At 41.1% G+C, this 130,042-nt stretch overlaps 1 protein-coding gene across 5 annotated transcripts; it reads left to right on the top strand.

Annotated features, from left to right (window-relative positions):
- The first annotated feature begins 25,626 nt into the window (after positions 1 to 25,626).
- On the top strand, positions 25,627 to 114,132 carry TAF1B (TATA-box binding protein associated factor, RNA polymerase I subunit B). Of its 5 annotated transcripts, none has more exons than XM_032294162.1 (15): positions 25,627 to 26,164; positions 27,824 to 27,922; positions 32,000 to 32,087; positions 34,762 to 34,859; positions 37,897 to 37,992; positions 45,674 to 45,824; positions 53,472 to 53,625; positions 60,150 to 60,249; positions 89,193 to 89,340; positions 95,224 to 95,401; positions 96,007 to 96,053; positions 98,060 to 98,150; positions 104,398 to 104,468; positions 104,970 to 105,192; positions 113,516 to 114,132. In XM_032294162.1, exons 1-15 carry the CDS (start codon positions 26,147 to 26,149, stop codon positions 113,715 to 113,717), a joined length of 1,764 nt encoding a protein of 587 aa, XP_032150053.1. In that variant the 5' UTR covers positions 25,627 to 26,146; the 3' UTR covers positions 113,718 to 114,132. The 5 variants fall into 5 exon arrangements, with proteins under 5 accessions (XP_032150053.1, XP_032150057.1, XP_032150055.1 ...); XM_032294164.1 differs by lacking the exon at positions 25,627 to 26,164 and adding an exon at positions 30,201 to 30,206 and having other exon boundaries at positions 27,836 to 27,922; positions 113,516 to 114,111; XM_032294163.1 differs by lacking the exon at positions 25,627 to 26,164 and adding an exon at positions 30,197 to 30,206 and having other exon boundaries at positions 27,842 to 27,922; positions 113,516 to 114,111.
- The last annotated feature ends 15,910 nt before the right edge of the window (positions 114,133 to 130,042 follow it).

Below are 130,042 nucleotides of genomic sequence, written 5' to 3'. Positions count from 1 at the left end.
CCAGTCTATAAGGAGACAGTGTGTGTGGAAGTGCCTTGAGAAATGCTGCGCACTAGCTGGGGCCCAGGGCAGTTGGCCCTCCTTATCCATGAATTCAGTGAACTGCAGATGGAAAACGTTCAAAAAAGATGTTTAAAAATAAGGATGTTGTGGCTTACGCCTGTAATCGCAGCACTGTGGCAGGCCAAGGCAGGTGGATCACAAGGTCAGGAGTTCAAGACCAGCCTGGCCAACACAGCGAAACCCCGTCTCTACTAAAGATACAAAAAATTAGCCAGGTGTGGTGGTGTGCATCTGAAATCCCAGCTACTCGGGAGGCTGAGGCAAGAGAATCGCTTGAACCCAGGAGGCGGAGGTTGCAGTGAGCTGAGCATTGCACTCCAGCCTGGGCAACAGGGTAAGTCTTCTCTCAGATAATAACAATTTTCTCTTTCTTTCTTTCTTTCTTTCTTTCTTTCTTTCTTTCTTTCTTTCTTTCTTTCTTTCTTCTTTCTTTCTTTCTTTCTTTCTTCTTTCTTTCTTGTCGAGATGGAGTTTCACTCTTGTTGCTCAGGCTAGAGTGAATGGCATGATCCTGGCTCACCACAACCTCCACCTCCCGGGTTCAAGGGTTTCTTCTGCCTCAGCCTCCCGAGTAGCTGGGATTACAGGTGCCCATCACCATGTCCGGCTGATTTTTTGTATTTTTAGTAGAGAAGGGGTTTCACCATGTTGGCCAGGCTGGTCTCAAACTCCTGACCTCAGGTGATCCACCTACCTCTGCCTCCCAAAGTGCTGGGATTACAGGTATGAGCCACCGCACAATTTAACAATTTAAAAAATATACACATGGCCAGGTGCGGGGGCTCATGCCTGTAATCCCAGCACTTTGGGAGGCTGAGGCAGGTGGATCACTTGAGGCCAGGAGGATCGCACAAGACCAGCCTGGCCAACATGGCAAAACCCGCCTTTATTTAAAATACAAAAAGTTAGCCAGAAGTGGGGGCACATGCTTATAAACCCAGCTGTTTGGAGTGAGGCCTAAGAATTGCTTGAACCCAGGAGGCAGAGGTTGCAGTAAGCCGAGATCATGCCACTGCACTCCAGCCTGGGCGACAGAGCAGGACTGTCTCTAAATGAACAAACCAAAAAGATGCCAATGCAATATAACAACAATTTACATAGCACTTACGTTCTACTAGGTATTATAAGTAACCTTGAGATGATTTAAAGTATATGAAGGACATGAGTAGGTTATATGCAAATACTGCACCATTTCCCATCAGTGACTTGAGCGTCCATGGAGTTTGGTGTCCACAGAAGGTCCTGGGACCAATCCCCCGTGGACAGAGAGGGACGACTTTGCTGTGATGACTATTGTTGGCGATCTAGTCCTAAATACAGACCCGGTGGCTGTGATTAGTATGTTTGTTCCCTCTGCAACTCGTAGAAATTTAACCCCCCAATGTTACCTTATTAAGAGGTTGGCCTTTTTTTTTTTTTTTTTTTTTTTTTTTTTGAGGAGTGTAGTGGCGTAATTTCTGCTCACTGCAACCTCTGCCTCCTGGGTCCCGGGTTCAAGCAATTCTCCTGCCTCAACCTCCCAAGTAGCTGGGATTACAGGAATACACCACCATACCAACTAATTTTTGTATTTTTAGTACAGACCGGGTTTCAATTTGTTGGCTGGGCTAGTCTTGAACTTGTTGGCCTCCCAAAGTGCTGGGATTATAGGCGTGAGCCACCATGCCCGGCCGAGGTGGGGACTTTAAGAGGTGATTGGTGAGGGATCCGCCCTGCTGAGTGGGTGAAGGCATTAATGGATTATCCCAGGAGTGGGTTGCCTGGAGAGCTCACTCGCTCACTCTCTGTCTCTCTCTCTCTCTTTCTCTCTCTCTCTCATATGCCTCTCACCCTGTGGATGCCACCCGCTGTGTGAGGCCACGAGGCCCTTGGCCCTCGCCAGCAGCCCATCTGTCTGACTTTAATCTGAGAAGTCAATTACAGCCCACAGCTGTACTGAGCCCCCACCCCAACTCCTTCAAAGAGTCCCGTGCCTGGGGCACCTGTGTTTGGGGACAAGGCAGAGGCCCTTGCTGTGACATGACAGCACCAGCTCATGAGGGCCTGGCTGCTGTACCAGCCATCTGTGCAGGCAGGGCCCAGGGCAGGGCACAGGCCAGGCACTGTGAAGCTGAGCTGGCATGAGTCAGGGTGTGGAAGATTCCAGGCGGTCAGATGCCTCTCTCTCCTACCTGCCAGAAATGCTGGCAGGGGTCCAGTCTGTATCTGTTGCCTCGGCCCTTTTTAAACAGGACTGATGTGAAGGCTAACTAACATCTGAGAACTTTGGAGCTGGAAGGAAGCTGGTCCAATCCGCTCAAATTCTTGATGAGAAACTGAGGCCCAGAGAGAGAAGAAGGAACTTACTCCGAGATGCATGGCTGTGGCGGCAACACTTTACTCTCTCTCTTCTGCACGGTGCCCTTTGCATGAAAATTCCAACCTGTGGAGACTCGTGTGGCCGTGGTTCATTCTGAACTTACAAATGCCCATCCCCCCATAATAGTCTTGTTTAGGGTCCTGAATGTAATTCAAGTGGTTAATTCCTGGGGTTATGGATTTCTTTTTTTTTTTTTTAAAACGGAGTCTTGCTCTGTCCCCAGGCTGGAGTGTAACAGTGGATCTCGGCTCACCACAATCTCCGTCTCCAGGTTCAAGTGATTCTCCTGCCTAAACCTCCCAAGTAGCTGGGACTACAGGTACACACCACCATGCCTGGCTAATTTTTTTGTATTTTTAGTGGAGATGGGTTTCACCGTGTTGGTCAGGATGGTCTCAATCTCTTGACCTTGCGCGATCTGCCCGCTTCAGCCTCCCAAGGTGCTGGGATTGCAGGTGTGAGCCACCGTGCCTGGCCTTTTTCTTAAAAATTTTTGAGATGTAGCCTGTGGTATCTGTCACCCAGGCTGGAGTGCAGGAGTGCGATCTTGGCTCACTGCGACCTCCACTTCCCTAGTTTAATCAATTATCCTGCCTCAGCCTCTTGAGTAGCTGGGATTACAGGCACACACCACCACACCAGGCTAATTTTTGTATTTTTAGTAGAAATGGAGTTTCACCATTTTGCCTAAGCTGGTCTTGAACTCCTAACTTCAAGTGATCCGCCCACCTCGGCCTCCCAAAGTGCTGGGATTACAGGCTTAAGTCACCGTGCCTGGCAAGGGTTATGAATCTTAAATCCAGATCTAACCTTGGTGGCTTAAAGAGATTACCTATTGACATTCTGATTTGTATATTAACACTCAGTGCATTATTTTACAGTTTCCCCCATGTCACTTTATTTAACCCTCCCAACAGCCCTATGGGGTAGATATTACAGTTTCTGTCTTGCAAATGAGGAGCCTGAGGCTTACGTAGATGAAGTGGGTCCCTCTGCTGGTGGCCATCTTTCCCCCACACTCCAGAGGCTTTGCCCCCAAGAGCCTAGACTCAGTTGCCATCAGTCAGACAGATGTCCATCCTGGCGGTGGCGGACTCCTGGCTACCCTGCTCAGGCTTACTTTGTTTGCCCTCACACTGTTTTAAAGCATTCTGAGTCAGCATTCACAAGTCCAAGAATGGCTGGGTGCGGTGCCTCACACCTGTAATCCCAGCACTTTGGGACGCCAAGGCGGGAGGATCACTTGAGGTCAGGAGTTTGAGAGCAAGCTGGCCAACACAGTCAAAACCCATCTCTACTAAAATTACAAAATTAGCTGGGCATGGTGGCACAGACCTGTTATCCCAGCTACTTGGGAGGCTGAGGCAGGAGAATTACTTGAACCCAGGAGGTGGAGGTTGCAGTGAGCCGAGACGGCGTCACTGCACTCCAGCCTGGGCAACAAGAGTAAAACTGCGTCTGAAAAGAAAAGAAAAGAAAAGAAAAACCAACCTTGGAAGCTCCAGCCACATGGAGTCCAGCCTGGGCTTTCCCTCCCTCTGCTGGGCAGAGTCGTCCTTGTCCTTCGGGCCATCGGCTTTGCTTGGTCTCACCGTTGTGATTTTCACTGTTGCTTCTACCCATAATAGACCATGGTGGCCAATGTTTGTAAATCTCTTCATGGCTTCCTGGACAGGCAGTGGGGTCTTTCTTAGCCTGAAAAGAATCTCTTCTGGGGGCAGTAGTTGGGTGTCAAGTAAAGTGACATGCTGATGTCTCCTTAGGCACAGTTGTGTCCAGCAAAGATTCAGGGAAAACAGCTGTAGCCAGGCTCTGCCTGTTGCTGAGGCTATCAAGCAGAGTGGAACCCCCGCTTCCCTAAAGCAATCTCGGCTGAAATGAACCACACTTGGGTAGGCTCTGGTTCCAGTGCCAACCAGCTGCACTAACCAGCACATGCATTTGGTAAGTCGTTTCCCCACTTGTGGCTTCAGTGTCCCCTCTGAGGAATGGGAGGTGGTGGCCAGCCATCCTCTCGGTGCTCCTGGAACCTGATTGATTGATAAGGGCCATGGGCAGGTGGACTTGCACACATGTGGTTCTGGGTATCATCTTGCTTAGAGAGGTGGGGAGTGAGTGACTCTGCCCAGAGCTCCAGAACCATCTTCGGTGTAAGTATTTCTCTGGCCTATAGTTTTCTGTTTTTAGTAAGACCGAAGTGCCCCCCTGGGCTGTACCAGAGCCCATTGATTACTGGCCTGGGGACTGGATGGCTTATGAAGGCCACAAGTCTTGGGAACAGCAAGGGAAAATCCAATCTTGATGAAAATCCTAGGCTCTCTGGAGCACAGGCCTTTGTTAAATCCCAGGTCTACTGTTAACATTTCAGGACGCAAAGGAATTTTTGCTCTATTTTCAGAATTGGTATAAGACTAAATCAGCAGCCATTTGTTGAGTGTGGCATGTTAGACAGTGTGGGGTGACAGAGCGTCAGCCTCAAAGGGGACAGCTTCACACAGCTCACATGTCAAATGTGTAGCTCCCATTGCAACATTCCGTTACAGTTTACAGAGCAATTCACATCGTCTCAGTTCATCCTTGCCACAGCCTGCAGGGAATCAAAAACTCGGAGGGCAAAGTGATTTACCAAGTCAAACAAACAAGTAACCAGGAACCTTATCATCCCAGTGTGCAGGTGCCACGGCACGTTATTTACGTTGTTCCTTCCAGTTTTCTCTTTGCATTGTTTTTCTTCAAATGGTAAACTATACTCTCTGTGTAGTATACTTGAATACTGTTTATTACTTTAACTTATTATTATATATGTTATGAATGGTTGAATTCCCATAGGAAGTGGTAGTGTGTGATTAGGGAATTCTGGACTAAGAACATAGCCCTTGAAAAGGTGTGGAGCAGGGAGCACAGGGTGTGTTCAGGAAACAGTGAGTATTTCTTTGAGGCTAGAACTCGTGACCCTGATGAATTGCGGCTTAGCAAAGAGTCAAGAAAGACATTTTTTATTTTTATTTTTTGATATGGAGTTTCGCTCATGTTGCCCAGGTTGGAGTGCGATGGCACAGTCTCGGCTGACTGCAACCTCCGCCTCCCAGGTTCAAGCAATTCTCCTGTCTCAGCCTCCCGAGTAGCTGAGATTATAGGCCTGCGCCACCATGTCCAGCTAATTTTGTATTTTCAGTAGAGACGGGGTTTTTTCCATGTTGGTCAGCCTCGTCTGGAACTCCCAGCCTCAGGGGATCCACCCGCCTTGGCCTCCCAAAGAGCTGGGATTACAGGTGTGAGCCACTGCACCCGGCCTAGAAAGACATTTTATGTCAGATGATGGAGAGTTTGAGTCGTATGCTAAGGAATTTTAGTTTATTCTGTGTTCATTAGAGAATAATAATACATGTTACATTATACATATTTAGAAAGGACAAACATCTAGAAATAATTCATAAGCCAATTGCACAGAAATAATTGTTCTAAGTGTTTTGATGTATGTGCAACCTTCTGATTGTTTTCTATACACCTATTTCTTCTTTTTTTCCCCCAAAAGGACATAAAATACATTCTTTTGCAGTCTGCTTATAATTCTATTATCATATTTCTCAATCATTAAAAATTCTTTTTCAGTAATGATTTTAAAAAATTTTCTTCTTGGAACTCTGTTTGAAACAAAATTTTACTTGGGACCTCAAGAGCCAAAATGGGTAAAAATAGAGCTCCTGAGGTCAGAACAGAAGCAGGACCCCTGACACCCGCCTCACCTGGTAAGACACCCTGACTCCATCTGAAAATCATTGTTGCATAATGTTATTTTTTTGACTGCACCTCAAGAACACAGCATGACTTAATCAGAGCATTCAATTGTTTCCAATTATTCCCTTTGTAAATTATTTCTCAATAAAGGTTTTTGAATATGGCGTATGATATAATTTGAAGCTATTATTGTGCAAATACGGTAAAATCTTACCTAACTGGAATTCAGCTAACCACAATCCTTAATTAACCAATTTTCTTTTGGTAAACTTTGGGAACATAAAGGAATCTCTCTCTCTCTCTCTCTCTCTCTCTCTCTCTCTCTCTCTCTCACACACACACACACACACACACACACACACAGAGTTATGAAATGGGGATAAATTTAACAAATATGTGCATTGATATACTCTGAAAACTATAAAACATTACTGAGAGAAATGAAGGAAGGTGAATATAAATGGTGAGATACACCACACTCATGGATTGGAAGACTTGATATTCTTTAAATGCCAATTCTCCCTAAAATCGATTCTCTAGATTCAACACAATGATATTCAAAATCTTAGCAGGTCTTTTTTTTTCTTTAAAAATGTAATAAGCAGACCAGGTGTGGTGGATCACACTTGCAATCCCAGCACTTTAAGAGGCCACGATGGAAGGTTGCTTGAGCCCAGAGGTTTGGGACCAGCCTGGGCAACATGGCACGACCCGATCTCAATTTTAAAAAAAGAAAGAAAGAAATTTCATATGCAATGTAAAAAATTTTATACATAGAATAGCCAAAACAATTGTGAAGAGGAACAAAATTGGAAGATTTATGCAATCTGGCTTCAAGATTTAACTATGAAGCTAATAGTAATCAGATAGTTTGGTAATCAAGTAAACTTTGACATACAGATCAATGAAACAGGACAGAAAGCTCTGAAATAGACCCACACATATGGTCAATTGATTTTCAGCAAAGGTGTCAAGATAAATGGGGGGAAAGACAATCTTTTCAATAAAAGGTGATGAAATAATTGGTTGACGATATGTACAAAAATGCATCTTAACCTGCTGAGCTTCAGCAGGTCCCAGTCTTTTTGCTGGTGGAGGGTCTGGCCTCGATGTTGATGACTGCCAACTGGTCGGGGTGGTGGCTGCTGAAGGTGGCAGAGGCTGCGGCAATGTCACAAAATAAGACAACAATGAAGTTTCCTGCATCAATTGGTGCTTCCTTTCATGGAAGATTTCTCTATAGTATGCCATGCTGTTTGATGGCGTTTTACCCACAGTAGAACTGCGTTCAACTTTGGAGTCACTCCTCTCAAATCCTGCCACTGCTTTATCAACTAAGTTTATGGAATATTCTAAACACTTTGTTGTCATTTCAATAATGTTTGTGGCATCTTGACCAGGAGTAGGCTCCAGCTTAAGAAACCACTTTCTCTGCTCTTCCATAGACGCAACTCCGCATCCATTTACCATAAGATTGCAGCAAATCAGTGACAGCTGCAGACTACACTTCTAATTCTGGTTCTCTTGCTGTTTCCACCATATCTGCAGTGACTTCCTCCACTGAGTCTTGAACCCCTCAAAGTCATCCATGAGAGGAGGAATCAACTTCTTCCAAACTCCTGTTAATATGGAGATTTTAACCTCCTCTCATAAATCACAAATGTTCTTAAGGGCATTTAGAATGGTGAAATTCTTCCAGAAGGTTTTCCATTTATTTTCCCCAGACCCCTCAGAGAAATCACTATCTAGGCAGCTACAGCTTTATGGAGTGAATTTCTTAAATAATAAGACTTGAAATTTGAAATTACTCCTGGATTCATGGGCTGCAGAATGGATGTTGTATTAATAGGCAGGGAAACAACACTAATCTTGTACATCTCCATCAGAGCCCTCAGGTGACCAGGTCCTCCACTGTCAATGAGTAGTTACAATTTGAAAGATATCTTTTTTTTTTTTTTTCCTCTGAGCAGTAGATCTCAACCGTGGGCCTTAAATATTCAGTAAATCATGCCATAATCAAAGATGCTGTAGGCTTGGTCATTCCATTTAGAGAGCACAGGCAGAATAGATTAAGCATAATTCTTTTTTTTTTTTTTTTTGAGACAGAGTTTCACTCTTGTTACCCAGGCTGGAGTGCAATGGTGCGATCTCGGCTCACCGCAACCTCTGCCTCCTGGGTTCAGGCAATTCTCCTGCCTCAGCCTCCCAAGCAGCTGGGACTACAGGCATGCGCCACCATGCCCAGCTAATTTTTTGTATTTTTAGTAGAGACGGGGATTCACCATGTTGACCAGGATGGTCTTGATCTCTTGACCTCGTGATCCACCCGCCTCGGCCTCCCAAAGTGCTGGGATTACAGGCTTGAGCCACCGCGCCCGGCTGCTTAAGCATAATTCTTAAGAACCCTAGGATTTTTGAAATGGCAAATGAACATTGATTTCAACTTAAAGTGACCAGCTTGCCTTAGCCTGTAACAAGAGAATCAGTGGTCCTTTGAAGCTTTAAAACCAGACATCAGCTTCTCCTCTTTATCTGTGAGAGTGAGAGATGGTATCCTCTTCCAATATAAGGCTGTTTCATCTACATAGAATATCTGTTGTTGTTTTGTTTTTATTGTTTTTGAGGCAGTTCTCACTCTGTTGCCCAGGCTGGAATGTAGTGCAATCTCGGCTCACTGCAATCTCTGCCTCCAGGTTCAAGTAATTCTCCTACCTCAGCCTCCCGAGTAGCTGGGATTACAGGCATGTGCCACCTTGCCCGGCTAATTGTTGTATTTTTAATAGAGACAGGGTTTCACCATGTTGGCCAGGCTGGTCTCCAACTCCTGACCTCATGATCTGCCCACCTCAGCCTCCCAAAGTGCTGGGATAACTGGCGTGAGCCACCGCGCCAGGCCCTAGATTTTTATTAAAATGAGAGACCTGCAACTCTCCCTTTCACTTGAACACTTAGAAGCCATTGTAGGGTTATTAATTGCTCCCATCATGCCCGGCTAATTTTTGTATTTTTAGTAGAGACAGGGTTTTACCATTTTGGTCAGGCTGGTCTCGAACTCCTGACCTCAAGTGATCCACCCGCCTTGGCCTCCCAAAGTGCTGGGATTACAAAAGTGGGCCACTGCACCTGGCATTGAAATTCTTACTAACTTTTGAGCAACGGGTTACATATTTTTATTTTGTGTTGGTTCCCACAAATTAGGTAGCTAGTCCTGGCCATGGGATGGTCATGAGCCAGAAGCCACCTTTCAAAGATCTTAACACTCATGGCTAGAGACTTAATTTCTGTGGCTCTGTTACTCTCCTTCCTGGAAGGGAGGGAGGAGCAAGACCGGTTTGCCCCAAGCCTATAAATGGATAAACCAGCTCCCAACAGGTTCTGCAACTTGCCTGAGATCTTATCGCTCATGAGTTTGGGAAACTCTTGAGTTATTTAAGCCATACTCTTAGAAGGTTGTTTTGCTTCTATTTAATTGGGGCTGTGCCTTCTGGCTGTTGAGCTCCTTTGACTAAGTGATTTTGCGTCAGAGTACTTTATTCATTCATTCATCCATTCATTCCCTAAAGAAACCTTTATGAAGCACTTGGGTCTGTTAGCAGAAAAAGCAGGCTCTTTGGAACAGGCAGAGCTCAGTTAAGTTCCTCTTGGCCTCTTGCTGGTTGGGTGACCTGATTTGACCTCCTGAGCCTCAGTTTCCTTTCCTGTTTAATGACAACAGTTAGGAGATCATTTGAGTAATGGGCCTGGTACACTGCCTGACAGAGTCTGTGCCTTCCCCAGGGCTATGCAAGCTGCAGGTGGTTTCAGTTTCAGTTTGGGCAGACCAGGCTCCCAGCAGGCCTTGGAGCGACTCGAGGATCCATCCAGACGGCAAGTGCTGGACACTCCCTTCTCTCCAGCAGCAACATGGAGGGTGGATGAGAAGCAGCAAGGATGAGGTTTGCTTTCTGGATCATCCCTGTGCCTTGTGATTAGCATTTAATAGGCTCCCAGAAAGCTTTGAAGGTAATCATATGTCTACCCCTCCCTTTTGACTGATGATCTTGAAGTGATACCTACTTATGTCAGTGAGGAAATTGGGAGGCTCTTGCAAAGTAAGCCTAATGATAATTTATGGCATTTGTACCGCACTTTTCCATGTACCTGTATATCCATCATCCCATTCATGCTTTCAAGCCTCATAAGGTGGTTTGGTAAAGTGATCACCCACATATTGCGGATGAGAAAACTGAGACTCATTGAAGCGATTTGTCCAGGCCATATAGTTAGCAGGGAAGTAGCAGGGCCAGGACTTAAATCTACTCTCTTGAGTCCAGAGGCTCTGCTCTGTTGCCTCCTTACGACAGTATTAAGCTATTGCCACACCTCTTTAGCTTAACTTTTAGCTGACTTGTCCTGAGATCCAAGCCCTGGGACGTTGGCAGTGTCAGGGGTGGGAGGAGGCAGTGGGACCAGCCTAATGTGGCCACGCCCTGCAGGTCAGAGCCGTAGCCTCGCTGAGTGGTGGCCACATTCCTTGAATTCCCGTGACCTGGTCACATGAGAATAATGCAGCCCCTGGGGTGGCCTCATCAGAGCCAGATCTGTCCCTGTCGCCCACCCTAGGGCTCACTCCTGTAATTCTCCTGTCTCCCTCCTGTGAAGCCACACTTTATTTCTATTGGCATACAAAATGCTGCAATCATTCATATTCCCTTCAGCTCCCTCCAGCTACTCCCCACGTCTCTGCTCCCCTTTCAGGAAGTTGTCACCACTTGTCTCCCCTTTCTCTCCTCCCTCTCTGCCTTAAGCCTGCTCCAATTAAACTTTTATCCTTATCACTTTCCTGAAATCACTGTGTCAGTACTGTGTATCTTGCTGAGTCCTATCCTGAACTCACCCAAACCCTTAATAGCATTTGACATTTCTTTCTTCTTGAAACTTGCTTCTTGTGGCTTCTGGTCATCACACTCCTCTGGTTCTCCTCCTTCTCCATTGTCTTTGCTGGATGCTTGGATGCTTGGATGCTTCTGCTGTCCTTGACTTCTTTTTTTTTTTGAGACAGTGTCTCACTCTGTCACCAGGCTGGGGTGCAGTGGCGCCATGTTGGCTCACTGTAATCTCCGCCTCCTAGGTCCAAGCGATTCCGCTGCCTCAGCCTCCTGAGTAGGTGGGACTACAGGCGCACACCACCACCCCTGGCTAATTTTTTGTATTTAGTAGAGATGGGGTTTCACTATGTTGGCCAGGGTGATCTGGATCTCCTGACCTCATGATCCGCTCACCTCAGCCTCCCAAAGTGCTGGGATTACAGGCATGAGTCACTGCGCCCTACCAATTTGCTGTCCTTGACTTCCAATGCCATGGTGCCCTGCAACTCAGCCCTGGGCTCTCCTCTCCCACCTGCCATCTACTGTCACTTCCTAGGTGTCTTCACTTTGTCTATGGCTTTAAATCTCCCATATACACTGATGACTTCTGTTGGAAATAGATACTCGGTGCTGCAAAGAAAAATTAGCACTGAGACAAAGGATCTTTCAGGAACACAATTTTTACTTTCTGGACTGCAGGAAGGGCACTCTTGCTAGCCATCTTGCCACAAGAGTAGAGTGAACAAAGGAAAACACACAAATTTATTCCTTACACATTTGGGGTCATCCTTACTGCTATGTCTGATCTCTGTTGGCTGGAGCCAGACCTCACAATTTAAACTAAAACCCAATTGACTAACAACTTAAAACTTTTCTAAACAAGTAAAAGCAATGGAGAGCTGGGACACGCCTGTGAGCATGTCCATCACAGATATCTTGGTTAAAGTACAAGGACATTGGTGACCACCCAAATAAAGAGAAAAGAAAAAAAAGTACAAAGACATAAAATGTACTATGTGCCTGTAAGCATGGCATATCTAACGGCTACCTAGGATAGGGCGTAACAGAGTTATTAGCATACTTATCATTTATTCTTTAACAAGAAAGAAAACTTTAAAAAGGAACTTTTCTACTTCCCACAACTTCCAAATTCACATCTCCAGCCAGAACAGCTTCTTGGAATTCTGGAGTCATGTCATGACTTTCTCCTCAATATTTTCTCTTGTATTTCTGATAGACATGTCAAATTTTGTCCCAAATCTTGAGTTTTCACCCCGGTATGTACTCACAATCATCTCAGCCTCCTCCACTCACTGCAGTATGGCATCTTGATTGCTCTCTTTTGCTCACAACTCTATCCAGTCCCTTGTTGGTACCACCTTCAAAACACATCTGTTTCTCATTGCCCTGCCATAGTGCCCTATACCAGGCACCACGTACCGCCATCTTTAGGTTGGATTCCTGGTACAGCCTCCCGATTAGTCATCTCCATGTGCCCTTATCCTTTATAGTCAGCCTGAGTAGGACTTCAAAGCATAAACCAGACTGCATCATTTCTCTGTTCAAAATCTTTCAATGACATCTCTACCGACTTAGAATTAGATTAAAATACCCAACCATGGTCCCAGGCAGAATATTCAAAATGCTCATATTTAACGTCTGGTAGAGGAAGGCATAGTCATATCTAAGTTTCTATATAAATCAAAAATTTTAAACATATTATCTTTTATTTTCCGAATGAACCAAACTATATTTATCTATAGAATAAAACCAATGGCAGGCCATGGTGGCTCACGCCTGTAATCCTAGTGCTTTGGGAGGCTGAGGGGGATGGATCACTTGAGGTCAGGAGTTCGAGGCCAGCCTGGCCAACGTGGGGAAACTCCATCTCTACTAAAAATACAAAAATTAGCTGGGCATGGTGGCACGTGCCTATAATTCTAGCTACTCAGGAGGCTGAGGCAGGAGAATTGCTGGAACCCAGAAGGCAGAAGCTGCAGTGAGTCAAGACTGCACCACTGCACTCCAGCCTGGGCAACAGAGTGAGACTCTAAAAAAAAAAAAAAAAAAAGACCCACACACAAATAATGCTGCTTACACAATGATATCAATGTAACACAGAGCATTCATTAAATCAGTCTAATACTCTAAGTCATTTATTGGTTTTCAGAAATTATTGGTGTGAACAGTTGTGAAAAATGGGAAAGTTCTTCTTCAAAGTTTGTGTCATAGACTATAAGGAGTTACAGTCTCTTGCTCTATGGCCATTATCACTATTAGCATAAACATATACCCATGTATATATATTCTCTAAATCAGCTACATCTTAAATCAGCTACCTTGACTCACTCCGGCATGTCTGAACAGAACTGGGCAAGCTCCAAACCTTGGTGAGTGCCATTCCTTATTTAAAAACCTTCCTGACCTTCTCCTGACTAGCTTCCTCTTCTTCCTTATCTTCTTTCTCCTTATTTATTCAGGAAATTTCCAAGTGTTTAGCCAATCGGGTCAAGCATAGAATGTGAGGTCCCGTTCTGGCCAATGGAAACTGGACACAGCAGTAAGGCAATTGCGTCAGGTTATGAAAGTTATAAATGTCCCTGTCTCCTTTGTTCAGGTGTGCTCTCATGGCAAGACTGCCTCGAGTTGCACACTTCCTGCAGGAAGTAAACTAGCCTTGCTGAGTAATCCATTGTCTCGGTGTGGATTTTTCCTGAAGTTATAAACCTGTTTCCAACAACAGTGAACAATCTAAGAAAGAAATAAAAAAACTAATCCCATTTATGATAGCAGAACATAAAATTAAATACCTAGGAATTAACCAAAGAAGTAAAAGATCTCTAATGTAAACAACTATAAAACACTGATGAAAGAAATGGAAGAGGACACCAAAAAATGGAGAGATATTCTATGTTCATGGACTGGAAGAATCAATATTGTTAAAATGTCGATATTACCCAAAGCAATCTACAGATTCAATGCAATCCCTATCAAAATTCCAATGACATTCATCACAGAAATAGAAATAACTGTCCTAAAATTTATATGGAGCTGCAAAAGACCCAGAATGCCAAAGCTATCCTAAGCAAAAAGAACAAAGTTGGAGGAACCACATGGCCTGACTTCAAATTATACTACAGAGTTATAGCAATCAAAATAGCATGCTATTAGCATAAAAACAGACACATAGACCAACAGAACAGAATAGAGAACCCAGAAACAAATCCACACACCTACTAACTTTTGGCAAAGGGGCCGAGAATGTACACGGAGGAAAAGACAGTCTCTTTAATAAATGGCGCTGGGAAAGCTGGATATCCATAGGCAAGAGAACAAAACTAGACCCTATCTTTCACCATAAACAAAAATCTAATAGAAATGGATTAAAGGCTTAAATAGAAGACCTCAAACTATGAAACCACTAAAGAAAACATTGGGGAAACTTTCCAGAACATTTGTTTGGGCAAAAATTTCTTGATTAATACCCACAAGCACAGACAACCAAAGCAAAAATGGACCAATTGGATCACATCAAATTAAAAAGCTTCTGCACAGCAGTGGAAACAATCAACAAAGTGAAGAGACAACCCCTGAATGGGAGAAAATACTTGCAAATTACCCATCTGACAAGTGATTAATAGCCAGAATATATAAGGAACTCAAACAACTCTATAGGAAAAAAAAATCTAATACTCCAGTCAAGAAATGGGCAAGAGATTTTAATAGATGTTTCTCAAAAGAAGACATTCAAATGGCAAACACATATGTGAAAATGCACTCAACATCATCGATCATCAGAGAAATGAAAATCAAAACTACAATCTCACCCCAGTTAAAATGGTTTATATCCAAAGACAGGCAATAGCAAACACTGGTAATGATGTAGAGAAAAGAGAGCCCTCAAACACTGATGGTGGGGATGTAAATTAGTACAACCATTAGGGAGAGCAGTTTGGAGGTTCCTTGAAAAACTAAAAATAGAGTTACCATATGATCTAGCAATCCCACTGCTGGGTATCTACTCAAAAAAAAGGAAACCAATATTCTGAAGAGATATCTGCACTCCCATGTTTGTTGCATCACTGTTCACAATAGCCAGGATTTAGAAGCCACCTAAGTGTCTGTCAACAGATGAATGGATAAAGAAAGTGTGGCACATATTCACAATGGAGTACTATTCAGCCATACAAAAGGATGAAATCCTGTCGTTTGTAGTAACATGAATGGAGCTGGAAGTCATTATGTTAAGTGAAGTAAGCCAAGCACAGACAGACAAACATCACATGTTCTCACTTATTTGTGGGATCTAAAAATCAAAACAATCCAACTTATGGAGATAGAGAGTAGAAGTTTGGTTATCAGAGGCTGGGAAGGGTAGTTGGTCAGGGGCAGGGAATGGTGAAGAGGGAGGTGGGGATTGTTAATGAATACAAAATAAATAGAAAGAATGAATAAGACCTGTTATTTGCTAGCACAACAGGGTGACTATAGTCAATAATAATTTATTTGTGCATTTAAAAATAACTGAGAGAGTATAATTGGAAGAAAGGATTGTAAGAAAGGATAAACGCTTGGGAGGATGGATACCCCATTTTCCATGATGGGATTATTATACATTGTATGACTGTATCAAAACATCTCATGTGCTCCATAAATATGTACACCTACTATGTACCCACAAAATTAAAAATTGAAAAAGTTTTTAAAAATTAAAAAAAGAGAAAGAAGTTATTGGTATGATCTTTTGTTTGATATATTCTCACTAATGAAATGATGACTTAATCGGAGCTATGATTTGACAGAGGGAAATGCAGCAAACTCCTCCAGTAAGTTCCCTTTAAATCAGTAGTTTCTAGGTAACTAAGAGTCTCAAAATAGAGAACTTCTCTAAATAACAAGATTTTAATAATAGTGAATTGTTCCTGAGCTTCTGGTGAACTAAGAGCAAGTATATTAAAATTGTTTTTGGATCTTTATCCAATTTTATCTGAGCTTGTCATTCAACATCTTATTATTGGCTAAGTCACAAAAGTCCTTTGTGAAATGTCATATTTAGTTAAGTTGAGCCTAATCCTTCCTGAGAGGGTCATAGTATGGTGGCCCAAACTGGGTGTGTGTCTCCACCAAGCTACCTGCTTCTGTTCACTGGCTCAGCTGCTTACATAAATTTTAAGTGACCTCTCTTTGTTTCAGCTTCCTTATCTGTAAAATGGGGTGAAGAAGATGATGATGATAACTTCAAATGAGCAAATATATTTAGATTGGTGCTTGGCTCACAAAATGCTAAACATGCATTAGCTCTCACTTTATTCATAAAATCAATGTCAGTACCCTTGACTCAAAGGTGTATGGTGGGTTTTAATGACCATGTCCCCTTAAATGGAGGTGAGGTTGAATAAGAACTGGAAAAGAGGGAGTCCCACGCATCCTGGTGTCCTCAGGCCCCGAATCATCTCCTTGGTTCCTTCCTTCCCCCATGGCCTCCTTCCTGTCATGGAGCACCCACCATTCCAATGAAGCCCCAGATGCCTGGCTGGGGCCAGGGTAGGGCCCCTACTTAGGAAATTCTCTCTCTGGCTCTCTCTAAGCCTGAATCCCATGAAGGCTGCAATCCCCAAACCCAGATATAAGGTAAGCGTGCTGTCCACAGCAGCCACTGCCAGCTGGCTGGCCAGCAGTTGGTCCACCAAGAGTCTGTCCTCTCTTCCCTAGTGGGAGCCAATGATGGTGGCCAGGAGCTGAGACTTTCAGGGGACACCTGGTATAAGTATTTTATGGAACAGGCAGTATGGGTGCATTGGCTGAGTATCAGTCCTGTAGGCCTAGGAGAACTTTGGCCATCAGGTCCTCTTCTAGCTGGCCTTTTCATCTCCCTGAGACCCATTCCCTCATATTCTTGCACGTCTCTCACTCCATTCCCATTTCTTTTCTTTATTATTATTATTATTATTATTTTTGAGACAGGGTGTGGCTCTGTTGCCTAGGCTGTAATGCGTTGCCATGATCTGGCTCCCTGCAACCTCCACCTCCTGACTTCCACCGATTCTTTTGTCTCAGCCTCCCAAGTAGCTGGGATTATAGGCTTGTGACACCATGCCACCTGGCTAATTTTTGTATTTTTAGTAGAGACGGGGTTTCACCATGTTGACAAGGTTGGTCTTGAACCTCTGACCTCAAGTGATCCACCCGCCTCAGCCTCCCAAAGTGCTGGGATTATAGGCATGAGCCACCGTGCCCGGCCCTCCATTCCCACTTCTGCTCAACTGGCCTTTCTTCAGAGAGGTCTCTCTGATGACCCTATAAAAATTGTCTTCAAGGGAAAATGTGGCACATATACACCATGAAATACTGTGCAGCCATAAAAAATGATGAGTTCGTGTCCTTTGTAGGAACATGGATGAACCTGGAAACCATCATTCTCAGCAAACTGACACAAGAACAGAAAATCAAACACCGCATGTTCTCACTCATAGGTGGCTGTTGAACAATGAGAACACATGGACACAGGGAGGGGAGCATCACACACTGGGGTCTGTCGGGGGGAAATAGGGGAGGGACGGTGGGGGGAGTTGGGGAGAGATAGCATGGGGAGAAATGCCAGATATAGATGATGGGGAGGAAGGCAGCAAATCACACTGCCGTGTGTGTACCTATGCAACAATCTTGCATGTTCTTCACATGTACCCCAAAACATAAAATGCAATTAAAAAAAATTGTCTTCACTATCTTCCACCCAAGTCACCATATATATATATATATATATTTATGTATTTATTTATCTGTTTTCCATCTTCCTGCCATGATAACTACGGCTGAAAGACAAGATGACAAATACTGTCACAAATACCATTGGAAGACGTAGAACACAGTGCTGAAAATTTCAAAGAGGAAAATCTTAGAACAAATTAGACAGGTCTGCCATTCGAAGCTTTGCTATGCTGCTGGATAAGATGCAGATGTTTCAAACACTCCTCTGTGCATGAGGGTTGCTAGATTCTATTTCCACAATGGAATATGGAAGGAAAAAAACCACTTGTGATGGGAAGATGCACCAGGAAACATCTATTCTAGACAATAAACCATTTCTTTTTATAAAAACAATAACTTGTGGTAAAACTGTGTCTGTGTAACCATGGAAGAAACTAGAATACTGGAAGAGTTCTGAGACAAGACGTTGACAGCACCGTGGGGGAAATTCACCCACTGCCTCATCCACCAGCAGCAAGAGGCAGCAGAAGCTAAAGTCAGAAGGTGCACGCTGCTGGGGTGTCGGGATGTAGTAAATTGTATGAAGATAAGACCATGCAGATGCAGTGCGGGCATCGCCGTCATCTGGACTGAGTGTGAATATCCACAAAAGTCCTGTATCCCCATAGAAAGCTTTTGGATACCTCATGGCAAAACATTTCAAAGACCTGCCAGACCTACAGATGAGCTAGTTATCTTCTTTTTTTGAAAAAACAGGAAAGCAAGTATTCCTGGGATGACAAGTAGTTGTCAGTAGTATTGATAGATATTTTTGAAATTGGGAACACACTTACTTTGTCCCTTCAGGGTAAAGGGAATGTTTTAACAAAGTGAGCATCAGAATAGCTGAGTGTGTTGACTGCCTTATCTTTATATTTATGATTGCAAATGTCAAGTGTGCCCTCATGCTGCTGGCAATTTTTGCTAGATTCCTGATTCCATTCTTCCATTTCCAAGAGCTATTTCACCTCTGGTCTCTTCTCAAACTTCCCACAGCCCTCCCCACTCCCACTCACAACTGATGACTTTCTTCCACTTCACGGAACTCCTGGAAGAGACCTTTCACCATGTGCACCTGCGCTGTCCCACGTGCTCTCCCTTCTTTCCTGGTTCTGCACCAGATAAACCATCTATGCTCAGGCTGACCCCTCCACAGTGCTGCAGATCCTGTCCCCTCTCGCCCACTATGTTAGTCTGTTTTCACGCTGCTGATAAAGATATACCCAAGACCAGGCAATTTACAAATGAGGTTCAAGTGGCTTACAGTTCCACGTGGCTGGGGAAGCCTTACAATCATGGGGGAAGGCAAGGAAGAGCAAGTCACATCTTACATGGATGGCAGCAGGCAAAGAGAGAGCTTGTGCAGGGGAACTACTCTTTTTTAAACCATCATATATCATGAGATTTATTCACCATCACGAGAACAGCATAGGAAAGACTTGCCCACATGATTTGATTACCTCCCACCAGGTCCCTCACACAACATGTGGGAATTCAAGATGAGATTTGGGTGGGGACACAGCATATAACCCGCTCAATGACAGGCTCCAGAAGTTGTTCTCTTTCTTCTGCACCATTACTTTTCTCCCTCTGAGAGTTCATTTCCATCAGCTTGCAAACATCTTAACCAAGAAAGTGGAGAAATGAAACCAGCAAATGAATCTAAGTCTCTCTTGACATTTCATCATCTACCAGCAATGGCTTCTTGGTTTGCAACAAAACCCCTCACAAGTGTGGTCTACACTCTTCTTTCCTCAGCTCTTTATTGATTACACTCTAGTAGGCTTTCATTCCTTACATTCCACTGAACCCACTTTCAGCAAGGTCACTGATGGCCCCCATGCCCATACCTGGGGACCAATGCCCATTCCTCTCCCTGCAGTTCTCATGGTTATGGGTTTCCATTTCAGACACTTTCTTCATGTAGCTTCTGGGACATGGTATGCTACTGTTTCTCCTACCTCAGTTGCTTTCACTCTGTATCCTCAGTCCCAACATCTCCATAGTGGAAAGCTCAGGTCTCTATCCTCAGATCTTTTTCTCTATTGACACTTATATCCTTATTGATTTTGTCCAGGCTCTTGACTCCCAAATGTATACATACCTCTGGTAGAGACATTTACCCTGAACACCAAGCTCATCTGTTCAACATGGTACCCATCTCCACTTGGACATCAAATTGGCATCACCACTTAAACATATCCACACTGAGCTCTTGCTTTTTTTTCTCCAAACTCTGTCACATACCCACACATAAATCTTCCTGTCCTAGTAAATGACAACTGCATTCTTTTTTTTTTTTTTTTAAAGATGGGTTTTCACCATGATGGCCAGGCTGGTCTTGAACTCCTGACCTCAGGTGATCCACCCACCTCGGCCTCCCAAAGTGCTAGGATTATAGGCGTGAGCCACAGCACCCGGCTGACAACTGCATTCTTAGAGCAGTTCAGACCTAAAACTTTGCAGTCATCCTTAACTCCTCTCTTTCCCTCACACCCCTCATTTAATCCTCCGGGAAAGACTTTTTGCTCATACCTTTTAAATCTATCTGGAAGTTGACCCCTCCTCATTAGCATCACCATCACCCGCCATCACCCCACACCTGGATTATTTCAATACCCTGTTTCTGCAGTGGGCAGGTCTACACAAACCTACCCCAAAAATCTGGGGAAGCTGAGAGGTGGAAGAAAGAAGCTGACATATCCAGTTTTTTGGAAAGAAACATTTAATAGGGACTTACTTAATAGAAGCCATGTCTTGGGCAGCAGTGACGAGACAAGACAGTGGATCCCTGAGACATGACCCCCCAGACCCAGGGCTTATAAAGAGTAGGGAAATCGTGACTCAGAAGGAATGTGCAGGATGATTGAAGTAGGATAACATCAAGGTTGTTTTGACTTAGGGGCAGGAATTATGACAAGTACGTGCTTTCACACAAGGACCGGTAAAATAAACTGGAAATCCTAGAGGCCTTCCTGGAATGGGAGTTAACCAGAAATTGACTTGGCCGATTAGCATCCAAGGTGGAGCTGCCTTGGCCTCCACATCCTCCTAAGTGACCTCCCTGGTCCCTCTTGCTCCCCTGCAACTTACTCTCCACAAACTCAGAGGCACCCTTTTACAACATGTCAGATCCTGTCACTCCTCTGCTTTCTGTCTCACTGGGAATGAAATCTGATGTCCCTATCGTAGTCTACAGGCCTTAGTCAGGAGCTGGCCCTGGGGACCTCTCTGCCCTCAGGACTCTTCCATAAGCCTCTCTGCTCATTAAGGGCCACTTATTGTCCAGGTCTTTGCACCTGGAATGCTGACCCCCTCCCCATCCATTCACTCCATGGCAGGGTCCCCTGCTTCTTTCAGTTTCCATCAAACGTTACCTGTACCAGAAAGGCCTTCCCAGACCACTCTGTCTAACACAGCAACTCCCACCCTCAACCTTCCACTCCAGCTACTCTCTATCCTCGTATCCTGCTTCATGTTTCTTCACGGCAGGTTTTTCCCAGCTGATGTATTTTAGAGTGATTTATTTATGCATTTGTGCTGTGTCTCCCCCAGCAAGAGTGTCAGCTTCATGAGGTGGGGATTTGTTGTTGTCGTTGTTCATTGCTTTATTCTCTGTGCATAAAACAGCGTCTGGTGCACGGTAGGCTCCTGTTTGTTTAATGCATGAAAAAGTAAACTGCTCTTTGGAAGAAACTTTCTGGAGAGAGCATTTTGAGATGGAATGTTTGCAAGTGTTTCCACTATTATGAGAACAATGAAAAGATATCTTTTTCTGTTATCACTTCCAGAAAAACGTATTTAAATAAATTGAATTTAAGACCAGAAGAAATACAGATCACTGGTATTACATAGTAGTAAGCTAAGATTTTAAAAAATAATGATTTCTTTCATTGCATAACTAATATTTTCAGTGAAATAAATGCTGTTTAGTAAAATGTAAATAATTACTTTTTTTAAAAAAGTATTTATTTACATTTTTATTTATCTCATCATTTTAATATTTATTTGTGTCCAATAATATACATCCCTAGAACAGTCCTACATGTGTATAATTTATACAAAAACACATATCCATACAACGGGGAGGCATGCTCAAATTTTTTTTTCTGTTATGTTGTTATCTAAAGGAGCAGTGTCAGGATAGAATTAGATTTGGGCACATGTTTTAGGTTTTTGCACATTACCTAATTGTACATTGCCTAAATTTTTTCTATTTCAAAAACCAATTTCTAGGTTGGGCAAGGTGGCTCATGCCTGTAATCCCAGCACTTTGGGAAGGCCGAGACATGTGGATCACTTAAGGCCAGGAGTTTGAGACTAACCTGTCCAACATAGTAAAACCCCATCTTTATTTCAAAAATAAAAAAGAACCAATTTCTGTAAGCTAGTTTTTACTGTGTAACAAACTACCTCAAAATAGTGGCTTAAAACAATCACATTTTGTTGACTCACAGTTGTTCTGTTCCACCTAGCATCAACTGTGATCATATGCTAGGCTGTGTACAGGAAGTAACTGGGGGAAAAAAAAGGAAGTAACTGGGCTGTGCTGGGAGGTCCAAGAAGGCTGCATCACATGTCTGCTACTTCAGACCTTCTCTGTTACACCTGGCTAGCTTCGGCTTCCTCACAGCATGGTTGTCTCAAGGTAGCTGGACTTGTATTAGTCCATTTTCATAGTGCTATAAAGAACTCTCCCAGACTGGGTAATTTATAAAGAAAAGAGGTTTAATTGGCTCACATTTCTGCATGGCTAGGAAGACCTCAGGAAACTTAAAATAATGGTGAAGGCACTTCTTCACAGGGCAGCAGGAGAGAGACCGTGTCAGCAGGGAACATGCCAGACACTTGTAAAACTGTGTTTACAGATCTGGTGAGAGGTCGCTCACTATCACAAGAACAACATGGAGGAAACAGCCCCCATGATTCGATTACCTCCACCTGGTCCCGCCCTTGACACATGGGGATGGAGATTATAATTCAAGATGAGATTTTGGGTTAGGACACAGCCAAATCATATCAGACTTGCCTTGACTGCTGGCATTCAGGAAGGAGCAATCTAAAAAGAGCTGAAGCTGCAAAGACATCGTTTTGGAAGTTGCACAACACCATTGAAACAGCATTCTATTGGTGAAGCTGGCCAAAAGTCCAGTCCACAGTCGAGGGGTGGGGAATGGACCTCATCTTTCAATGGGAGGAGTGGCAAAGAATTCAATTTTCACAAACATAACGAATTGCACATCGTTATGTTTGTGAGATTCATCCATTTTTGGTTGCTATTGCTGGCTCTTTTTTTTTTTTTTTTTTTTTTATGACACAGAGTCTCACTCTGTTGCCCAGGCTGGACTGCAATGGTGTGATCTTGACTCACTGCAACCTCCACCTCCCGGGTTCAAGCAATTCTCCTGCCTCAGCCTCCCAAGTAGCTGGTGCACGCCACCATACCAAGCTAATTTTTTTGGATTTTAGTAGAGATGGGGTTTCACCCTGTTGCCCAGGCTCATCTCGAACTCCTGGGCTCAGACAATCTGCTTGCCTCGGCCTCCCAAAGTGCTAAGATTACAGGCATGAGCCACTGTGCTTGGATCATTCATTTTGTTGTATGTAGCAGTTATTCACTTATTTCATTACTGTATTCCATTTTATGACTGTATTACAGTTTGCTTATGCATTCTCCCGTTAATGAACATTTGGTTGTAATATTTTGCTATGATAAAGCTTTATGAAAGTTATCAGACATGCCTTTTGGTGACCATATGCATATGCATATACACTAATTTCTCTCTAGAATATATCTAGGAGTGAATTTGCTGGGTTATAATTAGCATATGTCTAGCTCCACTTCCAAGTAATTTTCCAAAATGCTTCTGCCAATTCACACTCCCATCAGCAATGAAGAAAAGATTCAGTTTATCCATACTCAGTTTATCCATATCCTTGATATTTGCAGTCTTTTTAATTTTAGCCATCCTGGTAGATGTGAGGTGGTATCTCATTGCTGATTGTGGTTTTAATTTGTATTCTTCTTCTTTTTTTTCTTTCTTTTTTTTTTTTTTTTTTTTGAGACAGAGTCTCGTTCAGTTGCCTAGGCTGGAGTGCAATGGCACCATCTCAGCTCACTGCAACCTCTGCCTCCCAGGTTCAAGCGATTCTTGCGCCTCAGCCTCCCAAGTAGCTGGGATTACAGGCATGCAATACCACACCCGGCTAATTTTTGTATTTTTAGTAGAGATAAGGTTCTGTCATGTTGGTCAGGCTGGTCTCAAACTCCCGGCCTCAAGTATCCACCTGCCTCAGCTTCCTAAAGTGCTGGGAATACAGGCGCAAGCCACCATACCTGGCCTATTTTTTTCTTAAAAATTTGGTAGAATTTACCAGCTATGCCATTTCAGGGAGTTTTTTTTTTTTTTTTTTTTTAACTTATGGAGTCAATTTCTTAAACAGATATAGGATTGTTCAAATTTTCTATTTCTTCTTGCATATCTTTTGATAACTTGTTTTTCTAGGAATTTGTTCATTTCTTCCAAATTTTCACATTTATTGACCTAGAGTTGTCTTTTTAATGTGTGTGGTATTTGTAGTGATATCACTATATATTGGTTAGTGATGTCACTGGTAACGGTTTATTTTGATTTTCTTAGTCCATTGCTCAGACTAGAGCACAGTGGTCTGATTATAGCTCACTGCAGCCTTGAACTCCTGGGCTCAAGCAAACCTCTCATCTCATCCTCCCAAGTAGCTAGGACTGCGGGAGCGCACCACCAAGCTAGGCTCTTCTTTACTTTTTGATCAGTCTTTCTAGAGTTTATCAAATTTATTTGTCTTTTGAGAGAGCTAATCTTAGTTTGTTAAGACTCTCTTCTTAAAAATTATCTTTCAGGCTGGGCGCGGTGGCTCACGCCTGTAATCCTAGCACTTTGGGAAACCAAGGTAGGCAGATCACTTGAGATCTGGAGTCCAAGACCAGCCTGGTCAACATTTCTAGTAGAAACCCTGTCTCTACTAGACATACAAAAATCAGCCAGGCATGGTGGCTTGTGCCTATAATCCCAGTTACTCCAGAGGCTGAGGCAGGAGAATTGCTTGAACCTGGGAGGTGGAGGTTGCAGTGAGCTGAGATTGCATCATTGCACTCCAGCCTATAGCGATGAGGTCTCACTATGTTGGCCAGCATGGTCTCCAACTCCTAGACTCCAGCAATCCTCCGCCCTTCGCCGCCCGAAGTGATGGGATTACAGGCACCAGCCACCACACCAAGCCTTTGTGAAGCCTGTCTATCGAAGCTTGCTTTCTCTCTTTTTTTTTTTTTTTTTTTTCCTTTTTTTGGTCTTTTTTTCTTTCTTTTATTAATTTTTAAAAAAAATTTCCTTCATCCCATTATTCTTCAGTATAACCTTTTTTCTAACTTCTCGAGATATATGACTATATCAAAAATCCTCTTCTCAGTCAGATCTTTCTTGAACATTCCGTTCCAGACTGAAACCACCTGGTTGCTCCCATTCTCCTCTTTTTTTCCTTGGCACTCATCATCATTTAACATATCACACATTTTCCTTATTTATTTTTTTCTCTCCCCATCAAAATAGAATCTCCATGAAGGCAAGGACTTTTGTTTACTTTGTTCACTGCTGAATCCCCAGGACCCAAACCAGTGCCTGTTTTATTAATAAAACAAGGAATGAATGTGTTAAATGAAGAAACAGTAAGAGCTAAGTTTACTAAGCACTTGCTACCTGAGACTCAGTTATATTCATTTATGCATTTATTTATTTAGATTTTACTTTTTTAGAGAACGGGTCTGGCTTTGTTGCCCAAGCTGGTCTCCAACTCCTGGCCTCAAGCGATCCTCCCGGTTCAGTCTCCCAAAGCACCAGGATTACAGGCGTGAGCCATCACACCCGGCGGAGACTCAACTATAAGGGGCTCGCAGATAACATCTAATTCTTACAGAGGAGGAAACTGAGGCACAAGTAAGCAGGAGAGCCGTGATTAGAAACCTAGGTCAAACTCACAGCCCTTGAGCTTTCCTCCAAGCCCCGATTCTTCCCCTTAAAAAAAGCCAGCGAGGGGCGAGACCCGGAGGGCAGAGCCCGCGCTCGTGAGCCCGGCCCTGCGCAGCACCCCCAGAGTTTAATCGAATCACTCAGCAGTAGGCGTCGCCCACTTTCTTATTGGTTGGTTTTGGTTCCCAGTAGTAAGAAAGGAAGACAGTCTGCGAGGGGGCTGCGGGGAGCCTCGCCCCCAATTGTGCGGTTTCGCTGCCGCGCAGGCGCACGGAATCCTAAGTCCGGGGCTTGCGTTTCCGGACGGAGGGCTTCTCCCGCCTCTCCCGGAAGCTGCTCTCGCTACTCGGGTAACGGGTCCCGTCGGTGGCAACGGCCGCGGCGCCGCGATGGACCTCGAGGAGGCGGTAAGGAGGCGGTGCGCCTGGCGGGCCCTGACTGCCGGGGCCGGAGGGAAGAGAAGCTGAGGAGGAGCGGCGGAGGCTGTGGGCTGGGGCGGCCACCGGTTGGAGGAAGGCGGGGCGCAGGGCTGCGGGGCGGGGTGAGGTCTGGGGCTGGCGGGCCGCGTACGCGCGCGGCTTTGGTAAAAAGGCTGGAGTTTCTGGCTCGGCGAGGTTGTGGGTGAGGGAGGGTGTGGTGTTTGTCGTTATGGGTGTGTTTAAGGATGAAGTTGTGGGTTTTGTGGGGTGGCCACCCACCGGGCTCATCCTCTCGAGACTGGACCACCTACAAGTTCCCTTTGATGCTGGGGTGGGTGAGGGAGGGGAAGGGCTTGGAACCTGAGATGCCTCCTGGTAACAACCCCTGTCCGTCTCTCTGGGAATCCTCGCCACAGTCTTCTGCAGGGATTCTAAATTAAGATTTGGGAACTCCCCAAATGGTCCAGCTCATTGCAACCTCCACCACCCAGGTTCATTCATTGTAGTGTTAGTACGGGGTTACTGAACACTACCAAGTTGCCAAAATTAATTTGGCATGCCTTTTTTTTTTTTTAAAGCTACTGCGTAAAATGACACATTTTCGTTTTTTCTTTTTGAGACAAGGTCTCACTGTGTCCCCCAGGCTGGAGCACAGTGGCAAGATGACGGCTCACTGCAGCGTTGACCTCCTGGGCTCGAGAGGTCCTCCCGCCTCAGCCTCCCAATTAGTTAGTGCTACAGATGCGAGCCACCACTCCTGGCTAATTTTTTCTTATTTTTTGTAGGGGCGGGGGTCTCGCCATGTTGCCCAGACTGGTATTGAACTCCTGGGCTCAGGTGATCTTCCTACCTCAGCCTCCCAAAGTGCTGGGATTACGGGGGTGAGCCCCAGCACTCAGCCAAATGGCACACACTTTGATGGTATTAAATGATACTCTATAATTAGTTCAACGCTAATAACAAGTCAAACTCCAAAGAGTTGGGAATCAGAGAATTAGGTCTGTATATACAGAAGCAGTACTATCTTATAGTAGATGCCCAAAAAATATTCATTGAATAATGGATGGCTAACTTCTGTAAATGCTAGGCTGATGAGTTAATAGTTACAACTCACCATTAGCTAGTGTATACCCAGACTAGGGACCGTGTTTGTTTTGAATTCCTAGCACCTAGTAAAATGCCTAGTACGCACATAGTTGATTCCTTATGTTGCCGAGTGAATAAATCAAAATTTGAAACTAGTACAAATCTAGTTCCTCTGTGGTATGTGCTTTTAATGTCCTGGAAGAGTTCCAAATGGTATTTGCATTTTTAAAAAGTCTTCTCTCTGCTTAGGTTTGTCATTTTTCTCACAGCATTTTCAAGGAGCTTTGTTTACTCATCTTTGTTTCCAGTTTATCCCATCACCTCCTTTTCTCTTTTTTCCTCTCACACTGCATATTTCAATAAGTTTCCTCCAGTAGTTGAATTTGGTTTCATACCACTCCTCTCCTTGTTTGCAGATAATCTCTCTGATATATTTTCTATTGTCTATGATTTTTTATTTATAAAGTCGCCAGGAACCCACTAAGTAGAACTGCAGGCTTTAGGTATAATGCACTGAATGTGGCTTGATGGGAACACCTTTTCTATCCTCTTCTCCCATAGGAAGAGTTTAAAGAACGCTGTACTCAGTGTGAGGCTGTCTCATGGGGTCTTACTGATGAAGGCAAATATTACTGCACTTCCTGCCACAATGTTACAGAGGTAAGTAACAAACACCATTTATGAATTTGCATATGTTTTAAAAATTGCTATTTCAGCCTGGTGTGTAGTCTAAGTCCCAAAGAATTTGGTTGCTTCTTGTCACTCATGCAATGTGAAGTTTCCAAGGACGCAAGTGGTCTTCGGTAGTTACACATAGGTTAAGGAATTTGTGAATTAGATTGAGGATGAATTTTTGAGATTATGTTGAGCCACGTTTATAAATGATTTCTTATTCAGAGTGTTGGTTGAAGGGAAATAATTAAAGTTGTACTTAGAAGATGATACATTTCTTTTTATTAGTTAGTACTTACTTTTTTTTAATGTGTCATGGTGGCTTAGAGGTTTGGAAGATGGAATGTTAGAAAGCTTGAGAATTGTTGGGAATATTTTGGAACTATGCTTCGTTATCCTGTTATCTTTGTATAGTACCTTATAGATTACAAAGTGTTTTTGGCTCCGTTATTGCATTTCCTCCTCATCACAAACTGTGAGAGGTACCGTTACGCTTATTGATAGGGCTCACAAATTGAGTGAGTTTGCCAAAGTTACACAATACCGAGTGTTCAGCCAGGACCCGGATGTAATGTGAGTCTTCTGTCTTCAGTGTTCGTTTTACCCATCACACCTGCCTCTTAAAGTAGAGATTGTCATACTGTCCTGTGTAACCTTGGAAACAAGCCCACCATCACATTGTGAGTGCTAGTTCCTATTGTGAATACACCTGCAGGCCAGCATCACCAAAATAATCAAGGGTGTAGACAGTCTGCTACTGGACTGGCTAAACGTGCCAGGACTCTCCTCTGGGGAAAAGGATTTCCTCAAAGTCTGCAGAGCCAGGAAGGAACAAATGTGATCTTCACCATACAGGCTTAAGAAAGGCAAATTTGGAACAAGTAAATGTAACCGAGTAGACTTCTGCTTCTGGCTAAGATGGAGTAACAGAGACCAGATTTACTTTTGTTCCTTAAACAACGAAAAACCTGGACAAAATATATGAAGCGAGTAAAAGGAAAAAATTTTTCCCTTGAAAAAACTGGTGAATTGAGCTTGCAAGTCTGTTACACAAGTGCTTTTCCTTGAGACAGTATTCTTTAGTCTGCAGCCAGAATGCTTATCTCTGCTTCCTATTTAGTCACACAGAATGTTAAAAAGGTCTGTACTCGATGAAATTGTTGGGGTGATGGAGATATTTATTATGTTGATTATAGTGATGGTTTTGTAGTTTGTGTGTGTGTGTGAGTGTGTGCGTGTCTGTGTATGTCAGATTGTGCAGTTGACAGATGTGCTGTTTGGTCCTCACCTTCAGTGTGTAGTGAGGAACTAGCAGTTTTACTCACTCTTGCTTTTGTACTATAGTGTAGTACACACAGTGTACTTTCTTCACACAGTGAAGAAGGAGTATGTCTAATGGAGTATTTGCCATTAGTAGTTGAAGTCAGAATACTATTTTTATGGGAATTGAACTACATTAACTAATTGCTTTTCTAGTTCTGGTTTTGATAATGTTTCCATTTGATTCTGTTTGGTCAAATCTGCTGCAGTCATTTTTTAGTTTGCAAGAATCTAATACCACTACCTAGCTCCCCCTTTGAAAGACTGTCAACCCGTGTGGAGTAACTAGTCAAGAATGGAGAGTTCATGAAGGTGGACAACATCTTTATAAAGATCAAGAACCTAGCTCACTGCCTTCCTTTCAGACGATAGGCTTAAAGGAAAAAAAAGTTATGTGTTGCACAAATTCAGTAGTTGTTCTTGTCTTTCTGGACATGTTCTTCACTTAGAATGTGAGAATGTGATGTAGCTGGGGCTCCCTGGAGTTGAGCAGTGTGGCGATGTTGAAATACAGTGAGCGGGGAATGGCCTGTGAACCAGTTACAGCTATGAAAAATGGAAGTCATGGTACAGCTTGCCCTGTCTTTCTGCCCCTTTTATTGCCCTCCCTCTTCCTCTGTATATAACTCTCAAGCTCTGGGCACACTGCAGTCTGGGAAAGGCCTTCCGAATTGATAAAGGAACCAAAATGTTATCCTGGTATATTTTATCCAGGAAAAAAACTGTAAAGTCATAAATCTGTTCAATTTAGACAATAGATATTTTTGCAAGAGTTTCATGGATATTTAAAAAGGTGTAGGCTAGACTTCTATGATTTTAATAGATTTTTATGATTACAAGAGCAGTGTATGATTACTGTAGAAAATGTGGAAATTATGAAGATGAAAGCCAAAATCACCAGTAATCTCTCCATCTGTCTTTTTTCCTGTGTATGAAATGGAGAAAGTGATGTGTGAGTGCTGTTCAATCTTTTGCCATAACAATTTGGAAAAATACTTGATCTAAACATTTGCAGACATTGTTATAGATTGTAAATATTCCAGAATAGCCATTTAGTAATTTAATTAATTTTTTTTATAGCTCTGGTTTTAGATGTTTCACTTTTTCATGTTTTTTTGCTTTTTCACATTTTGTATAGTACAGATTTTAAGTCTTTTTTTCTGGCTACCCTTTATAAATTTTACTTGTCCTTGCTAGATGATGGCTTTTGTATTTATTCTGACGTGTCTTACGTTCTTAGTGTGGCCAACCCAGTATACCAGAATTGCTTTGAATATGGTTTCTGTGATTAGAGAGACTACGTTCCAAAATCCTGATGGTAGAGATGTGTCTTTTATTCTTATGGAAAGTTAAAAGATAAATTTCATTCCAAATCTCTAAATTTAGAAAAACAGTAATGTCCCCTGTTGGTCAAAAATCCTCACCTTTCTTCTGGCATTAAGACTCATAATGGGAACATTTATTCTACTTTATGGAATAAAATGTTGCTCTGTTCAAAAAAAAAAAAAGACTCCGCGGGGTGCAATGGCTCACACCTGTAATCCCAACACTTTGGGAGGCCAAGGTGGGTGGATAACCTGAGGTCGGGAGTTCGAGACAAGCCTGACCAACATGGAGAAACCCCGTCTCTACTAAAATACAAAATTAGCTAGGCATGGTGGCACATGCCTGCAATCCTAGCTACTTGGGAGTCTGAGGCAGGAGAATCGTTTGAACCCAGGAGGTGGAGGTTGCAGTGAGCCGAGATTGCACCATTGCACTCCATCCTGGGCAACAAGAGCGAAACTACGTCTCCAAAAAAATCAAAAACAAAAACAAAAAAATACTCAATGCTTTATTTTTAGTTGTGGGAGAGCCAAAATCTTTGATACTTGCCATTGAGAGCAGTTGGGATTGAAGAATCTGGTATGAATTATGCTAATCATTTTAGTCATTCTAAAATTCTATAAGTTTGATTAAAAATAAAATGTAATGAGTACTTTTATAATATCAGAAATGAAAGCAATTTTAGAGTATTATTCAAAGACATGGAAAAGAAGGCCAAAACTAATCTGTCTGTAGGTGAAGCATTACCAGTTACAATAAATACATTAAGTTATTTTAATATGGAAGTGTATTTTGTGTGGAGAAAAAAGTGAGTAAATTTGACTTTTGGTTTGTAAAAGTTAAAAAGTGATTTAAAGTAAAAGTTCAGGCCGGGCGCGGTGGCTCACGCCTATAATCCCAGCACTTTGGGAGGCCGAGGCGGGTGGATCACAAGGTCAAGAGATCGAGACCATCCTGGTCAACAAGGTGAAACCCCGTCTCTACTAAAAATACAAAAAAATTAGCTGGGCATGATGGTGCATGTCTGTAGTCCCAGCTACTCAGGAGGCTGAGGCAGGAGAATTGCTTGAACCCAGGAGGCGGAGGTTGCAGTGAGCCGAGATCGTGCCATTGCAGTCCAGTCTGGGCAACAACAGCGAAACTCCGTCTCAAAAAAAAAATAAATAAATAAAGTAAAAGTTTATTCATTTAACAAATACTTTATGGTTACTGTATACCAGGCACTATTTTAGGTAATGAGAAATTTTGAATCAAGAAACAACAGAAATATTAACTGGAATGTTAAAGATTTATAATTTTCCCAAGATTTTACCATCCTCAGTCCTGGCACTCACAGCTTGGTTCATTAGAAAATGCTTGGAAAAATGCCTAGGGGGATGTAAAACTATCTTTTTAATGGTCTTGTTCTGTTTCCTGTAGAGATCTAAGGAAGTTATAAACACTGATGTTATTCCTCATGCCCAGATAAAAGCCCTCAACCGGGGGCTTAAAAGGAAAAATAACTCTGGTAAGTTCTTTCTTCACATGTGCTTGACATTCTTTATTCACATCTTTCACCTTCATGATGTGAGAGATGGAATGGAATTTTAAGTAGATTCTAGAGAAAATGCCAGATTTTATCTACTGGCATATGTTCTTCTATGTCTGTTATTCATTGTGGTGAATATGATCTCCTGTGCTTTTATGGAAAAAGTACTTGTTTTCTGAAATAATTCAACTGTGGAATTGTTAGGAAGTTGAATACAATATTGAGCTTCCAGAAATCTTTTTCTCATATTGAATTTTTAACACACCAATTGGGAAAATTATTTTCCCTTAAAATGGACCCAGCATGAGTGTGCTTTGAAAGGTAAAGTATTGTATTAATCCAGTGAGTCCATAAAATTAACCATTATTGAGAAGGATCTTAGGTAAAGTGTAACTGATGCTTTTTATTTTTGTGACTAGGTACGTAGGACCAAATTGCCAAATTTGAAATGAGGCTGATGATAATGGGGACTCTTCTACATGAGATAGCTTTAAGGATACACACACATTAAAAATATATATAATTATTTATTTATATGTGTGTTTATGAAATATTTATATAAAATACATTGACATTCTTTTTTTTTTTTTTTTGGAGATGGAGTCTTGCTTTATTGCCAGGCTGGAGTGCTGTGGCACAATCTTGGCTCACTACAGCCTCTACCTCCCAGGTTCAAGCGATTCTTCTGCCTCAGCCTCCTAAGTAGCTGGGACTACAGGTGCGTGCCACCATGCCCAGCTAATCTTTGTATTTTTAGTAGAAACAGCGTTTTACCATGTCGGCCAGATGGTCTCGATCTCTTGACCTCATGATCCTCCCATCTCGGCCTCCCAAAGTACTGAGATTATAGGCGTGAACCACTGCGCCCAGCCAGATTGGTATTCTTAGATGAATAACAGTGAATGCCTAAATGCTATTTCACGTTTCTGTTTAGCCTTTAGTAGTGACTATTTTTATTAGGCTAAAACCTGATTAATTTTTGTTAAATTTTGTCAGTGTAAAACCTGATTAATTTGGTCTTGACCTATTTAAATAGTTAAAATGTGTAGTTTAGACGTACATTTCTTAAGGAACTTTAGGTGCTTTATATTAGGTATTAAGTGTCTTACAGTCAACCTCATTACCCTTCATTTCTTCATTTGTAAAAAGAGAACAGAATATCATCCATTATGGAAAATAGGAACACAGACTCAGAATTTAAAATATAACCTTATCAGTTTCTAAGAACAGTATGCAAGAAGAAGAGGGAGTATATGCATATAGCTTGAAGAATTTAAACTTCCTTTACTTATGTACCCATCAAAATTACTGGCTTTTCTGTTAGACTCTTACAACCTGAGACCCTTCTTGGGAAAGAATTGGATCAGTCAGCAGGGATAGGGAGACTTTGTGACATTCAGGTAAGGGAGAAGAGTTGAATGCTCTGGCATTCTGCAGAGAAGAAATGAAGTCAGTAACAGACCTCAGAAGCTCCATGTAAAAAGTACTGATAGCAAGCTTTTGGAAGAGTTGCAGTATTTTTCCAGTGGTGAGGGGTAAAACATAAGGGTCTTCAAAGACTTTTCCTTCAGCTGGTAGTTGTTGTTAAACATGTAACTGTCTGTTGTGGTGGCAGGTTTCTTCACAATCTCTCTTAGGGTGGTTTTGAGTATTCAAGAAAATAACCAACTTAAAATACCCAGCACACACTTGGTACCTAGGCTGAGATCAGTATTAGTACCTTGCTTTAATTTTCTCCTTATAACCTAGAACCATTTCAGAAAAAGCAGAATGCCATTGAGCAGTTTATTTTCTTTGAACGTTCTTATTGCCATTTCTACACTCCTGTATCATGAGATCTTGACATTCGTTAATTCATTCACTAAAGGTTCACTCTTACCTTGTGAGATGCGACTTCTAAAAGTAGTGGAAGCAGTGACTGAGTATTTTCATTTAGGATTCTGCTGGGCATCGTTCAGGAAAATACACATTTTTATTTTTGTTTATTTTTATTTATTTATTTATTTTGAGACAGAGTTTCTTGTTGCGCAGGCTGGAGTGCAATGATGCATTCTTGGCTCACCGCAACCTCTGCCTCCTGGGTTCAAGCAATTCTCCTGTCTCAGCCTCCCAAGTAGCTGGGATTACAGGCATGTGCCACCAAGCCCGGCTAATTTTTTGTATTTTTAGTAGAGACAGGGTTTTACTATGTTGGTCAGGACAGCCTCGATCCCTTGACCTCGTGATCCACCCACCTCGGCCTCCCAAAGTGCTGGTATCACAGGCATGAGCCACCGCGCCTGGCCAAAATACACATTTTTAAAACTTGTTTCACTTTTTTTAACATGGTTACTATTCATTTTTTTGCCTTTAGGTTAGTATTTCAGAAAAAATATAGATAATGGAAAACATTTGAAATCTGAAATTATATAAAATATTTAGTTTCAGCACTTGGTTACACATTTGCTAGGTTGTAAACAAGAGACTATAAGAATGGAAACCTTTTTCAATGGTACAAAAAAATTCCAAGTCACTAAGCTGCTAAGTTCTGGGTTAATTTTTAAAAAAAGGAAAAATTCAAGTCATAATGTGTAAAACACAAATTGTAACTGTAGTAGCATTAAAGTTAGTAAATTAGGAATGCAAATGCTAAAATATGCTATTTGTCATTTAGAAAAAGGCTGGGATTGGTATGTGTGTGAAGGTTTCCAGTACATTCTTTATCAACAAGCAGAAGCCTTAAAGAACCTTGGAGTAGGCCCAGAGTTAAAGGTAAATACATTTGTGACTACAAATGCAATTTTACATATTATTCTTAAAGAACAGTAAGATTTAGAGTGGAACTAAGGAGAAATCAGTAATAATACTAGGGCTACTGGAAGAATAATTTTTCTGATGTGGAAGAATAATTTTTCTGATGTTTTTGCTTTAATTCTTTTAGTAGGCCAGCAATTCTGGAAGTGTGTTCTACAGGATGTAAAAAAGCAGTACATCTGAAAGAAAAATTTAAAGGTTTTAGTCTTCAGATACTTGGGGAAACAACCGGTTAAATAAAGTAAAACTCAAATATCTTTGAGGGTTTATTAGTACCTTTTTTGTGTTAATGTGCTTGTTTAATTTCCAGGGAGCATCCTGTGTGGTGTTCACAATTTGAGAACAAAATCCTTTGGGGTATGTACATAATGTCTGTCAGGACTCGAGTTCCACAGAACGTGCATTAGACAATGATATGTTAAACCAGTGGTTAACCTCCAGAATCACCTGGAGGGCTTGATAAAACACTGATCACTGGACGTTAGTCCCAGAATTTCTAAGTTAGTAGGTCAGGAGTAGGGCCTAAGAATGTGCATTTCTAATGAGTTCTTAAGTGACACTGATGCTTCCGGTGCAGGGACCACACTTTGACTTTGCTGCCTCCCTGGAGCAACATAGTATTTCTGCAGTTACTTGAATTTCATATTCCTTCATCTAGTACAAGTCATCTCTGGAATGCTTTAAAAAGCCAGTTTTTTAGCAACAGGTTGTTCACTTACTTCATATTCTTCATTGGAAACCAACTGTTGAGATATCCAGCCTAGTTGAGGAGAGGGATCTATGCATATGTGAAATGAGTAGACATGAATTTATATGGTGATATACTCAAGTGATTTTTTTAAGACATGGAGTCTTGCTCTGTCACCTAGGCTGGAGTGCAGTGGCATGATCTTGTTTCACTGCAACCTCCGCCTCCCGTGTTCAAGCAGTTCTCCTGCCTCAGCCTCCTGAGTAGCTGGGACTATAGGTGTACGCCACCACGCCCCGCTAATTTTTTGTATTTTAGTAGAGACAGGGTTTCACCATGTTACCCAGGCTGGTGGTCTCAAACTCCTGAGCTCAGGCAGTCTGCCTGCTTCGGCCCCGCAAAGTGCTAGGATTACAGGTGTGAGCCACCACCTCACTCATAAGTGATATTAAAGGTAAAAAGAGAACAGAGAAAGATCAATGTGGGCTGCAGTCACCAAGGAAATATTTGTAGAGGAGCCTTTGCTATTCAAACTGGTGGTTGGGGCAAGCCAAAACAAAACAACCACGATTCCAGTGCGTGGCCTAAATGGATGCTGGGCCTACATTGAAAGGCATTAAGAATTAAAAATTCAAAAACCTGAAACAACAGGGGCTCACCCATTATAGTCATTGTATTAGGTATGATTGCTGATTGCTGAGAGTGGAGGTTTGTGATCTGAGTTTCCTTATGTAGTTATTCTATGCATAAATGTTTAAAAATAGTTTTATATAGTTATACTATATAGCTGTAGCAGGGTTTATTCCTGTGTGGCTTTATGTTCACTTCATTAGGGGTTAATTCTGAAAGCAATTTTTCTGAAATTAGCCGGTGAACATAACTGTTTAGACCTGATCAGTTGAGTAGCATGCCACATACACAGGCTCTAGAATCAGAACTGACTTCAAATCCTATTCATAGTTTTTCTACTTACTGGCTGGATAATCTTGGCCAAGTTACTCAGTTTCTTCAATGGTAAAATGAAGCTAATAGCTGCCTTACAATATTGTGTTAGAGCCAAGGGATGCCTGGTACCTAGTAGATGACAAATAAATGGAAAAGTCTTTTTGTTTCGTGTTTTTTTTGAGACAGGGTCTTGCTCTGTTGCCCAGGCTGGAGTACAGTGACCTGATCACAGCTCACTGCAGCCTCAACCTCCCAGACTTAAGTGATCCTGCCACCTCAGCCTCCCAAGTAGCTGGGACTACAGGTGTTTGCCACCACACCTGGCTAATTAAAAAAATTTTTTTGTAGAGACAAGGTCTTACTATGTTGCCTAGGCTGGTCTCAAACTCCTGGGCTCAATCAATTTCTCCCACCTTGGCCTCTCAAAGTCTGGGAATTACAGTAGTGAACCACTGTGCCTGGCTGGAAAAGTTTTTTTGTTTAGTTTTACTTTCGCTTGGGACTTGTTAGTAAACCTGGTGGCAGCTTTGCTTCTAACTAAAAGTGTAGTCATGTATCAGTTGCCTTCTTACTCTGATCCTTAATTTACTTAATATGCAAAAGAAAAGGACCCAGCTAGGTGATTTTAATGTCCTTTCCTTCTCTAAAATCTAAAATTAAGAAGGATTTTTTTCCGCGTTTCTCAGGTACCTGATACTATGATGATATTATAATTCTTTTGTGTGTGTGTATGAGACGCAGTCTTGCTCTGTCGCCAGGCTGGAGTGCAATGGCGCGATCTCGGCTCAATGCAATCTCTGCCTCTTGGTTCAAGCGATTCCCCTGCCTCAGCCTCCTGAGTAGCTGGGACTACAGGCGTGCATCACGATGCCTGACTAATTTTTTGTATTTTAGTTGAGACGGGGTTTCACCATGTTGGCCAGGATGGTCTCGATCTTCAGACCTCGTGATCTGCCTGCCTCGGCCTCCAAAAGTGCTAGGATTACAGGCGTGAGCCACTGCGCTCGGCCTATTATAATTTTTTTTAAGGAAAAGCAGGTAGGAGGACATTTAGATGGAAGCCTGAACCAGCCCTCCAGGTGATTCTGACACACACTCAAGCTTGAGAACCACTGGTTTAACATATCAGTCCCCAATGTGCATTTTATGGGACTCAGGTTCTGATAAACGCTACATATAGATTTTGTTCTGATAAATGCTACCAAAGACTTTGTTCTCAAATTGTAAATACGGTATAAAATATTTCCTGGAAATTGATATGTACATTAATATGTAAAGTACAAGAGAACTGTGGTATAGATATGCCTGCACATTTGTCGTCATAACCTGAGTCACCCACCACTCGTTTCTCTTCCACCTTAGAATGATGTTTTACATAATTTTTGGAAGCGCTACCTTCAGAAGAGCAAGCAGGCATATTGTAAGAACCCAGTTCATACCACTGGAAGGAAACCTACGGTAAGTCACATGTCTGAAAAGTTGGACTAAAAGACATGTCTAGTGAGATGTAGAGATGAAGATGGGTCCATGACCAGTTTGAGTATCTGGGATTATGATGCTTGTCAGAGGATTTTCAATTAAGAGGTTTCTGTTAGAGTCCAGAAGGACAGGGTCACTGATTTAAGCACTGGAATACAATTTTTTTCTTCACCTTTTTTCCTGCAGTGTGGAATTAATGTTCACATCTTATTAGACCAGTTGAAACATAAAGGGATTTGTGGTTGATTTTCTAAATACAAGATAGAATTTCTATCACTGTACTATTAAAAGAATTTTTGCATATATTGTTCTGTTTGCTTGGAATGCCTACTTACTTTATCTGGCATTTCAAGATTCAGCTCAGTTATCATCTCTTAGAAGCCTTTATGTGAAGAAAAATAAATCTGGATATTCTCCCACATCCATCAGAGCAACTATATTTTTACCAATTTCTTTGTAACTGCTTTATGAATGTGCCATAAAACATTTTATTTAGGGTTGAAGATGGTTCTTCTGCTACAAAAGACAAGTTTGATAATTTTTTTTGTTCATTTGTTTGGTTTTTTTGAGATGGAGTTTCGCTCTTGTCGCCCAGGTTTAAGTGCAATGGTGCAGTCTCAGGTCACTGCAACCTCTGCCTCCTGGATTCAAGTGATTCTCCTGCCTCAGCCTCCCAAGTAGCTGGGATTACTGGTGCCCGGCACCATGCCTGGCTAATTTTTGTATTTTTAGTAGAGATGGGGTTTCACCATGTTGGCCAGGCTAATCTTGAACTCTTGACCTCAGGTGATTCGCCTGCCTCAGCCTTCCAAAGTGCTGGGATTACAGTCATGAGCCACCACGCTCGGCCAGTTTCATAATTTTTGATGTGTGGTACAGATACTCCTTAGCATGGGGTCACATCCCCATTAACCCATTGTAAGCTGAAAATATCTTTAAGTTGAAAATGCAGGCTGAGCGTTATAGCTCACAACTGTAATCTCAACACTTTTGAGAGGCTGGGGCAGGAGGATTGCTTTAGCCCAGAAGTTTGAGACCAACCTGGGTAACATAATGAGACCCCCAACTCTGCAAAAAATACAAAAATTATGTACCGAGCATGGTGACACATGCCCTATAGTCCCAGCTACTTGGGAGACTGAGGTGGGAGGACTGCTTGAGCCTAGGAGGTTGAGGCTGCAGTGAGCTGTGATCACTACTACACTCCAGCCTGGGCAACATAGTGAGACCTTGTCTTAAAAGAAGGAAAAAGCATTTAATATACCCAGTCTACTGAACATCATAGCTTAGACTAGCCCACCTTAAACATGCTCAAGACACTTACACATTAGCCTACAGTTGGGCAAAAGTCATGGAACATAAAATCTATTTTATAATAAAGGGTTGAATATCTCATGTAATTCATTGAGTACTTTACTGAAAGTAAAAACAGTATGATTGCATGGGTACTTGAAGTATAGCTTTGACTTCATGCATATTGCTTTGCACCACAGTAAAGTCAAAACATCACAAGTCAGGCCTCATCTGTGGTTACTCTTCATATGGCTAGAAGAGATTCAGGATCTGTTTGATACACATTTGTTAAGGGCTTGGGAATTTGGCTCAGTGTTTCCTTGTTTGCTTGCGTTCTCATAGTTTCCACACTCAGAGTTTTAGAGACCCAGGACTAAGAAACCCAGGTCTGGGTGAAGAGTAGGTTACAGAGATGGACAAAAGAGAACCTCTGAGCTGCTTGAGTATCCTCATGTGATACTGATCCCAAGAATGAGAAGTTAAGAGTAGTCAAGTCACGCAAGATAATGATGGTTATTCTAGGGGGCTGTGGGGGGCGGGGGAGGGGGATGGCAACCTGAGAAAGCTAACTGAAAAAAATTAAAAAGGGGAATAACCTAATGAGTTCTTTTGGAGAATGTTTTAAAATATGAGACAATGAATTTAAATAAACTCACAAGAGAAATAACTTGCATATAACTAGAAAAGATATTTTATAATCACAACTATGAAACATTATGCTATCTTGATACATGAGATAGATACTTCTCAAGAAAATCACAAGATGCTGTATGGTTCGAAGGTAACACTTGAAAAAGAAAAGAATTACTTGAACTACTAAGAACTTGATCTTTAAAATTTCATAGCTAAGGTATTTGTTGATTGTATTTATGCCGTGGGACTTTGCCTAGCATATAAAAAATATGCATCAGAACCTGGGATTCTCTGACATTTAAATATTTTTGAGTTAAAATTAAAAAAAAAAAAAAAGGTTTTGCTAGATGAGTAAATTTAAGTGTAAAGCAATGTTAGCATCATGCAAAAATCTTGGTGAATACTCAGTAAATAAAATATTAAGCTGATAAACGAATTGGTAAGATAATTTCTACTTCAAGAGTACAGCCATACTCTATTTTGAAAGGAAATGGGAACAATTACTTTTAAATTAGAAATGTAGTTTTCTCAAACATATCCATTAAATATTTCCTTAGTGCTTTGGATATAACTGTTTTGAGAATAGTAAGAGGACTGCATCTGAATCCCGGTTCTTACTTTTGAGCTGTGTTATCTTGGGTGAGGTAAATTACTGAAAATGTGCAGAAAAAGCAAATTAACAAGCAAATATAGAGAGTGGGAAGGATGCTATTTAAGAAGTCCCTAGGCGCTTCCTATACACAGTATGCTAAAGTTTAAGAAGCACTGGTGTAGATGAGAAATGATGGTGGATGGGACCAGGTGGTAGAACTGAAGGTGATAAGTAATAGGATTCTATATAAACTCTGAAGATAGATCAACAGAATTTCCTGATGGATTGGATGTGGGGTGTGAGAGAAAGAGAGATATAGGAGTCAGTGATGACACTAAGGTTTTTGACCTGAGCAGCTGGAAGGAAGTTGTCATCAACTGAAGGGTAAGTGGGCCAGGAAGGTCAGGGGTTCTGTTTTGGACATGTTAAGTTTGAGAACGCTGTTAGCATCTGTATTAGTTTCACACTGCTATAAAAATATTACCTACAGGGCAATTTCTAAACAAAAGAATTTTAATTGACTGACAGTTCCACATGGCTAGGGAGGCCCTAAAAAACATGGAATCATGGCCAAAGGCGGGAGAGATAGAGTGGAGAGAAGGAGAATGCACGCACGCACACGCAGGGGAAACTGCCACTTTTAAAACCATCAGATCGCATGAGAACTCCCTCACTATCATGAGAACAGCATGGGGGAAACCACCCCCGTGATTCAGTCACCTCTCACCAGGTCCCTCAACATGTGGGGGTTACAATTCAAGATGAGATTTGGATGGGGAGCCAAACCATATCATTCCACCCCTGGCCCCTGCCAAATCTCGTGTCCTTCTCACATTGCAAAATCAATCATGCCTTCCTAACAGTCTCCCAAAGTCTTAACTCATTCCGGCATTAATTCATTAACTCTAAAGTCTTATCTGAGACAAGGCAAGTACCCTCTGCCCATGAATCTGTAAAATAAAAAACAAATTAGTTACTTCCAAGATGAAATGAGGCAACAGGCATTGGGTAAATGTTCCCAATCCAAATGTGATAAATTGGTCAAAACAGAGGGGCCATAGGCCCCGTACAAGTCTGAAACCCAGCAGAGCATTCACTAAATCTTAAAGCCCCAAAATAAGCTTTGAGTCTGTGTCTCACATCCAGGCATGCTGATGCAAGGGGTGGTCTTGCAAGGCCTTGGGCAGCTCTGCTCCTGTGGCTTAGCAGGGTACAGCATCCAAGGCTACTTTCATGGGCCACTGTTGAGTGCTTGTGACTTTCTAAGCACGTGGTGCAAGCTGTCGGTGGATCTATCATTCTGCAGTCTAGAGGACAGTGGCCCTCTTTTCACATCTCAACTAGACGATGCCCCAGTGGGGACTTTGTGTTAGGACTCCAGCCCCACATTTCCCCTCTGCATTGCCCTAGAAGAGGTTTTCCATCAGGACACCTCCCCTGCAGTAGACTCCTGCCTGAACATCCAGGCATTTCTGTACATCTAGGCAGAGGTTCCCAAACCTCAACTCTCATCTTATATGCACCCACAGGCCTAACACCACGTGGAAGCTGCCAAAGCTTGGGGCTTACACCCCCTGAAGCCACGGCCTGAGCTCTACCTTGGTGCCTTTTAGCCACAGCTGGAGCTGGCGTGGCTGGGATGCAGGGTGCCATATCCTGAGGCTGCACAAAGTAGCTGGGCCCTGGGCCCAGCCCACGGAATTATTTTTTCTTCCTAGGCCTCTGGGCCTGTGATGGGAGGGACTGTCTCAAAGATCTCTGACATGCCTGGAGACATTATCCCATTGTCTTGGCTATTCACATTCACTCCTCATTACTTATGCAAATTTCTGTAGCCAGTTTGAATTTCTCCCCAGAAAATGGACTTTACTTTTCTTTTCTATTTTTTTTTTTGAAACGAAGTCTCAGTCTGTCACCCATGCTGGAGTGCAGTGGCATGATCTTGGCTCACTGCAACCTCCTCAGCCTCCTGAATAGCTGGGATTACAGGCATGTGCCACCACGCCCAGCTAATTTTTGTTTTTTTTTTTAAGTAGAGATGAGGTTTCACCATGTTAGTCAGGCTGGTCTCGAACTCCTGACCTTGTGATCCACCTCCCTTGGCCTCCCAAAGCGCTGGGATTACAGGCCCAGCTAGGTTTTTCTTTTCTATCTCACGGTCCAGCACAAATTTTTCAAACTTTTATGCTCTGCATCCCTTTTAAATAAAAGTTCTAGTTTCAGATCATCTCTTTGTGAACGCACATGATTGAATGCTTTCAGAATCAGCCAGGTCACCCTCTTGAATGCTTTGCTGCTTAGAAAGTTCTTCTGCCAGATATCCTGAATCATGTTTCTCAACTTCAGAGTTCTACAGATTTCTAGGGCAGGGGCCAAACGCCAGCAGTCTCTTTGCTGAAGCTTAACAAGAGTAACCTTTACTCCAGTTCTCAGTAAGTTCCTCATCTCCATCTGAAACCACCTCAGCCTGGACTTCATTGTCCATTATCAGTATCAGCATTTTTTGGTTTGTTTTTTGAGATGAAGTGTTGCTCTGTTGCCCAGGTTGGAGTGCAGTGGTGCCATCTTGGTTCACTGCAACTTTGCCTCCCAGGTTCAAGTGATTTTTGTGGCTTAGTCTCCCGAGTAGCTGGGACTACAGATGTGTGCCACCATGCCCAGCTAGTTTTTTGTATTTTTAGTAGAGATGGGGTTTCACCATTTTGGTCAGGCTGATCTTGAACTCCTGACCTCAGGTGATCTGCCTACCTTCACCTCTGAAAGTGCCTGAATTACAGGCATAAGCCATTGCACCCATCCACAAACAGCATTTTGATCACAATCATTCAACAAGTTTCTAAGAAGTTTCAAACTTACTTTCATCTTTCTGTCTTCATCTGAGCCCTCCAAAGTGTTCCAACCCCTGCTTGTTACCCAGTTCCAAAGTTGCTTCCACATTTTCAAGTATCTTTATAGTGGCGTTCTACTCCTGGTATCGATTTCCTGTATTAGTCCATTTCCACAGTCCTATAAAGATAATACCTGAGACTCGGTAATTTATAGACAAAAGTGGTTGAATTGGCTTAGAATTCTGCATGGCTGGGAGGCCTCAAGAAACTTAACAATCGTGGTGGAAGGCAAAGATGCAGTAAGGCATATCTTCCATGGCAGCAGGAGAGAAAACGTGCAGGGGAAACTGCCACTTTTAAAATGATCAGATCTCATGAGAACTTCCTTACCATCATAAGAACCACACGGGGAAACGGCCTCCATGATCCAGTCACCTCCTACCAGTTCCCTCCCTCCAGACATGGGGATTACAGTTCAAGATGAGATTTGGGTGGGGACACAGAGCCAAAACCGCATCAAGCAGTCAAGGGGAAATTCAAGTCTGCAGTTCAGGAAAGAGGTCTGGACTGGAGACATAACTTTGGAAGCTGTCAGTTTATATTAGCATGAAACCTAACATGCCATTGTTTGTAAGATACACCATTATTTTAAGTACCGCTAAGAAAGAAGAGTGCTGCAAATTCAGTTGTGACATGCCAATGATTGTAAGAGAAATCTCGATTTCTGGGATGTTCCAATGTGGTGGGGGGGTACATTTTACAATTTGAAGATAGTAGCTGGTATTTAAAACCATAAGACCAGATAACATCACCAACATGTGAAGACAGAGGGGACCAAAAACTGAGCTCTTGGTCATTCTAGGGTTAAGATGTTTGGCATAAAAGAGGAACTGACAAGCATTCTCAGGAACAATGTGAAGTAAGAGCACAGCTGAGAGAATGAGCACTCTGGAAACTAAGGGAACAAAGTGTTTCAAGAAGAGAACAGTGATCAGCTGTGATAAATGCTGTCCCTAGGTCAAGAAGAAAGAGGGCTACAAAGTGGTTAGTGAAGAGTGGGATCAAAACCTTGATTGGAATGAAATATAAGGTAGACTGAGAGGAGAGAAATTGGAGACAACAGATCTGGACTTTTCAAGGCGTTTTGCTGCAACAAGTACAAAGAAAAGGCATGGTTGCTGGGGTCAAGGGAGAGCTTTAAAAAGTGATAAATGGTAGCATATTTATGGACTGATAGGAATGATGCAGGAGAGAAAAAGTTACAATGGAGAGAAAGTAGATGTGGATCTTTGAATACACAAAGGGGTGGGATTAAGTGCACAAATAGAGAAACTGGCTTTAGACAGAAGTTTGAATAGTACAATCAGGCAGAGGCAGTGTATGTGGTACAGCTGCTGGCAGTGGTTAACTGGGAACCTGTGGACGTTTTCTCAGTATGTTCATGCTCATCAGCCAGCTTTCTGGTGCAGCTTCCCTATAGGGAGGGGATATGCTTGACAGAGGACACAAGCATCTTATTTCATTCTCTGAGGTTTTTTTTTTTCTTCATTGTCTTATGATCCTCTTTAACAGGAGTCTTATCTTCTTGTAGTAAGATCAAGTTTCTTGGCCTGCAGGGTTGAAATCATGCCTTTTTTACTGTGATCGGTTTCCCTAGGTAATGTCAGCTAATGTGGTATTTAGGTAGCTAGCCAGTTGACCTTTTTAGGGACTCTCTGTCATTTCAACAGTACATGTGTGAACAATTAAACAGTGGCATAAGATAGTATATCCTTATTGATTACATGTTACAAATCATATGTGCTATATATAGAAGTTCAAGGAAAGGAGAAATCACTGAAGAGCGGGTTGGAAAGACGGCATGAGGAGTAAGTAATGAGTCAGAGAGAGGCGGGAAAGGGATAGTTCAGGCAGGAGAACCAGAATTACCAAAGATACAAAGCAAAAATTCCCCAGGTAGGTTTGGTAAAAAAGAGGCCAGCCGTCATGTGTGGAGTCATTATCGATGCCCGATGTTTTCAGTGGTGACGATATTAGCACTGTAAGAGAGATGTTCACGGAAGAAGAAGGAGACCTGATGGGAGGGCTGGCAGCCGGTTTCCTCGCTCATCTTTGCCTGGGACCCTTCTCTAAGAAGCATTGCTGGGAGCTGTCAGGAGCATGTTTCAGAAGTAAGGGACTTGGCAGACAGTTGCAGTTTTCTAGAGGGGTTTCTTTTATGGTATTTGTGATGATCAGGAATTGTTTAAGTTCACAGAAATTAACTGTTTAAAACTGTTACGCAACAGTTTTATTTATATTATTTTGCAAACAGGTATTAGAAGATAATCTCAGTCATTCAGACTGGGCTAGTGAGCCTGAGCTGCTAAGTGATGTCAACTCTCCTTTTCTTGAAAGTGGAATGGAATCTCAGTCTGATGTCCACACTCGAAAATCTTTCCCCATCAGCAAAGCATCGCAATCAGGTAAAAATGAAAACCAAACCATTTAGAATTTTAGAGCTGGTATGCCCCTTAAAAATAATTTAGTCTGATCTTCTGATATTCCACAGAAAGGGAACTTGGTCTAGCAAGGAAGAATGACTTGCTGAATCATATGGCTAAGACAAAGGCAAACTACATGAAATCTTAGCCTAATTTTTAAAAAGGCACATTGTCTCCATGTGAGTTGTTTTCTCTTTTTTTTTTTTGAGACGGAGTTTCACTCTTGTTACCCAGGCTGGAGTGCAATGGCGCGATCTCGGCTCACCGCAACCTCCGCCTCCTGGGTTCAGGCAATTCTCCTGCCTCAGCCTCCTGAGTAGCTGGGATTACAGGTGTGCATCACCACGCCCAGCTAATTTTTTTGTAGTTTTAGTAGAGACGGGGTTTCACCGTGTTGACCAGGATGGTCTCGATCTCTTGACCTCGTGATCCACCCGCCTCGGCCTCCCAAAGTGCTGGGATTACAGGCATGAGCCACCGCACCCGGCCAATGTGAGTTGTTTTGTGTGTGATTTTAAAGAGACGTAACAATCAAGTGGATCCAGAAAGAAGGAGGCTGCTTCAAAAAGATCATATATGTGTGAGCTCAGAGTTTTTACAGAAAAGTTGTAGCAAAAAAATGTTATAAAGTAGCCATATGGTAAAATAGACAAAGATGATATGTCCAATTTCTAAGCATAGACTAAAACAAGCCGAGTAAAATTTACCTTGTTACATGTGTGTTTTACTTTCTGATATAATTCCGTAACTTGAAATAGATAAGGAATATATTTAAGATCAAAATATAGGCCTTCTTCCCAAAGCATTCATTAATTTTAGTTGTTCCTTTACTACATTTCTTTTTTAATTTTTTTTTTTTTTTTAATGATGGAAAAACAGACCAGGTTTTCCAAACCCTCTAGTGTTAGAAATTGCTGCCGGGCGCGGTGGCTCAAGCCTGTAATCCCAGCACTTTGGGAGGCCGAGGCGGGTAGATCACGAGGTCAAGAGATCGAGACCATCCTGGTCAACATGGTGAAACCCCGTCTCTAATAAAAAAATACAAAAAATTAGCTGGGCATGGTGGTGCGTGCCTGTAATCCCAGCTACTCAGGAGGCTGAGGCAGGAGAATTGCCTGAACCCAGGAGGCGGAGGTTGCGGTGAGCCGAGATCGCGCCATTGCACTCCAGCCTGGGTAACATGAGTGAAACTCCGTCTCAAAAAAAAAAAAAAAAAAGAAATTGTTTATTGATATCTGGGTTAAGTGTAATTAAATTTTTCAACAAACATTCCTTGCCCTCCAAAAATTAAAAATTTTTTTATCAGTGTATTCCCATCTGAGCACAAGACCTGACCTCAGGTGATCCACCAGCCTTGGCCTCCCAAAGTACTGGGATTACAGGCATGAGCCACCACACCCGACCCCCTAGAGCTTTCTTTTAGTTTTTAGATTAGTTTTACACTGTGTTGGACTGCATAGTGACACAGATATGAAATAAGTTATTTTTTGCGTAAAGTGTTAGGATCATACACTAATTGGGCAGCAAGGAATTTCTGGAGTTTTCTTCTCTGCCTTTTCAGACAAGCCTGAGCTCAGGTAGTCCCAGAAGACCTGTAAAAACCCTTAAAAGGAAAAATATTAGCTCCTTTTAAGGCATCATGATTGTTTTGTTTACCTATGTTTAACAGCTTTGTTTGCTTTTTTTTTTTTTCTTTGAGACAGAGTTTAGCTCTAGTTGCCCAGGCTAGAGTGCAATGGCCTAATCTCGGATCACTGCAAACTCTGCCTCCTGGGTTCAAGCAGTTCTCCTGCCTCAGCCTCCCAAGTAGCTGGGACTACAGGCATGCACCACCACACCTGACTAATTTTTTGTGTGTTTAGTAGAGATGGGGTTTTACCATGTTGGTCAGGCTGGTCTTGAACTCCTGACCTCAGGTGATCACCAGCCTTGGCCTCCCAAAGTGCTGGGATTACAGGCATGAGCCACCATGCCTAACCCCTTAGAGCTTTCTTTTAGTTTTTACATTAAGAGTAATTATTTGGGGGGCACAGTGGCTCACACCTGTAATCCCAGCACTGTGGGAGGCCAAGGCAGGCAGATCACTTGAGGTCAGGAGTTCGAGACTAGCCCAGCCAACATGATGAAGCCCTGTCACTACTAAAAATAAAAAAATTAGCTAGGCATGGTGGTACACATGGGTATTCCCAGCTGCTTGGGAGGCTGAGGCAGGAGAATCGCTTGAACCAGGAGGCGGATGTTGCAGTGAACCGAGATTGTACCACTGCACTCCAGTGTGGGTGACAGAGCAAGACTCTCTCTCAAAAAAAAAAAAAAAGTAATTATTAATGAAACTCCACATAAAACTATAAAATGCAGATAGTCACAAAGAATATAACATCACCAGTTATTGTACCAACCAGAAATTACCACAACTGTTATTTTGATCATTCCAGGAAGTTTTTCCTTCATATATATATATATAGGGAAAGAGTTTGTTTTTGTCAAAATTTGAATTATTTCTTCATTCTTTAAATTTTTAAATCAAAATTCTACATGCATATAATTCAAATCATTCTGTAAGTCATTATAAAAAATTGCAAAAATAAAAAAAAAATTTACATTTATAGTCTAGCAGTCATAGTGGCTCACAGCTGTAATCCCAGCATTTTGGGAGGCCGAGGAGGGAGGTTCAGTTGGACACAGGAGTTCAAGCCCAACCTGGGCAACATAGTGAGACCACCATCTCTCAAAAAATAAAATAATTAGCTGGGCATGGTGGTGCTTGCCTACAGTCCCAGCTACTCAGGCAGCTGAGGTTGCAGGAGTGCTTGAGCCAGGAGGTTGAGGCTACAATATGCTGTGATCATGCCACTACACTCTAGCCTGGGTGACAGAGCAAGACCCTGTCTTAAAAAAAATAAAATTTGTAGTGTACCTTCAGCTAATGCCATACTCCCAAGAGGCGTTCATTTTCAACTCTTTTGTAACTTCCATATCTCTATATCACATGCTTCTAGTATTACATCTTGATTTCCGGTTTGGGACATTAGCTATTGAATTCCATTTTAGCTTTTTCATACATTCCTCACTGTCCCTCCTCTGCACGTAGCCACCAGTATATGAGTGTGTGTTTCTCATTCTCTCTCTTCCCAATATAATTACTATAATTTTTTACTAGATCAGTATTTACTCCTTAAATTATTATAAATGTATAAATGTTATTTAGACTGAGCCATATAGCTTACTATGATTTCTTTTTCTGTATATCTGCGGTTTTCTTGGAGTTGATAATTGTTATTTATTTAGTTTTCTGTTGATCACTAATGTATAATTTATTACTAATGTATCTCCACACTTCCTCCCAGTTCTTCTAATCTCTTAATACCTTAGTATTCTATCAATTTCATCTTCTGGAAGAAGTTTCCCTGAAGCCTCTGCTCTGCTCTGATCTAGAATGATGCCTCTAGACTTGTGGCCTGGCTGACTTTAGGATCTCTCTACCAGCATCCTGAGATTCTGTCATTTTTCTTTTGTTGGATTTTTTTATTTTCTGCACCCCATTTCTTCTTCTTTCCTGGATTACCCTTCCATTTTTGTGGAGTGTCTTTTATTTCACAGAGAATATTAATGATCTTTCATCCCTGACTTGATGTTTTGGCCTCTGCTTTTTTTATATGTTTAGCGAGCCTAGGGTAGCTGTTCTTACTTAAACATAGAGACTAAAAGTTGATAGAAGGCTTTGTTTCCATGGTAAGTCTTGTCTCTGCTCTGTATGCAAGGTTGTTTTCTCTGTGAAGCCCTCCCCCCACCCTCCTAGCATTATCATCTTTCAGTCTTTCCCCCCTGGAGCTGATCAGATTCCTCAGAGCTTTGAATCTTCTGTTTGGCGGGTGTGTAATCCAGGCTGTCACTGTTCTGGGAACTGGGTAGGAAGAAGGAGGCCCGAGGGGAATGGGAGATTGTTTTAGTATTCCGGATGTAAACTTTCACTTAAGCCCCCTATTTTCACTTCTCAATGGTGCATGTGACTGGCAGGCCTTATTCTAGAGACCTCTCTGGAGAAGAAATTTCCAGTTTTTGGCCAAGACTGGGGAGGGGCAGTCATTTGACTGCGTGGATTTTGGATAAGAATCTGGATGTCAAACTGCTTCTTAATCTGAATTTTAAGCAGTCATCCTGGTGTTAGGCCTGCCTTCATGCAGTTTCTAGGGGTGTGAGTTTCACCAATTCCTGAGCCATCTTTCGGGATCCCCAGTGAAAACTGCTTTTTGGCTTTCCCCACTGCTGGTTTTGAATCCAGCTTTCTCAGGACTGCTAAGGCAGTAATCACCTATCTGTATGCTTTCCGACTTCTCAAATTTTATTGCTCTTGTCACCTTTTTCATATTATTTGTTCTCAGGTTTACATGTTTTAAGAATTCTCTTTACAATAATTGTTGTAGCAGGAGAGAGCAGAGGCTAATGTATGTTTTTAATTTGCCACCTTAACTAGGGGTCCTTACATATTATAAGGAATATACCAAAAAAAAAAAAAAAAGAGTTCCGTATGTGTGTACACACACACATTTATTTTATGGAAATCTGTGACTTTATATGTTCATTTAAAACTGATGGTCCTTAAACTTTAGCATCCGTCAGAATCACCTGGAAAGCTTGTTAAAACTCAGTGATTTGTAGTTCCATTAGGTTCTCAGGTGATACTAATACCGCTGGTCCAGGTGTATACTTTGAGAACCACTAATCTAAAGTATCATGGACATTGTTTTGTAGTATACCGTTGCATGGAATTATTTAATTAAACTTCTATTCCTATCATTTAGGTTGTTCTAAATTCTTTTGTATTATAAACAGTGCTGCCACAACATTCCTTGACCCTGAACCTTTGCATGGCTTTCACATCATTTCACTGGGGTGAAATCTTCAAAGTAGAACTGTTGGGCCTATGTGCACATCGGTTTCTACTCTGTGCTAGAGACTGTTCTGTCCGCCTGCAAGGTGTTTATATTGTAGTAGGAGATAGGCAATAAATGCCCAAATAAAGAACATTTAGTTACTGATATGTGCTATGAAGAAAGGACTTACAGAATTTGGAGAAAGGGATTTTTGAGGAGTGATTTTGAGAGTTTATATTTAAGAAAGCAGAGCGTCTCAGGGGCATTGCTAGGCCTGCTTCTTTATCTACCCTTACTCCTTAGGTGACTTCACCTAATACTTCAACTTTAACCAACCACCGACTATATGCTGAGAAGAAAATTCCTGTCTCTCATCCCACCTCTCCTCCAAAGTATAGATTCTTATATTCAGCTGCTGACTCAACATTTCTATTGGTGTACTTAATAAGATTCACACTTAATACAAATAATTCTAACAATGTGATTTCTCTCATCAAACCTGAGTTTCTTTTGCCATCTTCGTTGTCTTGGTAAATGGTACTGCATTCTACTTGTTGCTCAGGCCAACAACCTTAGAATCATACTTGTTTTCTCCTTTTCTCTCATGCTTTACATTTAATCTATCAGCAAATCCTTTGACTCTGCCTTTAAAATCTATCTAGAATCCCATTTCTTACCAGCTGCGATGCTACCACTCCAGTCCAAGTCCCAGTCTTGGCTTTCCTGGAAGAGTGGTCCTCTGTTTCTTCTCCTGCCCTTCCATAACTCCATTCTTCCCACAGCAGCTGGAGTGACCTTTTTAAATACGTAACTGAGGTCCTGTTGCTCCATGTTTTAAAACTCTCCAGAAACTTCTTCTTATACTTAGAATAAAATCCAAAGTGCAAATCATGACCTGCAAAATTCTACATAATATGGTTTGTATTCTCTCTTCAGTATCATTCCCACCACTTTCCCTCACAAATTTCTGTTCTTATAAAGAAAAAGAGGTTTAATGGACTCAGAGATCCACATGGCTGGGGAGGCCTCACAATAATGGCAGATTTACATAGAAACTATATTATATAGCATCCCATGATGCTCTCACCACAGTGGCCTTTTTGCCCTTCCACAGTTCACTCGTGCTCATGTACTTGGTATTCTTCCCAACATCCTTAAGACTTACTTTCTGAATTAATTCAGGTCTCTGCTCAAATGTCACCTTCTCAATGAGATTTCTCTGACTACCCGTATAAAATAGCACATCTCTCTTCCCTTCCCATCACTTTATATGACTCTACATTGCTATTTTTCTATGTAGCATCACTGTCTTGTCAATTGTAATTTTTTTTTTTTTTTTTTGAGATAGGGTCTCTCTACATTGCCCAGGCTGGTCTCACAATCTTGGGCTCAAGTGATCGTCCTATCTCATCCTCCCCAGTAGCTGGGATTATAGGTGCACACCATGGCACCTGGCTCTGCCAATTGTATTTCTTGTTTGTTTATTGGTCTGTCTCCCGTTACTAGAATGTAAGTTCTAAGAGAGATGAGACATTATTCACTGTCATTTCCTGAGACATAGAAGAGGGGCACAAAGAATGAGATGAATAAGCATCTGGTGAATGGATAAAGATACCATAATGTCACATGGTTGGGGATACCTGGAGGATGGGGATAGGGGGACGTGCTGCTGCTCTAGCTAAAGGGATTTTGGAGAGGCCTTGTAGAGAAGGGGCCATGGAGTTTAGGCCAGAGTCAAACGAGTTACAAATGTTTTGCTGTGCATTATAATTGTATATCCTTTCCTGTATTTAAAAAATTATTTATGTTCCTATTAAAAAATTCAAACAGTTCAAATCCCTCTTTTTTTTTTTTTTTTTTTTTTTTTTTTGACATAGTTTCACTCTTATCACCCAGGCTGGAGTGCAGTGGTGTGATCTTGGCTCACTGCAACCTCTGCCTCCCAGGTTCAAGCCATTCTCCTGTGTCAGCCTCCCAAGTAGCTGGGATTACAGGTGTCCACTACCACACCCGGCTAATTTTTTGTATTTTTAGTAGAGATGAGGTTTCACCATATTGGCCAGGCTGGTTTTGAATTCCTGACCTCAAGTGATCCGCCCACCTCAGCCTCCCAAAGCGCTAGGATCACGGATGTGAGCCACCACACAGGGCCCAAATCCCTCTTTAGAATCCTGTCCCATGCCATTCCCACAGATAACCCATGATTACATTTTTGGCTGATTTTATTCTAATCCTTCATTGCACTTTATTGCCAAATTGTTCTTTGTAAAGGTTTTATAACTAGTTTTAAGATACTTGTATTAGTCCGTTTTCATACTGCTATGAAGAAATACCTGAGACTGGGTGATTTATACAGAAAAAGAGTTTTAATGGACTCACAGTTCCACATGGCTGGGGAGGACTCACAATCATGGTGGAAGGTGAAGGAGGAGAAAAGGCACATCTTACATGGCAGTGGGCAAGAAGAGGATGTGCAGGGGAACTACCCTTTATAAAACCATCAGATCTCTTGAGACTTACTTACTATCATGAGAACAGCGTGGATAAAACCAGCTCCCATGATTCAGTTACTTCCCACCAGGTCCCTCCCATGACACATGGGAATTATAGGAACTACAGTTTAAAATGAGATTTGGGTGGGGGCAGAGCCAAACCATGCCAATATTTAAAATGCCTGTTTAGATTTTATGTTGTTTTTCATTTGTTGTCCAAATAAGTTACCTGGATTTTTTAAAATCTCCATTTATCTCTTAAGAAACATCTGTCTGCTCTGGATCTCTGGATGGAGTTGAATACTCACAACGAAAGGAGAAAGGAATCGTGAAGATGACCATGCCACAGACACTTGCCTTCTGTTATCTGTCCCTACTTTGGCAGAGAGAAGCAATAACGCTTTCAGATCTTTTGAGGTCAGCTGGACCTCTTGTACGATAATGTTTTTTGCTGGTTACTGTATGAACTAAGAAGACAAACTTTGAATATTTTTATTTTTGTAAGAAGGCTTAACTTGAGGAAGGAACTGGAAAGGTTGAGTAGCCTGGATTCTGATTCTGAAATTCAGTTCCCCCTGGGCTAGTAATTTATCTTCTTGATTTTTCTTATTTATATAGTGGAAATTATAGTACTTTCCATACATGGGCTATTGGAAAGTTAATTATTTAATATAATGGTTTGAAGAGAAAAGTGACATTTAAGTACCTGAATAATATTAGTACATAATTTTTATTTCTCAAAAAAGATAAACAGATGATCTTTACATTAGCAAAATCGTTATTTGTAGTTATACAAAAGCATACATTGTTGTTAAGAGCTGAAATAGGTTATCTGTGTTTATAAGGAAAAGTTGAAGACAAAACTGTTGGAAGGAAGGGTTATGTAAATAGTAAGCGTTTATATTTCTCAGGATAAATACAGGGTTTTTTGGTTAATGAATACATTCCATTATTATGTGTAAGAGTTTCTCATTTTATAGATGTGCCAAAGTTGTTAATGTGTTAATTTTTTTCTCCTTGCTTTATATGTGTCCTGAATGGTAATATTTAGGTTTAATGAATGTATAGAGTGCTTTTAAGAGCACAAATTAGGAAGCAAACTGTTGGGTTTGAATCCTGTCTCTGACTCTTATTTATTATATGACCTTGAGTAAGTCATTTAATTTCTCTCTGCTTTTGTTAGCTCATTGGTAAAATGTGACTAATAATAATAACTACCTCAAAGGGCTGTAACTACTTTCAATAATTAGTACCACATGGAAAGCACTTAGAGCTGTGGCCAGCGTGTAATAAGAACTCAGTGCTCATCATTGTTGTTTTTGTTTTCATCATCACCATCATCATCATTATTGGTACAGCCCCTTTGATTAAATGTAATGTCTCCAGTAAATGATGATAACGTCTTTGAATTTGGCCACATCAACCAAATAAAAATGCTTTCCTAGGATCTGATTAAGTCTACAAGAAGATAGCCCATGATTCAGTGAATTTTACTATTGATTTAAAAACTGATTTTGCTTTGTATGCCCCCATTGGGTGATCTCATCTTTTCCCAAGGCTTTAATTACCACTATATGCTGATGACTCCCAGATTTATATCTCTAGCCCAGACTTGTCTATTGAGGGCCAGACCCATAGAGTCATATATACAGCTGCCTGCTGGACACGGCTACTTAGGTGTCTTTATGATATCTCAGAATCAGCATGACTAGAGGTTCATCATCTGTCTCCTTGATCCAGCTCCTTCTCTAGTGTTCTCTTTCTTAGTAAATGCCATCCACCCTGTTGCAGTCTATCTGGAAGCCCAGGAATCATCCTTGACCCTTTCCCCTCTTTGTACACTGCTTGTCATTATATCCTCTCAGTTATATGTCCAAAAACTCACAGAACCATTCTACTCTGCATTTCCTTTCTCTCTGTCCTCTCTACCCTCATCTGGATTGCCTAACAGTCTACCAGCTCAGCTCTGTGTCTGTAATCTTGTGTCATTTCTATCCATTTTCCTCCTGATAACCAGAAGGATCTTACAAAAACATAAATTTAATCATGTCATTAGAGCTAGATAAAGGGGCTAGCCCTTCTACCCAGGACAATCTCTAAGGGACTAACAGAACTCTCCTAGAAATCCAACAAGTCACATTTACCTGAAATTCTTCTCAGGTGGAATATTATATGTGGTTGGAAGAATGCGGGTAGGATACCACCCACCTCCCTTCGTCTTTTCTCTTTTCTCTCTCTTTCCCTCTCCTCCCCCACCAAGGGGAATTCTAAAATGCCTTCAAGGAGATTAAATCTAGTTAGCTGGGGGGCTTTTGTTTTACACTGTGGAATATACAAGTTTGGGAACAGAGCTTAGTTGCTTGGGGCAATAGGAGAAGAGACTGTCACAATTGATATTTTTTCTTTGCTTTTTCTCTCAGAAAGCTCTAAGCCATACATTCTCAAAATGTGGCCTCCTGACTTACAGCTTCAGTACCACCTGGGAACTTGTTAGAAATGTGAATTCTTAGACCTATCCTACACCTTCTGAATCAGAAACTCTTTAAAATAAGCCCTTCAGGGGATTCTTCTTTTTTCTTTTTAAATTTCTTCTTCTTTTTTTTTTTTTTTTTTTTTTGGTAGAGATGGGGTCTTGTGATATTGCCCAAGCTGATCTCGAACTCCTGGCCTCAAGCAAACCTCCTACCTTGGCCTCCTGCCTTGGCCTCCCAAAATGTTGGGATTGTGGTGTGAGCCACCATGCCTGGCTCGGGATTCTTATGGATGGTAGAGTTTGAGAACCACTGTCAAACTTTGAAAACATATTTAAAGAGCACTGGTTTTAAGGGAGTATGTTACTGCCTGGCCAAAATACCCACATATCTTAACACTGTGCATGTCACTCCCTTTTTAAGTTCTCTAGCAGCATCCATAGTCCTTAAGATATTCATTACCCCTCAGATAGCCTGTAAAGGACCCTGCCTACCTAGCAATAACAACATTAATAAATAAAAATAACCAGCATTTATTCATTCTGTAAATTTGTAGTGAATATCTACTATATGCAAGTGTTGTTCTCGAATCTAGACCCTTGCGATGCAGTTGTGAATCAGTCATATAGGTCAAGTCCTTGCTCTCATGAATTTCAAGACCAAGGGAGGAAACGGGTAAACAAACACATAAGTATGGTTGGTGCAAAGGTAATTGTGGTTAATGGCCCAAACTGCATTTACTTTTGCACCAACCTGATAAATAAGAAAATAATCAGACAGGGAAAGGCTATTCAGAAGATTAAAATAGGTTGGTATGATAGAGAATGACTAGATGGCTACTTTAGATTGGTTCTTTGGGAAGGACTCACCAAGAAGGTAGCATTTAATCTGTACCTTAAATGAAAATAGAGCCAGTGTGAATATCAAGAGTACAGTAGTCCTCACTTATCCACAGAGGGTATGTTCCAAGACATTGGATGTCTGAAAATGTAGATAGTGCGGAACACTATATGCACTGTTTTTTCTATGTGTACATTCCTGTGATAAAGTTTAATTTATAAGTTAGGCATAGCAAGAGATTAGCAGCAATACCTAATAATAAAATAAAACAGTTGTTACAGTGTACTGGTACTACTGCCCTTGAGCGTCAAGGCTGTTATTAAGTAAACTATATGAGGTACTTGAATGCAAGTACTGCAACACTCTGACAGTAGATCTGAGCATGAGCCAACTAACTACAAGTAACACATCGGTGGGTAGCGTCTACAGCTTGGCTGTGCTGGACAAAGAAACAGTTTGTGTCTCATGTGGGTCAGAGAGAGATGGCATGAGATTTCATCATGCTCTTTAGAATGGCATACAATTTAACATGTATGACTTGTTTATTTCTGGAATCATCCATTGTTTATTTTTAGACCATAGGCAGCTGAAACCATGCAACGCAAAAAAGAGGATAAGGGGGGACTGCTGTGCTGGCGTTCCAGCTAGAGAGAGGTTGCCAGTGCCAAGCCCTAAAGCAGGAGCAGTGTGATGAAGGAGCAGAGGAGAGCGAGTGCGACCGGAGCCAGAGAATTCTAAGGCAGAGTATGAGGATGAGGGTAAACAGATAGCAGAGGCAGATAGCTGTCTTTGTAAACCAAGTTAGGAATTTGGATTTTTAAAACTTGAGGTATAATTTAGATATAAAAATTCACCCTTTAAAAATATACAATTCAGTGGTTTTCAATATGTGTACAAAGTTTACAAAGTTGTGCAGTCTCTGTTTTCAGGACACAGCACTCCAGAAGAAAACCTCATACCCAGGAGGACTCCAGGTTTTAAGTGTGAGAGCAAGCCACTAGTAGGTTGCAGCAGGAGAGATAGGATCTGATTGGCGTTTTTAAAAGATCATTCAGGCAGCTGTGGAAAATGGGTTCTAGGAAGGGAAGGGTAGAAGCAAGGAGACCAAGTGGTCTTTTCCCATTTCTTCAGGCAAAATGATGGTGGCTTGAATTATGGCAGTGGTCATGGTGACTGGGTTCAGGATCTGTTTTATAGGTAGACTTAACGACTTAACTCTAATGCAGTGCTTTTTTCGGTGATCTGAGATGAAGGATGAGTTTCTTAAATTTCTCATCCAACATAGATTGAAACTTTAGAAAATTACATAATTTTAAGTAGAGACAGTGTTTCCAGGGAACATGGCTAAAGCCTGTTGGTCAGGAGAGGCATATGGAATGCTTTTAGTCTATGCCAGTTTTTGTATCAACTTCGTGGATTGATCTAGAAAAGCAGCTGAAAATACCTAGGAAGGGAAATAGATTGTTCAGAACTTTTGAGTAAGCAGCTTTTTTTTGTTTTGAAAAATAAATACTTTTCTAAAAGGAAATTTAAAGTTAAAAAGAAAAAAAAAAAAACGTTGAAAGAGGCTAAGAGCAGACTATTTATAAATGGTGAGAAACTGTTACAACTCCAGATGCGCAAGACCTGCTCTTTGAGGACATTTCTGCTTCCCCTAGGCAGGCCTCTCATTTATTCCTCTGCTGCTACAGAACTGAGTGTGCCTCTGTTGCGCTGCTTGAGACAGAGTCTGTACTGACTCAAGGGCAGGCTGTTTTTCTGACCTATTAGAGTGGGAGTACAGAGGACCCTTCATCTCTTACTTATCTCTGCAGACTCCTAACACTCTGACCAGTGCTGGCATATGTTATCACATGGGAGTGAAGACTACATAAATAATGAGCACATTAACATAGTGGAATATCTGGCAGTTTTGAAAGTGACAGATATACATTACATCTTTTATATAAAATAATCTTAAACCAAAAATATAGTTTCAAAATAATATAAATACCAATTACTGTGCATTAATACTATATAAACTAAATATACTAATAAAAGCTTAGCTGGGAAGCTTTAACACCATTTTTATATAAATATTTAATTCTCAACTTTCAGTAGACTAAAAGTTAAAGTAAGCACATTTTTAAATTTGAAATTAAAGTTGAGACTGGGCTTTGTGACTCATGCCTGTAATTCCAGCACTGGGAGGTCAAGGCGGGCAGATCACTTGAGGTCAGGAGTTTAAGACCAGCCTGGCCAACATGGTAAGACCCTGTCTCTACTAAAAACATAGAAATTAGCTAGGCATGGTGGTAGGCACCTGTAATTCCAGCTAGTTGGGAGGATGAGGCAGGAAAATCACTTGAACTCGGGAGGTGGAGGCTGCAGTGAGCTGAGGTTGTACAACTGCACTCCAGCCTGGGTGACAGAGTGAGACTGTCTGGAAAAAAAAAAAAAAAAAAGTTGAATCAGTTTTGTCCTTTGAGTGCTACAAAACTGAAAGCCAAATGTCAGCCCAGCTCTAGCAACAGCAAAGTCTTCAAAGCAGTGCATTTTGTGTACTTATTCCTGTCTTTAGCTCACTTTCCTTAATTTTCTTATTTTAAAAATCTTATGTATGGGTTTATGTATATATTTGACATGGTTGCAAGACCCCCATTTCTCATTCTCAGTTCTCCTTCCTTTATTTATCTTCTTAACATTTCACCCTAACATACTCTAGATTTCACATATCTGTTTTATGTCTTTCTTTTCTCACTAGAATGTAAACTCCATAGGAACAAGAATGTTTTTCTCTTTCACTGCCGTTTCCCTGCAGCCTAGAATATAACTGGATATATAGTATTCAATACATTGTTATTAAATTAATGAATTATAAATAAATATATTTGTCTATTTACATATATGTGTTATTTTCTTCAAACTCAATAATTGACTCAAAATATTTGATCTGTGTACCAGGCATTGGAGTGGAATGGTGAGCAAACAGGCAAGGTCCCTCCCCTTAATGGTTCTTTCACCAACAAACATCTACTGTGCACTGTTATAGGTATTGGAGACAGAAGGGTAGACAAGGGAGGTAGGCTCTCACAGAAAATGGGGATCAAGGTAGACCTCCTTAAAGGAGTGATTTATGAGTAGGAGCCTATCACATGAGGGGAGCTCAGGATACAGGGAATGCCATGTTGGAAAGGCTGGTAGTGAACTAACAGGTAAGAGAGACACTTCTTGGACACTTCTTTTTTTTTTTTTAACAGGATCTCACTCTGTTGCCCAGGCTGGAGTACGGTGATATGATCATGGCTCACTAGAACCTCAAACTCCAGGGCTCAGGCAGTCTTCCTGTCTCCGCCTCCCAAATAGCTGGGGCTACAAGCATGTGCCACTGTGCCCAGCCCTTCTTAGACATATTTAATCTGTTTAGTCAGGAACTTAAGAGAATCATTCAGTAATTGGCTAAATAGTCCAACATACAGGTAAAGAGAATAATAGATATGATCAGATTTATTATCCTTAAAAATATGTGAGAAATAGAATATGCTTAACTAATTCTTTCCTTGTCTTTGAATTAAGAGATTTTCTTAAAGCGTTTACTCTGCTATATCAGTATATAGCTCTCATTAAAACTTTTTCTTTTTAAAAATACAGATTTGTTGAAGAAGACCATATTCCTTACATAAATGCTTTTCAGCATTTTCCAGAACAGATGAAATTATATGGGCGTGACAGAGGAATCTTTGGTACAGAAGTAAGTTATTTTGTTTTTTGTTTTTTTTTTTTTGAATATTTTTTTTTCCATTTATTTATTTTATTGCATTTTAGGATTTGGGGTACATGTGAAGAGCATGCAAGATTGTTGCATAGGTACACACGTGGCAGTGTGATTTGCTGCCTTCCTGCCCATCACCTACATCTGGCATCTCTCCCTTTGCTATCTCTCCCCAACTCCCCACCCCCCACCGTCCCTCCCCTGTTTCCCCCCAACTGAGTCCAGTGTGTAGTGCTCCCCTCCCTGTGTCCATGTGTTCTTTGTTCAACACCCGCCTATGAGTGAGAACATGCGGTGTTTGATCTTCTGTTCTTGTGTCAGCTTGCTGAGAATGATGGTTTCCAGGTTCATCCATGTCCCTACAAAGGACACGAACTCATCGTTTTTGATGGCTGCATAATATTCCATGGTGTATATGTGCCACATTTTCCCTGTCCAGTCTATCATCAATGGGCATTTGGGTTGGTTCCAGGTCTTTGCTATTGTAAACTGTGCTGCAATGAACATTTGTGTGCACGTGTCCTTATAGTAGAACGATTTATAATCCTTTGGATATATACCCAGTAATGGTATTGTGGGTCAAATGGAATTTCTATTTCTAGGTCCTTGAGGAATCGCCACACTGTCTTCCACAATGGTTGAACTAATTTACACTCCCACCAACAGTGTAAAAGTGTTCCTATTTCTCCACATCCTCTCCAGCATCTGATGCCTCTAGATTTTTTAATGATCACCATTCTAATGTGTGTGTGAGATGGTATCTCACTGTAGTTTTGATTTGCATTTCTCTGATAACCAGTGATGATGAGCATTTTTTCATATGTTTGTTGGCCTCATGTATGTCTTCTTTTGTAAAGTATCTGTTCATATCCTTTGCCCACTTTTGAATGGGCTTGTTTGTTTTTTTTCTTGTAGATCTGTTATAGTTCTTTGTAAATTCTGGATATCAGCCCTTTGTCAGATGGGTAAACTGCAAAAATTTTTTTCCCATTCTGTTGGTTGCCGATTCACTCTAATGACTGTTTCTTTTGCTGTGCAGAAGCTGTGGAGTTTGATTAAGTCCCATTTGTCTATTTTGGCTTTTGGTGTTTTGGTCATGAAGTCCTTGCCTACGCCTATGTCCTGAATGGTTTTGCCTAGATTTTCTTCTAGGGTTTTTATGGTGTTAGGTCTTATGTTTAAGTCTTTAATCCATCTGCAGTTAATTTTAGTGTAAGGTGTCAGGAAGGTGTCCAGTTTCTGCTTTCTGCACATGGCTAGCCAGTTTTCCCAACACCATTTATTAAACAGGGAATCCTTTCCCCATTGCTTGTTTTTGTCTGGTTTGTCAAAGATCAGATGGTTGTAGATATGTTGTGTTGCCTCCGAGACCTCTGTTCTGTTCCATTGGTCTATATCTCTGTTTTAGTACCAGTACCGTGCTGTTTTGATTACTGTAGCCTTGTAGTATAGTTTGAAGTCCGGTAGTGTGATGCCTCCTGCTTTGTTCTTTTTGCTTAGAATTGACTTGCCTATGTGGGCTCTCTTTTGGTTCCATATGAAGTTTAAGGTGGTTTTTTTCCAGTTATGTGAAGAAGGTCATTGGTAGCTTGATGGGGATAGCGTTGAATCTGTAAATTACTTTGGGCAGTATGGCCATGTTCACGATATTGATTCTTCCTAACCATGGACATGGAATGTTTCTCCATCTGTTTGTGTCCTCTCTTATTTCGTTGAGCAGTGGCTTGTAGTTCTCCTTGAAGAGGTCCTTTACATTCCTTGTTAGTTGTATTCCTAGGTATTTTATTCTCTTTGTGGCAATTGTGAATGGCAGTTCATTCTTGATTTGGCTCTCTTTAAGTCTGTTAATGGTGTATAGGAATGCATGTGATTTTTGCACATTTATTTTGTATCCTGAGACTTTGCTGAAGTTGCTTATCAGTTTCAGGAGATTTTGGGCTGAGACGATGGGGTCTTCTAGATATACAATGACGTCGTCTGCAAATAGAGACAATTTGACTTCCTCCTTTCCTATTTGAATACCCTTTATTTCTTTTTCTTGTCTGATTGCTCTGGCTAGAACTTCCAGTACTATATTTAATAGGAGTGGTGAGAGAGGGCATCCTTGTCTAGTGCCAGATTTTAAGAGGAATGCTTCCAGTTTTTGCCCATTCTGTATGATATTGGCTGTTGGTTTGTTGTAAATAGCTTTTATTATTTTGAGATACGTTCTGTCAATACCTAGCTTATTGAGAGTTTTTAGCATAAAGCGCTGTTGAATTTTGTCAAAGGCCTCAGCATCAATTGAGATAATCATGTGGTTTTTGTCTTTGGTTCCGTTTATGTGGTGAATTACATTTATAGACTTGTGTATGTTGAACCAGCCTTGCATCCCCGGGATGAAGCCTACTTGATCATGGTGGATAAGCTTTTTGATGTGCTGGTTGCAGTCGACTTGCCAGTATTTTATTGAAGATTTTTGCGTCTATGTTCATCATGGATATTGGCCTGAAGTTTTCTTTTCTTGTTGAGTCTCTGCTGGGTTTTAGTATCAGGATGTTGTTGGTCTCATAAGATGATTTGGGAAGAATTCCCTCTTTTTGTATTGTTTGGAATAGTTTCAGAAGGAATGGTACCAGCTCCTCTTTGTATATCTGGTAGAATTCGGCTGTGAACCTGTCAGGACCTGGGCTTTTTCAGACCTTGTTATGGGTCTGTTCAGGGTTTCGGCTTCTTCCTGGTTTAGGCTTGGGAGGAGGCAAGTGTCCAGGAATTTATCCATTTCTTCCAGGTTTACTAGTTTATGTGCATAGAGTTGTTTGTAATAATCTCTGATTATGGTTTGAATTTCTGTGGAATCTGTGGTGATATCCCCTTTATCGTTTTTTATTGCATCAATTTGGTTATTCTCTCTTTTCTTTTTTATTAATCTGGCTAGTGGTCTGTCTATTTTGTTGATCTTTTCAAAAAACCAGCTCCTGGATTTATTGAATTTTTTGAAGAGTTTTTTAATGTCTCTGTCTCCTTCAGTTCTGCTCAGATCTTAGCTATTTCTTGTCTTCTGCTAGGTTCTGAGTTTTTTTGATCTTGCTCCTCTAGCTCTTTCAATTTTGACGATAGGGTGTCAATTTTTGATCTCTCCTTGCTTCTCATATGGGCACTTATTGCTATATATTTTCCTCTAGAGACTGCTTTAAATGTGTCCCAGAGATTCTGGTATGTTGTGTCTTCATTCTCGTTGGTTTCGAAGAACATCTTTATTTCTCTCTTCATTTCATTGTTTATCCAGTCAACATTCAAGAGCAGGTTGTTCATTTTCCATGAGGCTGTGCGGTTCTGGGTTAGTTTTTGAATTCTGAGTTCTAACTTGATTGCACTGTGGTCTGAGAGACTGTTTGTTATGATTTCCATTCTTTTGCATTTGCTGGGTAGTGATTTACTCCCAATTATGTGGTCAATTTTAGAGTAGGTGTGATGTGGTGCTGAGAAGAATGTATATTCTGTGGATTTGGGGTGGAGAGTTCTGTAAATGTCTATTAGGTTTGCTTGGTCCAGGTCTGAGTTTGAGTCCTGGATATCCTTGTTAATTTTTTGTCTGGTTGATCTGTCTAATATTGACGATGGGGTGTTAAAGTCTCCCACTATAATTGTGTGGGAGTCTAAATCTCTTTGTAAGTGATTAAGGACTTGCCTTATGTATCTGGGTGCTCCTGTATTGGGTGCGTATATATTTAGGATCGTTAGCTCTTCTTGTTGCATTGATCCTTTTACCATTATGTAATGTCCTTCTTTGTCTCTTTTGATCTTTGTTGCTTTAAAGTCTAATTATCAGAGATGAGAATTGCAACTCCTGCTTTTTTTTTTGCTCTCCATTGGCTTGGTAAATCTTCCTCCATCCCTTTATTTTGAGCCTTTGTGTATCCTTGCATGTGAGATGGGTTTTCTGGATACAGCACACCGATGGGCTTTGGCTTTTTATCCAATTTGCCAGTCTGTGTCTTTTGATTGGGGCATTTAGTCCATTTACATTTAGGGTTAATATTGTTATGTGTGAATTTGATACTGCCATTTTGGTGCTAGCTGGCTGTTTTGCCCATTAGTTGATGCAGATTCTTCTTTGTGTTGATTCTCTTTACAATTTGGCATGTTTTTGGAGTGGCTGGTACTGGCTGTTCCTTTATATGTGTAGAGCCTCTTTCAGGAGCTCTTGTAAAGCAGGTCTGGTGGTGATGAAATCTCTAAGTACTTGCATGTTCACATAGGATTTTATTTTTCCTTCATTTAGGAAGCTTAGTTTGGCTGGATAGGAGATTCTGGGTTGAAAGTTCTTTTCTTTAAGGATGTTGAATATTGGCCCCCACTCTCTTCTGGCTTGTAGAATTTCTGCTGAGAGATCTGCTGTGAGTCTGATGGGCTTCCCTTTGTGGGTAACCCGACCTTTCTCTCTGCCTTTAGTATTTTCTCCTTCATTTCAACCCTGGTGAATCTGACGTTTATGTGCCTTGGGGTTGCTCTTCTTGAGGAATATCTTTGTGGTGTTCTCTGTATTTCCTGGACTTGAATATTGGCCTGCCTTGCTAGGTTGGGGAAGTTTTCCTGGATAATATCCTGAAGAGTATTTTCCAGCTTGGATTCATTCTCTTCGTCGCATTCAGGTACACCTATCAAACGTAGATTAGGTCTTTTCACATAGTCCCACATTTCTTGGAGATTTTGTTCATTCCTTTTTACCCTTTTTTCTCTATTCTTGCCTTCCCGTTTTACTTCATTGAGTTGATCTTCGACTTCTGATATCCTTTCTTCTGCTTGGTCAATTCGGCTGTTGAAACTTGTGCATGCTTCGCGAAGTTCTCGTATTGTGTTTTTCAGCTCCATCAATTCACTTATACTCCTTTCTATTTTGTCCACTCTCGTTAGCATTTTGCCAAATCTTTTTTCAGAGTTCTTAGTTTCCTTGCATTGGGTTAGAACATGTTCTTTTAATTCACAGAAGTTTCTTACTACCCACATTCTGAAGTCTGATTCTGTCATTTCATCACACTCGTTCTCCATCCAACCTTGTTCCCTTGCTGGTGAGGAGTTGTGATCCCTTGGAGGAGGAGAGGTGTTCTGGCTTCGGGTGTTTTCATCCTTTTTGTGCTGGTTTCTCCCCATCTTTATGGATTTATCCACCTGTCGTCTTTGTAGTTGCTGGCTTTCAGATTGGGTCTCTGAGTGGATGTTCTGTTTGTTGATGATGAGTTTATTTCTGTTTCTTAGTTTTCCTTCTAACAGTCTGGCCCCTCTGCTGTAGGTCTGCTGAGGTCCACTCCAGGCCCTGCTTGCCTGGGGATCACAAGCAGCTGCTGCAGAACAGTAAGGGTTCCTACCGGTTTTCTTCTTCTGCTATCTTTGTCCCAGAAGGATACCCGCCAAGTGTCAGATCTCTCCTTTATGAGGTGGCTCTTTGGATATACAGGGGTCAGGGAGCTGCTTGAGGAGACAGTCTGTTCTTTATAGGAGCTCAAATGCTGAGCTGTGAGCTCCGTTCATTCAGAGCTGCTGGGCAGGTACGTTTAGGTCTGCTGCAGCAGAACTCATAAACCGCGTTTTGTTCCCAGGTGCTCTGTCCCAGGGATTTAGGGCTTTGTTTATGAGTTTCCTTTGTGCTGCTGCCTTCTTTTTTTTTTTTTTGAGACGGAGTTTCGCTCTTGTTACTCAGGCTGGAGTGCAATGGCACAATCTCGGCTCACCGCAACCTCTGCCTCCTGGGTTCAGGCAATTCTCCTGCCTCAGCCTCCTGAGTAGCTGGGATTACAGCTACTGGGATTACACGTGCCACCACGCCCAGCTAATTTTTTGTAGTTTTAGTAGAGACGGGGTTTCACCATGTTGACCAGGATGGTCTCGATCTCTTGACCTTGTGATCCACCCGCCTCGGCCTCCCAAAGTGCTGGGATTACAGGCTTGAGTGACCACGCCCGGCTTGCCTTCTTTTTTTTTTTCCTTCAGAGCTGTCCTGCCCAGCAAGGAGGCAGCCTAGTCACTGTCTGCCTGTAGAGGCTTTGCTGAGCTGCTGTGGGTTCCGCCCAGCTGACGAGTGAACTTCCCTGCTGTCCTGTTTATATGGGTGTAGTTAGAACTGCCTCGGCATTGGTGGCCCACCTCTGTATTGGTGGGCTCTCTCTGTAATGGCGGGTTGTCTTGGCAACGGTGGGCTTCCTCAGCAATGACGGGTTGCTTTGGCAACGGCGGGCTGCCTCGGCATTGGTTGACTACCTCCGTAGTGTTGGAGTGCCTCGGTAATGGCGGAGGCCCCTCTCCCACCGAGCTGGACCGTCCCGGGTTCAGCTGCGCTTGCTGTGAAACTCTCAATCCAGAGAGTTTCTGATTGCTCTTCTTTTGTGGGGGTGGGATCAGGCCCTGGCTTCCTGCCTCAGAGCATTTTTTTTTTTTTTTTTTTTGAGATGGAGTTTCACTCTTGTTACCCAGGCTGGAGTGCAATGGCGCGATCTCGGCTCACCGCAACCTCCGTCTCCTGGGTTCAGGCAATTCTCCTGCCTCAGCCTCCTGAGTAGCTGGGATTACAGGCACGCGCCACCATGCCCAGCTAATTTTTTGTATTTTTAGTAGAGACGGGGTTTCACCATGTTGACCAGGATGGTCTCGATCTCTTGACCTCGTGATCCACCCGCCTCGGCCTCCCAAAGTGCTGGGATTACAGGCTTGAGCCACCGCACCCGGCCGCATTTTTTTTTTTTAAGTTGGTGTTCCAGTCGCCTGTTGAAGAGGCGCTGGGGTCTGTGTGTTTTCCCATGCGGAGACTCACTGCGCTGGCGTAAACAGCTGCACTGAGATTCGTGGCGCTTTTTTTTTGCCCTGGAATCTATTGTCCTGGTTCCCTGTTCAGTCCCCTTTTTAAACAGTTGAATGGGCGACTTCCCCTGGCTCCAATTGCCAGCCAAAAGGGCACCCGGACTAGTGTATTTTGTATGGAGAACCGCTGTGCCGGGGCACTGACAAAGCAGCCGCGCTGGCGGACACAGCCGGGCCGGTGACCCATGGGGCTCCTCCGCCTGGGAATTTCCTAGTCCGTGGGCAATAAAAATGTGGTGTCCACTCACCCTCTGCGCTTTCACTGGGAGCTGCAATCCTGAGCTGTTCCTGAACGGCCATCTTGGATTGATCCCCCAGTTATTTTCTTTTCTACTTTCTAGTCTCTAATAAGAAAAGAGTGGTATGGTGATTTCTATTTTTTGCTTGACTTATTATTTGGTGTTGGGGCTTTTAAAAATGTAATCTGGTTTTGTGTTCTATCCAAATATGGAATATCAGTCATAATTTAATGAAGAGTAGAATTATTTTTTATTTTCCTTATGTGGATTCCTCTAATCCTTTAGATTATGCTCAAATATAGCTGTAGTATGGTATGTTGAGACTAAACTTGAGAACTTTTATATAGAGACCTTTAGGTAATTTCAAAAAAAATTTTTTTTAATAAAAGATATGTTTTGTGTTGTTATTTGCGCACTATATTGCTATGGAGGAAAGAGAAGAAAGTTATTACCATGTTTCTAAAGGCACTATTTTAAGTTCTTCACTTATGTTAGTTTATCTTTTTCTAGATCTGTTTTCCGATGTCTCCAATGGATGGATTTCTGTCCTTTGATTATGAGTTTGTGTCACTATTGATGATACTTAAAGGTTATCTCCCTGGGTTCTCATCAGAAGTTTTTGGTGTACTAGCTATTAAATGCTTTCCTCCGTTCACCTACTTAAGGAATTATTTTCATAGAACTTCATGACCTCCACATTGTTGGCAGGGTAAGAGTCATTTGTTGAGTGCTGTTTAATAGTGGCCTGACCTTGATGAAAAGTAACTTCTATTCAGATATCCATCCTTTGATGTTCAACTTAATGTGGAGGTGTATCCCTTTCCAGCCTGTCAGTGTTAATGTAATGCAGACCCAAAGTGAAATTGCAAATTCTGTGGAAGTTTCAGCATGAAATATGTTATCTTTGAAATTAATATAGGAGAAGTGCTTGCAAATCCATTGACAAACACAGATCTGACAGAATTAGAGAATATACAATTGAAGAAGAGAAAATCAATAATGATGATGGCACAGTAGGTGCTTAAAGCATTAAGAGTGCTCCTGGCAGAGCTCATAGAGCCCCTGAGTGTTTTGTAAAGTAATTCTCTTTGTAGTTATGCTGTAATATCAAAGGCAATCAGAAGGATGTCATATTTGTACGGGATCTTTAGAGTGCCGTTTTTCTGGCTGGAAGCCTTTGTGGCTGGTGGTACCTTTGCCCAAATTTTGCTTGGGCCCACTAGGCTCATTTCACCTACTCTGCCTAGCAGGCTGTGCTTGGCACACACTACCTGCCTGGGTCTCATGCCTGTCAAGGGCAAGTCAGGCATGGAATGGTGAGGGGTGTCTGAGCAATCGTGGGGTCTGGCCATGGCGCATAGTCAGACGTGCCACCTGCTGCAGCGAGGCAGGCAGCTCCAGGTGCCAGCGTGGTTGCCAGCTTCCCATGAGGCTGTGGCCAGACCAGTCACATTGCAAGCAGTTTCTGCGGCTTGGCACTGGGGAACATGGTGGTGCCTGGGAGTTTGGAGATGCCAGGAACCACAGGGCCTCAAAGAGGGAGCCACAGCCTTGGCTCAGGGAGCTCCCGGGTCTGGACTCCCCGAAGTGCCACAGCTCATCTTTCCTTCTCTTTGCCTGCAGCATGGCGACTAAGGGGCATGTCTCAGCCCTGTTTGTGTTACAACTGTTGTAGCCTTGCCATTCTGTGGGTCCTGAGTTCATGTCCTGCAACCAGGAAGAATGAGGTACACTGATAAGTGGAGGGTGAGCAAACTGAAGAGGAGCTTTGTTGAGTGATAAAACAGCTCAGTCTCCCACAGAGGGCAGCTCCTTTCTGCAGCCAGGGTGTCCTGACGAGTGTTCAGATCCTAGTAGAAAGGAGACTCTGGAATGGACAGCTCCTCTCTGCAGGCAGGCCATCCCGTCATTTCCTCAGCTCTCAGCAGAGAGAAGGCCCTGGAGCAGGTTGCTTCTCTCTAAAGCTAGTCATCCCTTCTGAGTTGGGGCAGGAGCTCCCCAGGTGCCACCGCAGCCACCCAAGCCACAGCTGTGGACCTGGGCATCCATGTGCTCTAAGGACAGCCTGCCTGCAGACAGGAGCTGCCCACTTCAAAGGAGCTGTCACTCATAGTGACCCACATGCTAACTCAGTGCAAATTCTGCCAGCATTTAATAACCTGAGATAAAAAGTGTTGTGGTATGTTTCATGCCATACAGCTGTATTTGTAGTTATCCATTTCCTTCTGGCTCAATGCTCCAAAATGAGTACTTATAGAAGTATAGTGTAACAAATTCTTACTGCGTCTTCATAGAACCTATTTAAGTGTTTGAAGAACTAAGATAGTGAGAAGGGCAGAAAAGTCGGCAAATAGGCTAAAAGATGATACAATGAGTAAAATGACTAAACACTGTAGTTCTAAGTCAGACTACCATCTGTGTGACCGTGGCAAGGCATTCTGCCTTTCTGAGGTGTCTGCTTATATGTAAAATTGGGATATCAGCTGAACTATTTATCATGCAGAGGTTTAGCAGGGATCACATGAGATCACAGATGTGAAAGAACTTTGTAAACTATACATGACACAAATAGAAGTTGGCACTGGTACAAAAAGAATAATTGATACTCCACATGAAAAACTATCAAGGATATTGTATAAACATAATTAATTAATGGTTTATTTTGAATTAGATTTTTAAACCGAAACTGATTTCACCCTCAGAACAACGTGAGTGGAGCAATTTCAATAGATTTGGAGAGCAGAAAGCAAGCTTGGACATTTGCTTCCCTAACTCTAGGTGTATGTCTTTATGTCTTCATAGTTACTCAGTTTTCCTAGAGCGACTAGTAAAACTAAGTTATCGCTCTTGCATTAGCTGTCAGCTTTGTCTTGGTTAATAAAAATTTCTTCTGTATCTCTCCCTTCTTTCTTCCCACCTCCCCTTCCTTCCCTCCACTTTCTCCTTTTCTCTCTTAATTTCCAAAAATTCTCAGAGACATTCACTACTCAATTTTTGCTTAGTTAAGGTTATTTGTATGTTTTGCTAGTGCCTGAAATCATCATGTTGTTATCTTTAACTCACTAACCAAGTTATAAGCTTCTCAGGAACAGACACCAGAATACTTTATGTAGAATCATGGAATATTAAAGCTGGAGGGAAATTTGGAAGTCATTTAGTCCAATTTTCTTATTTTTCCAATAAGGAAACAAATCTAAGAAGAAATATGCCTTTGGAATAAGTAAACCTATTCTTCATTAGGGTTTTTCATGAAGATTATTTGAGACAATATATTGAAAATGCAGACATATTGCAGATATTCAAGTGGCAGTAGCCTCCCTTCCATACCCTAGGCTGGAAAAACTTTTCCCCCAAGATAGAGAGTAAGAGGGTAATCAAGCTGCTTGGATTAAAAAAAAAAAAAAAAGGGTACCATTTTGGAAAATAAAGTTTTCATTTTAGATTCTGTTAACTTTTGAATGTGTTCATTTCTAGGTTTTCTCTTCATCTGCAGTCCATTGCTCTACTTCTGAGCTATACCTTGTCCTTCATTTCTAGATTTTCTCAAATTAGGTTCCAGGAGGCCCATGGATATGGGAAAGGATAATGTATCTTGTTTCTCATGATGATATTATTTTATAATTTCGGTTACTATATATTCAACTTTTTGCAAAGGATATCGTTTCCTGCACTGAGTTTATATGCTTGTAAATGGTATCTAACCGATAATTTCCTTTTTAAGAAGTTTAGTTTCATTTTAAATATACTCACATAGACACTCAAATTTCGCTATTTAAAAGTAATTATTTTCAAAAATTTATTTTCTGTGTTCTTTCAAATAGTAATAGATCCCATTATTACTAAATGTTTAGGGGACTGCAAGAGAGAGTGATAATGCACCAAATTAAAAGACTGTTTCTGTAATAACCACTGTGGCTTACATTTCCCAGAAGCCTAGTGTATGCCTTTAGTTAAGATTTACATTACCGGCTGGGCACAGTGGCTAACGCCTGTAATCTCAGCACTTTGGGAGGCCGAGGCAGGTGGATCACAAAGTCAAGAGATTGAGACCATCCTGGCCAACATGGTCAAACCGTCTCTACTAAAAATATAATAATTAGCTAGGCATGATGTTGCATGCCTGTAGTCCCAGCTACTTGGGAGGTTGCAGTGAGCTGAGATTTTGCCACTGCACTCCAGCCAGGTAACACAGTGAAACTCCATTGCAAGAAAAAGAGAAAAAGATTTACATTGCCCACTTACGGGCAGTGTGATTAGAAGTGCCTACAACTATAATAGTTGCATTTATTTCTGATGGCGATTCAAGATTTCAATCTGAAATATTATTTTCTCAGTATTGTGTCACATCTAAACTGTTTTCTTCCTCTTTTAAATTTTAACAATTTGAGACAAGTTTTGTAAATTAAGAGATGAAAGGAGTTATGTTTATTTGATCTGAAACTATTCAAATACTAATTTTTACTCATCAATTACTGAGAGAAGAGTTTCTAAATCTCCAACTATGATTGCAACTTTTTCTTTCACATCCTATCAGTTTTTGCTTCTGTTACTGGAGCTCTATTACTAGGTGTGTAACATTTATAGTATTTTGTCTTCTTGATAAATTGACTCATTTATCATTATCTAATGTCACTTTTTCTCCTGATGCTATTTCTTGTTTTTACATCTACTTGTCTGATATTAATATAGCCAGTCCAAGTTTTTTTAAATTGATGTTTGCACAGTATATCTTTTTCAATCTTTTATTTTTGACCTATCTGTGTCTTTATATTTAAAGTGGTTTTCTGGTAGTTATTATGTCATTGGGTGTTGATTTTTAAACATCTAATTGATAATCTCTGCCTTTTAATTTGTGTGTTTAAGCCATTTACATTTGATATAATTATCAATATAGTTGGGCTTGAATTTACCATCTTGATATTACTTGTCTCATCTGGTTTTTTTTCCTTTTTTTCTTCTTTTCCTGCCTTCTTTTGGATTAATTAAGAATTTTTTTTTTTTTTTTTAAGGATAGGGTTTTATTCTGTCACCCAGGCTAGAGTGCAGTGGCATGATCATAGCTCAGTGTAACCTCAAACTCCTGGGCTTAAGCACTCCTCCTGCCTCAGCCTCCCCAGTAGCTAGGACTATGAGCACACACCACTATAGCCTGCTAAATAAAAAATAAATAAATAAATAAATAAAACTTCTTAGAAACAAGGGTCTTGCCATGATGCCCAGGCTTAATTAAGAATATTTTTATGATTTCATTTTATCTCCACTATTGATTTATTAACTATACCTGTTTGCTTTCTTTCTTTTGTGGTTGATCTAGGGTTTACAGTATTCGTCTTTACCTTTTCTCAGTCTACCTCAACTGATAATATGCTGTTATTTGTATAGAGTAAGACCCTTACAACAGAATACTTCCACTTCCTTCCTCCCATCCTTTAGTGTCAAACATTTCACTTCTATCTTATTATAAGTCCCATAATGCATTGGGAATTTTTTTTTCCTGTAAGCAGTCATTTATCTCTTCAAGAGATTTAAAATGAGAAAAATCATTTTTTATTTACCTATGTGTTTTCCATTTCTGATAATCTTTTTATTTAGATCCCTATTTCTGTCTAAAAAAAGTCCTTTAACATTTCTTATAGTACAGATCTGCTAGCAATGAATTATTGTGGCTTTTCTTGTTCTAAAAAAAAAAAAAGTCCTAACGTTGCCTTAATTTTTGAAAGATATTTTCAGTAGGTATAGAATTCTGGGCTCATACCTTTTTTTCACTACTTTAAAGATGTCATTACATTGTCTTCGGGCCTGCCTAATTTCTGATGTCAATCTGCCATAATTCTTATCTTTACTATTCTCTATGTAATGTGCCTTTTTTCCTTTAGCTGCTTTTTAAGATTTCTCTTTATCAGTGGATTTCACCAATTAGATTATTATGTGCTTTGTCACAGTTCTTTGCTTCCTCTGCTGGGTTTTGTTTGTTGTTTTAATTTTTTTTTTTTTTTTTTAAGACAGTATTTTGCTCTTGTTGCTCAGGCTGGATTGCAGTGGTACGAACTCGGCTAACTGCAACCTTCGCCCCCAGGTTCAAGTGATTCTCTTGCCTCAGCCTCCTGAGTACCTGGGATTACAGGCATGCGCCACCACGGACCTGGCTAATTTTGTACTATTGCTGTTAGCGGAGACAGGCTTTCACCATGTCAGCCAGGCTGGTTTTGAACTCCTGACCTCAGGTGATCCATCCACCTTGACCGCCCAGAGTGCTGGGATTACAGGTAGGAGCCATTGCACCCAGCCTTCTGCTTGGGTTTTATTTACCTTAGATTTATGGGTGTACAGTTTTCAACAAATTTGGGAATTTTTCATCCATTATTTCTTCAAATTGTTTTGGCCTCCCCTTGCTTTTTTCTGGAACACTAATTACATGTTAGACCACTCGATATTGTATCATAGCTCCCTGAGGCTTTTGCTTCTTTTTATTTCTCAGTCTTTCTGCTTAGTATGTTTTGTTTTGATAATTTCTATTGTTACATCTTCAAATTCAGTGATCTTTACTTCTTGAATATCTTTTAATGTGTTGTTAAACCCATTCGATATGTTTTTCATTTCAGATACTGTATTTTTCATTTCTGGAACTTCAATTTTAGTCTTATTTCTTCTCTTTCTCTTCTCATTATGTTCTTGTTTTCTTTTATATTCTTGACTGTATTGACAATATTTGTAATAGATGTTTTAAAACCCTAGTCTACCAATTCCATTGTCTTTGTTATTTCTGGGTCTGTTTCTATTGATTGGTTATGTATCACATTTTCCTGCCTCTTTGCATGTCTGGTATTTTTTATTGGATGCAGTCATTGTAAATTTTACGTTGTTGAGTGCTAGATTTTTTGTTCTAGTATATAATTAAGTAACTTGAACAGTTCAATCTTTTGGAAGCTTGTTTTTAAGTTTTGGTGTGTGTGGTTTGGTGTTCATAGTCTCTTTTTTCTGGATATTTTAGCCTCACTACTAAGGGACATCCCTTCTAAAGACTCTACCCAATGCCCCTGGTATTACGAAGTCTCAGCACTTTGGCTGTTGACTTCTGTGAGCTTTGGAAATTGTTTGATCTACTCTTTTCTGTTATTTTTTTCCCCTGGCCCCAGATATTTTCTCATACATGCACGTATTGATACTCAGCCAGACACATGAGATGTCCCCTTTACAGGTATCTGGATCTCTCTGTCTATGCATTTTATCCTTTCTGGCACTCGGCTTGCAAATTTTAGCCACCTCAGCTTCTAGGAACACCGGCCTCGTCTCCTCAGCTCATCAAGACCACTTAGCTCTGTTTCACTTCCCACCGTTGCACTACAGTTTGGAAACTGCCTCCAGGCAGTAAGCTGGAGCCATTTGTTTCTCTTCTCTTAGGGATTAGTGCCCCATGCTGTCTGTTGTCCAATGCTTGAACTGTTCTTTCGTATATTTTTTCCAGTTTTCTGTTGGATATAGTGGAAGGTCAATTCTCATAGTCATTAGTCCTTCATGAGCAGAAACAGAAGCGTTGTGAATACTAGTTTTTAGACATTTAGAAATCGAGTCAGTATTCAGATGCTTTTTAGGTGTTACCTAAAAAATTGTAGTCTTTATTCATGAATATTGTCAGTAATCTGATCTTTGCTTAAATCTTTTTTCCTAAATAAACCATGTTACTGCCTGCCATAGTAATAATCCCTTTTGTTGACCTATTTTTTCCTTTTTTGAAGTAATATTGTTTTTAATTGACAAATTGTAATTATATGCATGATGGGGTACAGTGTGATTTGAGATACGTATACCATGTGAAATGATTAAATCAAGCTAATTAACTTATCTGTCACCTCACCTATCATTTTTATGGTGAGACAATTGAAATTTACTCTCTTATTTTAAATTATACAATACAGTCCTGTGCTGTATAACTGTTCAAGTCAACAGTGGATCACATATACAATGGTGGTCCAATAAGATTGTAATGGAGCTGAAAAATTTCTGTCACCTAATGATGTAGCCTTCATAACCTCTTAGCACAACATATTACTCGTGGGTTTGTGGTGATGCTGCTATGAACAGACCTGTGCTGCCAGTAGTATAAAAGTATAGCATATACAATTATGTACGGTACAGAATACCTTTTAAAAATTACTTTCCTGTTTCTTTTATTCCCCAACTTTATTTCCCTCTAAGGTGTAAGAATTTTTTTGGTATGCTTAATTTTTTTAACTGATACATGATATATGTATCTATTTCTGGGGTACATGTGATAATTTAATATATTTATATCATTTGGAATACGCAATACTTGATAATAACTGTGTTACTGTTGCTGGTTTGTGTATTTACTAAACTTTTAATCGTTACTTTAGAGTGTACTTTTTCTACTTATTAAAAAAAAAGGTTAAGAACCTGAGGCAGGTTCCTCAGGAGATATTCCGGAAAAAGGCGTCGTTGTCACAGGAGACGACAGCCCTGTGTGTGCTGCTGCCCCAGCGCCATGCAGGCCTGGGCTGATGTGTATGTTTGTGTTTTAGTGTTTAACAAAAAAATTTAAAAAGTAAAAAGATAAAAATTTTTAAATAGAAAAAAGCTTATGGAATAAGGATATAAAGAAAGGAAACATTTTTGTACAGCTGTACAGTATGTTTGTGTTTTCACCTAAGTTTTATTACAAGAGTCAAAAAGTTTAAAATTTTTTTAAGCTTATGTAGGAAAAAAATACAGTAAGGATGATTTATTACTGAAGAAAAAAGTTTTTTAATATAAATTTTGTGTAGCCTAAGTGTACAGTGTTTGTGTAGTATGCAGTCATATTGTAAGCCTTCACATTCTCTCACCACTTACTGGCTGACCCAGAGCAACTTTCAGTCTTGCAAGCTTCATTCATGGTAAGTGCCCTATAGAGGTGTACAGTTTGTTTATACCGTATTTTTGCTGTACGTTTTTATCTTTAGATACCTAAATACTTAGCATTCTGTTACAGTTGCTTACACTATTCAGCACATAACATGTAGTACATGTTTGTAGCCTGGGAGTAATAGGCTATGTCATATAGCCTAGGTGTGTAGTGCGCTGTACTAGTTTAAGTACAGTCTTCGCGTAATGAAATTGCTCAGTGATGCATTTCTCAGAAAGTATCTCTGTCATTAAGCTACGCATGACTATCCATTATTGATTACAGTCACTGCTGTGCAGTAGATCTCAAAACCTGTTCCTTCTGTCTTCTGAAACTTTGTACCCTTTAACCAACAACTCCCCATTCCCTCCCTTCTCAGCTTCACCCAGCCTTAGATACTACATATAAGTGAGGTCATGTAGTATTTGTCTTTCTGTGCCTGGCCTATTTTACTTAGCGTAATGTCCTCCAGATTCACTCATGTTGTCGCAAATGACAGAATTTCCCTTTTAGTTCAAGGCTGAATAGTTTCCCACTCTATATGTGCGCTACATTTTCTTTATCCATTCATCCATCAGTGGACACTTAGGTTGATTCCATATCTTGGCTTTTGCGAATTATGCTGCAGTGAACCCCTTCATCGTACTGATTTTGATTTATTTGGATATATACCCAGAAGTAGGATTGCTGGATCATATGGTAGTTCTATTTTAAGTTTTTTGAGGGACCTCCATTTCATTTCCGTGATGGCTATGGTAATTTACATTCTCACCAACAATGTGCAAGAGTTTGCTTTTCTTTGCATCCTTGCCAGCAGTTAATTTCATCTTTTTAAATTAATTTTGAGTGAAGGGACAGAATCAGAAAGCAGAGAGACTTCTTAGAGATTTTGGTGGAAAGATAAGTATAGAAAATAATATGAGATTATATCTTGGTAACAACCATTGCACTTTTTTTTTACTTACATCTTGGAGAGCACTTTAAAAAAATTATTTTGGAATAATTTTAGATTTATAGAAAAGTTGCAAAACTAAGAATAATACAAATATATGGGATATATACTCATATTTCCTGTATCCAGATTTAACTGTTGTCAGCAATTTATGCCATTGTTTGATCATTTATGCCATTTTCCCTATCTGTCTATCTACCTACCTACCTGTGTATCTGTGTAATTTTATTTCTGAATCATTGATTATAAGTTATGTTCATCCTGGTCCATTACTCCCGAGTATACTTTAGAAGACTGAAACAAGGTAGCTAAGTAATAAAAAAATAAGCCAAACAAAACCAGAAACAATCTAAATGTCTATCAACAGGAAAATGGATAAAATATGATATAGTCATATAATGGTACATTAAACAACTATGAAAATTAATGAACTGCAGCTACAAGCAACATGAATGAACCTAAGAAACATTATATAGAGTGTGAAAGGCAAAGCTCGGGCTAGACACAGTGGCTTGCCTGTATTCTCAGCTACTGGGGAGGCTGACGTGGGAGGATTGCTTGAGCCTTGGGAGGTCAAGGCTGCAGTGAGCTATGATCGTGCCACTGCACTCCAGCCTGGCTGACAGAGCAAGACCCTGTCTCAAATAATAATAATAACTTTAAAAAAGGGCAAAGCTCAGAAAACTATATACTATGGTATAATACCATCTTTTTAAAAGGCAAGTTAACAATGAGCAGAATTCAGTAAACTAGTTACCTCTGGAGCGGGAAACAGAGGGCTGGGATAGGGAAGAAGTACACTGGTAGATACAACAATATTGATAATGTTTTAGTTCTTAAGTCAGGTAATGGATTCATAGGTTTTTATTATTATCATGCTTCATAGCTTATAGATATGTTTTATGTATTCGCTTGTATTTTTCAAAAATTTAAAGACAGCTAAAGGATGTTGTCTAAATAGAATTTATAAAAGAGAGGTGTAAAAGACAGTTTGTCATGCATGGTTTGTTTGTATATGTCTTACATCCCTAACTAAAAGTGTAAATTAATTGAGCATAAAGACCATATTTAGTGCTATTTTGTTATCTGAATTATAGATTCCATAAGACCTACTATAATTTGTATACAAAATAAGGACTCAGTCTGTGTTTATTGATTACATGATTTGAAATAGCTATAAAACAGTAAGTATAAATACTTTATTTTCAGAAAAATTCAAATTGATCTGTTGGGGAGTTTTTCTCACATAGGTAGGAAATTTCCAGAATGCTTCTGATGTATTTATTACACAATATATCAGAAGGCCACTAAATAGTGGCATTTGGTTAAGGGAATTTTAAAGAAAAAAACATTCTATTAAATTTTAGTGGTAAATATATAAGGGATATAACTTCTTCTTGTAAGCAAGGACGTTTAAAAATAAAGAGCTACGGGTGTGTCAGTATCACTCATGAAAAACTTAGCAGTTCGTATTCTTACCAGTATACTGAAACCAATAGTGAATTACTCAGGCTAGAAAATGTATCTGAGGCTGCATTTATATTTCTTTTAGAATCATACCTCATGTTTGCTAAGGGAAGCCGATAATTTTGTGTGGATTACCTATGATTTTGTTCCCTCCTGGGCCAGTATGCCCCAGTACCCAGCATGCCCGGGGCTTTCTTCACCTCTCCCTCTCAGGAGGAGAGAATGGGAACTTGGTTTTACACTAGCCTAAACTAAATTCCGAGTAATGGCCAAGGTAATTCTGCTGCAACACTGATCACAAAACCCTGCCAAAATCAAATCGAAATTATTTTGAGATTATCTACTCTTCTGGATACCGTCTTTTAAACTTCACTACTACAGATATGTGAAATTGGAACCTGGCTATGCAACAATCAGCAGAGTGTTTGAAGAACAGATACATATGAAGGAGGACTCCAGTAGGTTTTTACCAGCTCTGATCCTGGGGCCAAAACAAATTATTGTCTCCTGTTCATTTGGCAAATCCTCATTGGTCACCAGTTCATAATTTTGTATTTGTTCATAAGGTTTGTGTTTGTCTTTGCAAGTTGGCAACATGTTTCTAAAAAGATCTCTTGCTGGCAGTTCAAATGGTTAAAAAAAAAAAAGAAACTGAAGAGGTCTCATCCTCAGGGCCAAGACTATATTTCACATAAAGCAATATGTTCACCACAAACTCCAAGAATACTAGATTTTGAACATAAAAAAATATTATTTGTTATTGGGCACGGTGGCTCATGCCTGTAATCCCAGCACCTTGGGAGGCTGAGGCAGGAGTATCCCTTTAGTCCAGGAGTTCAAGACCAGCCTGGGCAACGTGGTGAAACTCTGGCTCTACAAAAAATATAGAAGTTAGCCAAGTGCGACAACACCTGCCTGTGGTCCCAGCTACTCAGGAGGCTGAGGCGAGAGGATCACCTGAGTCCAGAAAGTGGAGGCCGCAGTGAGCTGTGATTGAGCCACTGCACTACAGCTTGCGTAAGAGTGAGACCCTGTCTCAAAAAAAAAAAAAAAAAAAGTATTTTTTGCTGCTACATGGTAGGCTTACTGTCATTAAGAAAAGTCGAGCAGATTAAAAATGCAAGGTGGACTGTTTATGTATCATGATACATGTGGAATTCATTTTATTCTTTTTCCATAAATAATTACAGTGCTTTCTCATTACTTCTGATAGTTTTATTCCTTGTTAATTTTCCTTTGCTATGGAGAGTCTTGATATCAGTTTGGATTAACAGGTGCACTTAGCATTACCTTTTTCTCGCTGAATCTTTGCTTCAAAACAACAATAAGAATAAGTAAGGGTGAGGTACTGCACTCTTTTTTTTTTTTTTTTTTAAATAGCTGAGCAGGAAGTTTGCCTCTGACAGGGTATTGTAATCAGGTTTATCACAGGAGCCTGCTGTTGTGTAACAGAAACTCTAGCCTGTCCTTACCTGTCTTAAAGTATTGCTTCATGAAGGAAAATAAACTCGCTGTAATATTTGTGAAATTCAATAAAATGCTTTCCCAAGCACTCTGTTTTTAATGCATGCTGGAACAATTTGTTATAGCTTTGTGGTCTTTTAAAAAACATATTAAACTTGTGATTTCTTACTATTATAATTAAATGAATCTGTATCATTCTAGAAGCCCTATATGTCACATTTATTATACCTTTTAGACACATCTTCAGCCAAGTGTAGTAAATGTCCACACTCCCTCCCTACTTCCCTCCCTTCCTTCCCTCTTTTTTCAAGAAGAAAAGGTTTGTGGTGCCTTCAGATGACTGTTGATTTAATTGACAGGCAGTTTTTCTTCATTGTGTGCTTTTTGCCTTTGCTCACAAAAGTGCATTCACTATTCTATAGTATGTTGAAACTTTTAAATGGAAACGGCTTCTCATTAACAAAGGAAGCATTTTCTTCCCCCCTTCCATGCCTTAGCTTTCTCCACTAAGTCTTGGCTTCTTCAGCAGCTGTACCTCCACCAGAAATGACAAAAGGTGCAATTGTGCTAGGAGATGGCGATGGAGATAATGCCAGTGGAGTTTTGTGTGTGGGCTGCTGGGGACTGTTTTTCTTCTGTGTTTGGTTTTGTTTTATTTTTGTTATTCCAGAAAGTTGAGAGCACATCTAAAAACCAAAAAAAAAAAAAAAAAAAAAAGCTTTAAAAATCCTTCTCAAGCTTTTATCCCAGGTGAGCTGTTTCTTTCCATTAAGTTGTTCTGTTAGTATTTCAGTGGGCCCTCTGTCTTAATAACAACAAATCTGACAAAACTCACTTAAAGCAGAGGGACATGGAATCCAGAGAGTGTTGATGTGATTTGTTTTCTTTTTCCAAGCAGGCCGTGAGAGTCTGGGTCTTCCTGCCATTACCCTGACTTAAGAGCAAAGCTCAGGAGAGGAGATAGGTGTGCAAATTAAATTTTAAGTCTTTACAGCCATCTCCTTTTTCTGAGTTGTGATTCCTGAGCCCAAGTAGATAGCCAGTTCCTTTATTTACTTAATTAATTTGGAGTTAACCTTCTTCTCCTCCTTTTTCTGCCTTTGCCTCTTCTGCTGCTTCATTTGTGACACAACTTTCTGGAGTATGGTGCTGACTTGAAGCCCTATTTACTTCTAGTAAAAACCTTTCAGGTTACCTGGTGGAATCAACTGCAAATCTGGTCTGTTTCAGGGGTACCATCTCATCACAGCATACCAAATAACCAGATCGTTGAATGAACCAAAGTATTGGGTCTCAATATATTTGTCTGTATTAGATAAAATTTATTCTGTCAGTGACTTACAATAGGGCTACTTTTATCTTTTCAGCCTTGATTTTCTTTATATATTTTAAACCTACAGATCAGTTTCTAAATAGATAAAATGTAACATAGATACTGTTTTACCACAGTCCTTGGCAGTGTTTCTCAATCTCAAGAATTACTCATTTCATCATCCCTCACTAGACTCAGCAAGAAGGGATGAAGAGGAAACTGGAAATTTATTCTGAAGTACATCTCCAGTATTTTGAATGTTGATGAGCAGCATTCTGATCTTCTCCCTGAATGAGTAAAAAGAAAAGATGTAATATTAGGTCAGCCAAACCCACTGTGTGGCACTTGGCCAGGATGATTCATTTTGCCTTAGGGCAATCTTACACCCTTTGTGAAACTGGGTTTCTTTTGGTTGAGAGAAGAGAAAGACTCCTCCGGAGCTGTCAGTCACTTCTTAAGCACTTTCAAATGAAGGCCGTAGTGGATTGTTTTGATCTGCCCAGAGTCTTCAAACCTGACTCTAGGTTTGTTCACCTTCTTACTCTGTAGGCCACATGTAGTGCTTGGAATTGTTTGTGCAATCTTTCTTAGAATAAAAATCTGACAGATTTCAAAACTACCTGAGGGAAATTGAGGTGAGCGTAATGATCAGTTTCCCTTCCACTCTTCCTTCCCAGACACCATGAGGGAGAAGCCAGCAAGTGTTTTCTTGTGTTCCTGGCCCACTTCCCCGCCACCATCATCCCAGCCTCACTGGAATGTTTATGTGTGCCTCTCTTTCCAAGCTTGGAGAGCAAAGCTCTCTGAGCATTTCCTCCTGTTTACAACAAAAATAGCCTCTGCGTTTTATTTTTTGTTTCTTACAACTGGCATATTCTGTTTTTTTTGGGAAACCATAGCAATTTTATTAATCTCTAGAGGCTCTCAGGCTTTGCTATGCATAGGAATATCCTGAGAGCTTGTTTAAACTGCAGATGCTTAGACTCAGTGTCAGACATTGATTCAGTAAGTATAGTGTGGGCTTTAAGAAGATGGTTTTTGTAAGCATCTTGCAAGTGATTCTGATGGAGATTGTGCTTTGAGCAGTGTGTGTAAGCCTTATCTCTACGTCTGTCTGTCTTCTGTTATTCCACCTTGTTCCACAAAAGATTAGAGGTATTAGCAGATAACCAAATGGTCAGTATAAAACAAAATGCTGATATACCTTATTAAGTATGTGTTGTTTTAAACAGAATTCTGTTAAAACTACTTGGGAACTATATCTGTTGAGAAACTGGTCTTTGAGTTTAAAATATATGAAAATAACGAAAATCAAGGCTGAAAAGATAGAAGTATCCTTACTGTCTATAAGTCACTGGCAGAGTACAGTACTAATGGAGAGGATTCTGGCAGGCTTCTTATTCTGGGAAATGCAGACACATATCTATCTCGGTGTGATATTTTTAATAATTATAGTTTAATAACTCCATATTTCCCCCCAAAATGTATTTCTATTTATAAGAGGTTTTATGTAAGATAAAAGTAGATATTTGTAAGTGGTATAGTTTTTGAATGTCTGTATTCCATATATGCTAAATTTTTTTTTTAATGCTGAATTTTTAAAATCTTGGCTTTATTACTCTTCTAATTATGACCTCTTAAACATGTTTTTTTTTTTTCTTTAGACAGACATTACTTAGATTCCTTTTTTCTTTTTTTTTTTTTCTTCTGCCACCTTGTCTGAGAACTTTGCAGCCTCCCAAGTAGCTGGGATTACAGGCATGTGCCACCACACCCAGCTAATTTTATATTTTTAGTAGAGGTGGGGTTTCTCCGTGTTGGTCAGGCTGGTCTCAAACTCCCGACCTCAGGTGATCCGCCCGCCTCAGCCTCCCAAAGTGCTGGGATTACAGACGTGAGCCACCATGCCCGGCCATTTTAGCCATTTTTAAGTGTACAGCTCAGTGGCATTAAGTGTATTTACATTTTTGTGCATCCATCACCACCATCCATCTCAAATTTTTTCATCTTCCCACAGTGAAACTCATACCTGTTAAACACCAACTTTCCATTCCCCACTTGTTCTAGCTCCTGGTAACCACCATTTTACTTTCTGTCTCTAGGAGTTTGACTTCTCTAGGTATCTCATATATGTGGAATCATACAATATTGTCCTTTTGTGTCTGGTGTCTGGCTTATTTCACTTAGCAAAATATCTTTAAGGATCACCTACATTGTTGCTCGTTTCAGAATTTCATTCCTTTTCAGGCTGGATAATACTCTATTATATATATATATATATATAAAACATTCAAAATCTATACTACTTGTTACTATCTTATATGAAATATATATACACTTACGTACTTACATGCCATGTTTTGTTCATCCATTCATTGGTGTACGTTTGGGTTGTTTCCATCTTTTGGCTATTGTGAACAATGCCAGTAGGAACATTGCGCTACAAATATTTGTTCACGTCCCTGCTTCTAATTACTAAAGTGCAATTATTGGATCATATAGAAAGTCTATGTTTAATTTTTTAGACAATCTGATTCCTCATGAATGCCATTAACATTTGCTATTTTTGATTGTCTTGTTTAATGTGCATAAACATATTTGCAAAATTAGGATTGAAGCATATATACAAATTTGTCTCCTGTATTTAAAAAATTCAATATTGTACTATGAATATTTTCCTAAGTCATGGAACAGCCCATCAAAGCATGTTTTCTTAGCTGCTTAATGTGAGGCATTTATATCTAACATCAATATCCAATAATAAGGAAATGATGGATTCATAAAGAGGAACATTTTCCAGTCACTCAAAATGACGTTCTCACAGGCTATCTCATGATGTTAGAAAATACTCACAAAACATAATGTTAGGTCAAAATTCAGGAGATGAAACTATATTCCTTATCCGTTTTGTACAAAAGCTCTCAGACAGGCAGGAGCTTAGCCTAAGAGCAATGTAAACTATTAGAGAGGGATTTTAGTAGGGGAGTGACATGAGATTTGCATTTTATAATCTTACCCTGGCTGGAAGCAGTGGTTCATGCCTGTAATCTCAACACTTGGGAGGCCAAGGCAGGCAGATTGCATGAGCCTAGGAGTTCGAGACCAGCCTGGGCAACATGACGAAACTCCGTCTCCACAAAAAATTAGCCGAGTGTGGTGGCACATGCCTATAGCTCCAGCCTACCCAGGAGGCTGAGGCGGGAGGATCACTTGAGCCCAGGAGGTTGAGGCTGTAGTGAGCTGTGATCATGCCACTGCACTCCAGCCTGGGCAACAGAGTGAGACCCTGTCTCAAATAATAATAATAATAATAAATTAAATTAAATTTTATCCTGGCTACCAGTTGCAAAGAGGTAGAAGCAGATACAGGACTGTCAGAAGGTTTGTGATAGCCTGGGTCTGGGGTAGAGTTGTTCAAGTGAGGAGAAGGACTATTATTGAAGAACAGGCTTGGAGGTGGAGTAAACAGCCTGTGGAATGGAATGAATGTGGTGTGTGAGGAAAGGGAGGTGTCAAGGATGTTCCAAAATGTTTGCTTTTTGTGACTGAGTAAGGAACACTGTTGGAGGGATTAAAGTTTAGGGATGTGGAGAGAGATATCCAGATAGAGATGTCAAATAGGCTATTGGATTTAAATCCCAGTGTTATAAATGTGGATGTGCCTAAAAGTACTGAGAGAAAAGGCCACCAAGATCCTAACACAGGGTTTCTGTAAGCTGTCAGTGATCCCTTTTAGTATAGAGTTTTATATTTCCTATATTTTTTGTAATGTTCATGTGTTATTTTTATAATCAATTTTAAATGTTGCTAACGTATAGTCATCACGTCATTTTTTATATTAGTTTAAAAATGGGAAACAACCTAAAATGCATAACAGTGACAGAAGACTGGTTCAAAGGGTGGTTAAAGGGTTTTCAGTCCCTTTAAAAAAATATTTTGAGTGTTATTCAAAAAGGAAAAGTTAGTTCTGTTTAAAAATAAAAAAGATTTTTAAAAAGTGAAGCCTATAATACTGAATTGATTGTAGCAGAATCTGGAATCTAATCTGGAATTGAATCTAGCAGAATCTGGAATCTAATCTATAGTATAAATAGGTAGATATGCACAATTAATAATTATTTTCTCTTCAATTCATATTTGAAAGAATGGTGGCCTATTTGTCACCAGATGTTGAGTTTGATGCATCAGCTTTTAATGTGGAAGTTTTGAAAATAGGCTAAATCCTTTTAGCCTACTAAATTGCTTTTCATTAATGACCTTACACATACTTGTCATGAATTTATCATCCATCAAATCATTTTTTTGAGATGTTTTTTTCTTTCTTTTTTTTTTTTTTTTTTTTTGAGATAGAGTCTCGCTCTGTCGCCAGGCTGGAGTGCAGTGGCACGATCTCAGCTCACTGCAACCTTCGCTGCCCGGGTTGAAGCAATTCTCCTGCCTCAGCCTCCCGAGTAGCTGGGACTACAGGCGCATGCCACCACGCCCAGCTAATTTTTGTATTTTTAGTAGAGACGGGGTTTCACCATGTTGGCCAGGATGGTCTTGATCTCTTGACCTCGTGATCCGCCCACCTCGGCCTCCCAAAGTGCTGGGATTACAGGCGTGAGCCACCATGCCTGGCCTGAGATGATTTTTTTCTAAGGGGGTCATTTGCTGTTCTAGTGTTTTGTTTGCAGATAAACATACTTAATTACATCTCTTACCCGCATTATTTAAAGGATTAAGATTGCCGTAAATCTTATTAGTAATGTTAAATTGTCTCAGCTTGAAAAGATGCTTCAAATTCTGTGCAGAATGAAGCAGAGGTCTAAATTTTATAAATAAAAAGGAAGACACTTTCTTTTCAAAGGTCACTGAGAACTTATGTTTTTCTTTTCTCTCTTTAAAATTCACAGATTAAAATACAATTAATATTATTTTAGTGTACAAGTAGAATTACTCTATCCCAACATTTTTTGAAAAAACTTAAAATGCTACATTGCTACTTTGGGTTAACAGAAATTTACTTTGTATTCTTCAGCTACAGATGAATCATATGTTGATTATATAACATAAACTGAAGACGTTTTTTCCTAAGGAAGTGTAAGGGTTTAGATATTAAAATAGTTGTACCAAAATAAATATAATACAGAGAAGATTGTAGCTTCAGGCAAAGTAAAATCAAGCATAGTTAAAGATTCTAAAAATTAACAGTATAATTGTTTCTGTATAAGCATTATACAGAAACATTAAGGTCTTTCCAGCTTTGTATTTGAGCAATGATTTCTCCCACAAAGGTGATGTATGAAGCATTTTTTTTCACTTATTTCTACCACAAAGGTGATGTATGAAACATTTTTTTTCACTTTTTATTGAGGTAAAATAGACATAGAGAAACACATACACATCATAAATGTATGTACAGTGTGATGAATTTTTACAGCCTGAACACAGTCACATCCCCAGGACGCAGCTTCGTGGAGAAGCATTCCGAGTGCCCGAGGAGCTCTGCTGTGTGCTCCCTTGTAGTAATGTCCTGCCCCACCCCCAGAGTAGTCAGACTCTGACTTCTCACAGTACAGAAGTTGGGGACAGAGTTAATCAGTTTTGTACTTTATACAAATGGAATCATTCTCTTTTGCGTCTGGCTTTTTACTTTGAACATTATGTTTTGAAGATTGATTCATTGTTGCATGCAGCACATTCATTTGCTGAGTAATGTTCCATTGTGAGATTATATCACAATTTACTTATCTATTCTAGATAAGTAATTTATGGACATTTGAGTAATTTCCAGCTTAGAGCTTTCACAAATAGTGTTGTTATGAATGAACATCCTAGTGCATGTCTTTTATGGATATGCGTGCACGTTTCTACTGGGTATACATAGCTAGGAGTGGAATTGCCTTGACCTAGGAGGTACATATGCTCAACTTTAATAGATATTGCAAAATAGATTTTCAAAATTTTTGTACTTAGGCTCAATTTTAATAGTGTTCTACCATATCAGAAATGTTAGTTTTCTGAAATCCCACAAGCCTTTTGCTTATTTCTTACTCATGGTACCTGATAACTTTCTATTTTGTACTATAGTTATTTATCCATACCTTATCTCCTTTCTAGATTGTCAGCTCCTTACGGAGATTGTCTTATTCATCTTTTTATTTCTGAGATTGTCTTATTTAAGTTTTTATTTCCCAAAGTACTTTGCACAATTCCTTGCATAGAATAGGCTCTAAATTAAATATTTTTATGTGAATAGATGAGTAAATGAAAAATTACATGCAGTCTTAATATTAGGAAAGTTTCTAAATTGCAAAAATACAAATGGTATATGCAAAAAACTTCAAGAGATCTTAAAGTAAGTGCTAGACAGAATTAATATATTAATATTTGTTCATAGCTTTTCTGAACTTTGTAAGAGAATCTTATATACTTTTGTATGGGCCAGTTTAGCGTAAAGTTGAATTGTGGATTTTTAACTACTAGACTTAAAGCCTGGCGTTACTCCCATATACAAGCATGTGAATGTTATGTAACAGTGAGCTACATTTGTTAGCTATGAATTTGAAGAGTAATGAGAGAGTGCACGTGAGAAAGGTGAGGGGGAAATTGTGTATCAGAGCAGTCATGACAACATTATAACTCTGATTGGGTTGTAGCTTTCTTCGTTTCTCCAGATTCTTCGAAGGCAAGAAGTAGTGATTTTACCATATCATGGGAAAAGCCAGTAAGAGTTTTGTGCACCAAGTGGAATTTTAGTGGCTTTTAAAGTTCCGTATTTATTATTTAAAATTGCTGAGTTAAAATATTAAGGGTTTATAGGGGTTTTCTCCCTTCATACTTGTCTCCAAATTCCAAATTGTATTCAATAAATGCGTTATTAGTTGTGTCTGCTTCTTTTTCTTTTCTTTTTTAAGCATTCCAAATACTCTGTCTTGGAACATATTACTTTCTAAATCAGAAATTTTTTCTCTTTCCAACTTTGATTTTAGGTTCAAGGGGTATATGTGCAGGCTTGTCGTATGGGTAAATTGTATGTCGTGGGGGTTTGGTGTTTGGTGTACAGATTATTTTGTCACCCAGGTAATAAGCACAGTAAAGGTAGTTTTTTGCTCCTCACCGTCCAGCCTCAAGTAGGCCCTGGTGTCTGTTGTTCCCTTCTTTGTGTCCATGTGTACTCAGTGTTTAGCTCCCACTTATAAGTGAGAAATGCAGTATTTAGGTTTTTGTTACTGTATTAATTTGCTTAGGATAATGGCCTCCTGCTCCATCCATGTTAACGTGATCTTGTTCTTAGGGTATGTAGTATTCCATGATGTATATGTACCACATTTTCTTAATCTAGTCCACTGTTGGTGGGCATTTAGGTTGATTCCATGTCTTTGGTATTGTAAATATTGCTGCGATGAACACACACATGCATGTGTCAATGACTTATGTTCCTTTGGTTATATATCCAGTAATGGGATTGCTGGCTTGAATGGTAGCTCTGTTTTAAGTTCTTTGAGAAATCTCATGGTACCTGATAACTTTCTATTTTGTACTATAGTTATTTATCCACACCTTATTTCCTTTCTAGAGTGCTTTCTACAGTGGCTAAACTAATTTACATTCCCGTCAGCAGTGCATAAACATTCCTTCTTCTGCTCAACCTCACCAGCATCTGTTATTTTTTGACTTTTTAATAATAACCGTTCTAAATCAGAACATATTTTTAAAAATAATTTTGTTGTAAAAATTGCAACTATGATGGTCTCTCTTTTATTTCAGTCTTGGCCTAACTACGATGATATCTATAAAAAAACAATTGAAGTTGCCACATTTTTAGATTTGCCTCGTTTTCCAGAGATAACTGAAGACTGCTATCTTCATCCCAACATATTGTGTATGAAATACTTGATGGAAGTCAACCTCCCTGGTAAGTGTGTGCCATTTTTGGTGGGGACACTTTAACTACTAGAATTCTAATAAGCGGAATATAGAATCTTTTTAAATCGCAGACTATTAGAACCACCTGAAAAGGTCCATGGTAACAAGAAACTTAATTTCAAAATCCTTTCTTAAAAATAATTCAGACCATTTAAAATAGTTAAAGGGACACTATTCAGAAATAGAGTTTTCAGAAATAGAGTTCTGTTTTGGTGTAAGGGATTTATGTTTGAGAGATTACAGCATTTGGTACTTTACTTGTAAAGTACCAAATGTTTCAGTATGTGTTTGTAATGATCTGTACCCCATCCCAAAATGACACTTTTTAATTTGCATGAAAAATTATCATTACATAATGAATTCTAGAAACTAATCTGTGGTAGTATTTTTGTTGTTTGATAATGTATCCAGCCCATAAAACAAATGGAGAGCAAAGTCTGGTCAGATCATATTGAACTCTAAGGGAGTGAAGCATAGAATGTAAAAAGAGCCTCACTATACCTGGTTCATAGTATACCAACACACAGGTAACCTCAGTGGAATCTGCTGGTGGAATCCAGTCCTGAATTTCTTGTTAGACTAGAAATGTGAGAAATTTTGGACTGATATTCTTAAGAGAAAATACAAACATAGTGTGACTATACCATTGCTGAAGCAATGTAAAAAATGTGATTGAATGTATTGTTAATAGGAGAGTAAAATACATGTGTTATGTGAAAAAAGCAATATACAAAATTGTATGTACAGTAAGTATAAATATAAATATAAATATATAGTAACATATAGTATTGTCATAATTAAAAAATATTTTTAAAAACAGAAACCAAAATAATTTAAACTGTTTAAATGTAACATTTCTAAAGCCAAGGAATATGGCTCTTATTGAGATTCCAGAAATCAGTAGTAATTATTTGATTAAGATTCCAGAATTTGGAAGATCTCATTTCAGCATTTGGACATGTTATATAGATCAGAATTACTGCTTCTTTGATAGGTCTCTCAAGTACAGAAAGTTCCTGTATGCTATCTTATATTCTAAATTCTGAGTTTATAGAGAGAATACTGGGTTATGGAAGGAATACCAGGGATTAGCAAAATATAACTGATGCAGCCTGGTTAATAGCAAGCAAGCATCTACCTCACGTGTTTGTTATTGGACAGAGAGGGGATAATGGGTTTTCTGGTGAATATGTATAGTTTAACAGCATTTCTTGCCTAACATTTCCAGAGAGTGAGGAGTAGAAATAAATCCATTAGAATATGCAGAGAGATATTATTGTTGTTTGATATTTATTAAGTGATTTTTTGGAGGCAGTATTATAAAAAATGAAGGTAGAAAAATTTCACTTCTCACAGTCTGTTCAATAGAAATAATTTGAAATGTAGAAAAAATTTACACATAAATGTTATTAGTCTCTTTATAATATTGAAAAATCAGAAGCAACTTAAATATCCAAAAGAAAGGGAAGGGTTATGTAAACAGTGGTGTGTATGTTTAGTGGAACATTTTGTATGTATCTTTTAAAATAATGTTTATGAAGAGTTCATAAAAGCATGGAAAATGTTTATGTTGTAATAAAAAGGCAAACCAAATCACAAAATTATATATAACCTAACCACAGCTACGTCAAATGAAGACATTCATGAAAAGATTAGAAGTAAATATACCAAAATGTTAAAGTGGCTATTTCTAAGTTAGGGTAACACATGTTATTTTTTCCTTCTCCTACCTTTATGTATCTTACAAATATCCTGTATTGAGTTTTATTACTTAACAGTGGGCATGGGAAGAGCAGTATGCTTTTTCTTTTTTTTTAAAGATAGGGTCTTATTCTGTTGACCAGGCTGAAGTGCAGTGGTGTGATCATAGCTTATTACAACCTCAAACTACTGGACTCCAGTGATCCTTCCACCTCAGCCTCTCTAGTAGCTGAGGCTACAGGCATGCTCCACCATACCTGTGTCTATTTTTTAAAAATTATTATTACTTTTAGTAGAGATGAGGTCTCACCATGTTGCTCGGGCTGGTCTTAAACCTCTGGGCTCAAGCCATCTTCCTGCCTTGACCTCCCAAAGTGCTGGGATTACATGCGTGAGCCACCAAGCCTGGCTTATTTTTTTAAACAAAATACATCTACAAATGAAGTTATGATAGTTCCTGTACCTTAGGATTTAGATTCTAAAATGTTTACAGTTGGTTTGCAAACCACCTATGCATAAGATTGTAAGAGTATTCCCAGAACATGCCATTTGTAATATTTACAAATATTGCTCTCAGTAATGCCATCAGTTTTACGGTGCCATTGATCAAAAAGAAGAGATCTATGTATGTGGTACTTTTTACAAAGAGAGGGTTTAGGGTTCCCAGAAAGCTAAAAGTGGTTTTAAACATGCTGGGGCAATAGCCGCACCTCTTCAATGCCTTTAAAGGTGACCATGTATCCTCTGGAGCTCGGGGAAAGGCTTCAGCAAGTGTGTCACACACACCCTGCCTGAGTCAGCGCTGCCCCTTTGATGGCCGTGGATGAGCTCAGTTGCACCCACTACCCTCTAGTATGATTCCTCCCATTGTCACCCACGAGCCTGCTGGGTAGAGTTTCTGACGGTGTTTGTGATCATTTATGTAATTTCTATTTCATGTATGTAATTTCTGAAGTTTCCAGAGTGCCCATATATAAATTCTCTCCTGTGTGAAGGTAGCAAGGGAGGGCAAGCAGGCTTCCCCTTGACAGATGAGACTTAGGGTGGTTCAGGGACACCCAGGTGGTAGGTACACCCAGGAGTAGATTCCCACAGCCCAGTACATCCCCTTTTGAGGCCTTTGCACTTCCCACGCTGTACTCCCTTTCGAGACCCTATACTGTCCTTGCTACCATTCTCATAATTTCTTCCACTTGCTTTTTTATTAGCCTGTACTTCTGGCATAAGAGAAGCAGTTCAACATCTTAAATTTTTTTTTTTTTTTTTTTTTTTTTTTGAGACAAGAGTCTTAGTCACCCAGGCTGGAGCACAGTGGCACAATCTCAGCTCACTGCAACCTCCACCTCCTGGATTCAAGTGATTCTTCTACCTTAGCCTCCCAACTAGCTGGGATTACAGGCGCCTGCCACCATGCCCAGCTAATTTTTATATCTGTAGTAGAAACAGGAGTTTGTCATGTTGGCCAGGGTGGTCTCGAACTCCTGACCTCAGGTGATCTGCCCACCTCAGCCTCCTAAAGTGCTGGGATTACAGGCATGAGCCACTGCGCCCAGCCAAGATGCTAATTTTAAAAGAAGAGAAATATTTCAAGAAATGTCCTTTTTTAGAATAACAATACTAATATGGTTTTGATTTTTAAATTATCTGAGAAGAGACTATAGCTTCTACAGCCCAATATAGATAATGGTTAAAATTTTTGTGACTGTATTTTTAAATTAATTTTTTCCATGTTTGAATTGTATGTGTTTGAGAGCAGGAGTCCTATCACTCATTTCTCTAGCTTCCTCCATTATGTTAGTGCACAATGTCTTGTACCTAGTAGACACTCAGTAAATGCTTGTTGAATTGTTAATTTTCTGTCTCCTAATCTTTTTGCATCTGAATGAAGCCCAGGAGTAAATTCAGGTAAAACCTGTAAATCAAAATTATCTTAACAGTACAATAGTGCAAATTCTCTGCCTCACAAAGACCTGCACTGTCTGGCCCTGCCAGACTCTTCACATTCAACACTAAAGCCTTGTTGGACCATTTGCATTTCCTGAAAACACCATCCCATCTTTGTCATAGCCTGTACCATATTGCATTCTCATTACTTACATGTTACTAAACATTTAGCTCCTTGAGGAAAAGGACTGTATAAATGTTTGGTGGAAGAATAAAAGCCAAGTGAAAACTTTAGCAAAGCTATCAGAATCTGGTAGACATAAAAACTTTGATGCCATATTTTGAATTATCATTGTTATATGTATTTTATTTGTATGTTAAAGCATTTTTTACTCAGTGAAAATTTTTTACTTAAATGTTTCAAGAAAGACATGAATTTTGTATTTTATTTATTCCTTATCATAAACATGTAATTAGTACCAATTATGTGTAGGTTGTAGCAGTTAGGAAGACAAAGCAAGATTGAGTCAACCTCAAGTTTAAGAGAGAAACATAGGCCGGGCGGTGGCTTATGCCTGTAATCCCAACACTTTGGAAGCCTGAGGCGAGAGGATCATGAGGCCAGGAGACTGAGACCATTCTGGCCAACATGGTGAAACCTCGTCTCTACTAAAACTACAAAAAATTAGCTGGGCTTGGTGGTGCGTGCCTGTAATTACAGCTACTCAGGAGACTGAGGCAGGAGAACCACTTGAACCTGGGAGGCAGAAGTTGTAGTGAGCCAAGATCACACCATTGCACTCCAGCATAGAGCAAGACTCCGCCTCAAAAAATAAATAAATAAATAAAAGAGGGAAACGAAACAATAAACCCTTCATGTGTGCAGTAGAAGGGTAAATGCCAGGAGACCTTCTTTAGCACTCAGAAGAGGGCCAGTCAAAGGAAGTCACTGATGTAACCAAGTTCTGTAAGATGAGTGAGCCTCAGCCAGGCAAAGCCTGAGATGAGGAGTGGGGAAAAGAAACTGGCTTTCTAGGCAAAGGGGAAATTAGAATATGGCTTGTTTGGGGGAACTCTGGAGATTAGGCTGGGAGCTAAAAGTGTTAATGAGTTCATGAGAGCAGGGAAATAGATGATTGGCCCACAGGGGAGTAAAACTAGAGAAAGGGAGAGCAGTTGGAGTGTGACCTAAGGAGCAACAGTGGACGGGAAGAAAGGGGATGGATTGGAAGCAGTCAGCACTGAGCCAAGTGCTCTAGGTGTATTCATTAATGCAGTCTTCACAATAGCTATGAGGCAGGTACTATTCTTAATCCTATTTTAGATAGATGTTTTAAAAACTGAGGCACAGAAAGGTTATATAGCATATCCCAGGTCACAGAGCTCGTCAGTGATGGAGCGGGGACTCTAGTCCAGGCAGTTTGGTTCCGTAGTCTGTTCTTAACCATGGTACTATATGCCACATTGAGAGAATGGAATTAACAGGACATAGTGACTGAATGTATGTAGGAGATTCAGTTCAATTCCATGCAAGTTCATTATCTCTTATAAATAATGGCTATCATACTTGAAATTGATTAGAGTAGGGTGTGGTCACATCTTAGATACTTGGATTGGGAAGTAGAGAAATTTGTTTAGTAACTTAAAGAGTTTTCAAAGTCTTTTCACTTGAGGATAATCTCAGTTTATTGTCTTTATAACCCATTTTACAAGTGAAGAAACTGAGGCTAAGTGACTGTAATCCAAGAGTCACAAAGCTAATAATTGGAAAGCTTAAATACAGGTCCTAGGTTTTCTGGTTCCAAGTCCCACATTATTCAGTCTTGAGTAATAGGAATAGTCTGTGCTGAACATATAATGTCTTTAGGAAGGCAGTATATCTAGTTAAACACATGTTGAGGGCTTACAGTGTGCTAGCCAGGATGCCAGCCAGTGCATGTACATTCCTAGAGAAGCTTTTGGTCTTATAAGGGAGTTAGTTTTAGGTGAGCACACAGTGCTATAGGAACAACTGGTATGTGTCTGTCTGCCTGGTGCCAGGATGTATCCTATAAATAGTAGATGTTTTAGGAAGTCAGAAGAGGGAATGATACACTGTTTTAAGATTCTACCATTCATTTTTCTCTATGGATGTCATGTTTTGGTGTTTTATTCACAAAATGTGTGTCTCCGAGTTCTAGCATAGTATCATGTTTTAAGATAAAGGTTATTTCATGGATATATACACTGGAATGGTCTAGTTAGCCAAAGAATTTAATTTACATTTTACTGTTTTGTTCTTCAACAGATGAAATGCATAGCTTAACCTGCCACGTGGTAAAAATGACTGGAATGGGAGAAGTGGATTTTCTGACATTTGATCCTATAGCTAAAATGGCAAAAACTGTTAAGTATGATGTACAAGCTGTAGCCATCATTGTGGTGGTACTGAAACTGCTCTTCCTATTGGATGACAATTTAGAGTGGTAAGTGTATGTCAATTTTATGACAAGTAACATAGTTACTTAGTTTTTTCAGAAAGCTTTGAATGTCATGAAGATACTTTAGAAAAAAGAGCTAAAGAAAAAATTTGTACTGTATTTACCTAACTGTATGTTATCTCAATAAAAAATGGAGACTCTCAGTCATTATAGAACATTGACTAGTAGTCACAATTATTTCTTACACAGTACTTTGACTCAGCTGTTTGTCAGTTGTTTGATCATGTTTTATTCCTCTTATTCTTTAGGTAGCAATGTTCCTTGTTGCTCCACTGATTTCCTCGTTTTAAAGTATCTTCATAAATCCTGAAGAGTAGTTTAGCATTTTATCTATATCCCGTTAGGCTCCTGGCACTATATGTTCTCAAAGGTTATTTTAGAAAGTAAAGGAATCTTAATATGTCACCCCTTCCAGATGCCAACAAAGAGTGACAGTATAGTGTCTCCTCCTCTGTTTCAGTGATTGCTTCTCCGTTACTCTTGGTACCAATTAAAATACTGTTCTGTACTTTTCTCTCAGAAGAATTCAGAATTTAACTTTCCAAATACATGACTTCTAAATAAATTGATTTGTTTATTGTTATCTCCAGGTCTTTGTCTAATCTTGCTGAAAAACATAATGAAAAGAACAAAAAAGGTATTTTAATTTTTTATCAATCAAATTCAAAGTGGCCATAGATGATAGATTAAAAGACAGAATAAATGTAGGCAAACAACTTTGAAAAATACACACATGTATATACGCATGTATACAAATTGTATATTGTACCAGTATTGTTTTTTCATTTAATTACCTACTTGTATCTCTGGGCTACTAAAAAATATCAGTGAGTTCCTGTTACATGGAAGACCAGCCTGCCTTGTATTCCCACCTTCTACTCACCAGCCATGTTAGATCCTGAATTCACAGGCAGCTTTGTGACCGTCCTGTCTATTCTGATGCCTTCAGCCTTTGCTCTTATTGGTCCCTTTATCTGAAATGCTCTTTCCTTCTTACCCCCAGCTCGCATTCAGTCCTGGTAAATCCCTCTTTATTATTCAAGGTGCAGCATAAATACCAGTCTTCTGTCTGTTCTTCACACCTGTCCACTTTAAAATGCTTCACCTCTTCCCACATCAGCACTAATAACTCCTGCCACAGTCATTCCTATTCAGACTTCTGCTAGATGTTTAGTACGTTGAAGTCTAACTAGTGGCCTAAGTATATCTGTCCCTATTAGATTGCCCATATTTGTAAAGTGCTTAGAGGAGTATCTGTACTTTATAAGTGATAGGCAGATAGACAGGTGGAGTGTCAGCTTCTGGAGAGAGGGATCATATTTTTTTTTTCTTTTAATGTATCTTTAGTGCCTAACATAGTGACTAGCCTAAGAGCAACTCAGTGAAGTATGGTGAATATGTGAATTATTAAATTCAATTTCAGTTTCTTAATGTTCTCATTAGGATTTAAGTTCATAGGTTTTAGAGGCTTGAATTTATTGGTAGCAATCAGTTTGTGTGTTTTTTCTGGAATATGTGCAGAATAAAATACTACTTTCTGCACATTGCTCATGTTGGCTTCTATGTAGCATGAAAGGTTGAACTAGCTATCTTCTAATACCCGCTCTAATGCTAAAAGGTGATAATTTACTGTGTAGACATGTAGAATAAACAGAGCACTTTGACCTGTCTCCCTTGTAAGCCTCAAAATAAATCCGTGTTGTCAGCAGGGCAAGGATCACTGTCCCCATTCTCTGCTCCATCTGATAATCGCCATCCCCCACCCCCAGCATTATTGACAGGGAGATTGAGGTTTAGAAAAGTTGTGATTTACTCCAGGTCAAAGAGCCGTGAGTTCTATTGATTACTATAGTTTTCCTCTATTCTTATAATTCTTTTGGTAGTTTCCTCTCCTCTGTGGCTGTGTGGTTTACAAGGTCATATTAGATTAAACAATTATTATATTGGCCAGTTGAAAAGATTTTTAGTGAGACATGGAGAGAGACTACCTTCACCAGAGAATAATGGAGAATAATCCCTATGTGGAGTGAATAAAAGAGTGAGGAGTGAGTTTTTATATTTTGCTGCATTCAATTCTATTGTCTCTCTAACCTCTACCTCTCGAACACACACTTGCACCAACTGTCCAGTGCAGTCCATTTTCTTACTTGTCTCTAGATTCTTTGAATTAGGATTAGGAAGAGTGGGAATAGGAGTCTGGGTTCAGGTACCGTAGAACCATTTTACACATTTATCAACCATTTATTTGTTCCTTAATACATATTCATCATATTGGAGCACCACCATGTGCAGGCACAGTGCTGAGTGTTGGGTTTGAGAGGAGGAGCAGGCCTTCTTTGTAGTGGCAGATAAAATATGTGTTCTGTTCTCAAGGAGGTAATAGTCAAGTCTAGGAGAAGCAGACATGTAAAAAGGTCATTTCAGTATAATTTAGTTGGGGCCACAATATAGGTAGGAACTTAGAGGAGGGAGTGACAGATTGCTCAGGAGAGTCCTGTTAGAGAGACAGTGACTCCATCCATAGATTCCAAGAGCTAGTATGTAAATGTTTAGCTATGTTAATGAATGAAGACTCAGATGAACAATGTATATTATTGTAGTGTGATTTATTTGGTTAATAATCTTGGATTTTATTTCTTTCAGATAAGCCATGGTTTGATTTCAGAAAGTGGTACCAAATTATGAAGAAAGCTTTTGATGAGAAAAAACAAAACTGGGAAGAAGCAAGGGCCAAGTATGTTCTCTTTCCTGGTTTAGATGCACTTGCTTTACTTCTGTGTCTGCTACTTTACATTTGAAAGCTGAAGCTTTATCAGTATAGATTGATCTGTATTGTGACTTTTTTTCTGGAAATATTAGCCCTAAACTCGAATTAACTTTTCTCTTTTTTATACTACTATTAACCAAATTTAGATTTGATGTGGATTTCACCAGTGTTTTTATTAATGTCCTCTTTCTGTTCCATGATCCAGTGCAGTGTACCAGTGTATTTAGCAACTAACTTTTTATAATTTGCATGAGACTCACCTATATTTCTAATACTCCTCCCTCTTCCGCTTTCTCATATTTAGTCATTTCTCATCTATTCTTCCCAATACTAAAAAGGTTGCAATTGTTACCCTGCAACACATGTAATTGAAATGTTCCTTGAGAATAACAATCCCTGTGAAAATTAAAACAAAGGAAAGCAGATAGCAAATCCATTTGATTCAGCCAGTGTCACTGACTTTCTTTGAACTGTCATTCTGATATATGCTCATTGTGGTAGAGTGGAAAGACAGCACTAGGTTTGAATCCTGGCTGCATTACACACTAGCTGTATGGCCATGGGCCAGTTACTTAACCTTTTGTTGAGTCTGAGTCTCTATGAGGATTTGAAGAAAAAGGTAACATCTCTGTATTTAAGGTAAATTTGCAGTAGTACTAATTCAACTCAGTAATTTTATATCCTTTGAGGAAAATCAAGGTTCCTCAAATTAGTTGAAATGAGAATTAGTTCAGCTCCTATTTCTTCATCAGTAAAATAGACTTAATAAACCACTTATAGACTGTAATTAAGATCCCATTTTCCAGTATCAGCGTAGAACTAGATTATTTTTCCTCTAAATTTCAGAGAGCTTTTAAATAGAAGCACAGACTCTTGACTCTTGGGGTAGAAAAGGCACTGTGGAGATGAGGATCCATTCCACAGCAGGGAAGAGTGACAGGTTCCCTCTCACTAGGCAGGATTGATGCACAATGAAGAAGAGCGGTGGAGGTGAATTTATTCCAACAGCCCGTGGATCCCAGGAAACTGGGCCCTACTTCTCCCTCATCAGAGACAGAATGGCTCTTCAGTCAGTGGGCACAAGAACAGCAGCAGAAACAAGAGTTTGTTCTGTGTCTTAGGTCATCCTGGAGAGTCAGCCTTCCTTTCTGTGGTGCTAGCTGGGGTTAGTCCTGACGGATCTGGAGGACCAGGTGCTTAGGGGCCATTCCATCCAGGCATCTCAGTGGTGACAGGGCTTTCCTTACCCCAAGCCAGACACCAGCTTACACTTTAAATACAGCTCTTGGGAGGCCCAGTTCATTATTGCAGTGTTATGTCAGTTGCACATTTAATACTTACCGACTTTTAGCTACTTTAGGGAATAATTTATCATCCAAAATATGTAAGTCTGGTTATGAAATGGCACTGTCCAGGGAGGTACCAGGCCCCAAGGTAGGGGATGTCAAGGGGATCCCTTTCCAAGGTCCTTCTTGCCAGAGTATGTGCTGAGGGCTGACACACACGTGCACTGTGAATCACTACTGAGTAATGTGCAAAGCAGTACCAACTGCTGCTCAGGCACAGAGCTCTGGGGCGTGACGGTCATCTGTCGGGTTCACCCTTCCCCACCCCCATTTTGACATAAATTTCTAATTTTTCTCTTTGTTTCTCTGAATATTGTCATCCATGTTGTCAAATGAAAACTGTTAAAACATTTTATGAAAAACACTAATAAACCATAAAAACCTAAAACAGCATAAGAGGCTGCTTTGATGACTTCTAGTTGTCATAGAAGATGTTGAGAAGAACATGGAGAAAAATTAAGCCTATGCAGAAAATCTCTGTGCCCTATTTGGTGTATAGTGATATCTCATTGTGGTTTTAATTTGCATTCACCTGCTAATTTTTGCCTTCCCTTTTGGTCAGGCAGAAATTTCTTAGATATGACACCAAAAGCATGATCTGTAAAAGAAAAAATTTTGGTAAATTGGACTTCATCAGAAGTAAGAACTTCTGCTCCACAAAAGACACTTAATAAGAAGCTACAGACTAGGAGAAATTAAATGCAAATCACATATCCAATATAGAGAATTCTTACGCAATAAAATAAAAACCATTTTTTTAAGTGGACAAAAGATTTGAAAAGACATTTTACCACAGATGACATCAAGATGACATGTGAAAAGATGTTTAACATCATTAATAGGGAAATGCAAATTAAAACCACAATGACATATCGTTATACACCAATTAGAATGGTTCAAAATGGTACAGCCATTTGGCAGTTTCTCAAAGTTAAACATACTTTTATTATGTTATCTAGTATTTTTCACTCCTAGATATTTACCCTAGTGAAATGAAAATGAGCTCACACAAAAATCTGCATAGGAATGTTTCTAATGGTTTCATTCATAATTGCTAAAAACTGGGAACAACCCACATGTTCTTCAGCTGGTGACTGGATAAACTGTGTTATATCCATACAGTGGGTAGCAATACAGACTTCTGATGCATCCAGCAATCTGAGTGAATCTTAAATGCGTTATGCTACATGAAAGACTCAAAAGGTTACTTATGCTATGATTCCATTTATATGACATTCTGGAAAAGGCTAAACTATAGGGACAGAAAAACAGGCCAGCAGTTGCCTGAGGTCAAGAGTTGACTGTCAGGGGGTATGGGAGATATTTTGGAGTAGTGGAACTGTTCTGCACTGTACTTGTGAATACACAACTGTATGTGTTTGTCAATGCTAGCAGAACTACACTGAAAAGAGGACGTTTTAGGCTGGCGTAGTGGCTCACACCTGTAATCCCAGCACTTTGGGAGGCCAAGGTGGGTGAATCATGAGGTTAGGAGTTTGAGAGCAGCCTAGTCAACATGGTGAAACCCCAACTCTACTAAAGATAAAAAAAATTAGCTGGGTGTAGTGGTGGGCACCTGTAATCCCGGCTACTTGAGAGGCTGAGGCCGGAGAATTGCTTGAACCCAGGAGGCGGAGATTGCAGTGAGCTGAGATCACGGCACTCCAGCCAGAGTGACAGTGAGACTCCATCAAAAAAGAAAAAAAGAGTAAATTTTACTGAATGTAAATGATACCTTAATTTTTTAAAATGGGAAAACAAATGATATGCAGACAGGAAAGAAGCATATGGATAACATCTAGCTGGAAAACATGAGGTCTTTGTGTTGTGTCTCTTTTTGTAGCTTCATGTAATGGGAAGAGGCAGGCAAGGTTAAGTCGATTTTGGAAGAAGCTTTGGTTTCAGGTCTCTCAACACGTAGAGTGTTTTAATTCTAGATCACCTTTCCCATTCTTTGGGCATATGACCCCAAGGACATAGCAATGCTTTCTTGATTTATGCCATGACTGCCACCTATATACGCATTTACTATAAATACATAAGAAACATTCACAAGGAATGTTTAACAGTGAGTGTGCCCAGGGATTGGGATTAGACTGGTTAGTTTAGGCAACTTCTTTGTCCTTTGAGATTTTATTATTTAGGAAAATTAATAGGCCAGATGCTGTGGCTCACGCCTGTAATCCCAGCACTTTAGGAGGCCAAGGTGGGCGGATTATGAGGTCAGGAGTTCGAGACCATCCTGACCAACATGGCAAAACCCCATCTCTGCTAAAAATACAAAAAGTAGTTGGGTGTGGTGGTGGGCACTACTCAGGAGGCTAAGGCAGGAGAATTGCTTGAACCCAGGAGGTGGAGGTTCCAGTGAGCCAAGATCATGCCATTGCACTCCAGCCTGGGCAACAGAGCGAGAATCCATCTCAAAAAAAAAGAAAAGAAAAGAAAATTAATAACAAAAAATATATTTTAAAGAATCACTGACTCATTTACCATAGAGTTAAATGACAACCTCTGTGATATATTTTATATGTGGTATGGTTCACTGAAGTTTAGCTTCACATAATTTTCAGGAAGACCATCTCCTGTATAACATTACTTACATTTCTACTGCTAACTCATGATTAGAAAAATGTCCTTTCTGTTCTTAACATTTAAAATCACTGCAGAAATTTAAAATAAAAAGTCAACATCTATTTTATGTATAGTCATGATTTTGCTGACTTGCTCAAGTATTTTTTAAAATCCTTGAAAAAAAAAAATCAGTTCTTAAATTGGTTAAAATGATGGTTTGCTAAATTATATTACTAAAATATTGTTAAAATATGTGCTTTTGGCCGGGCGTGGTGGTGGCTCACACCTGTAATCTCAGCACTTTGGGAGGCCAAGGTGGGTGGATCATTAGGTCGGGAGATCAAGACCATCCTGGCCAACACGGTGAAACTCCTTCTCTACTAAAAAAAAAAAAAAAAAAAAAAATACAAAAAACTAGCTGGGCGTGGTGGTGCCTACCTGTAATCTCAGCTATTCAGGAGGCTGAGGCAGGAGAATCACTTGAACCAGGGAGTCAAAGGTTGCAGTGAGCCTAGAACATGCCCCTGCACTCCAGCCTGGTGACAGAGAGATTCTGTCTTAAAAATAAAATAAAATAAAATTTTTTTAAAAGTGTACTTTTATATACGTATTACTTCCTAGCATTAAAAATAAATGAGTAATTATTATAAATACTACAGATTTTAAAAATACTTGCATTTCTGGCTTCCTGTTTTTAATCTTCTTTTGTAAAAAGTTCACAGATATTTCATGAGTATCTACGAGCCAGGCACTTTGTCAAGCACTAAATAATAATTCTAATTATTGTATAGGATTTAAAGAACCCATATATACATTATCTTAGTTATTCCTCAGAACAACCCTGTGAAAGTAGAGGATAAGTTTAGAGATGCTAAATTTATTTCTTTGTTCATTTATTCACCCAATTCTTCAACAAATGTTTAAATGAGTTTCTACTATCTACCATTCCCTGACAACACTAGGGACATAAGGATGGCTGAGACAGTCTCTGCCTTTGAGAATCTCCATAATTTGTCATTCAAGGTCATGCCACTAGAAAGTGGTGCAGCCAGCTCTTCTGATTCAGTACTCTTTCTTGTTGCCACAGTATCTTTCAAAATAAGAAAATGGCATAGGATCAAAAAGAAGGTGGATTTTTTTTTTTTTTTTTTAGATGGGAGTTTTTGCCCTTACTGCCCAGGCTGGAGTGCAATGGTGCCATCTCGGTTCACTGCAACCACTACCTCCCAGGTTCAAGCGATTCTCCTGCCTCAGCCTCCCGAGTAGCTGGGATTACAGGCATGTGCCACCACACCTGGCTAATTTTGTATTTTTAGCAGAGACGAGGTTTCTCCATGTTGGTTAAACTGGTCTCAAACTCCCAACTTTGCCTGCCTCAGCCTCCCAAAGTGCTGGGATTACAGGCGTGAGCCACTGTATGCGGCAATTTTTTTATTACAAACTATGAAACTCCTCTGCTCTAGGGAACACAGAAATAATGAAAATGAGACTTAAAAATGAACATTGTTATCTTTGTTCCTGAACAGCAATGTCTGCTTGGCAAAGTTTAGCAACAGCCACTAGAACCAGAAATAGAATATGTCACTTCCTTTTGGCCTGAGTCTAGGACTGATCACCCTAATCTGTAGGAACCTTAGATGGCTCTTAGTGTTTGTCCTGGAGGGAACCCCAAGAACCAGAGCCATCTAGGATCCCCGTTTTACAATGGAAACTTCCTGGCTGCCCTTCCTTTGGCAAGAATAAGCTGAGTCAGGGCAGGGACTGTTGGGACTGTATCATCGTGGAATTCAGTCTTTTCCTCTCCTTACACCAGGAATAGAAAAGATTTCCTGGCATCAGGTGCCAGAGAGACATATTTACTGTTCACTCTGTGTAAGTTATCGGAATCAGAAGTACCACTAACTTAACTCTTGCCCAAAAGGCATTGGAGGAAAGGCAAGGAGGAATAGTTGTTTCTGAGGTGGCTTCACTTTATGAGAATGAGCAGTAAGGGAAATTTATGATGAAGGAAACGATTTCTGTGTTTGTTCTATAATTAATAACTTTTTCAGATCTCACGGCATCTGGGCGGCTTTTGGGAGAAGCACACTATTCTCTTGGCCCGGACTCTCAGTCAGTGCTTCCTTGTAGGGCCCAAGTTCAATAGACGATATAGACATGTGCCAATAGGCCATTCTAAGCCAGAACTATACCTGAAGATCAGGAATCTCAGAGTGCTTCAGACAAACAGCTCTCTGAAATGTGTTTAGGTCTGTTTCATCTCCATCCTGCTCCAGCTGTTTCTTTACCTTGTACAGGTACCTGTGGAAAAGTGAAAAGCCACTCTACTACTCATATGTCGACAAACCAGTGGCATATAAAAAAAGAGGTGAGTCATATTTTGTCTTGTTAATACCAAGTATCAACACAGTTGTAGAAAAATTAAATATCTGGATTTGAAATGTGAATGCTTAAGCTTTTTACTTTTTTAAGACAAATGTTTCAGGGCATGTATACATCCAAAGGAGCACCATGCTCTGCAAGAAATCTCTGCAGGAATCTATTTCAGGGACACGCTGTGCTTCAAAACACAGCCTCAGTTCCTGACAAAAATCTCAAATCCTAAATCGCTATGACTTTGCGAATCGTTTGCTTATAGAATTCCATTTAGATTGTACATTATTTTTAATTGAGTAAATTATACATGATATAGAAAAACCATTTTTTAAGTAGCTTCCCCCATGCACCTCATGCAGTTTCATTGTCCCTTGACGGTATCCCATCACATTACCATGGTACATTTGCCAAAACTAAGGAACCAGTATCAGTACATTCCTATCAAGTAAACTCCAGGCTTTGTGATCTGTTTCCTTTTTTTCTCCATTTCCAGAAATGGTGGTGAATTTACAGAAACAGTTTAGTACACTAGTTGATTCAACACCAACTGCTGGAAAAAAAAGCCCTTCAAGTTTTCAGTTCAACTGGACTGGAGAAGACACTGAGAGAACTTGTTTCCATGGACACAGCCTCCAGGGAGTCCTGAAAGAGAAAGGCCAATCACTGCTGACTAAGAATTCATTATATTGGCTTAGTACACAGAAATTCTGCAGATGGTAATCAATGCTTTTAGAAAAAGTCGCATATAATTGAAGTAATTGAGTGTATAAGAGCCAGATAGGTTTTTTGTTGGAATTAGAAGCTGGTGAGCTTAGTCACAAAAATCAGAATTATACATTGAGTCTTGAGTAAGCATTCTAGGAAATCTGGTAAAAATCAGGAAAGAGGATACAGGGCAGTTAGCACAAACTGTTCACCGTAGCTAAATTAACCAGCACTGTGGCAGGCCGGCAGTAGAAGTGGCCATAAATGCTGATCAGGAGAATACGCTATATTTTTTAGTTAACACTTCTCTGAGTCAGTTACCTTTCTCATGTCTTTCTACCTCTTAATACTTCCTTACGCACTTCCTAAAAATAAGGATATTCTCTTAAGTGACCACAGCAATCAAACTCAGGAAACTTAATACTGACACTATACGATTGTCTCACCATATGCCAATGTTGCCAGCAGTCCCCCCGTGTCCTTTTATAGCAGGATCAAGTTCAGGAGTAGGTGTGGCATTGATTGACTCTCTCTTTAGTCTCCTTTCGTCTGATTGTCCCTCAGCCTTTCTTTGTCTTTCATGACAGTGGCCTGTAGTTTTCAGAATGTCAGTGATGTCAGAGCATGTTTCTCAGTGGTGGTTCCTCGTGTTTGGATTCAGGTTCTGCATCCCTGGCCAAAACAAGAGCTGTGTCCTCCTCAGGGTATCACTTTTCAGGGTATGGCATCTAGAGATGGGGATGCATTTGCCCCTCATGTGTTAATAGTGATCACCCAGTCCAGGTGGTGTGTGGGATTTCCACAGTGTAGTTACTATGTTTCCCCTTACAACTAATAATAAATCTGCAGGGAGATACGTGGCCAGTCAAATACCCTGATCCTCATTAAACTTTGTTCCCCTGATTCCATGTATTATGTTCTGTCCTCATATCTGTTGGGTGTGGGTATGTGAAGTCTAGAAAACAACACGTGCTTTTATGACTATTGAGTCTGGATAAAGTAGGATTAAAGATGGGAAGCTGCATCAAGGAGAGGAATCTATATAGAACATAGTGGAAAACCTGTATGTCTAAATAGTAAGACACACAGGCTTTTGACTTTCATCAGTTTTAATTAATTATCAGGTCTTTGGCACACTGGCTCTCAGACTTCTGGCTTAGTAATAGGCTGCCTCATTTTTGCTTTACTTTTTCTGAAGAGTTTTATATTCCCCATAAAAGGTAGATATTGGAATAATATAGTATAAATTATTGTTTAGGTCATTTATTTTATTTCTTTTATTTATTTATTTATTTTGAGACAGGGTCTTGCTGTGTCACCCTGGCTGGAGTGCAGTGGCACGATAATGGCTCAGTGTAGCCTCAACTTCCTGGGCTTAATCAGTCCTCCCACCTCAGCCTCCCAAGTAGCTGGAACTACAGGTGTGCACTACCACACCCAGCTAAGTTTTTATCTTTTGCAGAGATGAGGGTCTCCCTATGTTGCCCAGGTTGGTCTCAAATGCCTGGACTCAAGCAGTCCTCCTGCCTCAGCCTCCCAGAGTGCTGGGATTACAGGTGTGAGCCACTGCGCCCAGCCATTTATTTTTATATGACTCAGAAAATTTCCTCAGGCAGTAGGTAGTGAAGAACGTATTACTCCCCAGAGCACATTTGTTTTTTCTTTAATTGTACTGAAAATCAACTCAAAAAGTACTTTTTGGGTACTTGAGAAAAATAGGTCATTATCCTGAGTTGTAGGTAGATAAAAAGGTAATTCAGGAAGTATGTTTTCCAAGGCCACTTGAAGAGAAGATTCTTTTTTTTTTTTTTTTTTGAGACGGAGTTTCGCTCTTGTTACCCAGGCTGGAGTGCAATGGCGCGATCTCGGCTCACCGCACCCTCGCCTCCCGGGTTCAGGCAATTCTCCTGCCCCAGCCTCCTGAGTTGCTGGGATTACAGGCACGCGCCACCATGCCCAGCTAATTTTTTGTATTTTTAGTAGAGACGGGGTTTCACCGTGTTGACCAAGATGGTCTCGATCTCTTGACCTCGTGATCCACCCGCCTCAGCCTCCCACAGTGCTGGGATTACAGGCTTGAGCCACCGCGCCCGGCCCGAGAAGATTCTTTTTTAATGAGAGTGTGTTTTCCCCACTTGTCTTCTGTAGTGTTTTAATAGCTGTAGAGAGGAGTATATGGATTAAAAATTACAGAGATAATCAGTGGGGTATATAGGTGTTTACTGTAAAATTCTTTCAACTTTGCGGTATGTTTGAAATTTTTTATAATAAATATTGAAGGGAAAAACTAAATAGATTCTGGCTATGCCATAAAGTTTTTTCCTCCTTGCCTATTTTAAGTTTTAGTTCAGTTTTATATAATAATAGCAGAAAGGCCATTCAATAAAACAGTTTTGTGACTCTGAAGCTACTTTATCTTTCATTGTCTTCCTGTTAAAAGTAAAAGGACTAGACTAATATTTCCTGACTAAAGTTCTCAGTAAACTAACTGTGAAAAATAAAAGCATAAAGGCTTTTCTCATTGAGACTATTTTTAAAGTACTCTCATCCCCATATTGACATAGAAATTTCCTAAGAGGACATTTTCTGGTAGCTAAGAGAACTTGCTATAGAATCGGGCCATTTCCATCCCAGCTCTACCACTTGCTCATTATAGGAAGGCTATTCACCATCTCTACAGCTGCGCAGACCCAGTTGTAAACGTGGGGATAATACCGATCTCCTCCTCTTAAAACCTCCAGTGACTCCCATCTAACTGAAAGAAAGATCCAAAAACACTGTGGAGCCGACATGGCCATCTTGACCTGCCCTCTGCAGTCCCCTGACCTCCCTGCTGTCACCCTCTGTTCACAGTGACCTCCTAGCTGCTCCTCGAACTTACCAGACACTCCCCACATGGGGCTTCGTACCTGCTGTGCTTCCTGCCTAGAATGCTCTTTCCTACATATATTCACATGGGCTCACTTCTTTCAGGTTTTTGCTCAAATTTCACTTCCTTGGAGAGGTTTTTCTTAGCCATCCTGCCTAAAATAGCTCCAATCCTTCCCCCAACACCCCTCATCATTCTGTCCCCTGGTCTATTTCATTTTCCTTTGTAGTTTTCATCACTATTGAATAGAGTATATTATTATGTATTTATTTTGCTTATTCCTCCATCTCCTCACACTAGAATGTAAGGGCTTTGTGAATATAAGGACTACTAGAATGTAAGGACTGTTTTATTTAAAGAAAGATCCCTGCTTCAAGGTTCCATAGATAGCAAAAAAAAAAAAAAAAAAAAAAAAGATCCCAGCGGCTAGACCACTGCCTAGCACAGAGTAGGTACCCACCGAGTATTTATTGAATGGATGAATGGAAAATAGGGCCAGCCTCGGGTTCTTGTGAGAATTGAATGAGATATTTGATGTGTGTCACACAGTAAGTACTCAATAAAAGATAACTATGACCATTATTATTTTAAACAAAACTAACTTTCTGTTAAAGAATTTTATTTCCTGGTCTGGGTGTGGTGGCTTCGCCTGTAATCCCAGCACTTTGGGAGGCCGAGGCGAGCGGATCACTTGAGGCCAGGAGTTTGAGACCAGCCTAGCCAACATGGCAAAACTCTTGTCTCTACTAAAAATGCAAAAATTAGCCAGGCGTGGTGGTGCACATCTGTAATCCCAGCTACTGGGGAGGCTGAGGCATGAGAATCACTTGAACCAGGAGTCAGTGGTTACAGTGACACAAGATGACACCACTACACTCCAGCCTGGGCAACAGAACAAGACTCCCTCTCAAAAAAAAGAGAACTTTATTTCCTAAGTTGTTATCAATAAAAGATCATTGAGCTATAATAAATACAGTAAAACTCTTGTCTCAAAAAAAAAAGAAAATATAGTAGGAGATGATAAAATTAAGTTGTCTGTATTAAGATTTGCTGCTTAAAAAAAAAGTTGAGCTGCATCTACAATGATTAAAGAGTAGAACTGTCTTAACAGCAGCGACAGGGAAAGGCCAGAACCCCAACCCAGGGTCAGCTCTATGTCTGAGATCATCGATTCCTTTGAATTGGTCATGGCAATCAGTTTCAGATTTTATCCTAAAGAGGAAAACGGTTGTAGTCCTGGCCAATGAAGAGCGCTTGCCTCGACCCCAAGTGAAGACACGGTGTGCCACACTCCCTGCTCCTCCAGCTGCAGAGTTGATCCTGAGCAGCTTATGCCATGATCACTACCTTTGTGGTTTTTCATGGGGCACGAGGGTGGATTGTGGATGATTTCAGACTTAATACTGCAGTATAATGCAGTGAGTTATACATAGAGCTTAGTATAGTCAGTGATGAAACTACTGAGATTTTTTCTCTGCATGAACTAGAGAACTAAATTCAAACTGTATGAAGTTTCAGTGATACTATGACTTTAGGCACCAAACTTATCTGTTAACCTTACCTCTTCTAGACCAGAGCCTAGAACTGCAGAGTAAGCAAAAGAGGCTTCAGCTGGGCGGTAAAAATGTCACAGAGACCGTGACTAAAACTTGGCCTCTTTTCTCAGAGAGCTCCTTAGACTCTCACTCAGAACCCCCCATTCTGCCCTTAGGCTGAGTTGTCTGATATCCAAACTCCCCATCATCAAAGAAACAGAAAAGGAGGGCTCCAAGAGGTGCTCTGCTGATAGACATCTTGACGGCAAGCATAAATGACACCCTTTGACAGCAACAGAGGAGCCAGCATCTGAATCCAAAGCAGACAGAGCTCCAGTCACAGAGGCTCAGGTTCATGGCTCCATGCCACTAAATAAGGGGCTGCATCCCTGCTTCAAAGCACAGCGCATGACCCAAGATGCTGCGTGCCTTCGCAGTGGGTTTCTTTTCATTAGCATGTTTTCTAATGCTTCTACAATAAAAGCAGGCAACTGCAATAATACCATTGTAAAGGCTAAAATATGCCGACTATGCTCTGTTTAAGACAACCATCGAAAATGGTTAAAAGGAAGAGTGATGCTATGAGAGCAGATCTCTGGCTATGTAGAGAATTTTGTTAGGCAGAAGGACTCATTTCTGAGGGCTCAGAAGAAACAAAACATTTACTATAAAATTATGAAAACTCTCAGAGCTTGGGAACTAAGCAGAAAAGGCCACAAGAGTACTTCAGATATGGAAGGCTGTTTATTCTTCCTAGCTAAGGCAGAGTTAACAATTTCAATGAATCGAAATGCCCTTACTATTCCTCCAATTGTTTTAACAGTTGGCTAGGTCAGAAGACCTGACTTGTAGGTGATGGCTGTGACCTCCCTGGGAGAGCCACAGATGAAGCAGAGCAGTGGTCTCTAGTTGTATTCCACAGGAAATGGAGGTGCTTTGGCTCCCCCCAAAAATTTGATTTGAATTTTAAAATATATATATATATATTTAACTATTTTTTAAACTATGGTAAAAAAAAAAAAAAAACAGTACTCAAATATGTCATATGCTTAGCATAGCCAGGTGTGGTGACACATGACTGTAGTCCCAGTGACTTGAAAGGCTGAGGTGGAAGAATCACTTGAGGACAGGAGTTTAAGGCTGTGATGTGCCATGATCATGACTGTGTGTAGCCACTGCACTCCAGCCTGGACATAGTGAGACCCTGCCTCTGAAAAATGGCTTTCTCTAAGCCAGGTGTGGTGGCTCACACCTATAATCCCAGCACTTTGGGAGGCCACAGCGGGCAGATCATTTGAGGTCAGGAGTTTGAGACCAGCCTGGCCAACATGGTGAATTGCCATCTCTACTAAAAATACAAAAATTAGCCAGGTGTGGTAGTGCGTGCCTGTAATCCCAGCTACTTGGGAGATTGAGGCACAAGAATTGCTTGAACCTGGGAGACGGAAATTGCAATGAACTGATATCATACCACTGCACTCCACCTGGGTGACAGAGTGAGAAAAAAATATGTATATAAATGTATATATGAAGAAAAGCACTGGCCACCATTTTGTGAGAATTACTGTAAATGGCTTATTTTTTACCTTTATTAAACAAATCAATGAACAAATATTTGAGGCTTTTATATTTCCTGCTGGTGAACATAATGGAGCATTGGCTTTATTATATAGTATTAAAATAACCTTAAGATTTTAAGTGAATACCAAAAAAAAATTAAAGGACTGTAGAGGAAATGAACATTTTTGAGCCCTTGCTATGTGCTAATAATTGGGTTAAGTGCTTAGTATACATTCTTCTTTTTTTTTTTTTTTTTTTGAGATAGAGTCTCACACTGTCACCCAGGCTGGAGTGCAGTGGCACAATCTCTGCTCACTGTAACCTCCGCCTCCCAGGTTCAAGTGATTCTTGTATCTCAGCCTTCCACGTGACTGGGACTGCAGACATGTGCCACCACACCTGGCTAATCGTTTGTATTTTTACTGGAGATGGGGTTTCGTCTTGTGAGCCAGGCTAGTCTCAAACTCCTGGTCTCAAGTAATCAGCCTGCCTCAGCCTCCCAAAGTGCTGAGATTATAGGCTTGAGCCATTGTGCCCAGCCAAGTGGCAGAGTTTAATGGTGCAAACATAGACATTCAGGAATTTAGGACCATACATGTTTTCTAAGTCATAATATCTTAAAGTTTATGGCTTCTATATGTTATTTGTTTACTTGCCTTTTAAACTTGATAATGGACAGTTTCTGGTATACTCAGAAGTAGAGTAGTGTGAAGAACCCCCCATCTCTGTCACCTAACCTCAGCAGCTGTGACATGGCAAGACTTGCTTCACCCAGGCTCCAGCTCACTCTACTCCTCTGCCCCTATTATTTGAAAGCAGACCTCGAACATCATATTTTTAAAAGTAAAACTGTAATACCATTAATCAGATTAAAAAGTAGTAATTTCTTAATATTATCAAACATGCAGTCAATGGTTAGATTTTCCCAATTGCCATATAATTTTTTAAATGAATTTAACTCAGAATCCAAATCAGGCTCATATATTGCAGGTGGTTGACATAGCCTGTAAGAGTTTCAGTTCGTGAGACCCTCTCCCCCTTTATCCCTCTCTCTCTTTCCTTTTACAGTGTACTTATTGAGTAATCCTGGTCGTGTGTCCCACACAGTTTCTCATAGTCTGGATTTTGCTTATGACAGTGCCATACAATACCATTTAACCTCTTCCTCTGTCCCTGGATACCCTACATTTGGTGTAGTTAGAGTTTGAGATTGGCAGTTATGGCAGGTGCAGTGGCTCATGCCTGTAATCTCAACACTTTGGGAGGCTGAGATGGGTGGATCACCTGAGGTCAGGAGTTCAAGACCAGATTGGCCAACCTCCTCTCTACTAAAAATATAAAAATTAGCTGGGCATGGAGCTGCACACCTGTAGTCCCAGCTATTTGGGAGGCTGAAGCGGGAGAATCACTTGAACCCAGGAGGCGGAGGTTGCAGTTAGCCGAGATCCCACCACTGCACTCCAGCCTGGCAGACAGAGCCAGACTCCATCTTTAAAAAAAAAAAAAAAAAATGGTAGGCACTGTGGCTCACACCTGTAATCCCAGCACTTTGGGAGGCTGAGGCAGGCAGAAGTCAGGAGATCGAGACCATCTGGCTAACACGTGAAACCCCCATCTCTACTAAAAATACAAAAAATTAGCCTGGCTTGGTGGCAAACGCCTGTAGTCCCAGCTACTTAGGAGGCTGAGGCAAGAGAATCACTTGAACCCAGAAGGCGGTAGTCCCAGCTACTCAGGAGGTTGAGGTAGGAGAATCACTTGAACCTGGAAGGCGGAGGTTGCAGTGAGCCGAGATTGCACCATTGCACTCCAGCCTGGCAACAAAGCAAGACTCCATCTCAAAAAAAAAAAAAAAAGAGGGGCAGTTAGCATTAGTTAGAGATTTGATCAGATTTGGGTTTTACTATTTTAAAATAAGGGAAATTGCTTGGTAAACTCTTCTATCGCAATACATATAGTACTGCAAGCTACGTTATAGTCTGGCCTCATTTTGGGTGGCAGTTGGGGATTGTTTGTTTTCTTTAGTTCGTTTTAGAATCTCTCCCTGTTTGCTTTTGTTTGCCTTGACCATGGTAAGAGGGTGGAGTGGTGGCCCATCTGGAGCGAAGAAACTTTGAGCAAAGAGTTGAAAGAGCAGTTCCTAGAACCACCTGTGGCCCTTGTGTGGTGGCCATGCACAGTGTGAAAATGTTTTCCTTTGTGCAGCTAAGGAGTTACCAAATTGTTCTGAGTTTCCTTCTAGCTCAGGGTACTGTTTTAAGCCTAACCATATATATTTGCTGAGTTATTTGGGGGGAGGTTCGGGGATTAATATGTGCATTTCTCAGTTACTAGCTCAAGAGAAATTCTTTTTTTCTTTTTCTCTTCTAGCTATTGTACACACGTGACAACCTACGAGGAATCAAATTATTCTCTGAGTTATCAGTTTATACTAAATCTCTTCTCCTTCCTGCTCAGAATAAAGACTTCCCTTCTCCATGAAGAAGTGAGCTTAGTTGAAAAGGAACTTTTTAAGAAAAAATACAGTGTAACAAAAAAGAAATCAAAATCCAAGAAAGTGAGACGATATTGAGAAAATGAATCTTTTTTGGAAAAATATCTTAATAGTGATAGTAACATCAGATTTTAATATAACATTCCAGAGAATTATGGAAAATACTGCATATCTATGTATACACTCTGACACATATTTACATATGTATCAAGTGTGCTTAGAAAAATGTATATTGTAAAGCAGGTAAGCTTTGTTTGATTTTATTTTTCAGAGTATGAATATTCTAAGAGAAAGTTAAAACAATAAATTGTACAATTGTCCTGGAAATGTGTATTCCTTGTCTTTTAAAGCTAAATTTATTTTTTAAACTAGATCCCTTCCATATGCTTTATGCCCCAGAGTAAATCCCAGATGGATCAGAGATCTAAACGTAATCTTTCATATTTAAAAATATAAAAGTATTAGCAGAAAATAAATATGAATGCTTTGATGATCTTGGAATGGCAAAGTCAATTTTTGCAGCATACAATGGACAAAGGAATAATTTCTTTTTTTTTATTTTTGAGACGGAGTCTCGCTCTGTCTCTTAGGCTGGTGTGCAGTGGCGCACCCTCGGGCTCACTGCAACCTTCACCTCCCAGTTTCAAGCGATTCTCCTGCCTCAGCCCCCTGAGTAGCTGGGACTACAGGTGCGTGCCACCACGCCCGACTAATTTTTGTATTTTTAGTAGAGACGGGGTTTCACTGTGTTAGCCAGGTTGGTGTCAATCCACCCGCCTCGGCCTCCCAAAGTGCTGGGATTATAGGTATGAGCCACCATGCCTGGCTAACCCTTTTAATATTTTTTTATTTTTGCAACTTTTTATAACAGGAGTTATACAATGATTTGAATTATATGCATGTAGAATTGTGATCTAAAAATTTAAAGAATAAATAGTTCAAGGTTTTACAAAAGCAAAACAATAAAACTCTTCCTCTTTTATATACATGAAGAAAAAACTTTCTGGAATGATCTATTTTACAATAGTGGTAATTTCTGGTTGGTATATAATAACTAGTGATTTTATTTTCTTGGTGACTCTGCATTTTATAGTTGTATATTAAGAGTTGTATTAATAATTATTTTTTGAGGCAGTCTTTGTCACTCAGGCTGGAGTGCAGTGGCGCAATTGTGGCTTGCTGCAGCCTCCACCTCCTGGGCTCAAGTGATTCTCCTACCTCAGCCTCCATAGTAGCTGGGACTACAGGCCCATGCCACCATGCCTGGCTAATTTTTTATTTTTTTTATAAAGGTGATGCGGTCTTGCTTTGTTGCTCAGGCTGGTCATGAACTCCTGGCCTCAAGCAGTCATCCTACCTCTGTCTCTCAAAGTGCTGGAATTACAGATGTGAGCCACTGTGCCCAGCCTGATTTGATAGTTTCTTAAAAGTGAAAACTATACCTAACATGTGATCCAGCCATTCCACTACTAGGTATCTACCCAAGAAAAATAAAAGCATGTTTCCACACAAAGATTTGTATACAAATATTCATAGCAACTTTGTTTGGAATAGCTGAGAAAAGGAAAGCAACCCAAATAGCCACCAACAAGTGAATGGATAAACGTGGTGGTATGTACGTACAATGAAACACTACTTAGCTGTAAAAAAAAAAAAAAGGAACAAGCTATTGAGGCAACAATAGCCCTGCTCAGGAGCAGGATTTGGAGCAGAATGTAAGAAGCATATCTTTCATAATTTAAAAGCCTGCTTTCTAAGATTTGAGCTGAAAAATCTTTTTTGAAGATGAATCTCATGGAGCTGACATGATTTGAAGTGCTGTGGCACTTCATTTGAATAAAAAGTCGAAGTTGCTAACAAGTTCCATGTGCTTACAAATATTGGGACAGAGAGCTCAAAGCTAGGAAGTTTTGGGCCACCCATGAATATGAAGTAAGATTATGAGGGGAGGAGAAGGGCCAGGAGAAGGACCTGTAATCCCAGCACTTTAGGAGGCCGAGGCGGGTGGATCACAAGATCGGGAGTTTGAGACCATCCTGGCCAAGATGGTGAAACCCCATCTCTACTGAAAATACAAAAAAATTAGCCAGGCGTGGTGGCAGGCGCCTGTAATCCCAGCTACTCTGGAGGCTGAGGCAGAGAATTGCTTGAACCCAGGAGGCGGAGGTTGCAGTGAGCCAAGATGGCGCCACTGCACTCCAGCCTGGGCGACAGAGTGAGACTGTCTCAAAAAAAAAGGAGAAGGAAATGAAAAATATGGCTTTCCATACATTTCAAATTTTATGAATTACCATTGAAGCCTAATGATGAAATGCTACTCTCTAGAAGTCAGTGTTTTCACATCTAAAAATAGTATCATAGAAAAAGCTTATCTGTCTACTGCCAAAAAGGGAAGACGGACTTAGTGGGCTAGTAATAGCACATATTGAGCACCTACTATATACACATATGAGGTGCTGCCATACAAAATTCAGTCTCCGCTGCTCTGTGAGGGCCATGCAGTCATCCTTATACAATAGGTGAGGAGCTAGGGGTTCCGCTGTGAAGTAGCCTTCCCAGGGTGCTCAGCTGTGCTGAGATTTGGGCCCAGGTCTCAGACTCCAGCTTCCAAACCACATTAAAAAAAAACTCACCTGCAGACTGCCTATAGCTTTAGCAGTCACTATGTCACCATTTCATTTGCATCCTTCGGGTGGAGAAAGGTTTGTGAATATTTTAGTAAATTTGATTCAATAGACATTTCTTGATTATTTATCACATTGGTTTTCAAAGTGTGGTCCCTGGACCAGCGACATCAGCATTACCTCGGCACTCATTAGAAATGCACATTCTCAGGCCTACTTCTGACTCCCAATCGAGAAATGCAGCGTGGGTCCAACAATCTGTTTTAACAAGTCCTCTGGTTCGCTCCAGGCTCCAAGGTGGGACAGTCACTGGTGCTCCTGGCGACTGGGACAACAGACCTGCTGTGGAAGCTGCAGCCCGTGACCACCTCCCCATGGCTCCTCTCAGTTCCCATGCTTCTGAAAGCCCTCCATCCCCTGCAGGGCTGCCCCACAGTGGCCTTCCACATCCTCCTGGAGCAGGGGTCCCCGCCACCACCAGGGCTGCCCCTGTAGCTGTGCCACAGCTCTTCTGCCCAGGCACCCGCAATAGCACAGGGCACCCTGTAGGTCATCTGCTTGAGGCCTCTACCTAAATGCTTGCCTCAGCTGTTTCTAAACTACAAAAGCACATAATCATGAAATGAGGTGGAGGTGGGCTGAGTGCCACAATGGATGCCAAGAGGAAGAGGGAGGGACACGGCACTGGGAGGCTCTGGGCGCCACTGGAGGGAGGCGCTCAGTTTCCAGGCTGCCCCGGCCAGGAGAGGAGTCGTCGAGTCTTGATCTCCTTTCAGGGGACGAAATAAACTACTTTGCCACTAGAATGACTTATATGTGATTTGGGTGGAATCTCTTTTATGAACAAATTTTATGTTTTTTTAAAAAAATGGATTATTCCTTGGCCAGCTACAGGGTGGCTTATGTCTATAATCTCAGCACTTTGGGAGGCCAAGGCGGGTGGATCACTTGAGGTCAGGAGTTTGAGACCAGCCTGGCCAACATGATGACACCCCGTCTCTACTAAAAATACAAAAATTAGCTGGGTGTTGTGGCAAGTGCCTATAATCCCAGCTACTTGGGAGGCTGAGGCAGGAGAATCAGAGGTGGAGGTTGCAGGGAGCCAAGATCACACCAGTGCACTCCAGCCTAAGTGACAGAATGAGACTCTGTCTCATAAATAAATAAATAAATAAGTTGGATTTCTTACCACTACAGTGAAGCATCATTTTATGATTTAGGCAACCACCCTAAAGGAAGATAAAACCAAGTGATTGAGATTCCACATGGTCTCAGATTTAGTAACTACTGCAATACAAAATCACTACAGGTATTGATTTTGGGAGTGAAAATAGAATGCAGCAGATACCTGTGGAAAAGAGGACTTCAATTGTCTTATGTTTACAAGCAGCCTAAGCCCAGAGCCATGCAAATACATAGCATACATGTGCTGAAACTAAGTTACATTTCTTGTTTTTAGTGGTCTTAAGTATCAAACTTGGATCATCAGAGCATGTTGGAAAAACACAGCTGTGAGGGCCACTTACTAAGCACCTGTGCTGTATCGAACATTTTATATTTGTTCATTTAACATATCCAGATACATCTACTCATTTACGGCTATACTGATTCAAGATTTGGTCACAGCAGATTAAAACAAAATCTTTAAGTTAAAAATAATGTTAAAATCAGTCAATATATTAATACTATGAGAGTCTTTGCCTATGAGAATACAGAACATCGGCCCAAATATTTCATTAATCTACAGGGTTATCTTATACACAACACAGTCTTGTTGTTTGTGTGTTTGTTTTTAATCCTCTTCCCCAAAATGGGTTTCTTTAGGCAGCTTGAGACGTCTATGTTAGACTTGAAAGGAAAAGGACTGGGTATCTCTCGCCTAAGACCAGTGGACATTATTATGGGAATCTACCAATGGTGGCAGGTTGATGACCCTATTCTCCCTGCAGGTAGCATTTCTTTCTGGGTTCTCAGCAGGTCTGCCTGTCATTGCCACCCAGAGGTGAAGCCAGCTTCTGAAGTGCAAACCTAGGAGTGAGAGGCCAGGGCCCTCACGCACCCCGCGGCAGGAGGCCGGGAGTTCACCTGGTTCTTTGTAATCTTTTCTTTTTCCCTCCATTGGCACAAAGCCACCTAGCAGAAAAAAAAAGTTTTAATTCAACCCTATATTCACACGGAAAGACTTGTTTAAAAAAGCAAAGAGCATAATTTCCCAAATCTTCAGCAAGACCTTGAATAGAGTTTCCAAAGTATGCATGCCATAAAAATTTGGTGGATTATTATAAACTGCAGATTGTTAAGAGTGTGTGTTTTTATCTTGAGTATGTAGCTGTTGACTTTTTAAAAAATTTTAAATGCCTCTGTGTTGCTGAAAGCTGAGTGAATTCACACACTGTTAAGTCTCTCACAAAACGAATTCAAGAAGCTCTAAGTGTATGTTCCCTTGTTTTGTGCCCTTGTGAAGTATGTAAGCATAAAGGGCTTCAGTGCCAGACTCACCTGACAATATGCTATGCCTTGAGAAGAGCTTACAAAAGAGTGCTTTTATTGACTTTATAAATGAAGAGCCTGGTATTTCAGCTCGCTTGGCCTTCTGCCCTTCTGAAACAATCATTCCCTTCTGGGACAATTAGTACGTGTTTTATGGATATTTGCGCTGAACTGGGTGACTTGCAGACACTCCCAAAGGGATTTTTAGTTAGAATACCACTTAAACGCAGCTGCCTTTTGTCACCGTTGCTGTCCACATTAATTTAAATTAGTAAGTTAAACATTACCTACAATGCAAAAGGTGGTCTCTGAATTTTAAAACTCCCCGCAAGTTTTAAAGTAGGAAAAAATGTGTTCTTTGCCAAGTTTGAGGATAAGAAAATGTTGTAAAACATGATTACTTGTTTTTACCTTTCTCTCCTTAGCAATTGCCACCAGAATAAAAATCTCCCCAGAAAGGTCCCTCCAGTCCCAAGCGGTCACCCTGCTTGGGCCCCAGACCCCCCAGGGGTAGAGAGGTGGGCTCTGGCCCTCTTCCCCGCCACTGTCCATCCTGCCTCAGCAGTTTGCAGGGTCAGCTCCTCCACTCCAAAGCTGGTTTTGTTGCGGTTGCTCCGTGCTCTCTGAGTGCAGCCCATGGCCTCCTGTGGAATGGGAATCACAGGTAGTAAAGTCAGGAATGTTGGTCTCGCCTGCTGCTCCTCACCACAGCCCAAGGGTCAGAGCTGTGGGATGGCCTCTGAGAACCCAGCTCTATCACACCCTCCCATCTCCTGCTGCTGCCCAGGAGGGGTAGGGACCCAGGCTTCCCAGCCTATCTGCTCATTCTGTGTCTCCACTCTTTCTTCAATTCCTCCACACCTACAACACAGCCTATTTTTGACATTATCGTCGCCTACTTATATGTGTCCTGGTTTACTAACTAGACAGGCTTTCACAAGACACAGCTCCTACAGAACCCTAGATCCAGCAGATGTTCAGTAAATGCCTTGAAGAAAGTAGAGACAAGAATGGGGAAAATTACAAAGAACTTCCCACTTTCTGATCAGATACTGCTGTGCCGTTTTCTCTATTCAGTGATTTCACCATTCCGTGAATGGGCTCATATATCTAGCTGTCTGCCTACGAATGTTGGTTTCGAGTCAAATCGAAGTACTTTGACGGCAGAAGGGGGAAATGGGCCTAGGTTTTGCCCCTGGCACTCCTGTGGCCATATCAAATATTGATATAGTGCTTAGAGTGGGCCAGGCACTTCACATGTGTGGACTCTTTTATCCATACTTTCAGCAGCCCTATGGTACTGTCATGTTGTACAGAGGAGGAATGGAGACACAGAGAGGTCAATTACTTGCCCAGGGCCACGTGGTAAGCATGTAGCCCGGCTCTGATCCCAGGCTGTTTGGCTGAAGTATGTGGGCTTGGCCAGCCCACCATGCAGCCTCACCAAGACTCAACCCCCGATGATGTCAGTTTGGAATCTAAGGAGCTCAAAAGCAGCTCAGAAGAAAACTGGAGCATTTACAGCTAGCGTATATCCTCACCACCCCTCCTCCACCCCAAACCTGTTCTTCCTCTCCCTTTCTTGACTCTCAGTGACAGCCCCGTTCACCTAATTGCACCAAGTCATAAATCTCCAACCCCTCCCTCCCTGTCACCTCCAAATCTCATCCTCACTTCACTGACTTTCTACCACCAAGCGCCTCTGGACTCCGCCCTCCTTCCACAGTCACTGCCCAGCTCTAACGCGCCCCACGTTCTCCTTGGGGCTGCAAAGCTCTCTCCTGTCCAACATGCATTGCCTCTTTACCAGTTATTTTCCCAAATTGGATCTAAAAACCCTCGGTGATGCAGCATCTTCCTGCGGCTCCTATTGCCTAGAGGCCAGCGTGTTCTGAGTGGGCCATCAGAGCTTCAGAGCTTGGCCCCAACACTTTTCCTGTCCCCTGCCCCACCCACCTTGTGCCCACGATCTCAGGCAATCAATCCATGGTCTTTCACACCCTGTGTTCTTTGCCTGTGCTGTACGCTCTATCAGAAATGTCCTTCTTCCTTTAGGGCCCTTGCTCAAATGCCACCTCCATTCAACCTTCCCCTCTCTGCTCCCCAGGCAGAGTTCATGGTTTCCGAGCACAGAGCTCACACCTCCGTTAGCTCATGCACCATCTGTGCCACGTGCCTGGATCTCTAGATGGGGCCTCCTTGTGCCGGCCCATGAGTTTGCTCTGCACACAGATGCCAGTTTCCACAGCGTAGGTAGGCACTGGGGTCAGCACTCCCTCCCCAACCCGAGGGCTTGGTAGAGTTTAACATTAAGAAACTTGAGATCTTATGGGAAAAACATCGCGAGGATAATATAGGCCACATGCCAAAGAAGCATATCTAGGAAATGTTACACATCTAGTATGTAATCACAAGTTTTATGCAATTAATTTCCACTTACCAGCTCATCAGAAACCTTGCAGGTTTGCTCTTCTCTGCATTTTCAATGCGATGACCACATTTATTTAGCTTTATTAAGAATCCTATGCATACTAAGATTTGGCCTTTGCATTTTGCCTGGTCCTCCATCTACATGCACAGCCCTCTAATTTCATGTCAGTTAGTGTCTGCCCTGTGCTTACTTACCCCCATAATGGCCCCAGAGCAGAGTAACTTGAGGTTTATGATGCCTTGAGAAACTTTTATTAAAAGGACTGAGGGAATGTGTTCTCTTTCCGGGTCCATGAGGGGGCGCAGTTTTAAGGGCAAGAATTTCCCAGCACTATACCCCTCTTCCATCTCTCTCCATCCGGGAGATTTAACGGTTTATGTCTGAATTTCGCAGGTGCGGGAAGAAACTAAAAGTTAATCACTTCAGCGGAAGTTTTAGGGAACTCCTTTCATTGGCCCAGGGTCTTGGGAAGGTGGGAATGTCTCCCAGGATAAATTCCCCTGCTCCTTCACCCACGCCGGATTTCCATCTCTCTGGAATCCCCTCCCACATAGTGGGAGCTCTCTTTCCCCTCTGGAATCTCCTTCCACACTCTTCGTGGAGGTCTTTCTCTTCTTTTCCTTTTCTTCTCTTTCCTCTACCTAAATAAAATCACCTTTCTGCAGGACTTCTTGGGTCCGATATTTACTTTTACAAGCATATGGTGCACCTGCAGTGGTCTCATTGTTTATTCTTTAAGAGATTGGAGGCCAAGAACCCACAGCATTCTCTTGGAGGAGGTGTGCCTCACCAGCACCCAAGAAAAAACCCGGTTACAGGACCACAATACCTAAGTTAAAATGCTCAAGGAGCTCCCCAATTCCAAACCAGGAGAGCGTGGTTGTGTCCGTGATCATTTCAGACCAAACACACACAGGTCTCTGCCATTCCTGAAGAGCAATCCTGAAACTTCAAAACCTTCCCTTCTTCTCCCTCACCTGATGCTTATTGCAAAATTCTCCCGCTTTTTCCCTTCACCTTTTTTCAACCTCTAGCTCTTTTTCTAACGACCACCAACAGCGATGCCTACTTATTTAAAAGCTCCTGTGCTGTATTGAACATTTTACATTTGTTCATTTAACATATCTAGATAAATCTTATTTATAGCTATAGTGATTCAAGATGTGGTCAGAGCAGATTAAAACAAAACCTTTAAGTTAAAATTAATGTTAAAATCAACAACTATATTAATACTATGGAAATCAGCTCAAAAGTACAGATACTGAAATCAATAGTGTCATGGTTCAGAAAAGATATACCAACATGGGTTGCAAAAGACTCAGATTTCAAGTAAGGGAACTGGCAGCTGGGGAGGGATTACGGTAAAAACCTAGTTAATGAAATGTCAATTTTGGGCAGATGATTTAATCCCTCTTTGCTTTTTCCCAACCTATAAAGCAAAGATATATCTGTCTTGTACTGAAACGTAGTAAGATGCTCCAAAAAAATTTTTTAAGACGGAGTTTCGCTCTTGTTTCCCAGGCTGAAGTTCAATAGCACGGTCTTGGCTCACTGCAATCTCCGCTTCCCAGGTTCAAATGATTATCCTGCCTCATCCTCCCAAGTAGCTGGTATTACAGGCATGTGCCACCACGCCTGGCTAATTTTTGTATTTTTAATAGAGATGGGGTTTCACATGTTGATCAGGCTGGATGGTCTTGAACTCCTGACCTCAGGTGATCCACCTACCTCAGCCTCCCAAAGTGCTGGGATTACAGGCATTAGCCACCATGACCAGCTGCTCCAACAATTTTAAATGGACATTATTTTACAATCAAGATGTTTGATCAGTAACAGCCCTTTCTTCAAAGAGTGAAATATGCACCTGTGAGCAGCAAGCCTCACCACGGCCCCTCAGCTTCCCTGTCTCAGAGGTTTGCTTGAAATACCATTGAGCCTAATGGCTCCGCCCCTCTCAGTGTCAGTCAAAGGCAAGAGAATTCACTGGAGATTAAGGCCAGGGTGCTTGAGCCCAGGGCTTTTTGGTAAATGTGTTGCAACTATTGAGCCTTCCTTGGAATGGTCAGTGAAGCCACAGGAAAATAACGTGAGTAATCTTGGTTCTTCTAGTTGCCAACAAGTGGATGACACCCAACATGACATAGCTGCTTCTGCCTCCATCCCGAAATGGGAGAGGTGGCTACTGGCTTCTTGGCGACTAGGTCTGGGTCAAGTCCCAAGTATTTGACAAGATTCACCTGAGACTCCTGTCATCCTGACAGTGGCAGGCAGGTATGGTGGGGACGGGTGTCAAATCTTCATAAGCAAGCATGCTCAAGACAGTGTTTCTGAAGACACAGGAAAACAGAGCCTGTGTATACCCAACAACCGAGAGATAATCCACAAAGTCGATGTGTTCTCTTAGTTTGAGAAATCAACTTAGGAAGCAATCAAACGCCATCTTCCAGGCCAGACAGTGTCACTAGGAAGTACTTGCCATGGCTGCCACATGTGTCCAGGTGCTCTGTAATGAGTGCTGTGGGCTGAACCCAAAATCTCATGCAGAAACTCCCACCCACTGGCAGTACCACCACTAGAAGGAAAATACGGGATTTGGAAACAAGATGTCCGGGTTCTAGTCCTAAACTGATTGACAAGGGAGACTTAAATATCTGATCTCTCTGGACCCATTTCCCCATCTGCAAAATGGGTATAACCTGTCTACTTCCAAGGGTTGTTTTGAGAATCAAATGAGCTCAGATATGTGATCACATTGAACGCTGAATTCTGCCAAAAGAAGGTACATGTCCTTATCATCCTGAATAACAACGGAAATTGTTGATCATCTACCATATGCTTGTCTCTATGTCAGATGATGAGGACATTTTTAAAAATATGAGATATAGTTTTTGTCCCTTAAGCAGCTTATGCTACAGTAAGGAAAAATGGGGAGGTGGAAAGTCTAATATCAGTTGAGTTCCTGAAATATGCCTGGCATTGTTTGAGATACTTTTGTTAAACAAAACAAACACAACTTTGGTGATAGGAATGATGATCCCATATCCCACAGCTGAGGAAAGTGAGGCTCAGAGGGTAAGAAACTTTCCTTGTCACAGAGCTGGTGGTGAGGGTGGAGATTTAACACTCCCTGCCTCCCACACCAGTTTCTCCAGAGTGGAAAGACTTTCATCTCATACTGGCTTGACCATGAGACACAGAGTTCTGGTGAACTGGGGGGACAGGCGTTTGGATGTCGGGGCGAAGACTCTGCCATCATCTTTCAGCCCCCTGAGATGTCCCTTCAGTATGGACTGTTTCATCAGGGCTAAAGTCCCTGAATGTAGAGAATCCCACAAGTGGGTTAGGTAACATGTCCAACCAACAAGGATGTGGAGGAATTGGACGGGATTCCTGCCGCATAGTCTTTCAAAAAGATGGACACCATCTATCCAGTGTCACTCTGCCAGACGTTGTGTAGAGTCTAAGTAATTTATTCCTAGTTAACCTCACCCCTCTTGATGTATTTTCCATGTTTTACAGATGAAAAAAGCAAGGACTGGCAGCAAAGTAGACTAAAGATAAAAATCAGAGGCATCCCTGGTATCTGAATCTCTGTCTGCCTCAGAATCATGGGGAACTGAGTCAAGTAAAGGCAGAGCCACTTGTGATGAGTGGCTTCATGAAGGACAGTGAAGGTGCTTAGGGAGTCCTCCTACCAGGATGGGGAGGGTCCTTAGGAGAGCTGGCATTTGAAGTGGGCCACTAAAGATGTAACTAGGGTGGCAAGGGAGAGAGGAAAAGCACAGGCAATGCCAGGGGTCTGAGACTCAGGACGTGCTCAGAGAACACTGTGATGGGGCACAGTGACTGGACCGAGATCACCATGATGGTCAGTAGAAGAATCTGGAGTAGAACCCAGGTCCTGTGACTCTCAATCTAACCTGACCCCCTAAATGCACCCATGAGCCTGTTAGTACTGTACCATATGGTCTCCAATGGGAGGGGTCCCAAATTAATTCTCCGCTCTGAAACCCATGACTTGGGAAGGTACCTTCAAAGATCCGCTTTCTTTGAAAAAACACTACTTCTGAGCTTAAAAGATTATTGCCAAACAAATAAAAAAATGAAAAAAACATTAAAAAAAAGAAGGCAAATCAAAGCAACAAGATGCCATTTTTCATCTAATAGACTAGCCAAACAAAATTCCACGGTGCCCATGGCTGTCTAGGGTGTCGCCTGGTAGGCAGTCTGCTCTTCCGTGGTAGGAGTCTAAATGGGGGAAGCCTTTTGGAAAACAAGCTGGCAAGAGCCATAAAAATGGCAGTTGTAGGCCGGGCGAGGTGGCTCATGCCTGTAATCCCAGCAATTTGGGAGGCAGAGGTGGGTGGATCACTCGAGGTCAGGAGTGCCAGACCAGCCTGGCCAACATGGTGAAATCCTATCTCTACTACAAATACAAAAATTAGTCGGGCGTCATGGCAGGTGCTTGTAATCTCAGCTACTCGGGTGGCCAAGGCCAGAGGATCACTTGAACCTGAGAGGCAGAGGTTGCGGTGAACCAAGATGGCGCCACTGCACTCCAGCCTGGGCAACAAGAGCAAAACTCCATCTCAAAAAACAAACAAACAAAAACTAATGGCAGTCATACATTCCCTTTTCTCAGTAACGCCGACTCTAGGAATTTATCCTATGGCTATACCTGATCAAGTGTGCAAAAATGTAGTTAGAGGAATGTGTTATTGTGAATGTTTGTAATTAAGAAAAGCTAAGGAATAAAACCTGATTGCTCACCGATACATTCTAGATATCATATATTCATTCAAAGAAATACTATGCAGCCATTTTTTAAAGTGTAGTAGATTTCTATGTGCTGATGTGGAAAATGTTTAAACCACAGGAAAGGAAAACAAGCAGCTTGTGGAAGATTATATCTGAATCCCATTTGTCTAAGAAAATAAAGCATGTGAGTGCTTATGCAGACAGAAGATATCTGGAGAGAAACACAAATGGTTCGTAGTGGTTTTCTTGAGGGGCTGGGGATGGAGGTGGCCGGGGACTCTTCTCCATCCTTCAGCAGAGCTTCAATTTTTTCCTTCCTTACTTTCTTTGTCCCTTTCCTAATCCCTTTCTATCTTTTTTCTTTTTTTCCTTTTGAGATGGAGTCCCATTCTATTGTCCAGGCAGGAGTGCAGTGGTGTTATCTTGACTCACTGCAACCTCTACCTCCTGGGTTCAAGCGATTCTCCTGCCTCAGCCTCCTGAGTAGTTGGGACTACAGGCCCCCACCACTATGCCCGGCTAATTTTTGTATTTGTGGTAGAGATGGGGTTTCACGATGTTGGTCAGGCTAGTCTTGAACCCCTGACCTCAGGTGATCCACCAGCCTCAGCCTCCCAAAGCTCTGGGATTACAGGCATGAGCTACCATGCCTGGCCGTTTTTTTTTTTTTTTCTCCTTAAAAAACTATGTACACATATTACTTTTATAATTTAAACAAATAGTAAAAAACTTAAAAATGTAAAAATGAAGTGGGTAGGCCAGGCATGGTGGCTCACACCTGTAATCCCAGCACTTTGGGAGGCTGAGGTGGGAGGATCATTTGAGCCCAGGAGTTTGAGACCAGCCTGGGCAATATGGCGAGACCCTGTCTCTACAACACACACACAGACACAGACACACACACACACACACGCACACAAGCTGGGTGTGGTGGCGTATACCTGTAGCCCCACCTATTCAGGAGGCTAAGGTGGGAGGATCGCTTGACCCTGGGAAGTCAAGGCTGCAGTGAGCTGTGATGGTGCCACTGTACTCCAGCCTAGGCAACAGGGCGAGATCCTGTCTCAGATAAAATACAGCCAGTGCTTGACTTACGACCACGGCCGGGACCGCGGATCGGTCGTAACATGATTTGGTCGTAAGTTGAGTAGGCTATATGTACAGTTGAAATGGTGCATGTGGAGATGGTAGTGCTGCCAGAAGCTGGTCTGCACTGTCGTACGCCCAGCTGGGCAATGTTTTGCGCTGCCAGATGCGGAGCAGTCGTGGCTAGCGATTGCGGTCGTAAAGTCGAATGGTCGTAAGTTGCATAGGTGGTAAGTCGATCAATACCTGTAAAATGAAATAAACAGGGTTACTGGCAATAGCTCAGATACAGATTTTCACTTCTGTTTTAAAGAGCTATTAGAGACAACCTAAACAATCTCATATTCAAATTGACAAAATAGACCCAATGTTTTTAATTACTACATCTATGGTCTAATAACCTCAGGCCCTTCCTGTTCTTATTTTTGGCTTTATGATTTGATATTTCTTCATTCATCCTCTATTTACTTTGTGCCTACTATGTATTAGGCTCAAGGGCTTCCATCTTCCGCAACAGGAGGGTCATATAAAAGAGCCACAGCTATGCCGCAGAAGGGAGGAGACTGAGGACAGATGCGTGTCTTCAAAGAACTGGATCCAGTCAGTAGACATCTGCTGGATATTTTCTATGAATATACCTGGCACCAGGAATGTAAAAGTGAAAGTGGTATAATCCCTGCCCTCTCTGGAAAAGCTCACACTTGGTGGAGACCGACACAAACAGGAAGGCCCATGTGGCAATCGTGGTGATGGGCAATGCAGAAGGCGCTGTGGATCCCACAGGACACTCTGCCCAGCCTAGAGGGTTGGGAATGCCACCTGGGGGAAATCTGCCAGTCTGGAAGTCAAGTGGAGTCCCAAGCATGGAGGGGAGGAGTAGGGAATGGGGGGATGGTGCATGAGAGCAGCACACAGGGAAGCGCTGCATGGCCAAGGGGAGGCTGAGCTCAGGAGTGTGGGCTTTACAGTGAGTGTAACCGAGTGACAAGAAATCTCTGTTTTATAAAGGTCACTCCAGCCACAGTGTGGAGCTGGATCAGAGGAAAAAGAGGAAAAGCAGGTAGAGGGACGCTTTTCCGAAGTCAGTCACTTTGGCACCACCCTGATGATTTGCACCCTATCTAGGGACCATCTGTGCTCTTACTGACTTAGTATTTTTCTTAAATTAGCTTGCTTAGAAAATATAATTGATTTGGCCGGGTGCAGTGGCTCATGCCTGTAATCCCAGCACTTTGAGAGGCCAAAGTGGGCGGATCATCTGAGGTCAGGAGTTCGAGACAACCCTGGCCAACATGGTGAAACCTTGTCTCTACTAAAAATAAAAAATTACCTGGGCGTGATGGTGGGTGCCTGTGATCCCAGTTACTTGGAAGGCTGAGGCAGGAGAATCGCTTGAACCCAGGAGGCAGAGGTTGCAGTGAGCCCAGATCGTGCCACTGCACTCCAGCCTGGGCAACAGAGGGAGGCTCCATCTCAAAAAAGAAAGAATAGAATATAATTGATGTAAACAGGAAACTAGTGATAAGAACAAACAACAGGCTGCATGGCTCCAGTGCTGGGCCCAGGGTCAGAGTCAGAGGACAGAAACTGCGAAGGGCAGTCTCAAGTGAGGCTGCGGATTCAGGTCCCTGAAGGCCTAGGACCAGGGCACAGAGGGGCCGCTGGCTGCAGGAGGGCCCTGTGACTTCATGCTGCTCGTCACTTCACTTCCTTCCGTTGACTTCCACGCTTCCATTGCTTCCGACCTCAGTGTCCCCGTCTTTTGTCTTCTCCACTGGCTCTTCTTCCCAGCCTTTCTGTGTCGGAGGCTCCAGGATCCAGCATGGGTCCCATCCTCTTTCCTCCCTTACAGTCTTCTCATGGCTGTAAATGGCCTCTAGACGTGGGCGGCGCCCAGATGTGAGCTTCCGCCCAGATTTCTATTCCAGCCTCGTACCCAGCAGCCCACCTGATTCGTGGATTTCGATCTCCCATACAACTTGAGCTTAGCACGTCCAAAACCCACTCCTGCTCTCCCCCAAATCTTCTATGCCTCAGATCTTCCGTATCCCAGGGGATGGCAAATCATTCCTCCAGATGCCCAGCTGGAAACCCTGTGGTCATCCTGGATTCCATATTTCTCTCACACCTCATCCGATTTTCAGACAATCCTGTTGGTCCCACCTTCAGAGCATGTCCAGAATCCGGCCGCTTCCCACCCCGTCACTCCACTGCCCTCGGCCTGCTCATGGCAATGGCTCCTACCTGGTCCCCACCACGCAATAGCAGGGAACTATTTTAAAATGTGAGATCCTGTCACTGTCCTGCTCTAAGCCTCCGCAATGCGTCCCCACCTCGCCCAGAGGAAAAGCCACAGTCCTTACGGACACCGGCAAGGCCCTGCTCAATCTGCGCGCGTGCGCCCACTACCTCTGACCGCGGCTCCCGGCGCCCGGTGCCCCTCCAGCCACCCCGGTCCCCTCACGGTTCCCTGAACACACCAAGGTCCCTGCCTCAGGCACAGTCCCACCTTCGTGACCCCTCATCTCCTTCGAGCCTGAAAGCCCGGCTCCTCCTTCCTGTTTTACCTTCCAACGAGCCACACCATTTACTTATTTTTTTATTGCCCGCTACCCCAACCAGGATGCTCGAGGAAGGCGAGGCGTTGTGTCTGTTCTATTGACTCCCCTGTCCCCGGCGTGTGGGGCCGCGCCCGGCGTAGGGTCACGTCCGTCGCTGGGCTTGTGGGGACACAGTGACCAGACCCTGGAAAAGACGGCAGCTCGGGAAGGACAGGGGGCCGTCGCGGCGGAGGGGCGCGCGACTGCAAGGCCAGCGTGGGGCGGCCGCGCGGGGAAGCGACGCTCGAGAGACTGCGGGGCACTGGCGCGGACGGAGGCCGTCGCGGAGCCCCAGGGACTGCCACTGAGGGGACCGCGGGAGCTGCGAGGGCAGAAAATCCTAAAAGCACGCGGCCGCAGTGGGCCAGGAGAAGGGACATTCCGGAGATGGCTCTCGGGGAAGCCACGGGACTC

Source organism: Sapajus apella, unplaced genomic scaffold (assembly GCF_009761245.1).
Source record: "Sapajus apella isolate SASKATOON/1434 unplaced genomic scaffold, GSC_monkey_1.0 scaffold31, whole genome shotgun sequence".
In the NCBI taxonomy this organism is placed as follows: domain Eukaryota; kingdom Metazoa; phylum Chordata; class Mammalia; order Primates; family Cebidae; genus Sapajus; species Sapajus apella.
This window is presented reverse-complemented; position numbering and strand designations above follow the sequence as displayed.

Coding starts and splice junctions, on each gene's coding strand:
- TAF1B (XM_032294162.1), top strand. Junction 45,825..53,471: donor CAGCAAAGCATCGCAATCAG/GTAAAAATGAAA, acceptor TTATCTCTTAAG/AAACATCTGTCTGCTCTGGA. Junction 95,402..96,006: donor TTGGATGACAATTTAGAGTG/GTAAGTGTATGT, acceptor TGTTATCTCCAG/GTCTTTGTCTAATCTTGCTG.